This window comes from Peromyscus leucopus, chromosome 8b, assembly GCF_004664715.2.
Source record: "Peromyscus leucopus breed LL Stock chromosome 8b, UCI_PerLeu_2.1, whole genome shotgun sequence".
NCBI classification, from domain to species: Eukaryota; Metazoa; Chordata; class Mammalia; order Rodentia; family Cricetidae; genus Peromyscus; species Peromyscus leucopus.
Window position 1 is genome coordinate 39,931,532 of NC_051086.1, and position 121,896 is coordinate 40,053,427.

The 121,896-nt window shown below is 45.9% G+C and overlaps 2 protein-coding genes and 1 pseudogene across 2 annotated transcripts; 2 read left to right on the forward strand and 1 right to left on the reverse strand.

Annotated features, from left to right (window-relative positions):
- The first annotated feature begins 35,399 nt into the window (after window positions 1-35,399).
- Window positions 35,400-35,918, forward strand: LOC114700388 (annotated as a pseudogene).
- Window positions 35,919-50,371: 14,453 nt separating this feature from the next.
- On the reverse strand, window positions 50,372-84,585 carry Fam114a2 (family with sequence similarity 114 member A2). Its single transcript, XM_037201345.1, is given in 15 exon segments — window positions 50,372-51,542; window positions 53,674-53,727; window positions 57,097-57,169; window positions 59,585-59,724; window positions 60,635-60,757; window positions 65,679-65,758; window positions 72,048-72,171; window positions 73,437-73,595; window positions 74,069-74,203; window positions 75,563-75,651; window positions 79,201-79,293; window positions 79,594-79,693; window positions 80,053-80,067; window positions 80,069-80,268; window positions 84,504-84,585. Coding segments are annotated over 14 exon segments (1,506 nt in total). The 5' UTR covers window positions 80,255-80,268; window positions 84,504-84,585; the 3' UTR covers window positions 50,372-51,407.
- Window positions 84,586-84,588: 3 nt separating this feature from the next.
- Window positions 84,589-99,443, forward strand: Mfap3 (microfibril associated protein 3). Its single transcript, XM_028880052.2, has 3 exons — window positions 84,589-84,673; window positions 94,972-95,412; window positions 98,063-99,443. Exons 2-3 carry the CDS (start codon window positions 95,139-95,141, stop codon window positions 98,833-98,835), a joined length of 1,047 nt encoding a protein of 348 aa, XP_028735885.1. The 5' UTR covers window positions 84,589-84,673; window positions 94,972-95,138; the 3' UTR covers window positions 98,836-99,443.
- The last annotated feature ends 22,453 nt before the right edge of the window (window positions 99,444-121,896 follow it).

Consider the following 121,896-nt stretch of genomic DNA (forward strand, 5'->3'; position numbering starts at 1 on the left):
GCCTGCTTTCTTATACCACCCAGGACCACCAGGCCAGGGATGGCACCAACTACAATGGGCTGGGCCCTCTCACAACAAGAAAACTAAGAAAATTGCCTACAAGCTGCCTACAGCCCATTCTTATAGAGAAAGGGTTCCCTTCTCTCCGATGACTCTAGCTTGTGCAAATTTGGTATAAAACTAGCCAGTACACTGGGGCTCATTTCTCCTTTTTGTACTGTGGGTGGAATGGTGCCACCCATAGTTAACCTAATCAAGATAGCCGCCCCCCCTCTACCACAAGCAACAGCCATACCTGGAGGCCTATTTACCAAATGGTTCTAGATCTCATTGGGATTAATCATTACAAGTTGCTAAACTTGTAAACTGTACAACACAGTGCTGGGTAATCCCTGCCTGGGAATGAATGCTTGCAAGGAGAGCCCATGGAGGCACACCAGAAATGCCATCTGAGTGCCTGAGTGCTATGCCTGGTGCTGTTTTCCATACTTGGTGATATAAGAACTGATAGCTCCCTTGAAAACATTAGGCTTTGGTCAGCTGTAAAGAGTTTGAAAACAAATGATATTATACAAATAGTGTCAGAATCCAAAGAAACTCAGAAAAGAAAAGGAAGTAACTACAGTCAGTATTATTATTTAGGTCAAGCATTTCATGAGGGACTAGGCTTGTTGGCATACATCTGTAATCCCAGCACTTGGGAGGCAGAGGCACCTCAGCTGCATATTCAGTCCGAGGCCAGCCTGAGCTACATGAGATCCTATCTTAGAAAAACAAAAGGGACTTCACACAGCTTTATGAAAACCAAGGGCCCTGCCATTTTTATAGCCCCACCCCCTTCTACCAAGGAGCAGAGAACAGAACTGAAAAAAGAAAAAAAAGTCTCAAATGCATTTTCCTTTCAACTTCAAAAAGTCAGTTGAATGATTGTCTCTGGGCATGCTAAGAGTTACACCAGAAAGAAGAAAACACGGGGTCTCTGATTCTGTAAGCCATAGTCTATGGGTGCTGGGCAGTGGAGGGGGGTTGATGCTAACATGGAGATGAAAGGTAGGTATAGAGGCATCTCCAGGGAAAGGAAAGACAGAGCAATGCTGGAAACACCAGAGTGGCCAAGTACATTCATCCCTGTTCTCCATCCCCCTCCGTTTTCTCCAGACCAGTTATCATCGAGCATATAAGATATTTGTTTGTGTGTGTGTTTAATACCTGCCTCCCCCCAAGAAAATGGGTTACATGTAAGTAGTGGTCATGTCTGTTTTCTTTATTATTGTGGCCCCAACTTCTAGAATCAGCTGGTGTATAATGGAGGCTAATAAAGAGTAACTCCATGTTTCAGAGGTATTTGTGTTGTTATATTCAAATATATATATATATATATATATATATATATATATATATATATATGTATATATATATAATCATATCATACATAACCAGAACAGTTCAATATTACAGAAGTATCTGTAGATTGCAATGTTCCACTTTTTTTGGTTTTTGTTTTGTTTGTTTTGTTTTGTTTTGTTTTGTTTTGTTTTGTTTTGTTTTTCAAGTCAGGGTTTCTCTGTAGCTTTGGAGCCTGTCCTGAAACTCACTCTGTAGACCAGGCTGGCTTCAAACTCAAATATCCAGCTGACTCTGCCTCCTGAGTGCTGGGATTTAAGGTGTGCGCCACCACCCCACCTCATCCACCCCACACCCTACCCAACCCCGGCTCAATGTTCCACTATTTAACTAGAGTTTTATAATTATTCAAACAACAGAAATGTGTGCTATGAGCCATTTATTCATTTACCATGCTAACTGGAAGTGGATGACTGAATCATAAAATGCCTCACTAGAAACAAATAGACACAGGGATATGTGTATATGCCTCATACACTAACCACCAGCCACTTGTGACCACTGAGCACTGAGAGGTGGAAATTAAGATATTTTAGCAATATAAAACATGGATAGACACACACAGGGGCAGATGGGGGAGGAAGAAAGGAGGAAGACACACACACAAACAGAGGGGTGGAGGGAATGGGGCATATACAGAGAGAGACGCACTAGACTTCCATGTGTAATTGTATGTGTGTATGTGTATGCACTTGTGCATGGGAAGACCAGAGGCTGACATGAATTCCACTATTGTTCTCTATCTCCTCTGTTTAGATAGGTTCTGTCAGTGGACCCAAAGCTCACAGATTGGCTGGACTAACTGTCTGGTATGCTCTGGACACCTTCCTGTCTCCATCCCCTCAACATTAGGGTTACAGATGTGTGCGGCTACACTGTGGATCTGAACTCCGGTCTTCATGCTTGTACCTCAGGCCTTTACCCACAGAGCTGTCTCCCCAGCCCAACTTCAGTCCTGGTACAAAAAAAGAAAGAAAGAAAATATTATAACATTAATATTTTTGTTTTGATTACATTTTTAAACTTCTGATATATTAGGTTAAATAAAATTAGTTTCAATTAATTTATCCTGTCCTCTTTTCTGTTCTTGAACACAGGTAATTTTAAAACTGTAGCGTGAGTTTTTCATTCACACCAGCTACTTCTATTGGACCAATCATGACAGAGTGATGGATTTGCAAACTCCAGCCTGAAAGAAGAATGCTAGACACCTGTCATCCATTCTGGGCTCAGCCTGATCATCCCAAGAAACACCAAGAATCAATATTATAACCAAATCCACAGTGTTCTTCTCTTGAGCTGATTGTTTGGGTCCTTCACAAAATTATGCATTTTAAAATATATGTACATAATACATTGTATTTATTCTTTGAGAATTTCATAGACATATACAATGTGTTTCAATCATGTATACCCCTCCAACTCACACCTTCAACTCCTCCCAGATCTTCCCCCTATGTTTCTCCCTCACAACTTCCTGTCCTCCATTTTTTTTAACCCACTGAGGTCAATTTGTGCTGCCCATATACACATGGGTGTGGATCCACCCACTGGGGCATGAGCAACCTATGGGGCCACACCAAAAAAATTGACCCTCTCCCCCAAGAGCCACCTATAGATCCTAACCTTGTACAGGTCTTGTGAATGTTTTTTGCCAAGAATTTCCAGGCATGTGACTCCTGGCAAAGCAAGTACCACAAAGGACTCTGGCTACATGAATTTTCTGACTCGTTCATTTTCATGCCAGAGACAGGTGAACCTGTCTTTGCTTATAAAGCGAGAATATTAAATCAGTATCATTGGAAAGAATGAACCTCCTGGATCCCGGCTCCCCACCACTCGGGGTTCATAACATACTCCCTCCCGGGGACTTTTCTCTAGTTTTTTTTCATCAATTTCAAATGTTTTCCCATCTGATCACATTAACAGAGCTTCTTGAATTAGAACTTAATGACTTTTGGTGTCTATTTATTTCACTTTACATCACCCAGAGCAAGATCAAATCAGGTTTGCCTTCCCCCTCCTCCCCACCCCAGCAACAGACCCTCTAATTCTTTGTTGCAATTTGAGCTCCCAGGAGACTGTAGTCAGAACGGATGGATGAGTCCGCTGAGCCCCCAGAACATGACTACATCATTCAGTCAGTTTCCCAAAACAAACCACTCTGACTTCCCTCGAGTGCTTTCCTGCCTTCCTGCTCCAAGTCCAATACAACTGGCTGGAAAGACTGTTTGTAGCAAGACTGTCAGATTGTGTCCTCAGACCTGGCCCTCAGGAATCACTTGGGACTGTTGACAATGCCCATCTGGCCCCATATCACAGCCATGGATGGGAATCCCTTTGGGTGGGCCCCAAAACCTATATTTCATCAAGCTTGCTGTTTACACACATCCTAGAGTTTGAGAACCAGAGAGTATGAAACCCAATGTGTGGAAGGGGACACGTCTGGAGATGATGGGGAGGTTGATGGGAAGGCAAGTCTTCAGCTTTCCAGAAGATTCTGTCACTCTAATATTTGAGCAGGACCCTTACCTCCTCTTTCTTGTATGAATTCCCCACCTCTAATATTTTTCTTTAGGACACATGATATGAAGACATACAGGTGGCACTGTGTCCCCATGTGTCTTCACCAGAGCCACTGAAGTACTGTGCCAGTATTTATGGACAATGGTTGAGGCAGGAGCTATGGGTTCTTTGTTCAAAGGGATGGTCCGGGCTGGGGAGATGGCACAGATGGTAAAGTACTTGCCTCAAAAGCATGAAGACCTGAGTTCGATTCCCCAGAACCCAAGCAAAAACCCAGACACAGTGGTGTGTGTATCCCAGCCAAGGCAAGATTCGAGTCAGAGACAGGCAGACCCTGGGAGCTAGACCCAGCTAGCCTGGTCTACTTGGTACTGGTCTAGGCCACGAGAGATGCTGTCTCAGACAGAAAGTAGAAGGTGGACCTGATGCTCACACCTGAGTTAAAGACTCTACAGACTGACTAGACCTCCCAAAATTATCTTGGATGATCCTTGTTCCCTTCATAGGCATTTCTCACTTACCTCTTTGTCTAAACTGACAGACACCATTTCACTGCCAAGGAAAGTCTTTAGGATGCGTTCATGAGCTACACTATTAGTGAACCACCAGCCTCCATCAACTCAGAAGTTAATAATGTCATCAGATAAAAATGTCAAAGCTAGAATAGAGACTTCCTGGTTTTGCTTTTCCTTGCCTATCTGATGTTCCCACCAATGTGTTTAAGACTGTGTTTCATTTTCTGAGTATCCAAGTTCATGGAGCCTTTTCCATGATGGAATGTGTCATTTGGGGCAACCTGAATCTGTGCTCCCAGGCCATGGTCGCTCATATTGGCTCAGAATAAACTCTCCTGTGTTCCCTGTGCAGACGGAAGGAAACAGTGGCTGTGGCTAAGAATTTGGAAACATGGAAGCTTCGATTCTGAGACACTGGTTAGCTGTGCACTGTCTCCCTCTTAACATTGCAGAGACAACAACCACACACCCTGTGAGATTATCCCTCTCTGAATGTGTCTCCAGTTACTGTAAAGAATGAAAAGCCAAAGTTTACAGCTTGAAAGATGGAGACTCAGGAGCTAATGGTGTCATTCTTGTTCAAACCAAAGTGCTGAGAACCAGTAGAGATGACAACCTGGTCCAAACACCCACAGACTCCAGACTGCTGGCTCGCTGTATCACTTCCAGCCCGAGAGCAGACTTCTTCCCTTCATGGAGCAGTCAGGTGGATGGGACTCCCTCGTACCCACTCCAGTGAGTACGTTGGTTCTAGCCTCTCACTCAGCAGCTGAACTCACCTTGTGGCAGGCGAGTTTTACTGTCACAATTCAAATGTCAATCTACTGTGTAAAGAGATTTCCTTCCTCCAGACACTGATCTAGAGATGAGACGGAGAGAGCCTCACATTGAAGAAAGAGGTGTGAAGAGTGGAATAATGACCAAAAGTTGGACCAAAAACTTGACTGCCAGGCGATGGTGACAGTGAGTAACTACAGCTCTTACCTTGCAAGTGTGAGGGCCTGCACTTGCTTCACCACACACAAGGGGTGGAAACGCAGGGTCCCTGTGACTTGCTGGACAGGCAGCAGCAGCTACTTCAGTGAGTTCCAGGCTAATGAGAGACATTTGTCCCAAAAGTCAATGTGCATGGTGACAGAGAAATGAAGCTGATGTTGAACTCTGGCCTTCACATGCACGCGCGCACACTCATGCACCTTTACACATATGAACACACACATACACAAACACACAAAGAACTGGACTACATACAAAGAAAGAAAAAAAGACAGCCTCAATCATGAGAGTTCAGGAGGGAAAAAACAAACAGCAATGCAGACAACCAAGGAAAAGCCTTTCTCTTTTGCAGCCTTAAAAGTCAATGGGCCTCAACCCACCAGCAAAGAGACATGGAATAGGCTGTCTGGATTCAGAAGTTAGATCCAATGGTCTGTTATCTCCCAAAAAAACAAAATTCACCAAAAGTCAAAAAATTGGGGGATGGGGAGTGTTCTGTCTAATGAATGGAAGCCACAAACATGTTGCAGCACTTACAGACTGCAAAGACAAAATAATCAGAGAAGTAAAGAAGGCTGCTGCGTATCAGTAAGAGCACAGCTCATCAAAGGGACATGACAATTATAACTACATCTATACCGTGCATCAGGACTCCTAGTTTAATAAAACAACATATAGGCACTGGGGGTGGGCAGCAGAGGAGTCTGTAAATACCACAGCCAGTAGAGTGTCAATCACAAGAGATAAGAAGGCAGTTTGGTTCGACATGACTCAGTAGCTGGTGCCAGTTCAAACTTCAAGAGTCTAACCCCGAGTACTTTCTTTTAGGCATATTTAAGCACAGTACAACTTGGTGAAAAAAAATGTTTCCTGGCAATAATTAGCTCAACAAAGCCTAAGACATGTTTACATTGAAATTCTTTGTAAAGTACATGTGACATCTTCCATAAAAATAAGTTCTGTAGATCCACTGAGAAAAACAGTCCCTATAATAAGGATCTAAGGGGAATCTGGTATGGTCCTGGCCACACAGATAGCACAAATGTTACCAGGTTATTAATCACCTCCACTCCTGGCCTTCTGGGTAGAAAACAGTTTATAAATATCTCCCTTTGAAGAGAAACCTTGCCATGTTTAACTTGCCTGATTTCCCTAGTGCTTATCTGTGGGCACAAAGGCTTCTGTGCCTCCAACAGGGCACAGAGTATAGACAGGTGATGTTACAATCATGTGGATGATTCTAATACTCCACCCTCATCTTGAGATAGGTCACCCAAAGTACAAATCAACTAAAAACTTCAGTTAAACTATGCCAAAACTCAAATGGGCCTAACAGAGATCTACAGAATATTCTGTCAACAAAATCAGAATACACACTCTTCTCAGTAGCCCACAGAACTGTCCCTAAGCAGTCCACATTCTAGGTCACAAAGTGTGTCTTGATGAATAAAGAAGCAACTAAATTATGTCATTATTTTATTGGATTATGGTGGAATAAAATTAGAAATCAATAGCAAAAAAAATCACAGAAACTACACAAATACTTAGGGATTAAACAATGGATTTTGTTTGTTTGTTTGTTTGTTTGTTTGTTTGTTTGTTTGTTTGTGACAGGGTCTCACTGTGTAGCTCTCACTGTCCTGGAACTCTCTATAGACCAGACTAACATCAAACTCACAGAGATCCACCTGCCTCTGCTGGGATTAAAGATGAGCACCACCATGCCCAGCCTTGAGCAATGAATTCTTGAATTACCAGGCTGTCCTTGAAGAAATCATGGCAGTGACTAAAATCGAATGAAAATGAAAGAAGAACTTTCTAGAACCTCTGGGAGGCAGTGAAGGCAGTTCTGAGAGGACAGATTACAGCTGTGAGCGCTTACACTAAAACAATCAGAGTATTCAAATAATAACCAGTGAAGCAACCTCAAGTTTTAGAAAACAAGAAGCCAACCCTGAAAGCAGCAGAGAGCAGGAGAACAGTAAGGAGCAGAGCAGAGATGAGTTAGATAACTGACACCACACAGAAACCAGGAAACCAAAGGGGAGCGCCTTGACAAGACACACAAGGGTGACAAGGCCCTGGCTAAACCAGCCAAAAGGAAGAGAGGGAAGACACCACTCGATGAAACGATTAGGAACGGATATATGAGTGTGACGACAAATCCCAGTGAAACTCAAATAATCTAAAACCCATAGTCAAAAGTAACTCTGGAAGAAATAGACCAATTCCTAGACTCGCATGACCTACCAGAGTTCATTTTTTTTTTAAACAATAATCAATTTCAACAGACCTATGAAAGGCAACACACCTTAAAAGAAGGCCACGGCTGGACAGACTCCCGTTGAGCTTTTCCAGATCTTTAAGGGAGCTAACACCTGTGCTCCTCGCAGTACCCCACAAATTACTCTGATGTCAGAACCAGATCAGGACACAGCAGCAACAAAACAACCGAAGTAAGCTATGGGTCAGTGTCTCCTGGATGAACAAAGACACACCGCTCCTAATCAGATTCCCGAAAGGCGTGTCCAGGAACACACTGAGATTAGGTGACAAAGGACCGAGCTAGTTTCATCACAGAGCAAGGTTGGTTCAACACACACAAACCAATAAACGAAACAAAACTCACAGGCATTAATATGGTCATCACAAGAGAAAAGGCCAGGGATGAAGTTCAACAGCTCCTTCTCATCAAAGCCCTGGAGAATCTAGGAAAAGACAGGGCTTGCAGAGGAGAGGCATTTTTGTTTCATGGATCTCTAAGGCATAGTAATTAGAACTTAAAATGTAGCCTTGGCTCTCACACAGCCCCCAGAATTCCAGGAGGTTATCTGTCCTCCGGCAGGTAGGGCTTACAGGTTAGAGGCTTTCTCGTTTTATAGTTCTCTTAAGCACAGTAATTTTAAACTTTTAAACATAATGTTCACCATCACAAACATACTTTTTTGCACGCCAGCACAGAGACAAATTTGAAAAAGAAACTCACTTATGAGTCAAAGAATGTTGCCAGGAATACTTTCACTTTGGTCTTGAGGGTAGGATTACAGCTATGCATCACACGTTTGGAGAAAACCCGCTCTTAAATTAACCAGAGTCAAGGGCCCTGTCGAGCAGAGGTGGGGTCTCTTCTGGTGGTCCATGATCACTCTGGTCTCAAGACTAGGCAGGTGTGCACTTAAAAACAATTGCTCTTTATCTGGAAAAGTGATTGCCTAAAAGTTCCTGGCACCATTTGAGAAAAACCTTCGGGGCTGGAGAGATGGCTCAGAGGTTAAGAGCACTGCTTGTTCTTCCAAAGGTCCTGAGTTCAATTCCCAGCAACCACATGGTGGCTCACAACCATCTATAATGAGATCTGGTGCCCTCTTCTGGCCTGCATGGATATGTGCAGGCAGAACACTGTATACATAATAAATAAATAAATAAATAAATAAATAAATAAATAAATAAATAAATAAATAAATAAATATGTTGTGGAATATTACTTTTAAAAAGAGAGAGAAAAACCTTCAGGACAAAGAGAATGTAGTAATGCAAACTGCCTTGAACTTGAAGGGTTGGCTACTCTCGGCAGGACACTGAAGCCTTGCTACACATCCCCGAGGGTTCTTGCCCTGTGGCTACAGGGATATTCCCTTTAAACATGTAAGTAGCTTTTACAATCATGAAATCCCCCTGATACCAACCCCAGGGGAAGACTGAAAACCAAGATGAGCCTATCTGTTTGCTGATTATGGAAAGCACATATGCCCAGAGAGGGCATAAACCATGTCTCCCTCCTTCTCCAACTCTATTAGTCTGATAAGCATCTATTAGTAAATCACTTTTTAAGGCTTCAGCACCAAGTGTCTGAGGTCAAAGGCAGCTCCTATTTTGCTTTGCCTTAGCCAGGATCTCAGGGACTGAGAGGAGATGAAATTTCTCCTCCACTCTGGGGAGGACAAAAGGGTCTGTCCAGAGATGCAGACTCCGATGCATAACGCTGTGTCAGCATGATAAGAGTCACGTCTGCCACTAAGGCTCTCCTGTGCCTTCCTTCGCCTTCCTTGTCATCCTCAAGGACCAGAAGTCATTTTGTGTGGTGTTTACCTTTGGGGGAAGATATTTTCTTCATGTCAAAATAAACTGGGTGGCTAGGCGGTAGTGACACATGCCTTTAATTCCAGCACTCGGGAGGCAGAGCCAGGCAGATCTCTGTGAGTTCGAGGCCAGCCTGGTCTACAGAGAGAGATCCAGGACAGGCTCCAAAGCTACACAGAGAAACCCTGTCTCAGAAAAAGCAAAATAAATTAGATAGATAGATAGATAGATAGATAGATAGATAGATAGATAGATAGATAGATAGGCTTAGTGATTCTAGCCCTCACTAATCTGAATGTCGAAATGCCAGTTAGAGAGGAAGGCTGGGACTGAGCCTCTGGAAAACAGCAGGGGAAGAGAATGATGAGCTGTCTTCTTGTTTCAGAGGATGATTCCCCTCCCCCACACCCTATCGCTCTCTTGGTTCCCAAAGTATACTGTCTCCCCAGCTCTCTGTAATCCATCCCTCCAGAATCAGATTTCTGAGTTGTGTTAGGGACAAAATAGAACAAGCCTGGTGTACTGTCTGTTTCAGAATTATGACAGCTAACAATCTATTAGAGTTTATGTTTAAAAAAAAAAAAACACTTTTCAGGATCAGAGTTAGGGTTCAGAAACAAGGATATTCTAAAGAGACACCCCTGCCCTCTGGCTATTAGACTATGGAAACAGTAGACACCAAGGAACTGGATTTTCTCCCGGAATCTCACGCTGAGGAAAGGGAAAGGCTAGACCTGGTGTAACCATGGGGGACTTGTTTCCTAGACAGGGCTTTCCCTCATGACCTCAGTCAAGCAGCTTTGCCTTCTTAAACACTTTTCTTCTGAGGAGCTGGACAAGAGAGTAACCCACCCATCGGATGCTGTGACCGAGGCTGCTGGGAAGGAAGGCTTGTCAAAGCCACAAGTGGGCGGGCTCTCCTTGGGAATCAGAGGCCATCAACAACCTCAGGAAAAGTGGATTACCTCTTACTGTGTCGCATCAAATGCAACGCTTGGGAAAATGCCACGCCAAGCCATGGGTGCATCCCCAGACACGTTCTGAAACAGTTTCTCAGCTAGAGAATACAGCAGTCCCCAAGCCTGCACTAACAGTAATGACTTTCTTCCCTTGAGACTCCTCAGTCCCATGTAGCTCTCCCCCTCCCCCCACACCCCCCACCATGTAGACCCCTCCCTCACACATACCTTCCCTCCCACACACATACTGTGCTCCCCCTCCCTCCCACACACATACTGTGCTCCTCCCTCCCACAGGCATTACTGTGTCCCACACATACTGTGCTCACACACAATCCCCACCCCCTCTCCAGCACCAATCCTCCAGGAACCTGGAAGGGCAGCACCATCTGAGAGGGGGGCCAGAGAGACTACAGGGCTTCTTAAAAACAGGAATCACAAAAGGGCATCATGAAGGGCTCTCAAGGCAGCCCCTCCACCCACACTTCACAGAACCCGTGTTTGAAACTCTTCCAGCGTGAGGCACCCCTAGTACACATCTGTGAGACAATGTGAGAAGCCAAGATCGGCAAGGGGAATAGAAGGAGGTGTAAGGAAAGAGAGGCAGACAGGCAGATAGAGTTGGTCCCAGCAGGTTGAGGCTGCCTTATTGAAGAGTGAGGGGCCCCAGCCTTTCCAAGAGATGAAGGGCGAGCACATTTAGAGAGGCTGGGGGATATATACACATACATAGGTAGCTACCAGGAAGTTACAGCTATTTTGATTGATTGATTGATATTGATTGATTGACTGATATTGATTGATTGGAAGAAGGGTGGGTGGTTTTTGAGACCAGGGCATACTGTTTCTACAGATGGAGCAGAATGATCAGACTGGGGCTAAACTTCCTTAATGGCTAAGGGCTGTTGTCCAGTGTACCCCAACTCAATTCCTCGTGACCTGAGACTATTGCCCAATACATGGTCTCCTCCTCTAGGGCCTAAGGGAAGGTAGAGTGTACCCCTAGTGATGTGTGCTGCTGAGAACTGGGCTGCGGAGGGGTGGATATCATGGGTATTAATCTCTGCTTACCACCTAGGGAAATGCCTGGAACATGGAAGGTGCTCGATAAATGAACAATCGAACCTATGGAAATGTAGATTTGATTTGACTGGATTGGGGATATGGGGACGCAATTGGAGCCAGGAAGCTAATTCTAGAAGATTCTGATAAGGTGTGAAAATCTTGATGAAGCTTATGGGAAACTTTTAGCCAAAGAAATCCTAGTTTTCTAGGATTCTAAAACTAGTTTTAGTTGATTCTAAAACTCTAGGCACGGTTACTTATTTACCAGGTGCAAGAAAACACAAGGTAGAACAGATTCCACTATAAGTGTTTTTTATTAGGGACAAGAACAGGTGTAGGTAGGTAAGCCTATCGCCTATCGAAAAGAAAGGTGCAGGAGGAAGAGGAAAGGGGGAGGGAGGTAGAGAGAGAGGGAAGAAGAGGGAGAGGGAGAGGGGGAGAGAGGGAGAGAGAGAGAGAGAGAGAGAGAGAGAGAGAGAGAGAGAGAGAGAGAGAGAGAGAGAGAGATGCACTCTACCCCTGGTGAGAAGGGAAAGAGCCGGGAGTGGCTAGAGCCTGCTTTTATAGGTCACCTCAGCATGCGTATATGGGTTTCTGTATCTATACCACTCTGCGCACAGATCACATGACTACTCTGCACACAGATCACACAGGACATACTTCCCTGGAGTGACTAAGCGTTTTGCCTGACTGCTGACAGCGCATGCGCGGTCATGTGACTCCAGAAGTGGCCAGGAGTGATAACAGACACAACCAAGGGAGGACGTCAATGGTCAGCTGTTTACTTTTTAGATAGAAAGAGATCACTGAAATGTTAGGTCTCCATTCTAATTATCTCCTTTTTATTATCAACTAACTTCCTGCCCCTCCTCCAGAAACATGCTCCAAGGCAATAGAGGGATTTTCTTTCTTTCTTTCTTTCTTTCTTTCTTTCTTTCTTTCTTTCTTTCTTTCTTTCTTTTTTTTGGTTTTTTGAGACAAGGTTTTTTGCTGCGGGCCACAGGAATATATCATAAGAACACAGCTGGTTATGGCAAAGTCACTACCTGGAGGAATCAGGGAATTCCTCCAGAGGAAGCCAAATCCAAGGAGTTTTTAGTGTTACTTGGCTTGTTATATATCAGCTGTATTCTGTTATGAAAATCATGTGTGCCTTCATAGTTTTCCCAATTGACTTTTCCCTAAGAAGGGCTAACAGTGTGGACTGATCACTCTCTGGACATACACAATCCAGGTATTTGGGGAACAGCCTCAAGAAAGGCTTTCTCTGGAACCAGATTATCTCCCTTAGCCACTTTCAAGGACTACAGGAAACACCGCCCGGGTGGGCGCCCAACTTTCAAGGACTAACAGTGATAGCAGCCCACATACAAATCTCCTGACTTAAGGTAAATTCCACAAGGAGACACCGCCCAGGTCAGATAGATATTAAGTAATAGCTTTATACTATTTAGCTCAGTCCCTTCCTTCTTACAGCCTTACTAACTTTAGACCTCTAACTCCTTACCTAATCACTTCTAGGAATATTTGGATAACCTTCTGCGCTAACAGCTATGCTCAGCCAGAACCCCAGTTCAAGCCTCCCTGTAATTATCATCATTGGCAGCATCCAGCCAGGTCCATCCCCGGATGGAGGAAAGTACCTTATCAGAGATACCTCTGTACTCTCTAAGAACAGACTTAAGCATTCAGGCTACCTGTTTGAGAAGACCTGGCGGATGTGCCAATTAAGCTTTACTTCCTCCTTTCCCAAATCTTACCTCCAGTTCCAGATCTCCCTTTAACTATCACCTGAGGCATCTACCTGTACACAGGTTGCCTAGCGACTGAGCACACTTTTCCCCCACCCTGCAGAAAAAAAAAAAAAAAAAAAAAAACCCGGCAGACAGCTTGGATAGATAGGAGCCACAGGAAAAAAAGAAAACAGTTTTATTTTCTCCCATTGGCCTAGCAACTTACAGATTTTTAACATCTTTTACCAAACACATTTAAGATTATAGTTGTGCACATAAGATCCCTCTTCTTAGATATTACTCGTATTTAGCCTTTAGTTAATTCATTAGTCACTTCCCCTTTGGGTCACAAATGGTAATTAACAACTATTGCCTCTCTTTGTGATTCTTGTCACCCCTCCATTTGATCCTGAGAGCGGACAATCACTGCCTGAGGAAGTTTAGGCAGGGTGTCCTGGGTGGAGGGGAGGATTGTGATTTTGGGGGGATATATAACTCTAAAGCAAGAGACCATGGAGAAAATTAAAGTGAATGGACCAAAGAACTCTGCGTGCATAGATTGATTCGCCAACCTTAAGAATAGATTCTCAGCTGGTTGATAGATTCTTCCCCAGACCCTGGAAAGGAGACTATTAGGGCCTGGACCCCAATAGTCCCCGATAGTTTTTCTGTATAACAGCCCTGACTATCCTGGAAGTCACTCTGTAGAGCAGGCTGGCCTCAAACTCACAGAGATCCACCTGCCTCAGCCTCCTGAGTGCTGGGATTAAAGGTGTGTGCCACCACTGCCCAGTGGGAATTTTAGTTTTTATTCATTTACTTATTTACTTTTGTGGTGCTGGGCATTGAACCTTGGCATTGTGCATGCCAGACCAGGACCCCACTACCAAAATATACCTTCAACCCGTATTTAAGTTTCATTTGGTGGCACAGAATCTAGTTGCCTAGGCCTTGGATTTGAACTCCAGATCATCCCGCCTCAGCCTCCCAAGCAGCTGAGACTGCAGGCTATACCAGGGTACCCAGAAATAAGCTATAAAGTAGCAACCAACAGTTACTTTAGATGCGCCAAAATATAAGCCGGGAACATACCCCAGTGGCTCCATGCTTGCCTCCCCTGTGTCAGAAGAACCAACATATCAGAGCCTCGAGAAAGTACAACTAATGTGTTTCCACGACCTCAACCCTTCCCTTCCAGTTACAAAGTAGTATTGAGGATCAGACTGCCAGATAAACCCTGAACATAAGGTTATAATTTAAGACAAACTGGGTAAGCATGTCTTTTAAATTGAGACATACATAACCCCAGACACAGTGTTAACATCGGCAGTCCACTGGGAAGAGAGCAGTTATGGTAAACAGTGTCAAGATCCGTGCCCCTAGGAAAAGTCACTGCTCATTCCAAAGCACATGAATGAAACTTGCTAAACTCTCTCCTGTGCTTTTCCTGGTGGCAGCACCTGGAGTAAGCGCCCTCTTTGGATAGTCTTGTGAGGTCTTTGGCCAACTAGAGCCTTAAAAAGAAAAAAAATAGGATAATGCAAGGGCAAAAGCTTGGGAAATCTGAGATGATGAACATAGCTCTTCTGCCAGTCCCAGGTCAGGCTACTGGTAGGAACTGTGGACCCTGTTTGACATGGCACAAAGCTCCCCCGAGGTCCCCTTGACTCCTCATCCACCAGCTCCCAGTACAGACCTTAATCAGCGTGTCCTTGCCTGAGCCCCATCATCTGGCCCATTTCTGTGGGTAAGCTGCTCATGGGAGGCCCTGATCCGGCCAGGCTAGCCTCACTAATAAACTGGCTTTAATTTCAAGATCTATGATCTATCTACGTGCCAGCATCCCTTTTTCTGTAGAAAACACATTGTCGAGGTAAATAAAAAATAATTAACAAAGGCAGACATTCAGAGAGGAGACAGAGAGGGACCAAAGTCACATGGTCCTGCCTGGGGCTCAGCTGCGGCTCTGCCTGCGGTTTCCATGAAAACAAACCATGTCCTTCCAACAAGCTTCCCTCTTAGTCTAATTAAAGCCAGTTTCTGTGACTTAGATACAGCCCCAGCTATTATTACAAATAATTCTTTTTTTAACTTGCCTCACCACACAATGGATTTCAGGTTCCCCTGAACAAAGGATGGAAGGCTGGAGAAAGGAGACGAGTCTACTGATTTCCCAGAATGCACTCTGGGGCAGAGCAGCCAAACTACCTATCCTTCCATGTTAATCCATCTAGTCATCTGAAATGTGTAAGCAAGTGTCTGCTCTGTTCTGATGCTGAAGTGGACAGTTGGTAAGGTGAACAGAGGTGTCACCCTCTCAAAGCTTTGTATGTGTGCACACTCATACACATAGACACAAATGCACACACAAAGACACACTCATACACAGAGACATAAACACAAATACACACATACATATACACAAACACACAGACACATATGCACACAGAAAGACATACACACAAACACAGACACACAGACACAAACACATACACAAAACACACAAATACACATGCATATGCACATAGATAAAAAACACATGCACACACACACACAGAGAGAGAGAGAGAGAGAGAGAGAGAGAGAGAGACGAGAGAGAGAGAGAGAGAGAGAGAGAAATATACACTCGGGTATGAACTGCTCTCAGTAAACATGAACAAAGCCTCTTCCCCACAGCTGGGCATCAGCCACAGAGACAAACTGATTGAAATCCAGCCCACAGCGAGTGAACCAAGAGCTGAACTGGGGTAATAGACAGAGTAGCAGCACCTGTGGACAGCTGCACTGCAGAAGACCACGGGCATTTCCCTCTCCAAGCAACCCTTAACTGTCAATGCATGGGTAGGAGGCGGGGCCTGTGAGCCCCTCCCCCACTTCCATGAAGGAAAGTTAACGGACCCAAGCTAGTGCAGATGTCCTGTGGACAATCACAGCTATCAGCAGCTCAGGAGGACGACAGGTGAGCCACACCTGGAGGACACCATTCCACAGCACACATATATACACAGAAAGACACACACACATATATGCACACACATATATTCATACAAACACGTGTGAACAAGCATGCATAGGCATGTGCACATACAAGCACATACATGTATACACATATACACAAGTGAACAAACTTGCATAGATATGTACACTCACACATACCAATGAGCACACACATATGCACACATACACATGTGAACAAACTCAAAGAGATATGTGTACACGCACATACACACAAGGCCACACACCAAAAGCACACACAAGTATACACATATGCACACACATACACACCCACATATGCACAAAAGCCCACACATGTGTGCATACAGGCAAGCATGCACATACACGTAAGTACACACATGTGCACACACATACACACAAGCACACACACAGATCCAGATAATGCTCAGAAATAGAGAAGACTTTTCAAATCCAAGATATGTCTCAAAGGAAGAAAGAGAATTACTGATGGGTAAAACACATGGAGTGGAGGAAGACAGTGTGTGTGCCCTCCGAGAGTCGGGGAGGGCTGAAACAGGACTTCCACTTGCCTGTATCACCTGAACATCCCCTTTTCCCCCAGATCAGCCCGCCCCCTCCTTTCAGGCAAGTGTCCTCACTGTATTTCAGAAAGGTAGTTCAGAGTGTCTGCTGGGGTCTTCCAGCCTGAGCATCAGAGAAAATAAATATCGGTTAACAGACCAGTGAAGCTGTTTGTGCAACAGCAGTGTGTGGAGAGTGTCTAAAGGATAACCGTCTCGGTGTGCACACCCCAGGGGAACTGAGCACACACAGGAGATGCAGATGCATAACCGGAAGAAGAAATGCTGTAGCTCTCTGCAGCAGTCACACAGGCGTGACCTAAAAGAAGAAATGCCCCCCCCCTCGCTCCGTCAGAACAGCATGATGTGAAGACACAACAGCCCAGCCCCAGGGACGGGGACAGCGCAGGGAGCACACTGTGACAGATGAAAACAAGCGATCTGAACACCCCAAAGAGCAGATTAAGCATGTTTACCCTCAAACCCAGCAGTTCACCTCTCAGACACTTCCCTGTGGAAAAGAGACAACGGCATGTGGTTCTAACTACAGTGTGCTCACAATGGGCATGCTCACAATAGAAAAATAAATACTAGAAAAAAATTAGATGAGAGAGAGATAGGGATGGATAGATACAGATAGATAGATAGATAGATAGATAGATAGATAGATAGATAGATAGATAGATAGACAGATAACATGGGGAAGTGTCCATATTAACATGGGGATCCATGAACACAAGAACTGATCACTGAAGCAAGCTCTGTGACAGAGGGAAACAGTCACACAGTGAGAGTGACGAGGTGGGTCTGTTTCGTTCACTGGCGTGGAAGGGACACCGACAGTCTAATACAGGAAACAAACAGTCCCAAACAGTGTGGAAACTGTGGCCTCATTTCCTCACTTTGGCCCATTTTTCCCGGGTGCAGGATTTGAAAGATCCTAAAAGAATATTCACCACAGTATCTGCAGGTTAGCTATGGAAAATCAGGTTAACCCTGAAACCTACTTTCTCTTATTTAAGATTGTGAGGGTGTGGGGTGGGGGGTCAGAGGACAGCCTCCCAGAGAGAGTTCTCCCTCACCTTGTTTAAGGCAGGGTCTCTCTTGTGTCTGTCAAGCTGCTTCCTCCAGGCTAGCTGGTCAATGAGCCTCTGGATGAATCTCATGATTCTGCCTCCCACCTCGCCATGGAGTGCTGGCATTACAGATGTGCACCATGGAGAGCAGGCTGTTTGGGTTTTAATAACGGGGTTTGGAGATCAAACACAGATCATGAATCCTGATGGCAAGAGTGTTTACCCGCCGAGCTCTCTCCCCAAGCCCTACATCTCTTTTAGAATGTATTTTCCAGGGCAGCGTAGGGCTGCAGTTCAGCTCCTTAGGTAAAGGGCTTGGCCTGCACGCATGAAGATCTGAGTTAAAGTCTCAACACACATTTGAAAAAGCTAGTCACATGGCGGATACATCTGTAATCCCAGTGATAATGGGAAACAAGGGGATCCCTGGTGCTGTCTAGCCAGTCAGCCTAACCAAATCAGTGAGCTTCAGGTTCAGTGAGAGACCCTGCCTAAAAAAAAAAAAAAGGCGACTTTAATCAGATACAGAGAGGCATCTCTGTGAGTTCGAGCAGCTGCTAAAGTGATCAAAAAAAATACACAGAAAATTCGAAAAAAAAAAAAAAAAAAAAAAAAAAAAAAAAAAAAAAATGATAAAGGAAGGCATTCAGTGTTGACCCTCTGGCCTCTGCATGTACTCATGGACACACATACACACACATGCACTTGTACATAAAAAAAATATAAAACAAAATACAACTTCTCTTTCTGATTTTTGTGTGCTTGAGTATGTGTGACCATGTGTATGTGTTCATGAACACATAGGCACAAGTGTGCATGTGTGCATATGGAAACCAAAGGACAACTTTGGGGGACAATTCTCAGAAGACACCCACCTCATTTTTTTTGAGACAAGCTCTCCTCTCTCTCTCTCTCTCTCTCTCTCTCTCTCTCTCTCTCTCTCTCTTTTCTCCTGCTCATTAGCCTATGACGAGAGGCCACTGAGGCCCAAACATCTGCCTGTCTCCTGCTCCTCACAGCTGGGATTACAGACACAGCCTCTCGTCTGGCTTCTCGATGTGGGTCCTGGGAATCAGACTCAGGTCCTCACACCTGCTAGGCAAGCACTTTACTGAGATATCTTCCTACCCACCTTCTCTCTGATTTTTCCAGAGAGAAATCTCATAATCAGAAAAAAAAGTAGCTAATAAAAATATCATTGTGTAAAAACTCACTTGATAGCAATTAAATATCATAATATTCTAATGGCCTAAAGATATGAGTGGGGGGAAAAACTCTCAGAAGGTTAACTTGTGTGTTTAAAATATTTAGATATTCAGTTTTATAAGCTGTCAAAGAAGTGGAGACTGAAATATACATTTCAATTTAGTGAAAGTTTTCTAAGGCAGAGCACACAGTACATCATTGTACAATGTTATCAAACACTGTCAGAAGACAAGTAAAATGGTGGCATCCTATGCAAAACAATGCTGCAGTACTGTGCAGAAACCCCTTAATTCTTGGGGTAATTCCTATACTTCAGGGCAACATTTGTATTTTGCAGAGTGTTTTAAAGCCGACCTAAGTACAGATGCACAGATAGACAAGTCCTGTGCACAGTAAATGGAAACTTAGAAACACGTAACTATCAGTGGGTGAAGATGGGTTTGTATATCTCAGGAGAGAATGTCACGAGACACTAGATGTAGTATAGAATTTATGAAAAGCCTATAACAAAAAGCACTCACTCTTTAAAATATGTAATGCTGAGTATATATGCATCTGTAAATTATGCAAATTATGCATATATATGTAAAGGCTAAGTCAAAGAAAATAAATGAGGAAAAGGAATACCATAACAAATTCTTTTGAATCTACTTTTATTTATTCTTTAAGAATTTGGCATTTGTATACAGCGTATTTTGATCATGTTGGCCCCCTAATTTCTTCCAGATCCCCCCATGTTCCCCTCCCAACTTCATACCCTCTACTTTTCTTTTCTTCTTTTTATAACCCATCCAACTTGTCCTGCTCATATACTCAGGGGTATGAGGCCATCCACTGGGACCATCCATCCTCAGGGCCACAACCCTGAGGAAAACTGACCATCTCTCTCTCCCCACAACAGGCATCAGCTGCCAGTAGTTCCTCCGCTGGGGGGTGGGTACTGGTGAGCCACTTCCCACGGGTTTGATCTTGTAACTGTCTTGTGCAGGCAACCACAGCTGCACTCACTTTTAAAATATGTAAATTATGCATGTGTATGTAAAAACTTAGTCAAAGAAAATAAATGAGGAAAAGAAAAACTATAACAAATTCTTAAAAATATCTGTCAGTACTAGGACTAGGAGTAATTTCTCTTTTTCGTGTGCTTTTCTCTATTTTCCAAATGTTAAGCCATGAATACAGAATTTTGTTGTAATTGAACTTTTCTACCAACTTTCTTCCCTGAATGTGTTAGATTTTTCTACTCCATGAAGTTACAGCAATTAAATATCCCATTTGGACTACAGAGTCTTTCTGAATAGCTCATTTGTTCATATTATTCCCTTGTCAAAACCTCCCCCAGTTTCCCGTTGCCTAGGATATGAAGGTCAAAGGTTGTATTATCATGATGATCAAAAACCCAGTAGGCTGCTCTCTCTCAGCCTCCTGGTCAACCTCATTTCCTACTGCCCCTACAGTGGTAGCTCTGTGCTCACCCTGACTAATAATTCAGTCCTAGTCTTGAGCCTTGCTCCAGGCTGTCCCCTTCCCTACACCAATGGCCACGTGTGTGGTCACTTCTATCTCTCCAAGAAATACTCTCCTTATGAGGTGAAGACAGACCCCACTGTTTCAGAAAGCCCTGCTCACCCCATCATAACTAGACACCCTGACCTCACCCTTCCCTAATTCAGTCTATGCCCCTTGCTTTGACCCATCCCCACACTGTCTTCCCTGAGTGATGGACACAGCATTTTGCAGGTGGGCTGTGTATTGGCAAAACAAGACTCCACACATTGACACCCACTGTGTATTTCTGGATAGTCGCTAAAATAAATCAGAAAACATATGCCACAGCCAAGTGGCCATGCAGCGTGAAATCAAGGGAGCATCTTTCAGAGGTTCTTCAATCCCCTGGAGGTATCATCCACTGCTGTGACCTTCCTACCCAAGGAATAGGATCTTCTCTGATCCAAAAGTCATTGAGTTTAGTGGTAGAAAAATCCCTCTATAGGAGAGCCCCACATCACCCCTGGGAGGGGCAATATGATTTCCCTATGCATTTTGTGTCCCCAGGTGAATGTTATTTCCCAATGTTAGGCAGTCTTGGTCCTTGAAATAACCCCAGTGTCAGTGACATCCTGTGTTCTGTGATGGAGAGTTCACTCAAGATTTCCAAGGTACATTGCTCTTTTGAGCACATCTGAGATCCTGGTTCTTCCCTTGGCTACTGGGTCATGGACAGACACACGGCTTCACTCCAGTGAGACTGTAAGAATGAGGGACAGGGACCTCTTAGTCGATAATTTCTGGCCATCAGTATTAGTTCACTATCACCTCCCCATAGGAAGCACCACCAGGTCTGAGCCCCTTGGGTGATCTGTGTCACCCAAGATCACAGCACACAGTACCCAGGCCTCTGGACGGTGCTGAGGTTGGGGAGTCATCTCCTCTCTCAGCAACACAAGGTCTCCAGAACACTATCTCACCAGAGGTTGTGTACCTCAAAAATAGTGCCAGCAGATACACACACACACTGTGCCTCGGAGTCTGTTGCCGAGATGGCTCAATCCGCTAAGTGCTTGCTGTAAAACGGAAGACTTGAGTTCCTTCCCAGCACCCACATAGAAAGCCAGGCACAGGGGACCAGCGAGAGGGCTCAGTGGGGAAAGGCACTTACCACCAAGCCTGGATGACCTGAGTTGGAGCCCAAAGAACCACGCAGTAGAAGGAGGAACCAAGTCTTGAAAGTTGCCCCCTGACCCCCACATAGACACTGGCACATACACACGCAGATTTTTTTTTTTTGGTTTTGTTTGTTTGTTTGTTGTTTGTTTTTAAAGACATCTATGCACAGTAAGTCCAGCCCTGGAGAGGTAGAGGCAGGTGATTCCCTGGGCACACTGTTACCAGCTTGACTTCATCTATCAACCCCAGGTTCCACTGAGAGAACATGTCTCAAAAAGTGGAAAGCTGAGGAAAGACATCTAACACTGACTTCTGACCTACACACACACACACACACACACACACACACACACACACACACACACACACACTAAAGCCTTTCTACGTGCCAGGGGGTGTTCTGTACATCTCCAGACCTCTCCGATGCTTTAAGGACCATTCCCAGCCTTCCTCCCATCTAATTCAATTCCTGCAGCCGCAGCTTCAAGCCCTGTCTCTTCTTGGAGGAACTGGTCCCTGGGCTTCGAAGCAATCATTCCTCTTCCAGGTCTGTTAAATCGCCCCTTGGCCACCTTCCAGGATGAATCATCCCAGGTCTCCCCTGGGCCGGATTCCTTGCACCATTTCTGTTTCCTCTCTCTGTGGCTCCCCGGCACGTACTCTCCATTATGAAAGGTGTTTGTGAATTTCCAGAGTAGGCTCAGGGGAAATTTTTTAGAGTAAGTTGGGAGAGGTGTAATGGCTGGGGGGAGGGAGACTTCCCATTCATCTAAACACCTTGTTCCCCAGAGAAGAGAGATTTGGTGGAAACTCAGAGGGTGTGGACCAGGGAGGTAACTTAAGAGAGTGAGAACAGAGCAGTTCAAATGAAGATGGATCACGGAAATGGATTAAACTTCCCTGGGGGACATGTGCAGCAGGAAACACGCGCAGATTTCATTTGTAGATTTGATTATTGGATTTGATTTGAAATGCAAAATGTCTTTTCTTAAAGTAAATAAACAAGTCAATAGACCAGATGCTGGGTGCAGTCCTTCCCTCTAAGCAGGAGAACTAACCACCACCACACATACCCACCACACAGCTCCAGGAGAAGCCCATGTCTGCCTGAGCGCCCCACCCTAGGGACTAGTATTGCCTGGCAAGGTAGCTTCTAGAAGGCTGGAAATCAAAGGGCTTAGACCCCAGCTTGGCTCTCCTACCAAACCGAACAGCTTTGACCAGTATCTTTACCTCCCTGGGCGTCCTTTTCCTCCTATGTATGTTCACACTTTCGCAGTGCTGTGGGTGGAGCCCAGGGCCTTGCCCATGTAGACAAGGGCTCAACCACCAACCTATGTCTCCATCCCAATGAACGAACCTCACCCTATGTGACCTAGAGCAGGGGGCCTTCTAGATCTCAGATTTTGTAGTTTTCCAGTGAATATCAAAATGACATCTACCAAAGACCAATCCTATCAGATGCTTGAAAAAAATGGTATCATACTGTGTGAAATGTTGTGTGTGTGACCTGCCCCCTGAGACAACTCTGTGATCAGTGGACATCAGTGGACACCAGGTCTGGTGGCTCATGTTTGTAATCCCAGCACGGGGGAGGCAGAGACAGGAAAATTAGTGATTGAAAATTAGCCTATGTATAGTGAATTTAAGGCCATGTGGACACATGAGACCCTGTCTCTAAAAATTAAAACAAAGCAAAAGCTACCACTACTAACAAAAGACCTTATGACTCATTTTACATAAGGTTCAAACTAGCTCAAATCAACATAATCCAACATGTCCTTAATTTACTCCACAGAACACTTTTTCTGTTGTTATGGTGGTGGTGGTGGTGGTGGTGGTGTGGTGGTGGTGGTGGTGGTGGTGGTAGTGGTTTTGGTGATGGTAGTTTCTAGTGATTATGGTGGTGGTGGTGGTGGTGATGGTTTTGGTGGTGATGATGGTGGTAGTAGTTGTGGTAATTGCAATGGTGGTGATGGTGGCAATTTTGGTGGTGGTGGTGATGGTAGTTTTGGTGATTGTGGTGGTAGTGGCATTTGTAGTTGTTACTTCATGGAATGCATTTTAGGACACACTGGTAGCAGAGTTAACATCTTTCTTTTTGCCTCAAGTTTTATCCACATTTTGTATCCCTCCCCAAGTCAGGTCAGGACCTAGAAATTCCAAAGCCAAGTTAGATATTGCTGGGTGGTTTATCCTTTCCAGCTGTGATAGTTAGCTTTAATTGTCAAATTGACACAACCTAGAAACACCTGGGAAGAGAGTCTCAATGAATGTCTACATTGGGTTAATCTGTGGGCAAGTCTGTGGGAGACTGTCTTAATTAACTGAAGTAGGAAGAACCAGTCCACACCAGGCAGGGGTCCTGAACTCTGTGTGTTTGTTTGATGGTGGTAGTGGTGGGCTGTGGGGATGTCTGTGTGGAAACATCTTAGGTTAACTGATGCAGGAAGGTAGTCTAGTGTGGGCAGCACCATTCCCTAGGCTGGGAGTCCTGTACTGTGTAAGAGCGAAGAAAGAGATCTAAGCACATGCAAACAAGCAAATGAGCATGCCTGTGTCCATGTGATGTGAGGAGCCATTTAAAATTCCTGCCCTGACTTCCCCAGTGATGGACTAGAACCCAAAACTGTGAGCTGAAATAAGCCCTTTCTCCCATAAGTTGCTGTCTGTCAGGGTTTTCCATCACAGCAACAGAAACAAAACCAGAGCGTGACTAGCATCAGGTGACACCTGTGCCTGATCCCTGAGTATCACAACATGGAACCCTTTCCTCTGCTGGACCACAGAGAAAGAGAAGAATCTAATGTCACACCCTCCCCTTGCGAAAACACTAACACCATTGGACGAGGCTCCTATGACCTCATCTAATCTTAATGATTCCTGGAAAGACCCTATTTCACACAACCACTCTGAGGGGTGGTGAGCTCAACAAGTTGACAGAGGATCAGTTTGATGCATGATGATGATTCCTCTAGATCTTTCTTGAGAAGGAAGAAGTGAGGAGAGTTAGGAAACTTAAGAAGCAGAAAGACCAAGAAGAATTCAACACTGCTGGGAAGGAAGAGGGTGAGCAGTCCAGGCACCTACTACTCCCCCCAATCCCCCCCCCCACCACTCGGTGCCCTGAGAAGAGAGAGGATGTGGAGAGGGAGGGTTGCCTTGTGACTTGAAAGGCCATCACCACGTACAGGCCCAACAGGCCAGCTTGGCTCAGAAGGTGCAGAACCACTGCCTTCAAGGTCGAACTGACTTGGACAATCAGGCCAACTGCAGTGATTTGTGTCTGAGCTCCCCAGCAAGTACACAGGAACTGAGGACAAGGCCTCATGCTCTGGGACAAGGAAGAGCCTCGGGGCTGGTGGAGAATGATTTTCTGCCACACCGAACAATGAAATCTTACAGCATATTAAATTTAGGAAACAAAAATAGCTGGGGCTCTCCATCATTCCTGGGTCTACACCCAAAGGAGCTAAGGCTAAGAAGAGACATTCACTCATCCATGGTCCCTGCTTCTCTATTCACAAGAACTGAGAAATGGACCCAGCATAAATGTCCATCAGTAGACGACTAAATGAGGAAAATGTGGTACATAGACACAATGAAATTTTATTCAGCCATAAAAAAAAAAAACAGGGCATTTACAGAAAAATGAATAAAACTTGGTGTTTTTAATGTTGAGACTCTCAGGCTCAGAAAGACAAATATGTTTTTCTCTCACGTACAGAATCCAGATTTCAACATATATATATAATGTGAGAAGGATGAAAGAGAGGACACTAAAACCAGGGCGTTGGAATAGACAGAAGAGATCTTTTTTTGCTTGGTTGGTTTATTTTGTTTTTGTTTTTGAGACAGGGTTTCTCTGTGTAACAGTCCTGGCTGTCCTGGAACTCACTCTGTAGACCAGGCTGTCCTTGAACTCAGATCTGCCTGCCTCTGCCCCGAGTGCAGGGATTAAAGGTGTGTGTGAGCACACCAAAGACAGAAGGAGTACTCGGGGGAATTATGGAGGAGAACACGGAAGAGGGTGATAGTGACTAAACACGGGATTACTGGAGAAGGAGGAGGTCAGCAGGAGAGAGCAGAGGAGGAGAAAAGAGGGCCAAAAAAAAAAAAGTACACAGGGCTGGAGAGATGGCTCGGTGGTTAAGAATTTGATTCCTGAGCTAGGAAGTAGTGACACATACCTTTAATCTCCTCAGCACTCGGGAGGCAGAGGCAGTTGGATCTCTGTGAGTTCGAGGCCAGCCTGGTCTACAGAGTGAGTTCCGGGACAGCCAGGGCTGCACAGAGAAACCCTGTCTCAAAAAATGAAAAAAAAAAAAAAATGAAAAAAATAAAGAGAGAGAGGGAGAGAGAGAGGGAGGGAGGAAGGGAGGGAGAAAAATAAATGAATTTGGTTCCCACCACCCACTGTGACTCACACCTTCCTGCAGTTTCAGCTCCAGGGGCTTCAACACCCTGTTCTGGCCTCTGCAAGTACCTGCACTCACATAGCACACAGACATACATGCACACACAAATATAAGCAAATGTTTTTTAAAGTATATATAAAAATGTCATTATAAAACCCATTCCTTGGTAATGGTAATCTTTAAAAACACTAATAAAAATATAGTGGGGTGGGGGTATAGCTCGGTGGCAGAGCTCTTGCCCAGCTTAGGTGAGGTCCTGGGTTCCGTCTTTAGTCCTGCAATAGATAAATATAACAGACAGAATCTACATCTCTGGAAATTTCTCAACAGTCACTCTGATGCTACATGCTATGGGTTGAGGATGAATCCACACTGAGCAGGAAGGGGGGCAAAACTAAGAGCAACACCCAGCTTCTGATGAAAAAGATCCATCCTACTCCATGTACATGCCAGCTGGAAGTCACTAAGAGCCTATGTTCATGAGCAGTGTAGTCCATGAGTCAGGCCTGACACCTTCAGAATAGCTGGTGCCTGCTAATTCACCCTGGCCCAGCCACAATCTGGGGGTGACGAGTTCAAAATCAAGGCACTAGCAGGGCCACACTTCCTAGGAGGCTCTGAGGGGAAAAGTAGGCTGTTTTTTGCAGCTTCTGAGGGCTACCAGCATTCCTTGGCTTAGGGCTGCATCATCGGAACCCCAGCCTTTTCTTCAACCTGTCTGACTCAGAACTTCTCTGCCTTGCTCTTAGAACAGTTGTTCCCAACCTTCCTAGTGCTGTGACCCTTTAATACAGTGTTCCTCGTGTTGTGGTGACCCCCAACTGAAAAATTATTTTGCTGCTACTTTATAACTGTAATTTTGCTACTATTACGAATCGTAATGTAAATATCTGCTATGAAGGATATCTGATATGCGACCCCTGTGGGGGTTGCAACCCACAGGTTGAGAACCACTCTCTTAGAAGGACCCATAAGTGCATATTCAGTAAACCAAGACAAACATCTCTCAGGAGCTTCAATCACATCTTTTGCAAAATAAAGTAATATTCCCAGATTCCGATCATTTGGCGTGGGTATCAGGCAGGAGCTATTTTCAGCCTGTTACAAGAGGGTGGGAGTGTGAAAAGCTTGGGTAACAGTGACAAGAGTCTGTAGCTAGAGTTTCCTGCCTTGCCCACAGTCAGGACAAATCTTTGTCACCCGCCAGTCCCACAGCCTCTCAGACCCAACCAAGTAAACACACAGACTTATATTGCTTACAAACTGTATGGCCGTGGCAGGCTTCTTGTTAACTGTTCTTATAGCTTAAATTAATCCATTTCCATAAATCTATACCTTGCCATGTGGCTTGTGGCTTACCAGAATCTTCACACGCTGCTTGTCATGGCGGTGGCTCGCAGTGACTCCTTCCACCTTCCTGTTCTTTTATTTCTCCTCTCTGTTAGTCCCGCCTATACTTCCTGCCCAGCCACTGGCCAATCAGTGTTTTATTTATTGACCAATCAGAGCAATTTGACATACAGACCATCCCACAGCAAGAGTCCATGACTAGAACAATGTACCAGCAGAGCTCCTGGAAAGACACCGGGTAGAGTGGGCTCTTGGTAGTTGTTGAAGCACCATGGTATGAAAACCGCCGTGATGAACTTGCCCCTAATTGGGCCACTGTGGGAGACCTGCTCCCACTTTTTCCCCCATGGTACTCTTGAGCAGGGATAAGTAAGAAATATACAGATAGAAATATAGAGGAGAAAGACAGATAGAAACACAGGGTAGAGATAGAGACACAGGATAACCTTGGGAGGGCCTGGGTCAAAACCCCCAGCCCCTTCTGTCTCTTCTAAAGGGCTATTTATAGAAGTGCCAAGAGGTGGAGCAAAAGACCTCCCCCTAGCACAGCCAAGTGCAGACCCTTTCAAATACCTGGTAAGCATGCACGTGGTCAATCCATCCCCTTATGCAGCCCTGCTGTGTAAAGCAAGCTCAGACCTCACTATAAAACCTCCATGGGCTCCCACAGGTCCCAAAACACTCTGTCCTGGAGGGGAAGTGCTCCTGAGGCTTCACCACACCACAAGGATTTATAGGCTGTTCATGGTTGCTGGGAGAGAGATTTTCTTCAGTGGTATGGCCATGGTGAGATGTCCATGCTCCTGTAAACAATCCTAGTGAAACTCACTGGGTTGAGGGGTGGGAAACACAGAAGGAGAAGGAGATTAGCTGGGGGAAGGAAGGGGATTAGTGCAGAGGGGACCAAAGGGGTTAACAGGGTGACATGTTCAAAAAAACATTGCACATGTATGAAAGTGCTGTGCTGAGATCCATCCATGCACACGATGCTAAGAGAACTGAAAATCTGCAGGCGGGGTTCACTCTGGAGAAGGCTCTGCTCCCACAGACCCAAACTCTCTGAGTTGATGAAATTACACTGTTTCAGCTGCTACAGAGCGAGATCCAGGACAGGCACCAAAACTACACAGAGAGACCCTGTCTCAAAAATAAAATAAAAAAAGAAAAGAAAAAAGAGAAAAAGAAAAGAGAAAGAGGATTGGAAGTGGAAAACTACTTGTCTAGGATTAAGGGCATGAGCACTCAACTGGGAGAGACTCCCTCACCATGTAACCTGTGATGTCCACTGCAGCCTTGCAGAGTCTGCTGAGAGGCTGCAGGCAGAACCACTGGACCAGCCGAGATCAGACCATTCCCATCACTCCTTTCGGCCTTCTTCCCATTCCATCACCCCTTGTCTGCATCTCTGCCTCTCACACATGGCTGCTCCAACCATGATTCACATACACTATTCCAGAGGCCTTTGCTCCTTCAGGGTGTGCTCAGCTTCTCCTGTCAGCATCAGCACGTGAACCTGTAGGGTACCAAGCCCTTCAGAGCCCTCTCTCTGCACCAGGTAGCTACCGCAGGGTTGTGCAAGCAGCATCCGCTTCCTAAAGTGCTCCCATGTTCCTGCACACATCACCTGCTGCTCTGACTCTCCAGTGGCCTTATCTAGGTACATGATATTCCACCTTCATACTGAAGATTGGGGCCCTTGGACACTGCACAGCTTGCTCAAGTCTGTGCAGCCCACGGGCATGGAAAGAAGGAATTGAACTGAGATCCTCTGACTCCAGGGTGACTCTCATCTCCACTCCACTATCCAAATCTCCCCAGGGGGTGTACTAATGCTGGACAAATGCCCGGTATCACATGACTAAAGGTGTCACAGTCCAGTCTTGGTGGTAACACTATACATCGTATTAATTTTTTCTTGTACATATATTCTGTAATGAACATGCAATACTTTCACAGTTAGAGGAAAATTGATTTCTAAAACCACACAGGAAGATCTGCCCGTGCATTACAACATGCTTCCAAATCCCAGACAGGCCCTGGGGGAGGGATGTCTTCTTGAAGCCATCTCACTCCCAGCTGGGTCTTCACCAACACCCTGGCCAGCTCCCTAGAAGGGATGCAGGAGAGGGAGCATCATAGACAGAGCCTTGAGCATCCTGCTCTGTCTGCAGCAGGCTTTGAAGGGAGCCCTGAGCAGAGTTCTTGTGGGTGCTCTTCTTTCCCCCACACGCTCAGAGTCCTGGGGGCTGATGGGCTCTGCAGAAATTTCTCCTTCAGGCCCAAGGCTGAGGGACAGCCTATCCCTGGCCAGAACAACCCATGCCAGACAGATGTCTGTGCCACCCCCCCACACACACACACACACACAAACACACACCAGAGCTGGGGAAAAAAGCCTCCAATTCTGTGTATGAGCTGTTGAGGGAGCTATTCCAAGAGAACACAGGACAACAATGTCCACTGCTCGTAACAGGTAAGGGCAGTGCCCATTGACTTCCCTTTTCTACATCCAGCCACATCGGCCTCGGGGCAGAGAAGCCTGGTGAAGAATGGCAATGTACCATGCACCCTTGATAACTCATCCTTCTGGTTCACAACCGCAGAAGCTTCTGCCTGTCCTAGCCGGGAAATCTTTCTAACGGATCCTAAAAGTTTTCTACTGCCCGTGATGGCATTTGCCTTGAGCAATCCACACCCAGAAGTTCCAAGACCTCGGAAATCTTTTCCTGCCTCAGGGCCATTGCACATGTTGTCCCCTCTGCTTGGAACACTCAGCCTAGAGTCACCTGATCTATGCTAAGGAGTCCGGGCCATAAAGCACAGGCTCCTCAGGCCCAGCGTCTCAGACTCAAATCAATGAAAGTGGCCCAGTGTTAATGGTGGCCGGCCATTAGAACTAGATCCTAGAATGTTGTGGTAATGGGATGGTAAAGGGCACTGTATCAGACCAGGTGACGACCCGGTGATCTTGGAAAACAGCTCTCTGCGGGAGCTCCTTATGCTGGGGTAGACTCCAGTGTTCCTATCGACTTCCAGGAGCCCCTTGAGTCCCCAGGTCCACCCCCTCTGCCTGTGCTTCCCTTCTGGACTCATACACTTCTCTCCAGGCCCAAGGCCAGGTCTCCCTCCTCTCACAGCTGGCCTTCTGACTCTAGCCTTGTGGAGCCTTTCTGTGCAAAGGGTAATAGTGGTGGCTCCTCCTCTAAGCAACCAGGAGAGACCCAGGACTCCAGCAGGGCGTGAAAGCCTGTAGATCCAATGAGCGCCTGTCACCAGCCACAGCCACCACTCTCCTGTTGGTGAGCTGTCTCCACCACATCCTGTCCTCCCACCCACAATCTGGGCGCTGGCATGTGAGCCCGTGGTTTACTTGTTGCGAGCTGACAGGTGGGGCTGGCATGGTATCAGAGCAGGAGTCAGAGATGGGAGCTTCAACTACCCCTAGCTGGGTGGGCAGCACCTGGCCACCTCTCTGGTTGGGCTAGGGGACGTAGGCGGAGTGTGCAGGCCCTCCATTGGCTCTGCCCAATCCCAGTTGAGACCACTTCAGCCTTTGGTCCTATAGAAGCCCTCGGCAGGGAAAGTCAACAGCTCTTTCCTCTCTTGGGAACCCCTCTCAGCTCTCACACTTTCCCTCAACGTCTCGTTTTTCTATTGTAATTGTTAAGAAAGCCCACTTCCGCTTTACGTACCCACAAAGTCCTCCATGAGCTCGGAGTCGCTGTCCCAGGTTGACCTTTGATGACTGTGAGTGCCCAATATCTTAGGTCTTTGGGTCAATATAGATCACTAGGCCATGAGCACTACGTGCTCTTAGCCACTGGGCCATCTTTGCAGCCCCCTAACAATATTTGAATTGAAATGATTAATGGGTTCAAACAAGTTGGTTCTATGAGATAGGAATCATCCCTCTATAAAGTTAAAATTGTGTAAAAACTGCTTGCACATAGTAGGTCCTCAACAGGTGAAAGTAGCTATCACCACCTCTCACAGACTTGTTGACAGGTTTATGAAGTGGTAGTCCCAATAAAAATTCTTTATTGTACAAATATAGGGGAAAAAATCATGTAAGACCAAAAAAAATTAATCCCCTGGAAATACCACTTTATAACCCTGTTGAGAAATACGTATTTCTTGTACAATAAAAAGAGAATGAGAAAAATTCAATTCCATTAAAATATCACTGTAGAAATAGATGCCTTTGTTCTGGAGGTGGTTTAATTTTCTTCCTTTCGCTTACTCTGTTTTGTAGCAATGAACACACACCACTTGGTTAACACAGCAGAGGGCTGTTTGCGTAAGCAGCCTACTTTATACGCAACCTTGGGCTAGACGCAATGCACAAGAGCTTGTTCCCTGGGCTCTTTGCACATGGAATGAGGCGTAATGGGTCAAGGACCACGCTGGAAAGATGAGGAAGAAGCCAAGAACAAATGCATTGCCCCTAGGGGCTAGAGGACCCCAAGGAGAAGGAGCCTGCTGGCTGTGCCCTGCAGCAGCAAGACGAAGCAGAGGAGCCATGCATCTCACAAATGGGGGCCGATCCCCATTGGTGCCCATCCCTCCTAAGAATAGGGCTGGAGGTGGAAATCATTTTTAGGGGCATGGACCCCCAAAGCAAACTATTCTAATTTATGTCTTTGGACAGAAGTCACAAGCATCCTTGGCCCTGCCCGGGCTGGAGACCTGGAATGCCAGAGGAGCATGCTTGTTTGGTCTTGTTATCTCTTTCTTCTCCTAAGCGACCACCCCTGCCTGGATGTGATACAGGAGGGGGTGACCCAAGTAGAGAGCAGACACCTGGATACTTTGAAGTGACCAGCTCCTCCTTCTCTTCATGCCTCACCCCAGTATCTGCCAAAAATCCTATTAAAAATATTTTTAGACACCTAGACTATTGGTTGGATGGTGTCCCACGTACAGAGACTTCCGTCTCCTTTCCATGCATCTATAATAAAACTCCTTTCCAAACTCAGCATTTGTCCATGAAGTTCATTCTTCGAATCTGAGAGAGGAGAACCAGCTCAGTGAAAGTTTTTGTGACTGAGCATCTAGTACCCTAACTCCCAATTTAAAGCCCCCCCCCCAAGCCGGTAAAGGAAGCCTCTGTGTTACTCAAAGACACCCCACTTTGCTCTTATTGCCAGGTGCCACGGTGTGTGGTGACTGAGTTCCATGACGAAAGAGGAAGTCTCTGGACCCTGCAGAGTGCCAGGCTGGGCAGGGTTTGCACAGTCATGTCTAAGCTGAACACAGCACTTACCTGTGAGATGCCAGGGTCCGGGGAGCTAGAGAAGGCCTGGGGTTACAACCCCTGAGCCCCTGCCGTTCTGCCACTCCCTCCTGAGTGAATCCCTCTCTTCTCTGGATGCCAGGTCCATAACTCCTAGGCTCCAGCTCGGCTCTGCCTCTTACCCTGCTCCTTAACATTGGCCAACCACTTGAGCGCCTGTGGAACCTCCCAGTTTCCCCTTCTGAGCAAATGGGTAGGAGGACCGCACCTAACTCGGAAAGGTCCTATATTTAGGATTTGACAAAGCAATTCCCGAGAAGCTCCTAACAAGGTGCCCATCGCACATTTGGTTTGGTGAATGGGAACTCTAAGTGCAGCCTGCATCTGAATTTATCGTTCTACGGATCCAAAGTCATGAGACATCACCAGCCGAAAGAGAGGAGAAATGAGCAGCCCCGTCTCAGCGTGCAAAGGAAGGCTCTAGAGCGAACCCTGTGTAGACAAAAAAGATTCCAGCCACAGCGTCTCCCCAGCTCATATACTAGAGACGGCACTGCCACCTGCTGGCAATAGAGAAGCTTTGCAAGAAGGCGCTTTCTCAGCTGGCCCGGATGAGCAATAAACCTCTAATCCTAGGAGACAGGACACAGGTGGGACCCCCAGAGATGGGGGCGTGATCAACAGAAAGGACTGAGGGGTGGTACTGAGATTCTAGAGCTATGAAACCCTGTTTCTTACTCCTGCTTTTAAACATAGCAGTTGCACGCTGATTAACTTCCCAGGCTGCCATTCTCTGGTGCGGAAAACTTCTACTGTAGTTTTGTATCTGTTGTGATAAAATACTCAACAAAAAGCAACTTAGGGAGGAAAAAACTCATCTGGTTTAAGATTCCAGGTTACATTATTGAGGGGAAATCAAGGCAGAACTTCAAGCACCACATCCACAGTCGAGAGCAGGAGAGAATAAACACACAGGCCCTTCCTTGATTGCTTTCTTCTCTCTTACACTGTTCATGGCCCCAGCTTAGGGAATGGTGACGCCCACAATGAACTGTGTCTTCTGACATCAGTTAATAATCTAGACAATGCCCCAGAGACATGCCCACAGGCCAACATCTACATATCGCCTCATTAAGACTTTTCCCCAGGTGATTCCACTTTGTGTCAAGTTGACAGTTAAAAACCAGCAGGATCCACCTTTGTGGATCAGCTTGACACACAAATATGTCACTTTAAGCCATAACTTTCTATCTCTTGTCCCCAAAGTAACATGTTAAAATCATAAGAACAATTCAACTCTAGAAAGCCCCCAAAGTTTTTAAAACTTCCAGGCCTTCAAAAGTCCTAAATCTATTTAAATGTCCAAAGTCTTAGTTGTGGGTTCATATAAGACAGAAAACAAGGGGCTGGAGAGATGTTGAGAGCATGATAAGAATTAAGAGTGTTTACTGCTTTTGCAGAAGACCCTAGTTCAGATCCCAGCACCCACCTTGGGCTGCTGTCAATCACCTGTAAGTTCATCTGCAAGGAATCTGGTGCCCTCTTCTGGCCTCTACTAGTATTGCACCCAATGTGTGCATACCACCCATCGATACAAGTGCATTTATACACAATTACAAATAAAACAAAATCTTTTTTAAAAAAATCAAAAACAAATAATACTGCCTCATTTGGGGGTGAAAATGAATAGTAAATACCTGACTAAGCTGAGGGACCAGTGAAAGTGTCTCTCCCTTCACACCCACTAGAAATTCAAGGTAAACTGCAGTCTGGAGTCCCCAGACTCTGGCTATGTCATTACCCCTGAGTGCTTGTCACAAAAGCAGGTGCTTAGGCCCCTCTGAATCTGCTCTCTGGGTGACAGCCTTAGTGTCTGCAACACTGTGGCAAATACCCCGCTCCCATGTAATTCCTCATGCCCATCAGGATTCAAGGGTTCCCACAATGAACACATGAGAATCCATAGGATGTGTCAAGGTGTGCTCAGGGATCCAGAGGAGGTAGGGAGGTATTTCATTTTGAGCTAGTGTTGGAGAGAGAGAGAGAGAGAGAGAGAGAGAGAGAGAGATCAGTCCTAATAGGATAGAGTTGGAGGGACCCAAAGGGCCTCACACCCTGTCTCGGTTACTTTTCTATTGCTGTAATAAGACACCATGAGCAAGGGAACTTGCGGCAGAGTTTATTGGGGCTTACAGTTTCAGAGGGCGAGTCCACGAGCTTTAAGGCAGAGGGCGTGGCAGCAGGCAGGCAGGTTTGGTACTGGATCAGCAGCTGAGAACTTACATTTTGAGAGAGAACCACACCAGTTCTCATCCCTTCTCTTGCACATTTGTGAACATTCTCCAGCTCTAGGCAGCTCAGCTCTATTCTCAACTTCTTCAGGAAGTCCACCCACCCCACCCCCGCCCACACTACCTCTGTATTGCTATCTGTTGTCAGCGCTGTGACCTGTGAGCTCAGATGGTGTCTGCTCAAAGAAAGCTCCATCCTAGAGGAATGGACTTTGAGCTGTGGTCACAGTGTCCAGTGTTAAGGCCCTGGGAAGCCCTGTCGGAAAGATCGTATCTCAGCCTAGCTATGGTGGACTAATTTTACCATGAACATGAGCATGTTAAATACCTGGAGTCTTGATCCCGTGTTGCACTGTCCTCTCGTCCCCGCGTGCAGTCCCTCCGCCACCATGCCGATGTTCACCGTGAACACCAACGGCCCCCGCGCCTCCGTGCCAGAGGGGCTTCTCTCCGAGCTCACCCAGCAGCTGGTGCAAGCCACGGCCAAGCCAGCACAGTACATCGCAGTGCACGTGGTCCCGGACCAGCTCATGACTTTAGCGGCTCTAGCGACCCCTGCGCCCTATGCAGCCTGTACAGCATCGGCAAGATCGGCGGCGCGCAGAACTGCACCTACAGCAAGCTGCTGTGTGGCCAGCTGGCTGTGCGCCTGCACATCAGCCCAGATCGGATCTACATCAACTATTACGACATGAACGCAGCCAGTGTGGGCTGGAACGGTTCCACCTTCGCTTGAGTACTGACCTAACTTACCTGCACCGCTGTTCTTGGAGCCTTGTTGCACGCAGCGTTCTGTTTCGTCCACCTGTAGCGATGCCCACCTTCCATTCGGGAGAAATAAATGGTTTAGAGACAAAAAAAAAAGAAGGAAGGAAGGAAGGAAGGAAGGAAGGAAGGAAGGAAGGAAGGAAGGAAGGGAAAGGAAAGGAAAGGAAAAGAAAGGAAGGAAAGAAAGGAAGGAAAAGAAAGGAAGGAAAAGAAAGGAAAGGAAAAAAGAAAGGAAAGAAAAAAGAAAGGAAAGGAAAAAGAAAGGAAAGGAAAAAGAAAGGAAAGGAAAAAAGAAAGGAAAGGAAAAAAGAAAGGAAAGGAAAAGAAAAGAAAAGAAAAGAAAAGGAAAGGAAAGGAAAGGAAAGGAAAGGAAAGAAAAGAAAAGAAAGACCTGGAGTCCTGGCAGTGGTGGCACACGCCTTTAAAACCCTGGCACTTGGGAGGCAGAGGCAGGCGGATCCCTGTGAGTTCCAGGCCAGCCTGGTCTACAAAGCAAATTCCAGGGACAGCCAGGACTGTTACACAGAGAAACCCTGTCTCAAAAAATAAAAAAATAAAAAAAGAAAGAAGGAAGGAAGGAAGGAAGAAAGAAAAGAAAGAAAGAAAAAAAAGACATACCTTGAGCATTGGTGACAGGAACCTTTGGACATACCTGTGAGGGAGTTTCCAGAGAGTTTAGCTTGGGGTGGGGGGAACCCACCCTTAAAGAAGGGGGCACCACTCCATGGACTGGTATGCCAAAGTCAATAAAACAGGAAGCCAGCTGAGCACTCATTGGTCTCATTCTGCTTCCTGATCCTCCCAGCGTGACCAAGCAGCGCCACATTTCTGCTACCAGAGTCACAAGTGGCTCCTGGCACCAGGCCTTGCCCCATGATGGAGTGAACCTTAAACGTGGGCCAGGCTAAGCCCTTCCTCCCTTGCGATGCTCCTCGTCAGGTGTGGCCAAGGTGGCAGGAACGGAGCTGCGCTGAGCCTCCCCACAGTTACAAAAAATTGAGGGGCCTTCTTAATTTTTTTGTAAAATCTACTTAACATCACCAAAACTGACGTTCAGTGTGTCACCCTAAGGAAATGAGGGGAGCTGGCTGTCTGGGCAGTAGATATGATGATCAGGAGGCCATTGCTTCACTCACCCTCAGCTCCACGCCTGTCAAATATCTGCATTTTGTAGGAAGTGCAGCTAAGATAAAGGAATGGAGTCCCCCTGGTGGAACTGAAGATGGCAGCCAGTGCCTGGGATGGAAGGCATCACAACCATCATCTACTAATGGTGTGGGTATCTGTAAGATCCTTTATTTCTCTGGGCCTGACTCCCATCCTGTCAGCAGTGTAAGGATGGATGAGTCACAAGTTAAGAAGTGCCAGGGTCAGTTCCTGAAAGACTCACAGCCTCCAAATAGCCGTGTGTGTGTGTGTGTGTGTGTGTGTGTGTGCGCGCGCGCGCGCGCGCGTGCAAGTACACATGCAGGTCTGTACACATCCATGTGGAGGTCAACCTCAGGTGTTGTTCCAAATTGCATGAAAGAAACACTATTAGAACTGAAACCACAGATCTGCCACGCCACAGTGAGAGTGAAGGACTTCAATACTCCACTCTTACTAATAGATAAGATATGGGGGAGGGGGGAACTGAACAGAAAAACACTGGAGATAAATAATGTCATAAATCAAATGGAGCTAAGAGACACACAAAGCATTTCACTCAAACACAGAAGAGCCCACGTTCTTCTCGTCAGCCTATAGAACTTCCTCCACAATAGACCACGTAATAAGATACAAAACAAGTCTCAACAACTATAATTCAAATAATACCCTGTGTTCTATCTGACCACAGTAGGATAAAGCTGGATATCAATAATAATAGGAATTATATGAACTCATGGAAACAGCACACTACTGAATGGTAATTGGGACAAGAAAGAAACTTTAGAATTCCTCAAGTGAGTGAAATGGAAATACAGCATATTAAAAATCTACGCGACACAGGAAGACAGTCCTAAGATCAGGAAAGTTTAGAACACTAAATGTCTGTATCAAAAAAATCTTAAATCTCAGATTAATAACTGAGTGATGCAGCTGGAAGAATAAACAGCACCTAAGAGGAGCAGATGGGACGGAGCTGGAGAGGCGACTCAGCAGTTAGGAGCCTGGGCCGCTCTATCAGAGGGCCCGGGTTTGGTTCCCACATGATGTCTCCCAAGTCAAAAAAGCCCAGGGCCAGATGGGTTCAGAGCAGAATTCTACTCAAAAGAACTTCAAAATGGAACTGACACTAATATACCTCAAATAATTCCATAAAACAGAAAAGGGGGAGTATTTCCAAACTCTTTTTATGGGGCCACTATTACCCTGATACCCAAACCACACAAAGACCAACAAAAAAAAGAAATTATAGGACAATATCCCTGATGAACATAGATACAAAAACTCTGAATGAAATGCCTCCAAGCCAAATTCAAGAACACATTTTAAAATGTTATCTATTATCTACCATGATCAGGCTGGCTGCATCCCAGAGACACAGGGATGGTTCAATATAGGTAAATCAATAAACGTAATCTACCACATAAACAGATTTAAGGACAAAAACTTCATTAGATGCAGAAAGGGCCTTGAACAAAATCAACATCCCTCCATGATAAAAAAAAAAAAAAAAAAAAAAAGTCCTAGAGAAACTAAGAGATGGAGATAGTGGAATGCACCTCAACATAATAAAGGCAATTTATAGCAGGCCCACAGCCAATATCACGCTAAATGGAGGAAAAACTCAAAAGCCTTTCACTAAAACCAGGAACAAGACAAGGGTGCCCATCTCTCTGTTCCTCTTCAACGTTGTAACTGGAGCCTCAACGAGAACAGTAAGTGAGGGAGTTAAAGGGGATGCAGACAGGAAAGGAAGAATCCGAAGTATCCTTCCTTGCAGAGAATATGATTTTACACAGAAAACATCCTAAAAACTCCTCAGAAAACTCCTACAGCTGATAAACACATCCAGCAAAGTAGCGGGATACAAAACTAACACACAAAAATCAATAGCTTTCCTAGCTCCGACAAGTGTACTAAGAAAGAAATCAGGGACACACTCCCATTCACAATACCCTTAAAAACAATAAAGCAGCTTACAATAAATTTAACCAAGGAAGTGCAAGTCTGATACAAGAAAACACTGACTACTTGTGTGGGTTTGGGGATCGAACACAGGCCCCTATGCCTGCCTGAATGGCACCCTACCAGCTGAGCCATGTCCCCAGCACCAGCCTCTATATTTAACAGCTTTTATTATCTCAAATTAATTTAGCAGTTTCCTGTTCCACTCATAGGAAACTTAATGGGCTCATAACCTAGTAAAGGAGGCCTTGATGTAACATAATTCTGGAACACTGGTCCTGAGAAGTTTGGCAAGGAAGGATTCCTGTACGGCAGGTCACCCAGGAAGGCTTCACAGCAGAATGGAAAGGTGAGCTGGACCCAGCATGAACAGCATGGACACCTGGAGCCCAGGAAGACACTAGCATCCGTCAGCAAAGGCCTCTGGGTACCAACAGTCTGAGCTCCCTGTGGGCAGGTCGTCTGCTTCCAAAGGAGACCAAACCAACCACTGGGAGTTTGGCAGCCTTGTGGATGGTTTGTAGAGGATAGAGTCATCAACGGGTCCTGGAGGAAACCCAGAGTGACAGCCAGTCTGTTGAACAGAACACGGCGGCAGCGTTTGCCACAGCTTGCAACACGTGCTTTCCCTGAAGAACTGAGAGCTCCCTCCCCGAAGCCGCCACCAAGCCTGGAAGAGTGACTTGGAGAGTGACAAACTGTGTCCTATGGTTGCTGGAAAGATTTGGGGGCCTCTCAGAGACAGCGAAGCAGGAGGGGCGGGTGAACCATGGAACTGGAAAAATACTCGGTGCTGGGGCAGTGGATGCATCTGCCCCACCTCTCCTCTCCGTCTGCCCCGACTCCCATCTCCTCCTCGGTCCTTTCCTCCCCAGTATTTGACGTCATTTGCTTTTGTTTGAAGTTCGTTTTTTGGTTTTGGTTTTGTCATTTTTAGATGGAGTCTCACACCATAGCCTAGTCTGGCCTCAAACTCCTGGTGATCCTCAGGGGTTCTGGAGCCGCTGGTGTGAGCCTTCATGCCTTGACCGCTTTCTTGAACAGCAGTTCTGACTGGATTAAGATGGAGTCTCAATGTAAGTCTGATTTGCATTTCTCTAGTGGCTAAACATGTTAGCCATTATTTTCAAGCCTTTATCTGTATTACTTTTGTTCTTTTTGTTTTGTATTGTTTTGAAGACCCGGTTCTCAAAGTAACCAGGCTAGACTTGAACTGGGTGTGTAGCTAGGGATAACCTAGCTTGATCTTCTTGCTTCCACCTCCTGAGTGCTGGGGCTGCAGGTGATACCACACGTGCAGCTTGAATTTCTTCTGTTGAGGACGGTCTGACCCGTGCACCCATTTGCTGACTGGATGGACGGTGTGGGCTAATTTTCCTAGTTCTCTGCTGTGCTCGGGACAGCAAATCCCATGTCAGACGGAAAGTCAGCAAAGGTTCCCCTCATTTTCTGCTGTCGCTCCGCCGAGTATTTCAGCCGCTGCGTGCCCCTTCACTCCGCCGCCGCCGCAACCCATTTATCTATTCTTGCTGCCATTGCTGTTGGAGCCTTTCAGAAAAGCCCCACCCGGGCCCGTGGATTGAAGAGCCCTCCTTCAGTCACCTCAGAGTTTTAGTCCTTCTGTTGAAGTGTCTGACCCACTTTGAGCTGATTTGGGTAGAGCATGAGACAGGGATCCAGTTCCGTCTTCTACTTGGGAACGACCGAGACTGTCTTTTCTCCAGTGCGTGTTCTGGCGTCTTTGTCAGAAGTCAGGTGACTGCAGCTTTGGGAGTTATTTCTGGATGCTCTCCTGCTTGTCTGTGTGTCCGTCTTTGTGCCAGCGCCAGGCTGTTTTGTGGCTGTGAGAGTCGTGTAGCTCGAGTGGCCCATGTTGTCACCTGGCTGGCCTTGCTCTTTGCTGGAGACTGTTCTGGCTATGCAGGGGGCTGGGGTTTTAGGATTGGCTTTCCCAGCTCTGTGAACAAGGTCACTGGACTTTTGGTGGGGTCTGCATTGAATCTACATGTCGCTTTTACATCCATTTTCACAATGTTAGTTCTGCCAATCCATGAACATGGGAAATGTCTCCATCTTCTGCCGTCATCCCCCTTCCTCTGCGCTACTGCTTTCTGAATCACCTTCCAGCTCCCCGCTTACCCCTCTGCTCTGAGGCTCCACCGAACCCGTGCTAACTGGACAGCAGTTAGCGCCTAGTGTTCTGAGTGACTTGGGAAGAAACACAGACGTGGAAAATGAATACTTTGGCAGAAGGCTCTCTAACTCGTACAGTACTTCACATCCAACCACCCATTCATCCTTCTCAGCCATCTCACAGAGCTGCTTGGCCCAGGGAAACTGAGGCTCAGAGAGGCTGAAACGGAAGAGGACCAGCGCCGTGGACAAATGCAGGGCACCCCCACGTTCCATTCCTCCAGGAATGCTCTGGCCTGGAGAGAAGGAAGAACACCCCACCAAGTCAGACTGGGGCTAGGAGCGGAAGGAGGTGGTTGTCATGGTAACAAGTGAATAGGGCGCTGCAGGTATTACTTGGCTCTCCCTGCTTCGGGGAGAAATAGGGGTCAGCCAGGACAGAAGGTCTGGAGACGGAGGAGGAAGCAAGTAAGGGGTGAACTGTAGATTTGGTGTTAGAAAACTATACCTCCATGTGCGACCTGGAGTGAGTCCCTGCCTTTGCATGGACCTCTGTGACCCCCAGAAACATCAGGCCCTGTGGTCTCCAGCACCCTACAGTCCTGACACTTGGGACTTCTCTATTGTGAATCAAGCTGAGAGCTTGCAGAAGGCTGAAAATAGCACCAATGTGACCTAGAGATGACAGCAACTCTCTGAACTCTCAGGACAACTGTGACGTGTCCAGCCCTCCCCCAGGGCCCACAGAAGACAGAAATTTCCTAGCAATCTTAGCCTTCCTGAATACTTACTGGTGGCATTATTGCAAAAAGGTACAGTAACCAAAACTGACCAGCAGATGGAGCCAAGCACCCTCAAATCCTAAGCAAATTTCTAGTTGGGGTTTTGGGGGCGAAGGGTGGGGGGCAGAGGTTGTTTTATGTATTTATTTCTTTATTCATTTGATTGTTTGCTCGCTTGTTTCTTTGCTTGATTTTGCAAGGGCCACATACATGCCACCGAGTTTGTGTAGTGGTCAGAGGACGACTTTCAGGACTTGGTTCTTCATGTAGATCCCATAGATTGAACTCAGGACTTGGTATCAAGCACCTTTAACTGCTGGGTCATCCCACTGGCTCCTATTTCCAGTTTTTTATTTCCAAAGCTCTGGGGGCAGAAACAAAGTCCCTATAAGAAACGTGTTTGGGGGTTTCCCACCTGCTAGCTGTCACGGCTAGACATAAGACTAGGCCGATGGTTCTGTTTGCCCTACTCCCCTCTGCCCAGCCAGCAGGACTCTGTTCAAGCAGAATATATTCCAAGACACCCTGATTTAATTACAGCTTGCTTGTGATCGATGAATAAGGAATAAGGAAGGGGGTCACCAGTCAGAGAGATTCAGGTTAACAAATCAGAGCACCCAGGTTTGCATATACACAAAGCACATGTCAAAAAAGAATGATCCAGATGAACATGAAGTCTTAGTAAGTATATGTGGACTGTTGGGTGTGCGGCCCCTTCGCCGCCACTGCTGCCCTTCTCCTGGGTTCTCACACCTGTGCAACCCTTTTCCCTCACTCGCTTCTGCCCTCAGCCCCTCCCTGGGCTGTGAACACCTGTCTGTCAGCTGGGGCCTGAGGCTAGGCACATTTTCTCTGTTTCTTGGGCATCGCTTCCTGATTCGGTGTGAGAAGCAACCAGACATTACCAAGATGATGAGGCAGAGGCAAGTGGTGGAGGCTGGATGGCCAAGACATGAGAGAGCAGAGGTCATAGGAGTCCCACGCCTTCCCATCCATACATGTGTACAAGTGCTGCTCCACAATCTAACCTTCTTAGAACTGTGTCCACTGCCTCGGGCTAGCTCCATCCCCTCACCTCCTGTGTCTCCAACCTCCTTCTACAGAATCTGGAGCCAGTCTGTTGCCAGCTGTGAACAATTCCATCTCCCAGCAGCCCATGCTAATCCCTCCCTCCCCAAGCAGACGCTCTGATTTCCAGCTACAGGTGTTTCTCTAGCGAAGTCTTCTGGAGGCAGAACATCCTGTCTCAAGGTCAGGACCCACACTGTTTGGGACAGTGAAAGGGCCACCTGTTCTAGTTTGACACCTACTACTGTGAAAAATATCTCTAACCAAAGACAACTGAGAGAAAGAAACAGTTTATTTCAGCTTATACTTCCAGGTCACGGTCCATCACAGAGGGAAGTCAGGCCAGGAGCTCAGGCACCGTGGAGGAGGATGCTTACTGTCTCTCCACAAGCTATGCTTACCTGTCCCTTCTTATACAGCTCACAACCACCTGCCCAGGGAATGGTTCCACCCACAGTGGACTAGGAAGCCTCTCCTAAGTCAAATAACAATCAAGACACTCCCCCACAGACACGCCCACAAACCAACCTGATAAAGACAATTACTCCCAGGTGATTCTGGATTACTAGGACAAGTACTGTAGAGTCCACAAATTCGGTTCAAGTCCAAGCCTGCTCTGATACCGTGACACAGGGCACTTCTTCCAACTAGAGGTCCCATACTTCCTATTCAGTTCACTCTTCCCTAGGATACGGCTGAACCAACTCTGACTCCATCGGACCTTGGCCAAGACTCGGTGTGCCTGAGTGCCTTCTTGGTGGTGATCCACGGATGAGACCTCTCATGGGCATGTCACGGGCTCTCTGCTGCTACTCTGCCCTCCAGCCAGGCCTGTGAGGTGAGACAGGCAACCCCACAGCCTCTAGAGCCCTCGCGGTACTGGAGACTGGCCAACCTTTAGTCTCAGCTGGCTATATTAAATATATATAGAGAAATCAGACCAGAAGCCAGGACCTATGACTGAATTGTCATTTTAACGCTACACAAATAGAATCGTGCAGCATGTAGCCTTTAGGGCTTTTTTTTTTCTTTCTTATCCACATAATTAATGCCCCTGGGATTGACCCAAGCACTTGCAAAGACTTTGGATTCATCGCTTTAATTGCTGAGCAAGCCACGTAGTATGGCTGTATCAGAGCCTGGGACTTTCCAGTTTGGGGGGTGTTACAAGTGTAGCTGCCAGGCATACTGCTTTCTCCTTTCCAACTACTAATTAACACAGATGCCCCTGCCTCACTGAGGACTTTGTTCCCGCTGTGGCAAGCATGTTCTGTGGCCACATTGTCCTTTCTGTGCCAAGTCCTAGTGGCACTGGCACCCCCTGACCAGATGTTTCCGAACAGGCTTTATCATCAGATAGGCATCTTGGTGCTGTTCCCTTCAGGAAAAAACAGAACGATCATGAGGCTAAAACCACACGCCAGACTCTATGCAAAGGCTCTGTGCTCGGAGCTGTGACATCTCAAAGCCGGGCCTCTTAGTCCATTTCATGGTCATCACTGTAACAGCTGAGAATGACCATTTCCTTACTGATGGCTCAGGGTGACGCTATCATGTCATGGTGAGTGGGAACTCAGGTGCTCTGGGTTTGAGCCCCCATCACGGACACCTTTGTGACCTTAGACAAATGACTGAACTCTCCCAGGCCTCAGTTTCTTCATCTATAAATGGGCATGTTAACAGCAGGGTGGTTGTGGGGATTAAATGGTGTAAGCAGTACATGATACATATTCGGGACAGTGTCTGGGACACTGTCACGTGACAAGCTCTCTGTAGATGCTTTACACAGATTAGCCTACCAACCACTGATCCGCGGTGTCACAAAACTGATTTTACAGATAGAATTAGAGATTTGATCTCTCGTTCACTGTCATAGAGCTGGAAAGTGAGGGAGCAGAGATTCATGCATGAGTCTGTCTACACTCGTCTTCCAGCCCCAGCCATTACCCTGGCCCCCAAGCTGCTATGAGAATTAAAGTACACTCCACAGTACTTCCTGTTCAAAGTGCTCCCTATCTGAGCTTCCTTTTAGCTGTTGGTGGTTGATAAGTCTGCAGTTCCAGATTCAGGAGATGTCGGCTCCTTGCATCACAAACCAGCCAAGGCAGCAACAATGTGATGAGTGCGTCTATAAATATCAGCAATGTTAACCTGACCGGACAACCAGACTGGAGACAAGTCCATCCAACCCAGCCATGGTTCACTACAAGCCGCTGCCCCCCTCTTCTCTGAGGCCTCTGCAGCCGCAACCTGGAGAAGGCTCAGCCAGAGCCACCAGCATAAACTAACCTGGAACAGAACCCACACAGTCTATATTCTGTTTCCTCAACACTTAGCCTGGTAACTCTCTACGCATGCTGAAGTCAGGTGGGATCTACTGTCGGAGAGGCACAAACAGATTAGAAGACCTGGGTACAGGGCCTAGCTAAGTCTCCTGACACTGCCTCTTAGGAGGCCTCAGTGTCCCTGGCTGGGAAGTCACGCAGTTCAGCCACACATACTCCGGACGCCTGCAGTTCTTATTGTGTACCGACAGAAAGCTCTAGACTAAGCGTTTCTATGTATTGATTCAGTGGCTCCCTTCCTCTCTCTGTCTCCTTTCCTTCCCCTCCCTTTCAGCCAACAAGTGTTTCCAGTCTTAACCTCTGACCCTGCAACAGAACACCAAAATGAGCTGGAGAATTGTTGCGACGGCTGTTCTTGGTTGTCAACTTGACTACATCTGGAATCAACTATATTCCAAAACTGGAGGGCACACCTGTGAGGGAGTTTTGCTTAATTTGAAGTAGGAAGATCCACTTCTAAACCAGGTCTTTGAGATACAAAGACACACCTTTAATCCAGATCTTCTGAGCTGGGAGAAGACATGCCTTAATCTGGATCTTGAAGTGAGAAGACATATCTTTAATTTAGGCCACATCTTCTGCAAGAAACCTACGTAAGGACATGTGGCGCAGCCATATCTGATGGGAACGACAAAAGTCATAAAGCCAGCACAGCTGCTTGATGAAAGGTCCAGCAAAGCTGAGCTTCATGATGGCCACTGTGCCACTTTTGGTTTTGATCTCCACGTTACATGCTTGAGAGGTTTTTAGTATTTGTAGAATTTGGGGATATTGGATTGATGGGAAATTTCTTATGAGTCAATTATGAATCCTTGATGCCTTCTCTCAGGAGTATTGCTTCTAAGCTTCCCCAGGAAAGTCCTGAACATACTACCCTTCGCACTTTTAAGGAGATATCCTTATCTACTTGAAAGTCTTCCTTACGCCTTGGAGGTTGTGACACACATAAAGAAGCCAGAGGTCTCTTTTTGAGACTCTGAGATATTCTTGAGACATCTGTTCCTGTACTTACTCAGGAACAAGGCAGCCAAAACAAAATAAACTTAAAAAGGTCAACATGATTCAGTGGTCTAGAAGAGTTGGCTGAAAAATCAGATTGCAAGCCTCTTCCCACTCTACACTCAGGTGATTACGTGGCATATACAGCAACAACAAAGTTAGACTAGCTGAAGTTTCCTCTGCCCTACATAGGGAATTATATTGATGGGTAAAGAATGGTGTGGAAAGATGATAAAAGAATGAGGTGTCGCAGGGCAGTAGTGGCACACGCCTTTAATCCCAGCACTCAGGAGACAGAGGCAGGCAGATCTCTGTGAGTCCGAGGCCAACCTGGGCTACAGAGCAAGATTCAGAAAAAGTGCAAAGCTACACAGAGAAACCCTGTCTTGAAAAACAAAAAAAAAACGAGGTATCAGTACCTCCCTTTCTTAGAAAAGTTAATCCATACAGAGCCACTGTGATGTCTTATGACCAAGGAACAACAGAATGCCAGGATTTGACATATAAGCAATTCTATAAAGATACATAAATTCTATAAAGATATAAAATGTAAAACATTGTATTATGCCAGAATTTAAATAATAACTGTAGTAGCTTTGGCCTAGAGATTTTTCTTGGGCACACTGACCATTAAGAGTTAATACACTACTTGAGACATGGCACTCTGCCTGGGCTGGCTTGGAGATTTTCTTTGTATCTGGTGTCCTTGAAGACACAAGAGCTGCCAGCCTGAGAACGGGCTGTCACATGTCTCTAGACTCTTAAAAATTGGGTTGTGGGGTTGATGATTAAAAATGATCATAAAGGATAACTCTGTTTATCAAGATGACTAAACTTGAGGAAAAAAATGATTGTAAAAGTTAACTGTTCACGGTTCATCAATGATGACGAAACTTTTGACCCCAGATGTGCAAGAGAAATAGTTAAACACGTGTCCAGAAACAAAAATGATATGATCTACATTTTGCAACAACATTAATCTATCTCTGCTTACTGGACTCTGTATAAATAAAAAAGCACTCTGACTGCGAGTCATTTAGGCCGCAAGACTCTCAGCACCACCACGGCCTGGCTCACTTCTTCCTCACCTACTCCTCACTTCCTCTCTGGAACCTGTCAACTGCCAAGGCCCACCCACAGCACACATGAAAGGAAGCTTTTGCTCTTTTTGCCTGCTCACCCTTGCCTTCCTAATGAGTCCATTCCTTTACTAGCATTAGGGTCTACTTCTTTGGGATTCCATCATATACTAAAGACCAGCTGAGACAATCATATACTTAAGACCAGCTGAGACGTCCAGCCTCATGGACCAAGCATCACCTGGATTCTTGAACTTTGCATTCCTAGCCAGCCATTATTGGATTAGCTGGACCATAGTCTGTAAGTCATCCTAATAAACCCCTTTCTATATAGAGAGATTCATTCTATAAGTTCTATTATTCTTAGTAAGTTCTAGAACCCTCACTAATACAGTTGTGCTAGGTACACAAGCACGTCCTGGTTTACTGAAGACAATATGCTCATGTTCAACTTCTGAAACTTCTCCTTCAACACACAGCTGAGCTATGCAGCCAGAATTATTCAATCCCAATGAGAGGTAAAAGAGGTTTCAGTTGTATGAAAAGCTTAAGCCCCTTGGGTTTAAAATCTCGGTTGAAATTCCCACAGTCACTGTAAGTTATTTGGATGAGACTGCCCATTCCAGCTCATAAATGTGCTTTCAAAAGTTATACAAGCTAGTTACGTCTTTAATCCCAGCACTTGGGAGGCAGAAGCAAGTGGATCTCTCTGAGTTCGAGGCCAGCCTGGTCTATATAGTAAGCTCCAGACTAGCCAGGAATATACAGTGAGACTCTGTCTCAAAAAAGAAAAAAAAAAAAAGACTAAGATATCTATGTACATAAAATAAGTGATAGTGGAATGTTTGGTCACAAATGTGACACGTGTATCACACCCCATCCCCACAAGGCTCAAAGGACAAACAGCATGTAAGCATAGACAGGCTGTGAGAGGAGAGTTTGTGGAGGACTGTTGTGAAAGTGTTTTCCAGACATGGCAGGAACACTGAACTCATGAGCTCACAGCCGCTGTGGATGCCTGCACACAACCTGAAAAGGATCAAGCCAGTCAGCAGTCTGCTGTGGATGGGAAGGGGTTCATGATGGCTGCTCTGGAAGGGAGGAGTCCGTTTTCCTCAGGGGGAGGTCCCTGGTAGATTGCTCATGCTTCAGTGGATGGTCCCATACATATGTACATGTAGGCAGCATTAATGGGACACAGTGGGTTTTGGTTTTGGTTTTTTAATCTTTTTAAAGGACATGAAGTTGGGAGGGGACATTGTGGTGGTGGTCTAGGAAAGTTAGAAATGGGGTTGGGAGTATATAGAATGTTAAGTAACTGTTGCCACTCTGGGTTTGGTCCTAGGTTTTGGCACCAAAACGTGAGTTTTGCAGCTCTGGGAAAGGTATCTTGACTACTTGGAAAGTCAGGCGACACCTTGAGCTGCTAGGACAGCTCAGTCCTGGAAGGGAAGGTATTCTGACTGCTCGGTAGAGTCAGGCCTGGAGCTGCTGGGACAGCTCAGCAGGGAAGGGTATTCTGACTGTTCAGGAGTCAGGGTATACCTGGTGTGATGGGGGATGGTCTCCCCGCAGGACATAGCAATCCTGCTCCTCTCCTGGAGAGCCGCTACAGCAGAGCTTTCCTCAGCCCCCACTTAAGGGGGCTTCCTAGCAGAGCTCTGCTTCTTCTCCAGCCCAAGATGTTGCTTCTTTTGCTTCACTCTGCAAAAGGGGAAACCCCTGCAGAAATGTAGCAATCTCCTCCAGCTCTGGAGCAAAGTGTTAGTTTTCCAGCTCTCTCTTGCTCTGTCCACTAAGGGACGTCTCAGCAAGGTTTTTCTCAGCACCAGTGAATGAAGATCTTCACACCCAAAACTCTTTTGAGAAAGATTTATTTGGAAAGGAGGAGTCCAGGAGAATAGCTGCTTCTACCAGGGTGGAGAGAACAGCCCACAACTGACCAGGCAGGCTGGTTTATATAGGATCTCTTGGGGGCGGAGTCAAACAGGGATTGGTTAGGTTTTTTTGTTTTTTTTTTTTTCTGCCTAGGGATTGGTCAGCTTTGTGGGCTTGGAGCAGAGATGGCCCTGATTCAGAGCCAAACTGTGTTTTTTTCACTGGCCTTTCTTGGCTTTTTGATACTAATTCTAAAGCCAGGGCATATTTTTTTTTTACTGACTCTGATTCTAAGGACCAAGAGTGTTTCTTTGGTATTGGTTTCAGAGTCAGGGCATGTTTCCTTGGTTCTGGGTTTGGTGATAAAATGGTTATTTCTCTGGCTCAGGTCCCAGATCTAGGCTGTGTTTCTTTCCCTGGTTCTGGGCTTCAGGGTCACAGTGCTACTTTCCTGCTCTGTGATTGGTTGGTTTCACAGGTCAGTTGGCCAGGGGCAGAGATGCCTCTGTCTGAGTTTCTTTAGCCAGCTCCTTTTCCCTACATAGAATACAAATGTGTTGTTCACATGTATGAAATTATCAAACAATAACAAAAATACTTTAAAAATACCAATGCATACATAGTCACTTGACCTCCACTTTAGAACCAGTTGGAGGACACAGCAGCAGCCATGTGTACAGAAAACACACGTGTGGGGCCCACTGCCCCTTCCTTCTGGTCAGGTCTTCACACAAGCTCAGGCCACTTAGAAAATGTACTGCCTGGCAAGTGCAGCACTGAATGTGAATGAAACTTTCATCACTTTTCTGCACCTTTAACTCAAGTGCTAAGAGAGCATCTGGATGTCCCTTTAACTCTCTAGGAAAGTGACAGACATGAAACACGTAGGGATATGAGATTTCTCCAGACGATACAATAACCAGCAAGGCTTATGAGCAGACTGGTGTCTGAGAAATGGACTGCAGTTGGCATCATTATCAGTGCATGGATTTTCAAAGTTCCCCTCACAGATTCAAGGGCCTTAACAACATGTTACCTTAAGAGTATCTCAGGATATCTTTGTTTCTCAAATGCTTCATTTCTAAACCTTTTATGAAAATGGACATTAAAGTAAAATATTTTAATTAATTTTTTTAAATATCACACATAGAAGTAAGTATAATTATGTTTTATTGTAAAGGTGTTCAAAGATGAAGGGCAGGGCTCTCAAGTTACCAGAGCCACTAGAAACCACAAAGTTAACAAACATTTTTAAAAAGCCTGGATATCAAAATAGCCTTTAACTGTTGAAAACTGCAAAGGAGCCTTAAGAGTATAGGACGGCCATTGAACTGTCTTCAAAGTGCACTAACTAATATAGTAAAACAAAGGAAGAATGAGGGGGAAATGTATTATGTCTGAGGCTAGATCCTGTTATAAAGTACACATTTTCACAGGACTCCACAAAAACCCCATCTCCACAAGAGCCTCCTCCCCTCCGGACCAGGCAGCTGAAGAATGCACCCTGCATTAATGCAGCCTCAGGCAGGGTGTGCACAATGCAGCCTGAAGAGACTCAGAGCATCTGTGGACATGCAACTGCATGATTTTGAATGAGCTGAGCAGGGGTTTCGCTGGGAATCATTTGAAGCCAAAGGGCACTTTGCTGTGGTTCATACATGTAGCTACGAGTTTCTCCACTATGCCAAACATCTACCGAAATGAAAGGGCAGAGGACACTGCCTGACCATCTCACTTGGGGCTTATGTGGTCTCAGTTCCGTAAAAGCCATAGACTATTCCAGTAAAGAGAAAGTCCATAGTGAAAAGAATGTCATAAATCCCAGGACACCAAGTTGACGTTTTGCTCTTTCCTGTTTAACAACCCACTGGCTGCAAATTACATCCATGGCAAACTTGTTAGTGTTTTCTGATATTTCTAAAGGAAGTCCAACGTTTTTGCCATAATGTCCCACTGACTTTCCTGAAATAATGTCTTTTCAAATAATTTATTTCTTCTAAGACTCGGAAGAGCAGTGTACGGACCTGAGTGCCTCAGCCACACAGAGAAGCAAGCACCCCTGTGAGCCCGCGCCCCTGCCTGGGTTTTCACACACTCAGTAATGTGCCGCTCGCTCTGGCTGCAGGGCTTCCCTGAGGAAAGTTGGGTTTCTCAGCCTTCATGATCTCAGGTAGACTCTTCTCTGCTCTTCAGTGCTCTGTCAGAGGGCTCTGGGCTGGCGGCTCACCCCTGGGTGACTCTGTCTTGCTCTCGATGAGAGAGATCTGCAGCACAGGCAGGAGAAGCTGGAAGGCATCTTGAATGTAGGAGGCACTGTTTGAGGCCTGGCAGGAGTGAAAAGTCATCAAAAAGAAAAGGTTACAATTGCCTGGGAGACAACAAACGACAGACCTGTGTCTGCAACCCAACAGAGGCCACAGCTTGTGAAGTAAAGAAAGGGCGGCTTGACTCCTGACTCAAGTCTGAGACAGGACGAGGCAGACCTAGGAGGTCATACAGCAACACCAAAGAGAATGCCAGCACCCCAACTCGCCCATCAGACATGGCAGCTTTGACTGCTGCTCAACTGGACATTCGAGGATCATCTAGCACCAGAGTCAGGCACTGACATGCTCTCAGGAGGCTCTGAAACATCATGGCTCCTCCCACAGATTCAGCGCCATGACAGAAGCACTGCCCTCAGGTAAGAAGAGTCCAGACAGCTCTGCCTGGTCAGTGGACAGGAGACAAGAGCCTTGGAGAGTCATTTCACCCCAGGGTGCAGATCTGATCTGTATCTGACAAGCCCTCCCCTGCCAGAATAACAACAGATAGCTCGTTACACTAAAGATGGGACATTTTCAAGGACAAGAGTGTTTCGGATCTGCATGTACCAACAGCCCGTTCAAAATGGTAACAGGGAGCTCACACCAAGACAGCCGCCTTTTGTCACCTATCAGTGGCTGGCACTCCTCTCAGAACCTCAGTGGGACACTTGATAACACAGTTTCCAGCACAGGAGACCTTAGAAGTCATCTAGTTACAGCTCCGTGCACTTAAAACAAGACTGCCAGAAGGGCGCCTCCAACCCAGGACTACAGAGCACTTGAGGGAGGCCCAGGGAGGCCTCCTGGCTGCAAAGTCTTTCAACTCTGCCAACTACTAAACCACAGACTCATGTTGAAAAATAGCTTAACTGGCCGGGCGGCAGTGGCTCACATCTTTAGTCCCAGCACTCGGGAGACAGAGCCAGGCGGATCTCTGTGAGTTCGAGGCCAGCCTGGTCTACAGAGCGAGATCCAGGACAGGCACCAAAACTACACAGAGAAACCCTGTCTCAAAACAAACAAACAAACAAAAAAATTAACTGACCACAAGAGTGCTGAGCTACTCAAAGCTGTGTAGCTGGAGGGTTAGGACCATTTCCTTAATAGTAACTTAATTTTAAACTGAACAGTCTAGTTGGTTCTCATTCACTTGTGCGTGCACATGTGGGAGCATGCGTGTTATAATGCACATGTGGAGTTCAGAGAACAACTTTAGTGAGACCATTCTCTCCTTCCACCACGGAGATCACACTCATGTTGTCAAGCTTGGTAACAAGCATTCTTACCGACTGAGCCATCTCACTGACCCTCAATTCACACTTCAAACCTAGCCAATTATCAACAGACTTCTCTCACTAGCTTTATGTAAGTGTGTTCTAAACAGGCCATCACAGGTCTCAGTTGTCAGAGTTCAGAAAGCATGGGCTCCAGAGACCACCCCCCTGGTGGCAATTTGATCAACTATGGCATCCTCTCGCACCTCTGGAGACATTTCTGTTATGTGCATTGGTGTTGTGCCTTCATGTATGTCTGTGTGAGGGTGTCAGATCCATGGAACTCAAGTTACAGACAGTTGTGAGCTGCCATGCAGGTGCTGGGAATTACACCCTAGGACCTCTGGAAGAGCAGCCAGTGCTTGTAACTGCTGAGCCATCTCTCCAGGCCCCCGTTCTGGAGACTGAACCCTACGGTCCTGATGCTCACAGACTGACAAGGAATGCATGCTCTAGTGGCGCTCTGTCAAAACAGAGAACTTCTTCCTCGGAAACGGCCACACGCTTTGTCTTCTAACACCTCTGCAAGGGCCCAGCCCTTCGGGAAGCAATGCTTGTCTGAGAGTGTCAGTCCTTCGTGCTCAGGAGCTGGTCTCCAGAAGGCGTTGCATTACTGAGAATTGTGCATTAAGCTGTCAAGGGGTAGGGACTGAGTAATGATAGCCTATGGCCTCTTCCATCCAAGTTTATCCTGCAGCTTTGTTACACCTTCCAAATACTGAGTAGGGAAGGCACATCAAATAAACAGCAATTAGTCGTATCTGTCCCTGAAGGGCTAAACTGCAATCTGATTTGTAAAAAACAAAAGCTAAGGAGGTAATAAATTAATGCAGGATGTCTTAGGAGTCAGAGATGTAAAAACCATTACTACCCACCTCCAGAAACACTGCGGTGATTAATGGATTAAGAACGTCTGCCTTTTCTCTGACCTGGAATAAAGGAGACAGTTTTGTCACAGTACACCTTAAGGAAACAACAAGCAGAACAGATTCCCACCTCCAGATCCCACACCTCCAACCCCAGTGTTTCCTTGAAACACACATGGGTAAACAAAGGCACAGAACATCTCAACCAAGGAAGGGTAAAGTGACATCTCTGGAAAGAAACTTTAAGTGCTGTAAACTTCCTTTCTATACCTTTCTACACTACCAAATTGAGAACGTACTGCTTTGCAGTTTTGAGGGGATTGCTGCTGTTAATGTTCCTTGGTGTGTGAATGTGTGTATGTGTGTGTGTGAGTGCATGTGCGCGCACATGTGTCTGCTCTCAAGGTCCACCCGAGGCACAGCACGAGTGTGGAGGGCAGAGGACAGTGTGCAGGAGTCAGTTCCCTCCTTTCGCCTTGGTCCTGGACACTGGACTCAGGTCATCAGGTTTGCTGGGCCAGTGCCTTCGCCCTGAGCTACCTCACCAACCCTGTCGTCTTTCATCAGCTTTGTAAAAACCTTCATTCTGAATGGTGTAAACACAAAATGAGAATGGTGTAAACACAAAATGAATTGTATTCGGGCAAAAAAAAGAAATGAGTGTCCTTAGCAGGAGAGGTGATACTCTCTAGAACATCCTCACGTTGAGTAGAATAGGTGGAATCCAGAGTGACATATCTCTGTGCGTGTGGAGAACAGGATGGGAGGGAGGGCAGTACACAGGACTATTTAAGAGACGGATGATCATCCAGCACTAGGAGGGACAAGAGAGAAAAACAGGGGGTGAATTTGTACACATGAGGGCTAGTGCTGTCACCCTGACAGACTCCAGAACCAGCTGGGAGATGGGCCTCTGAGCATGCCTGCGAGGGGTCATCTAGACTAGGTGAAGGGACCGCTGGTGGGACCGCTCCCTAAGCTGAAGTGGAGTGCAGGCCGCACACGAGCGCACAGGCATCCGCTGCTCTCTCCTCCTGACCGCAGACAATGTGACCTCCCCACCAGGGTGGACGTCATCCCGTAACTTTCCCTTCGACTGTGTTGGTCACAATATTCTATCACAGCAGCAGGAAAAGAAACCAAGACAGTGCACTCAAAGAAATTAAAACAATGAAATATACACGCAGATAACCCAGAAGAAGAAAGTCATCTGCATCTTAGAAGGGCAGTCGGACCCTGACTTCTAAAGCAAGCACAGTCAACCACCTCAACTGTTTGGAAGAGAGGCCTCTTGTGACTCATTTCATATAAACACATCAGCAGCACTTTGTGGCTGACTAGCTATCTTAAAGTGCCTTCTCAGAACACAAAGTGACTCCATTAAACTAACTTCAGGAAACTCAGCAGCTCCTTTAAAGAAAACACTAGGAGGGAAGAGAAGCTACAATCTAGCATATTCCAAAGAGAAAAAGTCCAAACTCCAGCTTTAGGATTCATTTGGGCCACAGTTTTGCTAAATTTCGGGCCCCACAGCAACTCTGACATGATGTGAACACTGTGGAGTTATTTTCTCTACTCTCGTGCTCTTGATCTATCTCACTCTGTGATCATTGGTTTCCTGATCACCTTCCACATCACTCATCAACCTTAGTAATCTTAGACCATGAAGGTGAAGCAGACAGAGTAGCAGACAGCCAGAGCAAGAGACTGGCTAAAACACTGTCAGCCACACAAAGGAAAGAGAAAGTGAATGGCAAGGCTACAAGCTCTACAAGCCCACTTCCAGTGACATACTTCCTGCAGCAAGGCTCAACATCCAATAAATTCCATGACCTTCCCAACAGCACTGGGACCAAATAGTCAAACAGAGGAGTCTATGGTGGGCATTCCTCACGCAAACCACCAGAGCACAATACATGGTACTCAAATAAAGACTAAGAAACAAAACTGTGTGTCTACAGTCTCATGACCTCTGGCAAGGGGACAGAGACTTCAGTGGGGAAGGGGATAATTTTTACAGCGGTGCATGAGACGGAAGAATACAAACCAATGAAGCTGTACCCTGCCCCTCCCACCACACACACACATTTTAACTCAACATTCATCACAAACATAAGAGCTCAGCGCTCATCAAAGAAAACTCAAAGTTGATCTTGGGTTAGTTGATGCCTTCTAAGTTAAAACACCGAAACTGTATGTGCTGATAAAGACCACTGAATGTAGACTTTTGTTGAAATGTTTACACTATGCATAAGACACTATCAAGAAAATAAAACAGGAACCCAGATATGGTGGTGCACACCTGTAATTCCAACAGTCAGGAAGCAAAGGCAAGAGGATACCAAGTTCAAGGCCAGCCTGGGATACACAGACCCTGTGTCAAAAACCCAAAAGATAGGCCTATAACTCTGTGGTAGAGTATTTGCCATGCATATGTAAGTCCCTGGATTTGATCCCCAGCACTGCAAAAGCAAACAAGCAAAAAATAAAATAAAAATAAAAACAACCCACATACTAAGGGAGAGAGAGTCTGTGTCTATCACACACCTGACAAGAAACTGGCATCTGTAAGACACAATAAGTTCCTACATGTCAGTAATAAAATCCAGACAACCCAATTAGTTTCTGCATCAGACATTTCTCTAAAACCACACAAGTGGCCGAGAAGTGTGCGGAAGACCCTCAGTGTCATTAGATACTAGAGAAATGCCAATCTAGTCAGCAGTGAGGCACGACTTCACACTCACCAACACACCGAAAACCACAGACAAACCACAGCTAATGCTGGTGGAGACGCAGGAAGTCTGGCATTCCCTACATCGCTGGTAAGAATGTCAAACTATGGAGCCACTCTGGAAGCCATCTGCAATGACTATCTCACCTAGAAAGCCCAGCAATCCTCATCTAGTATTCTACCCAAGACAAGTGAAACCATGTTCACACAACAGCTCACACCATGGTCATGACAACTCATTCACAATAATCACAAACAGGAACAGTCCAAATGTCTGTCAACTGAAAAAGATAAAACGTGGTACACTCAGCCATAAAACAAAGCATTAATGAAAAACAGGAAGTACTAACACATGCTAAAACAAGACCAACTTCAAAACTACCATGCTAATCTAACAAAACATACTTGTGTGATCTCATTGACACAAGATGTCCAGCATAGGAAAGTTTTATGGAGAAAGAAATGCAGCATCATTGCCTAGGGTTGGGGAGTGTGGAGAAGGAAATGGGGAGTGCTACTGTGTGGAACACTTAGGGGCAGTGATGGAATTATCCTAAAATCCAATTCTATAACAACTGTACATCTCTGTAAATACATGTACTAACAACCATCAACGTGTGCCCTTAAACATGTGAACTTTATGGTGTATAAATTACATCAACCATTCAGCCATTAGCCCCAGGAGGCAGAACTCTTACCCCAGCAGTGGTGAGGCAGGTGGTGAACTCTTTAGACAGAGAGCCCAGGTCTTTACACAGCACGACTGTCACCCTGGAGGAAGAACATGTCAGAAGAGTCCTGCTCTTCTTCTTTCTCTTTCTACTCCTTTAATAAACGAAACAGGTCACTCCTAAGAACAATGGAGAAAGAAGCCTTTAAGGGGTAAACACCCCTTTCTCTCCTAGTGTTTCAGTATGAGATACACAATCCCAAAGTGACACACTCAAGAGACAGAGTGACGCTGCCACTTGTTCTGGACTCCAGCTTGGGTTCCAGTGGCCATCAGCACACCTGGAGGGTAGTAAGTGCTAATCAGTGCCCATTTCTTCCTGCTACAGACAGACCCTTACCTGCCTTTTCCTACAAGGGATGCTTCCTGGGTGAATGAGCTCTCTGATTCTGCACTGGAAACCATGGTGTTCTTGCTCATCATGACTTGTGAACTAACCTTCCTCTCCCAGGTTCCAGTCCATGAAGGGCAGCTCCTCTATTTTCTAGCTCCCTTCCTTCTTGTCCAAGTCCCTCCAGCCTGAGTTGTGAAAACAGCTCTCTGCCCTTGCTCATCTCTCACCTGCATCTGTTTTCTCGGCTCTTCCACACCCAGTGTGGTAGTTCCCCAATGCTCAGCACTGGCCTGGTCTCCGTATGTGACGACTCCTTTACTCTCTCAACCCCACTCTAATCTAGGCAGGCACTGACATTATTGGCTTGGATTTTTGTTTTGTTTGTTTGTTTTGTTTTTTGTTTTGTTCTGTTTTTGAGATAGGGTCTCTCTAAGTAACTCTGGATGTCCTGGAACTATGGACACCGGGCTAGTCTCAAACTCAGAGATCCATCTGCCTCTGCCCCCAAAACGCTGGGGAAACAATGAAACTAAAGAAAGTTGAGCAACCTGGCCACTGTCATTCAGCTTACAAGTAACAGTCAGCTTCAAAAGATTAGTTACAAGACGTCCTAGAACTAAAAGTCTGCTTAGAACCCTCACATTTTGGGGTGTCTATTGGCCTTATCCTAACTGACTGTTCACAGGGTATCCCTTTTTGGCCTTCAGAGGCATCTTTCAGTAGGTAAATACAACCATCTCCTCCTAAATAAGGCCACACTGACTAGGAGAGCTTTCCCTAAGAAGCCTGTCTACTTTCCCATGAGAAAAGGCAGTAGTGCTGCTGAGGTTAGCACCAAACGCCAACCTTAACTCCCACCAGAAGAAAAGAAATATAGCTCAGCATGCACTCACTCGGAAAATACCTATGGAAAATCCTCTGTGGGCCACAACAGTGCGGAGGAGAGCTCCAGCTCTCACAGGTTTTTAACCTGCTGGCCAATCAAGAATGAGATTACACACAACACACACACACACACACACACACACACACACACACACACACACGCACACGCACACGCACACATATGCACAAAATTTGTGTATGGAAACATGAACACACATTACAGAAGGTGAGATGAGCTACAATAAAGCTGACAGAGGATTAGAGAATGACGGGAGAAGCTGTTTTAGACTGTGAGGCGAGGGGATGCCTGAGGTGGCAAGAAGTAGATGGTTAAGGAATGAGGCGGGCATAGAAGGGCATTCCAAGCTGCAGGAATGGCCACTCTTCCACACAATTGGGTCTGTGTCCTTCATCCTCAAGGATGCTCCAGACAACACTAGGAACCCTGTAAGGCAGCAAGGATGCTGCAGCTGGGGAGAGCTGGAGAATCACACCAGACTCTCAGACTGCCATCTAACTTCTTTACGTCAAGTGAATGGCCAGGTGTCTAATTTCAGCACTCAGAAAGTAGGGGATTGGGAAATTGAGGCTGGCTTAGGCTACATTCCAAGACACACACTCTATGTGTATGTGTGTGTCTCTCTCTCTCTTTCACACACACACATACAAAAGAATGTCTATTTAGATCTAGAAACAACTAGGCTTAAGTTTATCTTTCCTACTGGAATTATCCACATTTTACTACTTTGAAATATGTTTGTTCAAAATCAGCAAAAAGAAAAAAAAAAAAAACATATGTGTCAGGCTTGGGCAGCCTCCCTTAACAGCCCAGGGTCCACAGCGCCTCCATTTGCAAAGTTGTGCTGTTATAAAAATCAGAACTAACACACACTAATCCCTTAGCATGGCGCCTGGCGTACAGTGCACAATGGAAACTAACAACTGTAATTAAGAGCTGGAGTGCTGAGGACCACTTTCTGTTGTTACTTATGCCAAGTTCCCCTCCTACTGAGACTAACAATCTGCAAAGAAACAGTTTTCAGAGGACAGATCTGTTAAGGAAAAGGGCAGGTTCATATGTAGACTTGTGCTTGCTCAATATGTTTTGATCCTAAACATATACCCATGTGCAATGGGAACAGAACCTTGCTTAAAAGCAAGTTTCTAAAACCTAGAAGGAGCAAGAAAAGCCTCTCAGCAGTTTCCCTGTGAGAGATGCAGACTGCATTGTACTTACTGGGAGAGTGTCTGGCTCCTCTCCAAGGCTGTCACCTCCTGCTTCTGGCCATGCAGAACCAAGGCCGCTGTTTTGTGGAACAGTTCGATGGAGCAGGCAGTCAATTCTGCTAAACTCCGGATTGCAAACGCGTGGATATCCTAAAAATCAAACAAAGAAACAGTATTATTATTGCTGTTTGTCACTCTACGTGGAGATGACAGCACCTTGCTTCTCACACTGAAGAACTCGGTACTTTCCAAGCAGAAAAGACGAATGGCCACTGTTGAACAGACCTGCTGCTCTTCTTCCACAGTACAGCACCTTTCACAGCCTGGCTCCTAACCACAGCAGCCTCCTGCACAGCTGGCTGGGACCACGTAACTAAGTCTGGCCAAAGGACTGAGATAAGTGTCTGGCAGCTTACTCTGAGTTACTGCCAACTTCCCACCCTCCTTTCCTCCCTCCTTCACTTCCCTATTTTTCATTATTCCTCTCCTATAGTCTGGAACTAAAATGATACCATCCTGAATCCTAATGTTGAAATTATTGATCCCAGCATAACAAAATAAACTGCAATGTCGACTTCTATCTTAGTGGGGAGGGGGGCTATGCACTCACCTGTGTGTGTGCATGTGTGGGGTCCAGAGGCCCATGGCCAATGCCTTCCTCTGTCACTCTCCACTTTATTTTTGTGACAGGGTCTGTCACTGAACTTGGAGATTAATGTTACAGGTAGACTGGCTGGCTAGTGAGATCCAGGAGAATCTTCCTGCCCTCACACTCCCCACCCTCCAGTGCTGCAACTGGGATACCACACCCAGCCTTGTATGTGGACGCTGGGAACCCACGTTCAGGTCCCAGTGCTTGGGCAGCCACACCCAGCCTTGTATGTGGACGCTGGGAACCCACGTTCAGGTCCCAGGGCTTGGGCAGCCACACCCAGCCTTGTATGTGGACGCTGGGAACCCACGTTCAGGTCCCAGGGCTTGGGCAGCAAGCACTTTGCCGCTGAGCCATCCGCCAGCCTGAAATTTTATCTTTGTTTAAGAGCTTAGTTGCTTTGGTTACCTCTATTGAAGTTTGTTTGGCTTCCTCAGTATTTTCTGTCTCCACCTGATTTTCCCCTTCTTCTTTCTCTGCTACTGGGTTAGCCAGAGATGTCCTGATCCATTCGTATGCTGTATTTCTTGCCTAAGTAAAGAAGATAATCCAAGAGTTCAATGCAGTTCTTACCAGGACTACATCTGTACCCTGAGGAGCAGCTCTTCTCACCAGAACAGACCATGTGACTTTTAAGTCCTTGTCTTACTAGATAGAAACTCGTACACTGAACCCTGTCCAGTGGCTCCCCGTGAACTCCCTAGTTCTATGGCTTCTCTAAAACGGAGGTTTATGTTAGGCAGAGCACATGCATCTAGAGCACAGAGCAGACATGTCCACGGGTCTGTGATTCTAAAGCTGGAAGTCAGGTCAAGTTGCAAAGCACTGCCCCCAAGCCAAAGTCCTCCACATCCCTTACTCAATCCTGCTTACACCAAAGACTTCTGCTCATCATCTACAACCTCAACCATTCTTAAAATTGGCTCTACATTCATTCTCATTTGTGCCTGCATGTTTAAAGCACAGCCAATGTCAGACATGATGCCCAGTCGCATGTAATAATTCACTGACTAATTATGTGAAGATTGTCACTCCATACAAATTCTACAATTTTCCTTTCTCCTATAATGAACTTTTCTGTTTTTGTTTTGTTTTGTTTGTTTGTTTTAACATGATCTTTAACATGATCTAGTTTTTTACCCACCCTTACAGTCACTATTTCTCAGTCTACAAGACCAGTGTAATACTGATCTTGCTGGCCTGCCTATATTCTACAGATCTCACCCCACTCACCCTACTACTGCTTCTGCCTAGATCGTTATTTCCAATCTTAACTTCTTTCTCTGGAAAATCAAAGCACCCCAAATGCTTGTTAGACACTTACTGAAATTCTGCAACTACTCCGCATATAGCATGTAAAGGAAATGTAATAGTTTTATTTTCCTATCCCTAATCGATCCTTTCATTAGCCAAACTTTAGAGGTATTGATCTATACAAAGGACTCAAGCAAATGTATGAGAGTCAACTAGGATTTTTCCGATGGTCTGATTTTGCACAAGATTCTTCTCTAATCTGCCTCCACCTTCCTCCTCTGTTACCACCATTAGCATTCAGAGCCACATCATGACTAGTCTATTGCTTCCGATGCAGCTCATCTTCAATTTATTTTCACTGTCATAATGCTGTCAGTGATCTGCCTACCATAGAGAGCTGACCATTTCCCTTGTGATGGCTTGAATGAGAACAGACCCCATAGGCACTTGTGTCTGAATGCTTAGTCAGCAGTCAGTGGAACTGCTTAGGAAGGATTAGGAGATATGGTCCTGTAGGAGGAGGTATGTCACTGGGAGTGGGTTTTCAAAAGCCCACACCAGGTCCATGGTGTGTGTGTGTGTGTGTGTGTGTGTGTGTGTGTGTGTGTGTGTGTGTGTGTGTGTATGTGTGTGTCCATGTGCCATACCTGCCTGCCACCATGCTCCCTGACATGATGGTCATGGACTAACTCTTTGAAACTGTGAGTAAGTGAACCGCTAATTAAATGCTATCTTTTAATAGTTGCCTTGGTCATAGTGTTTTGTCACAGCACTAGAACAGTAACTAATACACCTCTTTTGGTGTGTGGTCCCCCATCAACTAGATCACACTCCTTCACGTGATCTAACTACTTTTCAATCTCACTTCTCACTGGTGGTCCAGTAAGATGACCTGCAACTACATCTGTTTTCTCCCAACCCTTCATCCAAACATCACCTCCTCCACATAATTTCCAAAGACCTTCCAGGAGACAAGGCACCCAAGCAACCTTTCTCTGAATTTCCACACTCCCAGAATACCACTTAAATTCAGTGCTTACCTTCTGGTCTTCTGACACTGAAACCAACTATCTTAGTCTCCTAACTAGAATGCACACTAAAGGTCAGTTGTTGAAAGGCTATTTGGTTTGCAAACCTAGTTCTGGCATGTGTGTTCCTAACCCTCTACCTCCCTTCTTTTTGTAGCTTACTGGTTTGGGTTCTAGATTCTTCTTGGTTTATGTATTCTGGATGAGTCTTGCCTACTTCCTCAAGCACCAACAGTTAGCAAATGATTCCAATTAGCTACAAGAACCATTAATCCCTACGTCCCCTCAATAATTGGTTTGTGGACAAGAAAGTGATCCAGTGGAGTCAATGGATTCACACAGTATCAGTAAAATTACTAAGAGAGCTAAGCCACCAGCCCAAAGCTGTCAGTGGTCCCTTAACACCATGTACAAAAGTATCCTTCAACAAAGCCAAGGAAAAACAGCAGAGCCCAGAGGGACAGGCTCCTCACAGCGCCACGCCTGAAGCAATACTGCTCCTCAATGTTCTAGCTTCTTTGGCTACTGTGTCCTCTCTTTTTATACCACTCCACTTGAGTTTTTATCATTTGTAGAGGAAGCACTTTGATGCCTGTGCTGGTTGAGTTTTGTCAACTTGACATAACTGGGAAGAGGGAATCTTAATTGAGAAAATGCCACCATAAGACTGGCCTGTAGGTAGTCTGAGGTGTTGTCCTGATTAATGATTGATGTGGGAGAGTCCAACTTACTGTGGGTGGTGCCACCCCCTGGGCCAGTGGCCCCAGGCTGTATAGTCAGACAGGCTGAGCAGGCTAGGGGGACTAAGCCAGTAAACACTGTTCCTCCACGGAGTCTGAAGACAGTTCCTGCCTCCAGGTTCCTGCCATGACTTCCTTCAGTGATGGAATCCTTCCTGAGTTGCTTTTGGTCATGGTGTTTATCACAGTGACAGAAAAGTAACTTTCCTTGAATGAAGGCACCCACTTAATTGATTTTATACAGACACAAAAAATGCACTGAAAGCTGAGTCAGACAAGAAAGACCACAAATGACCTTGGTCATGTCACTGGACTTGAGCCTCTAAGGGACCCAGGTAGTACCACAACCAGCTGTAGAGAACCTGGTATCCATCCATTTGTTTCAGGGTTCTTTCCTTCCTTTTCAAAAGGGGACTACTCCCAAAGAACCTGCAGGAACAATACAATCTAGTTCTAAATAAACCCGCCCTTACCATTACTTAAATAGTAACCTCTCTGTCTCCCTCGCCCCCCAATAATGGGGGGGGCACCTGCTAGGGAGCTGATTAAGCTTTAAGTTGGCAAAAGCCAGACACAGCAATCCATGCCTGTAATGCCGGCATTGGTGAGCCAGAGACTCGAGGATCCCTGGCCCAGTTTCTGTCTGCTGCCTTTGGATCAGGCCGTAGCTCTCCGCTGCTGCTCCAGCACCATGTGTGGCACCATGCCCCTGCCATGACGATACTGGCCTCTGCGACGATAAGCAGGCCCCCAATTAAAGGATTTCTTTTTAAGAGTTGCCATGGTCATGGTGTCTCCTCACAGCAATAGGACAGTGACTAAGACAGTCGGCTGGCACATATGGAGAACGATGGACTCCAAGTCTGCTGTTGATGTTAAATATGCTGAAGTGACAACTGTACTGTGGTTATCAAAGGGACAGCCGCATCTTCCTACCTACCCTCCAACAGCTACGAGAACAGCAAGGGCATCTGAAGACAGAGACAGTACATGTGCAAGAGAAGTAGTGTGTCAACACTAGTGAGTGCACAGGAATGTTTTGTACTGGTTTTTTTTTTCACCCTTTTCTTGGTTTGATGTTGTTTCTAATATGCTGTCAGCAATGTCATGCTCTGAATCTGAAATGTCCCCTAAGGGCTCATATTTGGAACCCAGTTCACAGCTGCTGGAACTATGCTGGACGGCCGTGAAGCCTTTCGGAGGTGGGGCCTAGAAGGACCCTCGGAGCAGGACTCTGACGGGTATAGCCCAGGCCACTCTCTGCTGCCATAGGAACAGCCACCACCTCACACTCCTGGTCAGGGCTGAAATGCCGTGCCTTTCCCACTGAGATCCTGCGATCCTCTGAAAACATCTGCTAAAATAAGCCTTTCCTCCCTTGGGCCATTGATGTCAGGAATTTCAGTGGTGGTGATGTAAAAACTGCCCGGAGGCTGAGTGTTAGAAGTGCCTGCTGAGCACACGCCACTGGGAACGCACCATCCTCCCAGGCCAGCACACTGGGACACGACACAAAGACTCACACTCTCTACCTGCTGGGAGGGGAGGAAAGACGGCGGTGCCGCCTCCACACAGCCAGCAGCTCTACAGCCACGCAACACCGCATGCCTGCTGCGGCCTGCTGCTGCCTGCTGCCGGAACTGCTCAGGGTCGGGAGAGGTGGACGCAGGGGCAGGGGCAGCACATGACAACAAGCTGCGTCTCATAAGCAGACAGTGGAGTACATGGGAGCGCCCACTCTGAGCTCTGACAAGACTGTCCCAAACCCATGGGGACAGTTCAGAGTCACCACCCAAGACCAGGCTCAGCCATGGGACTTCCTCATTCCCACATTCTAAATGGTCACTAGCAGAGTCACTGTCGGTCACTGTCTGGCCACAGCAATGCTGAGCTCCAGGTCCAACGGGCAGGGCCCACACCTCATCATCTCTGATCAGAGACCTCATCCAATGGACACTTGACATCTGGTTCCCTGAAGTCTGGTCAGCACTGTCAACTTTAAATGGCCAGCCCTACAGGCTTGATAAAGCATTCAAACAAATGAAGTATCCCATATAAACAGGTCAGGATGGGACATGTGCTGGGGAAGCAGATATGGGTTCTACACACTAACCTGGAGAGTAGGAGGCAGGGAAAATGTGTAGAATCCTTTTCTAGAACTATCAAGAATAAATCCTCCATGCTGGCAATCTCAATGGCTAGGAAATTACAATCTTATTTTCATTTCTATTATACTATATGTGTTGGGGGGGAGGGGTGTAATGTGAAACAAAGGTCTTCATAAGTAGCCCAAGTAGCCTATGAATTTGCAATCCGCCTGCCTCAGCCTCCTAAGTGGTGGGATCACAGGCATGTGCCACCACACCTGTCTACCCATTAAAATCTTACAAACAAAATAATGAAAATCTCCAAAATGGAATAATAACTTACCCTGGCAAGTTTCTCTGGTCTGGAAGAGACATGAAGCTGAGCAAATAGTTCTGTTATCTCCTTGGTAAAATCTTCATCCCCTAAAAACCAAGACCCACATAAAACATTTGAGAAAGACTGCCAAGGGGGCTGTGCTGTCTAGATTTACGTTAACTTGATACTGAGAAAATGTCCCTCTGAGATAGGACTGTAGACAAGCCTGGGGAGCACTGTCGTAATCAGTGACTGTTCCGGGAGCCCAGCTGATTGTGGCACTATCACACCTGGGCTGGTGGTCCTGGGTTCTATAAGAAAACAAGCTGAGCAAGCCATGAAGAGCAAGCTGGTAGGCAGCTTCCCTCCATGGCCTCTGCATCAGCTGCTGCCTCCAGGTTTCTTCCCTGTTTGAGTTCCTTCTCTGACTTCTCCCAGCAATGAATTGTTACCTGGAAGTGTAAGCAAAATGAATCCTTTCCTTCCACCACGCTTCTGGTCATGGTGTTTATCACAGCAACCAAGACCCTCACTAGGATAAGGAGACACGAACATGCAAGCAAATGGGGGTCATGATCACAGCACACAGGAGACATCAAAACAAACAGTAACGTCCTCCTCTCGTTCTTCTCTAAATCCTGTCCACTGGCCCCTGCTGAGGCCCAGCAGTGCAGAACAGAACTCTTAAAACACAGAAATCTTTGAGCACAAACATATGTAAGAGTATTTCCTAATCATTAGTCCATGGTGCATAAGAGCAAATTAGTTCTCCTTTATACCTATTTCCCCAAAAGCATCCCCAGAAAAATTCCAATGGGGCCATCTTGGTTCTTTTCCTTCAACGGTACTTTTGCCCTCTCTCTTGATAGCTAAGGCAGAGAATAAAAATGATTTACTGATCCCCAGTATGACAGGCTTTGGGAAAAGCTATTCACTGACACAGTCCTCACTCACATAACTCCTAGTCACAACCTACCATGAAAGAATACAAAACCTGACTTCCATAGTCATTTGGTTTTCCCAACTGAGCTCTAAGTGTGACTCGTGTAAGGGAGGACTCTGAATCCACCTGGAACACACACGGTCCAAGGAGTTTACAATTACACGGAAGAAAAGAACAGGAATCTATGTTTACCTCACATAACAATACTACCCTGAGGTATATTTTAGATTGTTCATAACAGAACACTACGGCACTACATATATTAAATTTATAAGCATTCAAATATATTATCTGAGTGATCAAAAAGTTGTTACTATCAAAAGCAGTGATGAAAAAAGTATGTGGTAATTGCTGTCAAAAACTGAGTATACAAACAGTTGCTGCATTAGAACAGAAGTAGCTGTTGGGCTGGGTGTGTGGCTCAATGGCCCAAGTGTTTGTTTAGACGCATGGATGGAAAGGAAGCAGGGCACTGCTGCTTAAGAGGGGCTGTGGGTAGAGTCCGTAGTTGTCCGTAAGGGAAGATTCTGAAATGAGGTCTAGAAAACGCAGGGGCTCATAGGAACGAAAACAACCAACATCCAGAGCTGGGCTCTGCACGGTCTCCTCCTGTTATACCCACATTTCTGTCTTAACAGTAACAGTGACATACAATTAACTACCAAGTCACTGAGCATTTTCCACCAAAATCAGAGAACCAGGACAGGGCAGGCAGGGGGATCACAGAGAGCTGAGGCAGGAGGATCACAGAGAAGAGCTGAGGCAGGGGGATCACAGAGGAGAGCTGAGGCAGGGGGATCACAGAAGAGAGCTGAGGCAGGGGGATCACAGAGGGAAGCTGAGGCAGGAGAATCACAGAGGAGAGCTGAGGCAGGAGGATCACAGAGGAGAGCTGAGGCAGGGCAGGTAGGGGGATCACAGAGGAGAGCTGAGGCCGGGCAGGCAGGAGGACTGTGCTGGAAGGCACTGCTGTGTTTTCAAAGTCTTTACTCCTAGCAAAGGTAAGAAGAAATATCACAGACTGTTCCATCTGTTCAGAAAACTTGGAGCCCTCTGAACAGTAAAGAAAAATGGAGATTTCTAATACTGTGCAAACCCAAGTGTTGACTAAATTTAAAAAAAAAAAATACTGTTAATGTTTCCATGTACAAATAACCTAAATTAGGTTGACAAATAAATGGAAAATGACATGCCTTAGTCTGGTTAGGAACAATGGAACAACTTAAACCAAAACTGCTTCACTAGTTTCCTGTTAAGGCTTTTAAAATGCAGATTCTTTTTACTATTTACTTATGTTTTCTAAATAATGAAAATAATAGCGAATGTTTGTTAGTTACCTATTATGTGCCTGACTATAAATAAACTTACTTTATTCCTCATAATACCATGAGAGGAATTCGGTCATCTTCTAACCAAGATGAAGCAAAAGCTCTGTGCTGAGACACTTCTAGAAGTTACATGGCTTTGGGAGAGGCAGGTCTTCATTTGGAGGCCAAGTCTAACTTCAAATTGTATCACTTGGGGTTCTAAACTGGCATCTCAAGATGGCCAGACCATTTCTAAGACATACATTCAAATGCCAGTTCTAATCAAGAGCTGAACTTTTATGCAAGCTGTCACTTAGTGAGACATAGTTACACACACAGCCAGCTTGACGTCTCAGTCCACAAAGAGAACAGAAAACGTCCCTGTCTTAGGTAAAAGTCACACTCAGTTCTGTTCTTCTCTCACAGAACAGGTCTAAGATCGGTCTCAGGGGAGCTTTGCTTTGCTCTCAGTAGACTGAGGAGTTATTTGATCTCCCACTCATAGTAGATTGGAAATGAGGAAAATTAGGTGAGACCGAGAGCTGTCAGAGGCAAGCTTCCCGTACTCCACGGAAGTAAAAGGTAAACTCACAGAAGGAAACAGGGACACACAGCGCTAAAGAGCAATCAATCGCAGAGGGTTTTTAAAGTGCTGCAGTTTAGCATAATTTAACCTGTGGCCTCCCAGGAGCTTTTATTTTAAATGCAAATTATATAATTTAAATGAATTAAAAACAAATGTCTAAAGTATTTATTCATTAAAAATAATAAACACTATAACCAGGACATATTGTATGAGAAAAGGATCTATTTTCAATAAATGAAAAAATGCAAACATTCGTAATAATAATGAACACGGGGTGGGAAGATGGCCCCACAGGCGAGGGCCTGCTGTGCAAGGACAGTGACTTGCATCCAGATCTGCAGCACGCACGTGAAAGGCCATGACAGCTCGTGTCTGCAATAGCGATGCTGGAAGGCAGGGCAGAGGACACTGGGAGCTCACTGGCCGGCCAGCCAGCCTAGGAAAAACTGGAGCTCCAGAATCACTGAGGGACCATCTCTAAAAAATATAGAGAGGAAGGCACCTAACACCATCCTCTGGCCTCAACAAGAACATGTTCACATGGGCATGAGCACCCCCTGCGCCACTTGAACAGAAGCTCTTGCCTCCACTCCCAAGTGCAGAGATTACAGGAGAGGGCCACATGTCCCGTTTGATGTGGTTGTGGGACTGAACCCAAAATATGTGGACAATACCCAACCTCACAGAGATGCACTGTACAAAGGAAAGATGCATGTTAATGACTTTTCAGATAACAGTAACAATTACCCTTGAATAATCTTGTGTGTGTGCATGCCAGAAAGGGAGAAGGAAGAGCAGAAGTGGAGAGGAGGAGAGAGAAGAAAAGAGGGAGAGGGGCCAGGGACAACCTTGGGTGTGAGTCCTCGCCTTTCTCTTTAAGACGGGGTCTCTGCAGTTCACTGCATTGTCCCCCAGGCTAACTGGCCTGAAGCTTCCAGGGATTCCCCAGTCTCCACCTGGCACCTCCCTGTAAAAACGCTAAGATTACAGCTCTCTACCATGCCCAGTTTCCACATGAGATCTGGGTTCAAACTCAGTTCCAACACTTGCATGGCGAGCATTTTACCCCATCATCTCTGTTCGGTGGGGACCGAATAGTACACAGAAAAACTCAACAGGTGCTTATTTCTTAATGGTTAGTTGCAATGGTCTATATGACAATGAACCTGGAGACTCACTACCCAGTTTTGTACATGATGTCTTCAATTAGAGCCCACCAGGCCATCTCTTGCTCAGGTGTAATTACATACATCATGTATCAGTCAGTGAAAAAAGTTCATTTCTATTATGAGATAGCCAAAATGCTGACACATTTCACTATAAAACATACAAAAGTGAATGTACTGTTACTATCACCACAGGATTCCTCAGAAGAGTGTGCAAACAGCACTGGAAACTGCCAAGCTCCTCAAAATGATAAATATGTCCCACAAAATTCTAACTTCCACTTATTCTGAATTTTTATCATCAGTGACTTAAACAAGCCAAGGCTCACTTCATTCACTTGTTGTTGCTTTTTAAAGATTAATTTTATTTTAATTATATTTGTGTTGGGGGGTATGTATGGTAGTTTGAATAAGAATGGCCCCCACATATCTGAATGATTAGGGGTATTAGGCACTATTTGAAAGGATTAGGGCCTTGTTGGAGTGGGTGTAGCCTTGTTGGGGTTGATGTGGCTTTTTTGGAGGAAGTGTGTCAATGCAGGTGAGCTTTGAGGTTTCAAAAGTCCAGGTTCCATGGCGTTCTTTCTTCCTGCTGCCTGAGGATATGGATGTAGAACTGTCAACTACCTCTCCAACACCACGTCTGCCTGCATGCTGCCATGCTCCTTGTTATGATGAAAATGGACTAAACCTCTGAAATTGTAAGCAAGCCCCAATTAAAAGCTTTCTCTCATAAGAGTTGCTGTGGTCACGGTGTCTCTTCACAGTAACAGAACATTAAGACGGGGTGTGTGCACAGAGGTCAAAAGAGGACACTGGACTCCCTGGAGATGCCATTATAGGCAGTTGTAGGCCACCTGATATGAATGCTGGGAACTGAACCTGGGTCCTGTGCAAGAGCAGCTCTTCACCACTGAGCCACCTCTCCTGCCCTGATATTATTCTTTTTGTTTTTTGATTGTTTGTTTGGTTTTTGGTTTTTTAAGACAGTCTCACTATGTAGCCCAGACTGGCCTGGAACTTAATGCATTCCTCTTGCCTTTGCTGGGGTTATAGGCATGTTCCACCAACTACTCCCTTCGGAATGGCCTATGCAGCTGTTCATACTTCCGAGTGAAAACAGTCTTCTGTGTCAGAAGGGAGTTCAGCTCAAACTCAAAGACAACATGCTCTTCCTGAGACAATGATCATCCCTCAGTGTCCGCTGCACAGAATATGGGAGTGCACTTTAGAGTCGAGATCTGATGACACTAATAACTAATACCGTCTCCTCCCCTCCAAGGGTCAATGACATGCACCCTCTTCTTGTAACTGAGTGTATGGCAGTAAAGAGCACAGCAGTGAGCCAGTGCGGCCACGCTGATGGAGCCATACTGTGGCAGCAACAGTTCCACCTGCTGCTGTTCTTCATCATCCAGGTGTTCAAACAGTAAAAGCTAAACTAAAACTCTTCAGGTGGAAGTTCTACTCCATTTTGACAGTGCTAGGCAGATCTCCCTGAAGGTGACAGGAACATAGGATCTCCACACCACACTTCATAAACTACCATCTTAACCTGCTACACAGGCAGCAGGCTCTGTGTGCCAGGATGATCCCTAAAGTTATCTTTACATTCAACTTCAATGTTTCTAACTGCTTGCTTCATCAAAAAAAAAAAAAAAAAAAAAAAAAAAAAAGGCCAGGCGGTGGTGGCACATGCCTTTAATCCCAGCACTCGGGAGGCAGAGCCAGGCGGATCTCTGTGAGTTCGAGGCCAGCCTGGGCTACCAAGTGAGTTCCAGGAGAGGCGCAAAGCTACACAGAGAAACCCTGCCTCGAAAAACCAAAAAAAAAAAAAGGCAAAAATTGTGGTTAAACTCTACTTTCTTAATCTTGGAAATATTTTCAACTGAAATATCCAAATAAAACCACTCTCTTGATCAGAGTTTAAGACGCACTTGCCCAGGAACTACACTATAAATAAACCATATTTCCTAATAATTTTGCGTTTCAACACTTACATTCCCTAACACACAAAGATATTGAATTGTAAACATGAGAAAAGACAAAGGATCACCGCAGTCTGGGTAACAATGCCTTGCATGCTTCAGGATGGGGTCAGGGGCTAGAGAAGCGGGAAGAGAAGACACAGATGAGATGTCTAAGTAGGACACCAAGGGTCACACAGGAAGGATCCTGACAGGAGCAGCTCTCAAGCAGGAGCGCAGGCAGAGCTGTGCAGCAGATCAGACTCAGGAAAGTGGCAGGACCCTGCAGCAGAGGGTGTGGGCAAGCCCTGGGGAGGGGACAGCACGGAGGATCTGTAAGGAAAGTGCCATGGGGCCAGTGACTGACTCCAGGGATCACTGTAGCCAACAAGGGAGCCACCCGCTTGGGTGCAGAAGCCTGCATTACCTTGTCTTTCCTCCTCCTCTTCCTCACAGAACTCTGCTAGGGAAAACGCTTCTTTGAGCTGCTCTAGCTCAAGTCTTGTGGTCTGTAATTCTTCTCCACTCAGAGAACTAAGGATAGATTTCACCTAAATAGATATGAGACAATGAGAATTTGTAGGAAAATTAAGAGAATCTCAAATAGAGATGAGTCCACGGGTCAACTGAAATCTGAATTATAAACTAACCAGTCAGCACACGCTGCTCTGGAGAGGAAGGGGAGCAGTATCTCACCAGGTAGCCCAGACTAGTCCTCAACTCTCAAATCTCCTGCCTCAGCCTTCTGAGAATTGGGACTATAGGCTTGTGTCACCATGGCCAACTCCTATTCCTTAGAAATTTTAACTCAGAGTTGGAGAGATGGCTCAGTGGTTAAGCACCAGCTGTTCTTCCAGATGACCCAGATTCAATTCTCAGCACTCACATGGCAGCTCACAACTGTCTATAACTCTGGCACATAAAATAAGAATGAATAAATCATTTTTTAAAAAACAAAACAAAAACTGTAACTCAAAAAGCTAATTCCTACAGAAAGGTAGATTGGGGCCGTCTGTACTTTCCAAAGTACAATGGGCTTAACAGCAGCTTAGAAACAAAGGAAATGAAACAGTCCTCAATTGGGCTGGAGATGGCTCAGCAGCTAAGAGTGCGTGCTTCTCCTCCAGTGGACCTGAGTTTAGATCTTAACACCCACACCATGCTGCTCACTACCACCCATAATCCCTGCTCCAAGGATCTGGTATCCTCTCCTGGCATCCATGGGTACGTGCCGCACATGGCATAAACATATACAAATTAAAAAGTAAATCTTGATCCAGGTATGATGTCCACCTTTCATCCCAACACTCAGGAATCACAATCAGATCTCAATGAGTTTGAGGTCAGCCTAGTCTACACAGCAAATTCAGGATGGTCAGGGCTATGCAGTGAGGTCCTGTTTACACACACACACACACACACACACACACACACACACACACACACACAAACACAGAGCCTGGAACCAACTAAAAGCCAACAGTTAACTGTATGCAAACTGGCAGCTTAAGTCAGTAAGTTTTTTGGCAGCTAAAACCAAAGAGACTGCAGAAACAGACAAATACAAACAGACAGATGACGGGAAATGCAAATGTGTTGAGAACTCTTTTTTAATCCTTCCCTTTCTGTGTAATAAGGACAATCACCTGATTCTTTCTGGCACTTAGTCCCTACATGGTTTCTGCTTGCTGTGTAGGGCACTTCCAAAGTCCCGAGCCTCCACAAAACCACCTCACCTTCCGAATGCACAGCAGAAGGGGTCTGCAGCACCCCTTTGTGTGAAGACTTTCAGGAGGGGTTTGGGGTTGGGAATTACCTTTATTTCACTTTCTCGGGAAAGCATCTCCAGAGCTTCTAGATGTGAAAGGCCTTGAAACTCATCAAAGAGTAGCCCATAGTGAGTTTTCTTGTCTGTTTCCATGGTTACCTCATTGGAAGGCTGCTGCTCTTCTTTGTCCTTCACCTCTCGTAAGACCTAAAAAGAGATGGAAGTGTCATACTGCACCAAGTAATGAGTGCTCCAGAGTGAGATCACAGAGCACACGGGAGCACAGCTGCTCGGGCTCCATCCAGAGCACGGCCCCTTCAATCTGGGCTCCACATGCAAACCCGAGGAGCTGGGGGACAGCAGGAACTGCGTTATCCCACAGAATCTCACGCTAGACGGTTAGCAACACCAGAGACACCAGGGGCGGGTCTGTGGGGGGCTAAAAGTTAATCTAACAGCTCTGACAAGGTTTAACATCCCACTCTGCTGACGGGAAGCTACTGAGGAAGGGAAACAGAGGGACAAACAGCCGAAACTCCTCTATGCACTGGAGTTCTCACTGCCCACCCCACAACTCCAAAGGATTCAAAAGAAACAAACACTAACAAGGTTCCCAAGTCAACATCGGCGAAACTCAAATCAGAACACAACCAGGAATTGCACGGTGAAGGACACAGTACCTGTGACAGTGTAGAATTCCGGTTCATCAAGCCCTTGGTTCTTTTAAATCCAGGATCCCCTTCTGCTATGACATCCATTGTCTTCTTCCCAATGAATTCCAAGGCATCCAAGCCCCCGCTGATAACGCTCTTGCCCTAGGAAAGCCGTGAAACTCCATTACTACACTGAGGGTGTTTACAAATTGACTCTTGAGTAACGCCTGACCAGAGTGGGGCTGGTATGCAGGCCTGCAGTTCCAGCTACGAGGAGGCTGCAGGAGGAGAATGTTCAGGTACAGCAAAGGAACATCCAGTGAACTCTGGCCAGTCTGGCAAATGATGAGAACCCTCCTCAGAATCAAAAATTAAAGGCAGCTAGGAATATATTGCTAAGTTTAGTGGTGGAGTATTGGTCTGCCATGTGTGAGGCCCTTGGCTCAATCCCAGTACAAGGGGGGAAAAAAGGAGAGGGTGGGCAACACCACCAAGCACGGCAGCCTGAGAAGCAGCTGAAGCAATCATACACCACTCACACAAATGCACACAGGCAGAACCACTTTGGGAAACTGGGGGTCAGCAGCAAGCTACTCAAAGTTACATACCCAAGAGAAATGTATACAGAGATGTACTAGAAGACATGTGTAAGAGGGTGCGATGTAACACTGTAACAGTTTACATTGGAGCCTGGCTTGGTGGTTACCAACTGTGGGAGCAGTAACCTGTCACCAAGTCCCACTAGGAATACAGCAAAGCTGCACCCTGGGTATTACAGACACAGTGTGTGAGAGACACCGGATGCATACCTAGGCCTCATCTGGCAGAAGACCAGGTCAAAACTAACTCACGACAGCACAAGTCCTGGCAGTGGCCATCTGAGTTGGGGGAAGAACACATGCCTCAAGAGAGAAAGGCAATGGACTTACAGGATTCTTACTACGGTTGGAAGTAGTCTGCTGTGAAAATTCAAACTGAACGCGTACGATGTCATAGTCTATATGCTGCCGTATTTCAAAAGTTAAAATGGGGTTCAGCATGGTAAAGCATGCCTGCAATCCCTACACTTGGGATCAGAAGCAGGATGACTGTATATTGGAGACTGTCTGGGCTATAAAGCAAGACCCTGGCTCAAAAAGAGTTTAAAGCAAAGAAACAAAATAAAAAATACTAGCCACCTACCCTCATGTAGGAAAGACATTAAGGGCCCTAAGTGATCCTTTTTGAAACATTCTCATCATCTATAGTTTAGCAAGTGTCCATTAAAAAAGTCAAATGTCCCTTCTGCTTATTAGAGAAATATCTCTGGAAAGCAGAAACACTCCCTAAGGATATCAAACCACGACTTGACAGTCTAAAATAATCAGCTCTCACTCCACTTCCCTGGCTCTTACTCTAGTGAGTGACCCTCGGTGGTCTGGCCTCTCTCAGGAGCAACAGTACTCACACACCCCGAAAAAGGGAGATGGGCACACAGCCCATCAGATCGACACGGGCCAGGCTCCTGCACTTTCTGCTCACCGTGCTCTGCACAGCTGTTGAGATGGTCGTGAGCATCCCGAAAGGCCCGGGCACTGGGAAGCTTTCGTTCTCACTGGCATTTGTTTCTCCTGAAACAAAGGTTTGTAAAAAAAAAAAAAAAAAAAAAAGAAAGAAAAAGAAAAAGAAAGGGTCATTAATCGCTTCAATAGCAAATATGTGGTTTTTTAAAAAGTAGACTCTGTTTCTCCACATAAAGCCACAGGCCTTTCTGTATCTATTTTTAAACATCTGCCTATGTTAAAATGAAAGCTAAAGTGGGCAGATTTTTTTCCTCATTTATTTCATATCAAAAATAAAATCAAGTCTTGAACAAACCAAAGATTGATATGAAATTAGACTATATATTGAATGATCTCAGAGACACAGACTTCTGGACAAGGGAAACTATTCAGCACTGGAAACCAGACAAGTGATTGACCAGGGTAAGAGTTACATGGATCTTTTTGAATAATAAAATACTCTTATATTCCAAGTATATAGCTCCAGGGAAGTGCCTATCAGTGTTCTATTGATTACATAATATAAACATAGCTACCTCTCCAAACATCCAAACATAAAACTATACAGCTAAAAGTAAACTATAACTCACGTTGCCCTAGAAAACAATGTTCATTAGTTGTCATCAAACAGACCAGCATTACAAAGGTGATCATGTCTCAAAACAGTCTGTTCCGTTTTATACTTTAAAAAGCCTGTAAGAGATCAGCTTTAGGGGCTAAGGGGGTATGATTAGGTGTTCAAGTGTGTGTAGTACACGTTTGTGTGCATATATGTAGAGGCCAGAGGTTAACCATGGATGTTCCTTAGGAAAGCATTTTTTCTGAGACAGTCTCTCACTGGGACCTGGGGCTCACTGATTAAGCTAGCTGGCCATCAAGCCCTAGACAGCTTCCTATCTCTGCCTTCCCAACAGTGTATTACAGCTTACTTCACATGGGTTCTGGGGTGGAACTCAGGTCCTCCTGCTAGAGCAAGCAGGTTACAGACTGAACTACAAATGATCTGAGGCTTCTGCTTCCAGTTACAATACATTAACTGCTGGACTTGCCCTCCTACCACAACAGCTACAAAACCCCACAACAGATTAGAAACAATGTTCAGAGTCAGACAAGAAGGAGACTTTGGACCAACAGAAGAGAGAGAGACACAAGACAGCAAGAGTTGAAGGGAATCTGCAGACTTGAGAGTATGGAAGCATCCCAGAACTCTAAGCCTCTACACACATATGCCTGGGTGCCTCTCCATGAACACTGCACTGCTCAGTATTCAGTATACAGGCACAAGGAGTCTCCCCAAGGCTGGAAAAAGAACCTGCCTTGGAGCAGGAGGCTAAACAATCCCCATAGCTCACACTAGGCTGAGAAACTTGACTTCTAACCCACCAAGCAGACTCACTAAGCACCTGGGAAGTGAATAGAGCCCCCAGAAGAGCCGGACCTGAACCAAACCCTTCAAGTAAAGGCTACTCCAGACTCAGTCTAAGCAAGCACACCAACCTTTCTGGTTTTGTTTTGAGAAAGGGTCTGGCTATGCGGTCCAGGCTGGTCTCAGGTTCTCTATCCTCCTGCCTCCACTTCCTGACTGCTAAAATAACTGCTGTGTGCCACTATACACAGCTCAGAAACATTAAAAAGATCCATTTAAGCCACAAATACCATAACTACTTGCAAAAAAAAAAAAAAGCAGAGATAAACATGATCCTTTAAAGGAACACATATTCCTAAAAGATGACCAAATGACTTGCTTGGTACCATCGGCCTTTCTTAAAGTTCTGAAAAGACTCATCATGATGACAATATCCTTGGCGGTAGAATTAACACACACACACACACAGAGTGGGAAGGACTTCTTATAAAAAAGCAGTCTATTCTAATTTGGCAAATTCTATTATTCTTTCCCTCTTTTTTAAATTTTTATTTCTGGGTTAATTTTATTTCTAGGATTTCTCTGGATAGCCCTGGCTATCCTGGAACTCACTTCGTAGACCAGGCTGGCCTCAAACTTGAAGATCTACCTGCCTCTGCCTCCCGAGTGCTAGGATTAAAGGACTGTGCCACCACTGCCTGGCTATTATTCTTATTAAACTACTATCCAAGCCCACGTAATTTCCACTGAGTAGAACTGCTCTCATCCCTTGAGCCACAAATACTAAGCCTGAGCCCTGTTCTCCATTCTCATCTTCAGAGACATAAAAAGAGAACCAGTAAATGGGGCTGGAGAGATAGCCCAGTGGTTAAGAGCAATGACTGCTCTTCCAGGACCCAGGTTCAATTCCCAGCACCCACATGGCAGCTCACACCCGTCTGTGACTCCAGTTCCAGGCGACCCAACACCTATGGCAAAACACCAATGCACATAAAATAAAATAAAAATAGAAAAATAAAAAGGAACCACCTCTCTGTCTGTCTGTCTGTCTGTCTCTCTCTCTCTCTCCTGTCATTACTTTTTCATATCTACTACGACACTTCCACTTGTAAGACATTAACTCTATAGCTATTCCACCATGGAGCTCACCATGGAGGACTTTAGTGTTTCAGTGTTTTTTTGACGAGACAGACAGAGAGACAGAGAGAGACAGACAGACAGACCATAAGGAAAGCCAGGTATAGGCTCAGGCCTGTGATCCAGGACTTGAGGGCTGAGATATGAGACTCTGCAAGTTCAAGGCCAACCAGAGTAAGAAGGAAAGAGGAAAGGAGGTGAGGAGAGAGAGAGAGGGGAGAGGGGTGGGGAGTGGAGGAGAGGGGGGAGGGGAGGGGAGGGGAGGGGAGGGGAGGGGAGGGAAGAAGAGTCACTATGAACAGCACCTCAAATTCACAGGCAGAAAGAAGCCTGTGGGGTCATGTTTGTGTAACATGAGCTTGTCTTCTGACCATAACTGCAGTCAAGTGACCTAATTTTAATGCCAATCTAATTCTTAGGCCAAGGACTCCCTAAAGGGAATACCTGGAGCCAGCTAGTTTCTGATGGTCATGTATGCCAGAATTCTATAAAGGTGGAGCTGGAGGAAACAAAAGACAGTCAGGTGACTTCAAGGGAAAATGATAGAAATAAGCAAAGAAAAGCCATGATGAGAAACAATAAGGCTCCTGAGAGACAGAAGAAGTAAGCCTGGTCTTAAAACTGTTCAGGTCCCTGACCCTCCTGCTCCCTAGTGATAACTGTGTCCTTTGGGTGAGTGACTGCAGGTTTCCCTTTGATCCAGACAAACCAGAACAAAGCTTCACCTTCATAAAAAAATCCAAGTGAAAACAAAAACACTAACACACTAAAATCTTTTTGTCTTGCCACGACTTACTCAAACTCAGCTAATTCTTACTGATAATAAAGCTAATTATGGCAAGCAAAACATGGAGCCCTTCTCATATTCTGTGATCATAGCCTTCCCGTTGAATGTTCACCAATCCTCTGAATCACTTCATCCATGCAAAAGTGCAGTAAAGAGAAACATGAACGGTTTCAGAAGACACGGCTAGTCCTCAAGATTCCAAACCCTCTGCCTCATAGTCTCAATATGCCCGAGTGTCAAGTACTGAGTTAGTACTATTACTAAGTGCTAGTGCTGACCATGAACTGAACTGCCCATTTCCACCAAAACCCCGAGCACACGCACGGACCTGCTGCTTGCTTGACTTCAGCTGAAATTTCAGTGGGGCTAGGAATTCCAAGCGAGGTCTCTGCCTTCTCGATGACATTTGAAATACCTTGACCTAATGAGAAAAACAATTAACATTTGTGTGCTCTGTGCTGTTACTGAAACTGAAGAATCAATCAAACAAACAAACAAAAGCCCAAATCTGCAATATTTCTAAAATCGTGGTCCCAAAGGCACATTATTTTAATGACATATGTATTCTGGTCATTATTTCCTTCCCCAAAAACAAAAATCTCACTGACTTATAACATCACTAAAACATAGGCCTAAACAAATCCCTAGACTTCAGTTTCCTAATAGAACGTGGGCGTGAGCACCAGGGTACACAAAACAAGGAAATGACCAACGGTCTTACCTACTGTCGCTACTGTCGCTGAGGCTGAGGAGAGCAGGGACTTGCCCCAGCTACCCCAATAACCCCATCCGGTCTGGGGTGCATCTTTAGAAACAGTCTCCTATTTTTTCCAGTGAGAGAGAAAACAAGACAAAAGAAAACAGGAAAATTAGTGGAGACTTGGACGAGCACAGACAGGTATCTAATCATTAGACAGGCACAGGTGGGCAGACCCGTGACCTGGGTGAATACTGCCTGACCAACAGACAGACGAATGCCGTCAGCACAGAAATACCCTGCAGCAAATGCAATTACTGATAAAGGCATTTTCAGAACTCAGAAAGCTGTTACTTTATGGCTGTAAGAAGGAGGAAGTGCCACTGTAAATTAGTAAGTACTGCTACCACATCCCTTTTAAGCCTTGTAGTTTTAAATCCCAAAATGTTAACATACTGTTACTTTGGCTACAGCCTGTGGCACCTGAGCAGGAAGCTTGGGAAGCCTCAAGGTCACTGGAAGGATTGGTCTCTGGTCTTTTCCGAGTGGACGGCACAGGCTGAGATTTATTCTCTGGCTTCTCAGCCGGCTCACAGTTGCCATCTTTGAGGATCGGGGCCGCTTCAGTTACCGCTGGGACCGCTTCGGTTACCGCTGGGGTCTCTGTAGCATCCTCATCTGACATGACTGGAACAGCTCCTGCTAAAACAAAAGCCCAGCAAGAATCTACTGATACTGGCTTCTTTAGCATAAACTATCTGCGAAATGTTTATGAGACTTTCAGATTCATATACTAGTACAATAACACAAAGAGCTCCTATCTACCTCTACCCACCTCCCCCATCAGAAGCTGACACTGTTACAATTCACCAGTGTCCTTCCAATTTTACAGTTTTGACATGTACCCATATATGTGTACATTAGTTACATCAAATGTTACCACATACACAGCTGTCCCCGGGTATGTGCAGTGGTCACATCCCTTCTATAAAATGGACAGTATCTGCACATAGCCAAAGCACACCCACGCAGTTCTGTAACCTCTACTCCATCTGTGATGTCTAACACCATAGGTGATGCTACATAAATGACTTTAAACTGTCTTAAGAACAATGACAAGTCTGCATAGGCTTAGTGCAGATGAAACTGTTCCCAACTGCTTCCCACGTATTATTGGTTAAGTCTATGAATGCCAAGTGGACCAACTGCCTAACGCTCCAGGCAAGGCACAATTCAATCCTAAGGATCCCTGTGCCATCCTTTCTGGAGCCAGACACTTCCCACATTTCTTTCAACCTATAGCAACCAACTACTTCTCTGTTCTCTGACACGGACATTTTCAAGGCGTGTACATTGAAGCATACAGATTACCTTTGCAGTGACTTTTTCACTCAGCCTAAGTCCCTACATTCCACTACGGTTATATCAAAAAAGACCCTTTCAATTTCTCAGTACATCATTGTGTGTGTGTGTGTGTGTGTGTGTGTGTGTGTGTGTGTGTTATAATTCCAGGTAATCTGCAGTTTCCAACATCAGGCTATTGCACAACTAAAACTATTTTCAAAGTTCACGTACAGGTTTTTACGTGAACCTAAGCTTTTTCTCTGGAATAAACGATAAATACTTTATTAATAATATGGGTTATACGGTTAGTCCACACTTAGTTTTATATGAAACATGGGTTATATGGTAAGACCATGCTTCGTTTTGTATGTAGCTGCCATCTTTTCCAGAGTAGTACAAATAACCAAAACTTTCTGCATTCGGACCAGCTCTTTCCCTTATGTTGAGCCACTTCTATGGGTTCGTGGTGGCGGCTCGATGTAGCTTCTAGGCTGCATTAGCCAGTGACCAGACAGTAAATACCTTTTCGGGGGCTTGTGTCCCATCTCGAGACTCTCTTCAGAGAAACATCTATCTTTGGCACATTTCTTTAGTTAGATTGCTTTGTCATTTGCTGTAGAGTTTTGAAGTACTTAATGTCTAGGTTCAATTCATCCTCGTCTAAAGCTTATTTTCATTGTCTTATTTTGTTTTGCCTTCTGAGACAGGATCTCCCTCTTTGCTGGCCACTAGCTTATGGCAATCCTCTGCCTCAAACTCCCAAGTGCTGGAATTACAGACATGAGACACCACACCTGGTGTCTTCATGGGGTCTTCCACCAAGAAATTTTTTTCATTTTGATGAAGACCATTATCAGTCTTTCCTTGTACTAGCTTGTCCTTCAAAAATTTTATCATTAAGCATTCATTCTTCAGTTTTTTCAGAGACTGTTTAAATCATCAAGTAACACTGTGTCAAATAAGCTTTCTATTTTTTAATATTCTTTGTAAACATTCCAAACACTGTTTGGTAGTTAGACCATCTGATATAACTAAAGCATAACTGAACTCCACTTTTTATTTCATTTTTTTCTGCTGTGCTTGTATCAAACCCGGGATCTCATGCATGCTAAGGAAGAGCTCTACCACCTAAATATATCCACTGGCCCCTCAGGTCAGCTTTGGAATAGCAATCTTACCTAATTCAGTTCCTCCTGAAAGTACAGCTCTTTGGCAATTAGAGCCAACATGTCACTGGTACTTCCACTAAGAGAAATACCAGTTCCTAGAATAAGCAGTTATCACCAAGGAACACACTCACACAACACACATACACCAGGTATGCTAACAAACATTTTATTCAGGCATGTACTAAGTGCAGGATAAATCCAACTCATGCTATCATGCTTCTAATGCACTAAAAAAGAAATTAACAAGGAAGGCACATGGGCTATAGCACAATAATTGAAGCACATAAAAAAAAAATCTCAGTGGTGTATGCCTTTAATCCCAGTACTTGGGAGGCAGAGGCAGGCAGACCTCTGAGAATTCAAGGCCAGCCTGGTCTACACAGTGAATTTTAGGATGGACAGAAATAAATAATGAGACCCTGTCTTAAACACACACACACACAACAAAACTTAAAGAACAGAGAAGACATCATAAGCTCAGGGAACGATTCATAAAGTGCACCTAAAATAAGCCTAGAGTAGTGGTCACAAACTGGAAATGTGTTAGCTAACTACAGCTTATAGATGTTTTTACCTGGCCTACACTGTTTAAACATTTTTTTTAATTAGTTACTACCATTTAAAGTTCCATCTTCCATAGGAAAAAAAAAATAGGAAGTTTCTAACTCCCCTTGTAAAAGTGAGACATAAAGCAAGAGGGGCCACGTGACTAGGCAATAACTATCTGGTGCCGATGGCTGTTGAGGCCTTTTGGATGAGAATAGGTATCCTCTCATACTCTACTATCTCCAAATTTATATTACTCATTTATAGCAATGATTAGACCCTGTACACATTTGTGTTCACAACATCTGCCTTCAGGATGCTTAAGATACTGACAAAAGAAAATGCCAATGAAAGAATTCGAGGGTGTGATGGTCAATCTCAGATCGCCAAACTGATAAGCTTTAGAACCACGGAAGAGTCTCTGGGCACATCTGTGGGGATTATCTTGATGAGGTTAACACTTTGGGTGGTACAGTTTCACAGGCTGGGGTCCTGAACTGTATAAAAAGGAGAAAGAGAGCTGATCACAAGCATTCACTGCTCTCTGCTTCTTGACCGTGGATGCAATATGGCCAGCTTCCTATGTGACCTTCTTGCCACTATGGCCAAGAGAACTGTGACTCAGGGTAAGACCGCCCTTTCTTGTTTTTGTCTGGGAATTTTACCACAGTAACAGGAAAGCAACTAAAACAAAGGGTATGAAAACAACACAGAGAAAGGTCAGTGATCCATGATATGGTCACCTCGAGTAATGACTATATTAGGGAAGAAGCAAAGGGAGGCACAAGGCTAGGAAGGTGGATTAAGACAACACACTGTGTTACCTAAACTTTGTGGGCACATGGTATGCAAGTATTCAACAAGCCCAAAATTCACGGAGAAGAATACATATAAAAGTAACAATTGCTGTGCAAACCAACTCAGAAAAAAAAAAAAAAAAAAAAAAAAAAAAAAAAAAAAAAAAAAAAAAAACTCGTTTAGTCATTCATGGCAAACATCTTTTGCATTCCCACTATGTAGCCAGCTCTGGAGACAGAGAAGAAATGCAAGGCAATTTCTGCCTCACTCGGTCCAAAGGCTGATCTAATAAGAAGACACTGACATGCCTGCACAAAGTTCAAAAGGTGTTCTTGCAGCTGTATTTAAAAAAAAAAAAATGTACCTTTTAAAACTACCTTTTCTTTTTTCTCTAGGTTTCACATATGGTAGATGTGCTATACGTAAGCAAATACACGTGTTGCAAAAATTCACTTCATTTTATGAAACTAGGACATTCCAAATGAGTAAACGCCGGTTGCCCCTATTCTTTCACTTGCACAACAAAGATTTTAATAAGCATCACGAACGTGCCAGGCGTTTAGGCTGGGCCAGACGACAAGATTTCGTGTGTAGTTTTGACCGCCTCCACCGTCCCAGTAAACAGAACTAAACGCATAACAGACATACGGAATTGTACTATTTAATGTTTTCCGGGTATTCTGTGGTCCATGTGTTTTTTTCCTGGTTGGAAGAGAAAGACCCAGATGACTGGAGAGGTCGAAGGAGGCGCCTCGCGGTCCAGACGTAAACACACTCACTGCACACGCGTCCCGGTCGCCTTACCCAGAGGCGGCGCGGCTGGCACCTCGGACTAGTGGGGAGCCGGGCCCGGGGGCAGCGCTGCAGCCCGTCCGCGCAAAGGGGAGTCCGGGCAGCGGGCAGCTGCGGCTCCCGGGCTAACGAGGCCAGTCTCCGGTCTCCGCACGTCCGCACGCACACAGGTCCCACCCCACTCCCAGGCTGGAGGTAAACAAGCTCCTCACCCTCAGGCTGACGAAAACCCCAAACACCGCCGGAAGCTGCGACCCCAGCCACCCCAGCCCTCGCCGCCCTCACCCGGAAAAGCCGCAGTGCCGACGCCGCCCCTCACCGCGGCTACCGCCGCCCCGCTCGCAGCTCCGACGATCACGGAAGTATTCCTGACCTCCGCGCGGAGGCGGGGTCGCCTTCGAGGAGTGCTTCCGGGTCAAGCATCCGCTGGGGCGGAAGGAGCTGAGTCCGGCGAGGTGAGTGAGTACTCGGGTCAGGTAGCTCCCTGAGAGCTAGGGATGCTTGGGGCTGGGCGCGGAGGCTGCAGGGGTGTCCCCCCTCCGTGAAGGCCTGGTGTGGGTGTGGGGGTTCCGCCATGAAGTATTTACAGAGCACTGGAGAGGGCCAGCGACGCCCCGGGTCACACCGGGGAACCCGTGAAGACCCTGCTCTCGGCTCACTGCCGAGGTGGTTAAGGGAAGGGAGACCACAAAACGTCGAGACAGCGGTGTCTGAGATGGTAGCTGAGTGCTTTCTCGAAGTTGAAATGAGGTGGTAGAATGGACCCGAGTGAGGAAGTGAAAAGGAGGAAGCCTCCTGCCGATGTGGAGTAGGAGTAGAGCTTTGCAGGAGGAGACTGGCCGAGGGCGACAGCGCGCAGGGAGTGGGGGAGAATAGAAGCCTGGGCACCGAGTCGGTGTCGGTCAGTGGCGAGGACTCTGACTTTTCCTTTGGAACTCGGTGGGAAGTAATTAAAGGTTTCTAAGCAGGAGAGTGACGTGCTTTTGATTTATAATTGTAGGGTTTATAATGCGTCGCTTCATTTGCCCCTGAGCAGTTTGAATGCACAAAGCGCTGACTGACAGAACCAGGAAGAAGGCATTAAACGCATTTTTGTAAAAATGGGGACACCTGAAGCCCAGGGAGGCAAAGACTTGATTTCAAGTGTCCAGATCTCGTGCTGCTGTGTGGCTCAGTGGTAGAGCGTTTACCTATCGTGTGCAAGGGCCTGGGTTTGATCCCTAGCATCTAAAAACAAACAAAGGTTCCAGTTTCCTCCTTCTCGTCAATCCCTTATATCAGTGTCCAGATGCAATTACCACTTCCTAAAACCCTTCAACGATCTTCCCTTATTTTCGATGAGAATCCTTTAAATTTTGGTACATTGGTGTTACCTGGGACATTACTAAATGCCTGTTCCTTTGAAGTCAGATTGCAAGTTAAGGCTAGCCTTGGCTTAGGTCTAAGCCAGCCAGAGCTAAATAACCACATCCTATCTCAAACAAAAGTGCCTGGTCAACAGATAAACTAAAAGTATAAAATAGATTTCTTCTGGTTTTCTTTTGTGAAGGAAAATGTATAGAATAGAGGTGTATCTTGGTCAGCTGGTAACTGTCTTATCTTTTACACATTGCCATTACTAATATAGCAACAAAATTGTGATTTTTTTTGGGTCTTGGGAGCCCATTGCACTTAAACGTATCAAGAATTTCAAAAGGTTTTGTTTAGGTACATTACAACTACCAGTAGTTTTCATTTAAGACATTAAAATCACTCTCAAAAAAATAACTTATTTTAAAATAGTAAGCTCATTAAGTAATAACTGACATTTCCTTAAAGAATATTTTCCAGTGGCAAATGCTGGCAACGTGTCTGTAATCCCAGTACTTGGGAAATGGAACTACAGGCAGGAGGAGGACTTTAAGTTTATCTTGGGATGCAAATTTGAGGCCAGTCTGGACTATGTGAGACCTTTTCTCAAAAACAACAAAAAGACAATTTCTCTAATGCTTGGCTTCCTAGAATACAGCTAGGTTCCGTTTCTCCTATGTTCTCTTGAAGTATGAATATCATTGTGTAACCTTCAGAAAATTTTCATCACGTGTGAGCAGAGACATGAAACTGTTTCAGGGATGCCCAGGACTCCCTGTTCCACATGTGGGAAATGCTGAATTACAGTATTGTCATGACAGTTAACAGAAATGTAAGCTTGATTTGTAAATCAGCACAGCTATAATGTGCATCCGAGGGAGGCCAGAACTCTACATCTTTAACAAGCACCGCAGATTAATCTGGTATTTTCTCAAAGTTGAGTTTGCAAAGCCATTTATAGATCAAATTCTCTGGAGTGTTGTTCCTGAAGAAAAAAAGCCAACAACAACAAAAAGCTGTTTCCTTCTCTTAAGATCTCTTTATAAACAGTTTCCAGAGCCTGAGAATAGAAACTAGTTGCAAGTTTTCCTCCTCCCAGACTGATGCTCATCTGAACTCCAGCTATTGCACCCTTCCCCAGGAAGTAGACTTCTGTCAAAGGCTGAGGTTTTTCAGATGGGCTTCTGTGAGATAACTGAAGGGAAACTGATGAGTCTTACTGAAGTTTAACTTTCAGGGTGTTAGAACCTTGAGCAAGCAAAGAAACTCCAAATAAGTGGGCTGTGGTGCTACACACCTTTAATCCCAGCACTCGGGAGGCAGAGCCAGGCGGATCTCTGTCAATTCAAGGCCAGCCTGATCTACTGAGTGAGTTCCAGGACAGGCTCCAAAGCTACACAGAAACCCTGTCTCGAAGAAAAAAGAAACCCAGAATAAAGAGGGCAGGGAGAGTGTGGGAAAGTAGGTCTCCTGACTAACAGGAGATGAGAATTGCAAGTAGAATCTTCATGGAGAGATGTTGCTGGGGAAGGGAACTGATGAACGAAAGAGCAACTAGAAGCCGAACATTAAGTTGAAAACTATGTAGAGACAGTAGAGAGTAAGACACACACACAACTGAAGCTTGTCGGCTAGGAACACTATACGACTTTAGGCAAAGAAAGGGATGATGATGTAATCAGGCTCCAGATACAGGAACTAAGCATCCTAGAACACATCTGAGCAAGTAACAGAGGAGCAGGTAAAGATTGTACCAGGTTATAAGCATGCGTACTGGTGCATGTGTGCACTGCTGCCTACATCCTCCATTCCTGGAGAGCTAGCTGGAGTGTGAAGCTTAGCTCTGGGATAGGGAAAAGTCCCCTACTAGATTTTGTCTTTCTTTGAAAGACAGTGTTTGGGTATAGCACAAGGAGCTAGATTGGGCTGAGAGTGTGGTACCCAGATGAGATAAAAGGACTGTGATTTGGGTAGATACAGTTGACCTAACTGGAAAATATCTAAAACGTATAATAATAATAACAACAGCATGTATTGCTGTGGATATGTTCTGTATGCTGTGAATGTGTTGCTCTGGTTGGTTGATAAATAAAATGCTGATTGGCCAGTAGCCAGGCAGGAAGTATAGGTGGGACAAAGAGAGAGGGGAATTCTGGGAAGTGGAAGGCTGAATCAGGAGACGCTGCCAGCCACCACCACCGTGAGAAGTAAGATGTAAAGTACCAATAAGCCACAAGCCACGTGGCAACTTTAGAAATGGGTTAAGATATAAGAACTAGATAGCAAGAAGCCTGAGCCATTAGGCCAAACAGTTTAAATAATATAAGCATCTGTGTGTTTATTTCAGTATGAGTGGCTGCAGGACGAGCAGGTGAGAGATGTTTGTCTTGACTACAGGCCAGGCAGGACTGGAGATTACTCCAGCTACAATGTATTTATAATGTTCCCACAGTCATGCTTCCAGACAATCCAAGATCATTACTGTTAATAACCTCATTCAATAGATGTGAAAACAGAGGCTTTTCCAGCCTGGGCTTCACCCAGAACAAGGACTGAGTACTTGTAACTCCAGAACCCATTCTTCTAACCTCTAAACTACATAATCCTCAATTTTGGTGTTACAAAACTGGAAGGATTGTATAGATACCCTCGAAGCTATGTGTATGTTGGACAAGTAGGTCTGGGGTTACCATGAGGGGTTGTAACTACTGAGTTAAAGATACAGTGAGGTCGGCCGCCTTTAATCCCAGCACTTGGGAGGTAGAGCCAGACGATCTCTGTGAGTTCGAGGTCAGCCTGGTCTACAGAGCAAGATCCAGGACAAGCACCAAAACTACAGAGAAACCCTGTCTCAAAAAAAAGAAAGAGAGAGAAAGAGAGAGAGAAAGAGAGAGAGAAAAGAAAACAAAAAGAAAGAAAGATACAGTGAGGTCTTTCTCAGTTTCAGACTACAGAGGGAAGAAAATGGGGTGGAGAGGTCCTGAATCTAAGCCTGCCATCCACTGGCAGTCACTGTTATGGCAAAAAGGATAAAAGTCAGAATGATGCTGGTATTTAAACAAAGCTCCAAAAAGGATGAATACAGACGATGTTCTCATTGTGCCAGAAAATATGTTGACGTTTAAGTTGAAATTGCCCCATGTCTGGAGGTGAGGTGGTGGGCTCCAGGATATGACTGGAAATATAGACTAGAAACGTTTAAGTAAATGGGCCCTCAAAATGATGACCTCTGTTCAAATAACTGTAACTTTAAATACGTGTGTGTGTATGTGTGCATATGTAGATATATAGATACAGTGTGTGGGCGTGGGAACAGGCAGTGTGTGTGCCGTGGTACATGTGTAGAGGTCAGCTGACAAATGTGTGTAGTCAGTTCTCCCCTTCTATCTTTCTGTGGGTCCTTCAGGCTTACTTAACGGGTGTCTACCCACTGGGCCATCTCTTTGGCCCCAGAACTAATGTTGAATGTCACAGATCCCCACGGCAACACCGGCAGTAAACAGCACAACTGTGTTTGCTCTTTGCGGTGGATGGAGGGAACGTGCAAGCTGCTCTCCATTTGCTTTTCTCCTTGCCAGCGCAGAATGCCACTTTGTCAACTGTGTGGCAGTTTGTGGGAGCGCCTCCACTTTGCACATGTGACTGAAGGCAGAGCAGAGCGGATACGCTGTAAATACAGCAAGGAGCAGTTAATTATGGAGAATGAGACATTAGTATCCTGCTGTAATTGGAGTGAAAAACATTGCCATCTGGGCATCAGTGTTCTCCCCCTTGACTTATCCCAGAATGATTTCTGCAAACGGCGCTTTGCTCCGCCAACTTAATACTGAGGCCCGGAACGGAAGTCAGCCACATTGCTTCCCTGTTTGCTTCTGTTGCAAGTCGGAGCCGAATGGAAATATTTCTTCACTCAGAGTTGGCAGGAACAGCAGCCGAGCAGTCTGCTATGACAGTGAAGGCTCTTCTCTTCCCGACTTTTAAAATAATAGTCAATATTCAGAACGGTTGTCTAGGGAAAAATCATCCACATTTCTGCTGCTTCATGATCCTAACATGTCAGCTGCTGCACTGAGAATACCAGGCATGGTGTTAGAAGTGCCAGATTTAAAAGTGGGTCACACTCCTGCTGCTCATGCCATCGTGTGTGTGTGTGTGTGTGTGTGTGTGTGTGTGTGTGTGTGTGTGTAGTTAGCTGTTTCTACCCCCAGCTTCTAAACTAGTTCGTAACTCCCTGAGTGTGTGGGACAGTCTGACTCACCTGAGGAGCACTTGAAGCGTTGGCCACTTCACGTTCTGTGGGATGGGTTCCTGCTTTAATTGAGGTAAAGTCAGGCTACGAGCTGAGCGGTGACAGTTGCTAACCTCCGTCACCACTGCTGATGAAGAGGGAATGGTCACTGGGTGATGTTTTGGTGTCAGGTAGCAGAGACCGCTGACGCTAATGTAAGCCTTCATGTGAGGAGAAGCCATGAGTGTGTGACCCCTCCCTCCCCTTCTGCTGTCACCTTGGACTGTTGCCACTGTTGTCACAACTGCTCCAAATCTCCCACCGGCAGGGGCTGCTGTTTCTTCACGGCTGATATCAGAAGGCCTTCGTGTTCAGGCTGCCTGTGACTGGTCTGAAGTGGCTGGTGCAGACTGGACACTCAAGACTGTTGTCAGATCTGGTTTTCTCCTGGTGAAGTCAGGTTCAGCCTGCTGTGCTCCCTTTCCCATAGGACCGGCTTCAGGGTGGCTGTCGTGTCTCTCTAGACCCTGTTTTGGGGGGTTTGTGAACCCCCAGCCCACACAATGGCTGTGTCAGTATACAGCAAAGACTGCAGAGGTGAGCCACAGGGCACTTCGCTCAAAACACCCCCAGTGCGGTGGTTCTCAACCCTCCTAATGCTTTGACCTTTGATACAACTCCTTATGATGTGGCGACCCCCAACCATAAAACTGTTTTTGTTGCCCTTCATAACTGTAATTTTGCTACTGTTACGAATCATAATGTAACTATCTGATAGGCAGGATGTCTGGTATTCAACATCTGTGAAAGGGACATTGACCCCCAAAGGATGGAGACCCGCCAGCTGAGAAGTGCTGCCATACTATAAAGAGAATAATTGGAGATAGGTGTTAACAGAGATCACCTGATGACCACAGCTGTGCTTCTGTTCATCTTCCAAGGCTTGCTCTTTCTCCTACCTAACCCTTTCCCCATTTGCTTCCTTGTTTGCAAGGTACGCCTTAATGATTTGTAGTTTTAGTTTTGAGTAAAATCAAATAAAGATGTTTATTTCTTTAAGGAAAAAAAAAAAGTCATTGGTACCAAGCAGTTCTTTAGGAGCCAAAGCAGCATGTGCGAGCCTCTTTCTCCACCTTCTCCTTTATCTCCTCATAGCTCGCTCTCCTCCTTATCCCTCTTGTCTTGTCCCGCAATTTTCCATTGTAGGTAGGCTGAACCAAACTGTCTCAACCCCTGAATGCCTGCCCTTCTCAAATGGCCCTAGATGTCTCCATCTAAATCCCAAGAACAAAGGTTTGAGTTAGCTTACTTAACTAAAGGATTGACCCAGGCAAATACAGGCAAGGCTTGAAAAGGGACCCACAGGGTACGTGGATTATAAGGAAGCTTGCCTGCCACAAGTGCAGGGCCCAGGTAATGTGACATGTACTGCCTGCTTTTGCCTCATGTTATTGCAGATTACTGATTTGTGGGGAGACCATAAGTAAGTGATGTTTTGAACTGAAAGTTGACATTTCAACAGTGCCTCCCCACCCCTGATTATTATATAGTTGTGGGGTATTCTGAGTAAAGGTGCCTAATGGTGTAACTGTTTGATGGTGTGCATGTAAGCACCCCTAAGGAACCATCAGCAGCAGTCACTATGTGCATTTAGTGAGTGTTGCTGCCAGGCTGTTTTACATGAATTGCTCTAGTAGTCACTCTCCTGTAAGAATAGGTACTATTGTTTTCGCTACTTTAAAGACGAGAGGACAAGACACAGACTTAAGTCCTTTGTAAAAACTACAGGGCTGGTTAGAATCCAGGCCTGAATGCCTGGATACCTACCACCCTGGCACCTCTGCCACCCTGGCTTTACCAGATTGCAGGCGTCAGTTGTACCAGTGCAGAGGAAGCCAGAGCCAGGATGGAATGTGACAGCTCAGCTGTGCGTAGGAAGTGTTCCAGCAGTCTAGAGCACCATTAGCAGGGCTGTCGGAGAGGACAGGAGCTGTTGCTGCTGCCTGATGGCAGTCCAGGGACCCTTGCCTCAGAATTACCCAGCATGTTAACCTAAGCCCAGATCAGATCTGTGTATTTAACATCTCTCTGAGTGTTGATAATACTTAGATGGGTTTGAATTCTTGAATTTGGTGATTTTTTTTTTTTACTTCCACATTTTTCCTCTAGTACCAGGTAATGAAGAAGTTGCAAGTCCCTTTGAAAAATGCCTCTACACTTAAAAATAAAAACAACAATGCAGCTGGGTGCTGATGGCACACGTCTTTAATCCCAGCACTTGGGAAGCAGAAGCAGGTGGATCTCTGTGAGTTCGAGGCCAGCCTAGTCTACAGAGCAAGTTCTGGAACAGCCAATGCTGTTACACAGAGAAACACAGTCTCAGAAGAAAAAAAAAAAACCATAGTGTTACCCACTCTAGAGGTACTGCCACCTGCTTCAAGCTCAGAGATAGACACCCACCATGTTTATAGGGAAAACAAAATCCAAACCAAGAAGCTCTTCACGCTCTAGTCTGTCTGTACCAGTTCTGCTTCACCTCCTACCCTGGCACCTCCTTCCTCTCTACCTTTAGCAGCACTGAGCTTCAGCATGGAGACCCACATTCTCATCTGTTCACATTTCTACTGAGCACATACTAGGTGCCAGCCTGTCGGAGGACATACATTGTGCCTGATGCTACCCAAGGGGGAAATGCAGGAGGACCCAGAATGTGGGGCTGCACTCACTACAAACAGCCTCCCCAAGAGCATAACCAATGCAGTAGATCTGAGGGATGGGAAGATCAAGAATGGAACTTCTCAGGTAGAAGGCCAGGGCACAGGCAAAGAGCAGAGGGTTACTGGTCAAGAGGTGTCCAGGAAAGAGCCACAAGCTATAATGACAGGTATATCTCATGACCAAACTCGGGAGCCAGAGAATGCTGGATCCTGATTCTAAAGGGAAGGAGACTAGGTTGGATTTTTGGTTCTGTCTTGAAATCATGGATAGACTCGGGGATTGTAATGACTGGGGTAAGTGAAAGAGATCCTTGTTCAACAACAAGAATCAAAGGTCAAAGAATGGAGTAGTCGAGAGACATGGCTCACTTGTGGAATGGGCATTGACTGCAGGATGAGGGCAGCCCGAGAACACAGCATGGGAACAGACCTTCCTTTGACACACAGCAGCATTGGGCAATGACTGGCCTCGTGAGGACGGCTGAGCCAGCAGTCCTCATAGCACAAGGCTACAGAGATAGGGGGTATCCATCTCTGAGCCTGAAGCAGGTGGCAGTAACTCTGGAGTCAGTCATTTTTATACTCAGTCATGCAGGTGATTTTATCCACAGAAGTGGTGTACAGTTTTCCTTTAAAATAAATATACAAAAAGAAAGTGAGTGGATTTAAAAGCTTTGCTCTGGTAAATAGTAAAAAGTACGGCAGTGGAGTGAATGACATTTTACAGTTTGATTTAGATAAAACTGGGGACCTCCCTGTCAAAGTCTGGGGAAACGTTTGGAACTCTCACCATGAGAACTGCTGGTAAGAAGAAGGACAAAGTCTTGCCTGTCAGTCATTGCTCATCTTCAGTGTCTAAGAGCTTGAAGCTTACACTAGCATAGAGCCTGGCTTCTGGTCCTCATCAGGAAGTGTTTGTGCCTGTCACCTCTGTTATTGGATCAGACGCCCATGAACTTCTGGCATCACTGTGAAGTCTAGAAATTAAGCTAAATCATTTATGAAATGCCCACGGCTGTTTCCTTCAATATCATTTTAGTAGGTTTAAAGGAGGAAATGGAAGTAAACACATTTAATCTATCCTGTAGAGCCAAAGTCAGAAGTTTTTGTTTTATTCTAAATAGCCTGTCCTTAAATGTTAAAGATTGAGATTTTTTTTAATTGTCATTATTCATCCAGTCCCTCAAGAGCCTAATGAAAATTAAATGACATTTTAAAACTTGTAATTCAGACTTTAAGGGTTTAATGGCAAAATACAATGACCCATTGGTTTTTATGTTCTGTGATCAAGCAGCCTTGCTGTGAGTATAAAAGTAGATAAACGTCATCTCCAAAGCTAATTACCTTGGACTTTGACAAGAAATAAAACAGAGCCTCACCACATATTTATAGGGGTGTAAATTGACATTTTCCTTGCAAGCTGGTGATTTTAAATAGGGAATCAAATTAGCAAGAAGAAAATCATAAACACCTGGACTCAGGCTAGACTTTTATTTTGCTTTTTTGTTGTAGTTTATTCTTCTCTAAACCTAATAGTCTTTCCTTATAGTTGTATATCGTTTCTACCAACTACACACTTAAGATGTCAGTTTTGTTAGACTTCAGTCTAAAAATTTGTTAATTGTATATACCATTAAATATACTGTTATATCTCTTAATTGTAAAGAATATGCTAATTTTTTGTATGACATTCTGAGAGGGAGATGTATGGACTTACAAGTCAGTATCTCTGTTCATGTAGGTCACACAGGGGTTGTGGGGTTTTTTTGGTTTTTTTTGTTTTGTTTTGTTTTGTTTTTTGGGTTTTTTTTGTTTGTTTGTTTGTTTTGTTTTTCAAGACAGGGTTTCTCTGTGTAGTTTTGGTGCCTGTCCTGAATCTCGCTCTGACACAGGTTTTTGTTTCTGCTTTTTCCTAACAAAACCAGATTCTACCTCATATGTCCCTGAGGTATTTGTTTAATCTGCATATGTAGTTGGACTACCCAGCTTCTGATCTTCATGGTAAAGAACAAGGCATATCAGTTGCTTTACATACTGATATAGCATATGGTTGTGGTGTAGGTTGAAATAAAAGATGGTTAAACTGTATTTCAGCTCTCCATTGGCTCCCAGTTGCATAGAAATTGTCCAAGTTAAATGGAAGCTCAGCATTTAGATCCAGAAGCATCCTTAGAGCATCTCTCATCCTTCCCTTCAGTGAGCAGATGAGAAAATGGAAGCCAAGAGAGAGAAAGCTGCTGCTTGCCAAGATGGGGGAGCTGGCAGTGAGGTTTGGCTGGCATCTAAGTCTGCTGAGTCCCAGCTCAGCACTCTTCTCCATCTCTCTGAGGTGGTATCTAATCATCTCTGATGTCAGCACCAGTTCCTTCATTGGCTTCTTGTCTATTCATTTCTGGGGTATGCAGTTTTACCCCATGATGAGTCTCGGTTGGGTAAACACTATGTGGCTTTCTTCTAGGCTGGCCTCCACACGTCTCATCCTTTGAATAGTGAAAGCCTCGGAACACTGTTGGACCACTTCTTTGGAAAACTCTTCTATCAGCAGCAAGTCATTCACTGCGATCCTGTTGAGCATAGCCACATTTGAGTTTTCCAAGTCTAAAGAAGACTGTCTTTGCTTTTCCCATGAAGCTGAATCACTGTCTGTCCATCTTAGTGGTGGTCACTCTTGTGCCAGCTGCTCTGGTTCTGGAAGATGTGGCCCCACTGGGAGCAAATCAGAGTTCTTACAATGTATCATTTCTCCCGAGCTTTGAACTCTCAGCAGGTTCCTACTCTGGTGATGATGTCATCATAGCCAAAGAGGGAACAAATGTTTCCCTGGAGTGTCTTCTCACAATGGATCAGTATGGAGATGTCCACTGGTACAACTCGAAAGGACGGCGGCTACATGGCAGAGGTAATCCTATAAAAGTGTGGTCAGCCAGGTGACTCAACCCAGCTTTAGGGGGTTATGATATACTGAGCAAGAATTCTCCAAGATATGTGTCAAGGGAACTAGCTTCAAAGGGGGTCAAGGATACAGTTCAGTGGTTAAGCACTTTCCTAAAATGCACAAAGCCCTGGGTTTGATCCCTAGCATGGGGGGTAGGGATAGAGGTGGGGTGGTTAGGGCCTGAAGTATTAAACATATCAAAAAGAACAAAATAATTATAATTATTTAACAAAAAGAGGATAGGTATAAATTTAAAAGATAATCATGTGACAGTAAGCTGCTTTCCTTCCTATTGAGTTTTCTTTTACTTATTTCTGTGTTCGTTTATTTTGTATTGGGCAAAGTATTATAGTTCAGGTTCACCAGGAACTCTATAGCCAAGAATGACTTTGAACTCCAGATCATCCTGCCTCCAGCTTCCAGGTGCTGGGATTATTGGCATGCACCACTGTGCCCAAATTCAGCTTTTTTTTTTTTTTTCTTAATTTGCTTGAAAACAAAGTTTCTCTTATCTCTATTTCTGTCATTAGAATTACACAGTGATGTGTCATCAAGATGGCTCAGTGAGTAAAGGTACTTGCCATCAAGCCTGGCAACTTTGTACCCACATGGTAGAGATAGCAGCTGACTTCCACAGGTTGTCTTCTGATGTCCACACTTACACTGGTGTGTGGACCCATACATACACATACACACACACATATAATTTAAAAAAGAACTGTACTCTGATAATTCAGTCCAAGTTTACTTTTCATTGGGCTTTTATTTTATTCTTCTTTGTGTGATTTGTTTGATGCACATCTTAATTTAGACTAGTTCTTTACTAGTGTTCTGTTAGATCTTTGAGGGAGGTGCCTCAATGGTTAAGAGCACTGGCTGCTCTCCCAGAGGACCCAAGCATCCATTTGGCAGCTCACAACTGTCTGTAACTCCAGTTTGAGGGAACCAGATGCTCTTTGGCATCTACAGTCATGAGGCATGCATGTGGTACATAGACATATATGCAGGCAAAACATGTATATACATAAAATAATAATAAATCATTAAAACAAAACAAAATAAATGATCAAACCAGGTGGTAGTGGTATATACCCTTAATACCAGCACTCAGGAGGCAGAGGCAGGCAGATCTCTTGAGTTCAAGGCCAGTCTGGTCTACAGAGTGAGTTCCAGGACAGCCAGGGTTACACAGAAACCCTGTCTCAAAAAAACAAAAAGGAAGATCTTTGTGATAAATACTTGAGTTACAAAGTACCTCAAAGAGAAGTTAGCATGAAAGCCAAAATGAAGAAGTTCTAGGATCCCCATAAGCTAGCCTTTCAGGAAACACTCTTAAACATAAAAGGTATTCATTCTTCATGTTGAGTTAAAGCAGAAGAGACAGGTGCTTTTCCCTTCTCAAGGACCCATTCCTAAGCAGTGGAGTGTGTCTCGGTGCTAAGTCCTTTCCTAGCAAACACAGGTTGGATCTCCAGCACCACACACTAAAAGGCTAGTTGCCTTAGTCTCTTTCCAGTTGCTGTAGTAGAATACCCTGACAAAGGGGACTTAGGAAGAAGGGTTTGTTACAGCTCAACATTCCAGGTTGTAGTCTGTCATTGCAGGGAAGCCAGTGGAGTAACTCAAAACAGCTGGTTGTCTTACATCCATAGTCAAGAAGCAGAGGGCAGCGAAAACATGCTGCTGCTCAGCTCAAAGGTCATCAGGCTTGGTGAGGAGTGCCTTTACCCACTGAATTCTCTCTCCAGCCCCATGCTAGGTGCTTTTCTAAAAATAACTTTGGGACCTTGTCATGAGTTCATGATGAAAAGTAAGCAACATTTCAATAAAGATAAAAGTACATAGCCCATCACCCCATAAATAAACATATCTATGCTTCTGAGATATGTCCATCTTGTGTATGAAAAGATATAAGTAGCAGTATGGTGTAGACTCGAACACGTGGATGAAGATGTCTTTGAAAGATTGGTCTTTTGAATCTATGTGGATGCTTGTTGTCTGGCTGTGAGAAGGAAATGCTGGCCTTAGATGGTCAGGAAGTTCAATTTTCATTGCTTGTTTTATGCTGATAGAATCCTAATCACACATGGAAGTCTGCTTTTCTTTCTTTCTTCCTTTCTTTCTAGTTTTTAGCATTATTGAAACAGTGGCGCCTATGTAGTTGGAAGTTTTCTTGTGTCCTGCCCAGTCCTGCAGCTCGGTCCCAAGTAAACACACAGAGGCTTATGTTAATTACAAACTGTATGGCCCATGGCTCAGGCTTCTTGCTAACCAGCTTTTACATCTTAACTCAACCCATTCCTATTAATCTATGTTTTGCCACGTGGCTTCATGATATTACCTGTTCTCTCACATCTTGCTTCTCCTGGTGGCGACTTGCAGCATCTTCTGACTCTGCCTTTCTCCTCCCTCTGTCCCTCTTGGATCTCCTGCCTGGCACCATTCTGCCCTGCCATGGCCAGTGCAGGGAGCAACACATATTCACAGCATATGGAAAGACACCCCACAACAAGCCTAACAGACAAGTTACAATAGTTTTATGAAAAGGCGAATATTAGCAAGGCAGTTGGTCTTCTCTGTAATTTTTTTTTCCCATTTCTGTTGGATTTATTAGGTGGAAAATGGTTGGTTTCCGATAGCTTCCTAAATATCACCAATGTCGCCTTTGATGACCGAGGGCTCTATACGTGTATCGTCACCTCTCCAACTCGTGCCTCCTACTCAGTCACCCTCCGTGTGATCTTCACCTCTGGAGACATGAGTGTCTACTATATGGTTGTCTGCCTGATCGCCTTCACAATCACACTCATCCTGAATGTCACTCGGCTATGCCTGATGAGCACCCATCTCCGAAAGACTGAGAAGGCCATCAATGAGTTCTTCAGGACTGAGGGGGCTGAAAAGCTCCAGAAGGCCTTTGAGATAGCAAAGCGCATCCCCATCATCACCTCAGCCAAAACCCTGGAGCTTGCCAAGGTCACTCAGTTTAAGACCATGGAGTTTGCCCGCTACATTGAAGAACTAGCCAGAAGTGTCCCTCTCCCGCCCCTTATTCTGAACTGCCGGGCCTTTGTTGAGGAAATGTTTGAGGCTGTGCGAGTGGATGACCCCGATGACATGGGAGAGAGAATCAAGGAGAGACCTGCCTTGAATGCTCAAGGTGGCATCTATGTGATTAACCCAGAGCTGGGACGAAGTAACTCACCTGGTGGAGATTCGGATGACGGTTCTCTCAGTGAGCAAGGCCAGGAGATAGCAGTGCAGGTGTCTGTCCACCTTCAGTCAGAGACCAAAAGTATCGGAACAGATTCTCAAGACAGCAGTCACCTCAGCACATGTGATGACCTGGCAGCACCTACTGAGGGCAGCACTCACCCCGGAGAATGAGCATGTGACCACTGACAGCTTGCCCAGTGCTCAGGAAAAGAGCTTGCTATGAGGACATAGCATTATTACAAGATGACCAGGGTCTTCCCCTGAACCTTAAGCACACCAGACCATGAATTGCCAAAGTCCTTGTGAAAAGACATTTTTCTGATAAAAGGTTGCTGAAGCGATGTGTGCTAAAAGTGAAAGGCTGTTAACACAGTGAGACTTCTTTTCTGGTCACAGTTTTTCTTTGGCTCTCATGTGACACATTGAAGCCCGGGTTTCCCCATCAGTGAAATAAGGGATTTGTTGTCAGTGAGTTGTGTCTGACCCAACACTTACCTGTAGCCCTTACGCCAGCCTTTCACTAGACCTTTGGTTCCTCTCTTGGAACTTTATTCTGCACTCCAGTTGTCTACACCAGTGCCACACACGGAGATGCTCTGCCCTGGGGCGTGAGCAGTCACATGTGCCGGGACAGATGTTTTCAGTGAGGCACCGCTATGTTACACAGATGCAGAGAGTCAGTTGTCATTAAAAAACCATTTTCACTGGGTGTGGTAGCACATGCCTTTAATCCTAGCACTTGGAGACAGAGACAAGCAGATCCCTGAGTTCAAGGCCAATCTGGTCTATGGAGCAAGTTCCAGGACAGCTAGGGCTACACAGAGAAACCTTGTCTCAAAAAACCTAAGGAAAAAAAAGAGAAAAAAACACTCTCCACAAGAAATGTATTCTTCTTGGGAGTACATTCTGTCTTTTTAGCTTACCAAGACCATTGAGGCTGGCCTCAATGTCCTCAAGGAAGAATGTTTTCAGTGTTTTGTGAACAAGAGCAATGTCAAGTCATCTCTGGCAAATCATAAATTTTGATACTTTTTAATAATGTCTCAGGCTTCCTCCTCTTACAAGTACTGAATTCCCAAGTGGGCTCTGTTTGGGTCCAGAACTGCAGAATCCACTTTAGAGCGAGCCCAGCAACACTCCTGCCAGCCCTCTGTGGTCCTCAACGTGGTGCTAAAAGTGATACACCTCTTCTTGTCTTGTTGAGACTCATCATTGCTGGTGTGTTTGTTCTTCAGATACATCCTTTTGAGTAAGGGCTACATTTGTATCCTTTCTAGAAGCACTTAGCTGAAATCAGATGAGATCATTGTGTTCAGTGAGTTATTAGAACAGATAATCCAGACCTGCCTGGCCAAGATTGACATGATGATTATAAATAATCTTCACATCATCTCACCTGCAGGAAGCACTTAGAGAATGTTAACATCATGGCTGTGGAGCTCAGTGTGATGCTTCACTTCATTTGGCTTCTAGTTGTGGAAGCATTGCTTGAACTAGAAGGTCCTAAGGGAAATGTGCAGAGGGGTTCATCAGAATTTAATTTAAAGTGTCAAACAAACAGGACGACAGGAAAGTCATAGTGTAACCAGTGAACTCAGTGCCTGCCGTTGTCCAGGCTTATCAGATATGATGCCTCTGCTCTGGGCAGCATGAACAAATCTGTGTGCAGTTTATCAGGTGGCATATGGATAATATGGTAATACTGCCTTTTCTATCTCTCAGGCTGTTTCCATGGAAACCTTCAGAGCCAAACAAAAGCTAACAATCATTTAACCAAAAAGCTAGCCGTGGCTCAGAGATGTGTATTTCTTTAAGGAAAGCTGTTTTTGTACATTTGGCTGTAGAACAAGGGCTTTTGAACATATCCTAAATTAAGAACATTTTCCCTTCTTACACTGTTCTCTGGACGTATTAAAATTTTTAAGAATCTCTTCTGTGGGGTCAGTCTCCTGAATGTCCCTCAGATCTGCAGTCCCTCACCTGATAAAGCAAGGTTGGGGTCACTTCTTACAATGAAGTCTATTGCCTTACCTTAAATACTGGTTTTACACCACTTGTTCCTAAAAGGGACATTAATGTCTTGAACTTTAAGGTAGACACATTTAATGACAAGAGTTTTAGAAAATGATACTTTGCAAAAATGGAAAATACCAAAACAGATGGGTAAGCTCACATAATTCATACAGGCCACTCACTTCACTGGAGCCTGGGCCAGTCACAGAAACATAAAACAGGCATTGGGTATGGTGGAACACGCCTGTAATGCCAGCACCTGGGAGGCGGGCAGGAGGACTGCAAGTTCTGAGCCAGCCTGGGCTATCTAACAAGACCCTGTCTCTGTAAACTAACCACTGGGCATGCAGTTGGGGGAACGGATTGATCCCACCCCCCATGATACCCCACCTGGTGTCCAAAGAGTTCCATCACCACAGGGTAGGTGAGACTCGGGAGGAGTGGCGGACTTGCAAAGCTGGTTTTCAGAGCGAAGAGGACAGTTCTGTGTCTAATCAAACCAAATGGACTGAACAGGCTCGGCTGTTTGTAAGCCCTTCACCTCAGCTGTTGTTACCAGCTGGTGTCGTTATCTTTCTGTCTGGCTGAATTTTCTAGGCTAGTCTTTTGTTTTGTTTTGTTAATGCTTTTAAGCAGCAAAATGTGTCTCAAATAAGTCTGTCACCATATTGTGAATTTTGTGTTGTCATTTAATGAACTTGAATGTCCTTACAGAATTAAACAGCGGCTTTGTAAAATAAATCTACCCAAAATTTCAGCATCTTCCTGTACTCTTCCACACATGCACTGTTTGAGTTGATGCCCTGTTGTGTTTAAAGCAGTTTGGTAGCCCTAGTCCTCAAAATCATGTCTATTATGCTTTAAACATTTTTTATAAATATTAATAAATAGGTCTTGCCATATTGTCCAACCTGGCTTCAAATTTATGATCCTCCAGTCTCAGCCTCCTGAATACTAGGATTACAGCATGACTGCCTTGCTGGCCTTCATCTGCCTTTGTCTCAGTACATAGCCTAGGCTGGCCTTGAACTTGGAGCAATTCTTTTGCTAATGCCTCCCAAATGCTGAGGTTATAAGTATGTGCCACTGTGCCTGACTTTTAGGCTTGATTCTTGTCATGCCCGGTGAGTTTGTCCATTTTCTGTCCACTACACATAACAACATGGAACAATTTCAAGAAAGCCCCTTCTGCTACTTTGCCTCCTTCCACAAGCTGAAGGTCAGATCCCCACCCGCATGCACTTCTTCAGTCCCCCAACCTCAGGAGCCCTTGGGCCAACGCTTTGTGTGTGCCCTGCATGTGGTTTCCCTAGAGCAGATAAGCTGGGTCCCTGACAGCCCCAGGAGGCTGCATGCTTGCTGTCTAGAACCCAGCTCAGCACACTAACCCTAACGCCAGTGATTGTAACTCTACTGTGTCCTATTTCCCAGCCACAGTCTTCTCACCTGGACAGGAACGTGACAACACTCAGCCTCATGAACACTTCTGGGTGCTTATGGTCCTGTCTCACAAAAGGAAGTGAGTGTTGTTCGATAGTACTGTGTCTCAACATTATTTTAATAAAAACTTGAATTAAAAAAGTCAGAGTTGAATGTTGTACATTAAATGGAGTGTTTACTTGAGTCCACAGAGTAGGTTTCTTCTCATATATGATCCAGTTTGGTCTCTTTTCAGATTTATTTTGTGTCAGGGTGTTTACACACTCATATGTCTGCAGCACGGGCATGCCTGGTGCCTGAGAAGGTCAGAAGACATTGTTAGATCCCCTGGAACTGGAGCTGTGGACGGTTGTGAGCCACTCTGTAGGTGGCTGGGAACCGAGCCTAGGTCCTCTCTAAGAGCAACAAGTGCTCTAAACTGCTTAGCCATCTCTCCAGCCCCTGAAGTCGGATCTTGATGATTGTAAATAAGAGTGTGTTTAAATGCAGTATGTTTCAACAACATTCTCCTAATCTGTGTGGTACCATGCGCCACACTTTGGTGGGTACCTTCCACATAGCAAACCAACAGGTAACTGTCACTCTGGACCCAAACAGCACAGCTTCCCACTTCTGAAGTGAAGCTCTCCATGACTAGGACACATCCAACAGCGGGTCAGTGGGACTGGTGTGTGTTCCTGCTGTATCATGTACATGCGCTTCAGTAGCCAGAGGCATTGGCTCTGGGATCAGTGTGCTGTTAGCACTGGTGACAGAACCCAGTAGAGAAAGGAAGAGGACAAAGACGGAACATACAGCTCGTTACCAAAGTGCCACAGACTCCATGCAGTGAAGAGTCAGCCCTGACTTTCAGTGACAGAAAAACCATGATCCTGATGCCACCACTGGCTTTGCAGTCAAGGACAGGTGTATGGAATTTGATGTCGGTTGTTTTAAAGAGGAGTAAATTTAAATTCAATGGAATTCCACCACACACTCCAGCATTTCTTCACCAGGCTCAACGACGCCTACTTGGTGATAGAGTCCACATGAGGATTAGCTGGAGCCACATAAGGAACATGGTTTGCTTAGCATGGTGTATGGTGCAAAGGCTGCATCAGCACAGTTAGCCATGTCCAAAGGATACACATGTCAGCCACGAGTTCCTCATACCTCTCAGAATTGCATCTGGCTATGTGCTGAGGCAACCTGGGGATGGGGGCCGACCAAAAGCAGACTGTTTCTCAAATAATTCCAGCACAGGCAGTCCAAGAATGGCATAAGGGCTCAGGCCTGCTGTTGAGGACTTGAGTCCTAAATTCCTCTCCATTCTCGAGTGTGGCTTTCATGGTCACAAGATGTCATATTTGGGTTCTAGAAGGAACACCTGCGACATTTTTTTTTTTTTTTTTTTGTGAAAGCAGTTTATTTTGGAGATGATTCTAGAAATGCAGGGAAGTAAGACAAGAAAGAGAAGGAAGCCAATACAAGAACATTGCAGAGTGGCTTATGCTGATACTTGGTCTTCCTGGGGACCACTCACATCTAGGCCAGCAAGCCGGGATCTTTGCCCTCCAAAGAATCTGTTACTAGTCACAGGCTGTTCTCAGGCTCTCTCGAATCCTTTAACAGATGAATGTCCTGGGTGGAGGTGCAAGGCTGTCGGTAGGAAGTCCATGGTGATTGCTGGGACAGTGAGGGGCAGGGATCTATAGGCAGGGGGCCAGCCGCACCTGCTAACAGGACAGCCCTTCTGCTTCCAGCATGGCTCTGCATTCAGGGTAGAGAGAAGAGCAGACGGTCTAAGGTAGTGTGCAGCAAGGTCACCTCATCAGTTACTGTGCCTCCTGAAGATACACGTGAAGGCAGAAGAAAGGCCCAGCAAGGTGGCCTGATTGAGAACGAAGGACTAGGCCTGTAGGTCATGAGAAGACAGGCAAGCAAAGGCCATGAATGCAAGTAGAATCCCAAGCTCTTCCAGGCTGTTTCCAGAAGAGATACTAAAAACAGCTGATCTGGAAAAGGAGGCTTATTTGTAGGGGAGGGGGGGGAGTCTGATACTCAATACTGCTATTGGTTTTGGTTTTCCTGAAGCTGTCTGCACCTTAGAGACACACTGGTTTCCTTTAAGGAATGAAACTCCTTCAGAGCCCCTTAAATTCCAGCCATGTTCTTGAGTTTCCGTGTTTTCACTGGAACTATCGATCAGGCAGTCTATATATGTAAATACACATGTCATCCCATATGCTGGAGAACTCGTGGTGCTCCTGGCTGCTTATTATTTCTGATTGGGCCCCCTGCTTTGCCTCCAGCTCAGCCGTTTGAGAAGGAGCCCTCAAGTGTCCTAAGTACCAATGAATCAGACTTTAGGGGTCCCCTTTGGGAAACGGCTTGTCCCTAAGAGAATGGAAATATCTGGAAGAACTAACTCCCTGAGTGGTTGGTATTTGTGTGAACTTCATTGCTGTTTTGGAAACCTCTAGCACACCATTCCCAAGGCTTCTCTTACTGTGACATCTGGAACATCTACAGCTATAATTTCAGTCTTTTGAACGTCGCAGGTGTAGTGTTCAAGGACCCTGAGACAGAATGTTGCAGATAAGCTTACTGTGAGGGTAACTAATGCTGTGCATGGACAGTCAACAACCTGTCAGGGGCTCTGAGATTTCAGGCCTCAGTACTATAGACAGACAGCATGGCAGGGGTCCTGAAGAGGAATCAGGGTTCCTTCTCATAGGTCTCTGAGGAAGGAGGAAGCGTCCTGTGTAAGCCTGCACCAGGCGGTGGCCGAGAAAGGAGAAGAGAAGAGAAAGTGTGGGACACGGGTAGCTGCAGCGGCTTGTGATGCAGCTGAGCCTGCAAGCTTACTGCCCCACATCTGCAGGCACTTGGAGATCTGTTAGCTGGAGAGTCCCTGGGCAGTGCTCTCAACAGGGAGCCTGCAATGACTCTGGAGAGGGGAGGGGAGCTGCCGGGGTGGCCTGAGCAGCACTCTGTTGTGGGTTCAGTGAGTGCTTGCACACACACTGGGTACCGGACCATGAACAAAGCCAGAGGCTCCTCTGTTCTTCCAGGCTGTGAGACGGCAAACATAGACGGTGACTAGGTTAATAACGGAGATGTCTGAAAAGAAATGGAGAGAGGACCTTCATCAAAAGGGCTTGAGCTCTTTGGCATTAGGAAAACAGTTTCCTGGAAAAGTTAAACAGACAAAAAAAAATCACTCGGGGCTTGGGGTTTGGATGAGAATGGTTCCCCAGGCTTATATTGGAATGTTTGGTCTTTAGTTGATGGAACTGGTAGAGAAAGATTAGGAGGTGTGGCCTTGTTGGAGGAGGTGTGTCACTGGGGTGGACTTTGAACTTTCAAAAGTCCATGCCAGGCCTCTCAGTCTCAATCTCTCTCTCTCTCTCTCTCTCTCTCTCTCTCTCTCTCTCTCTCTCTCTATCTCTATCTCTATCTCTATCTCTATCTCTATCTCTATCTCTATCTCTATCTCTATCTCTATCTCTATCTCTCCTGCTGCCTTGGGATAACTCTCAGCTTCTGCTTCAGCACCTTGCCTGCCTGCCTGCCTCCATGCTCCCCTCCATGACGGTCATGAACTCACCCTCTGAAACTGTAAGCCCCTGATACCATATTCCCATGATAAGCCACCTGAAAGAGACTTGCATGCCGAGTGCTAAATGGCTCGGCACCGAGTAATACAGGCAGAAGAGCTGATAGGGGAAAAGCAAGTGTGACAGAAAATGGCAGTGCTCCCAGGTTAGGGCGAGATTTGAACTAAGCACGGAAGTTCAGCCAAGCCATGGTGTGGAAGGAAGGCTGTCAACCTTACCATGAAACGCGAAGTCTTCCATGTTGGCCTGTTGTCTCAGCAGGAACACAAATCCAGTTCCAGGGCCTGAAAAGATGGCTCAGTGGGTAAAACCCCTATCAGGGAAGCATGAAGATCTGAGTCTAAGTCCCCAGAAGTCCCACAAAGCCGGGCAGAGTAGCACATCTATAAACTCCAGGCTCCTATGACGAGATTGGAGGCCGAGAAGAGTGAATGCCTAGTAGTACACAGCAGCAGAGACAGAAGAGCACATGAATGTCCCATAGTCCTGCTAGCCGGCTGCGCACATCAGGCAGGCAGAGGGATTGTCTGGTTCTCTCACCTGAGCACCAGCTCCATGAAGGCAGAGCCCTTACCCACCTCACTTCCTTCTCTCTCTCTCTCTCTAAAACATTTATTTATTATGTATACAGTGTTCTGCCTGCATGTATGCCCGAATGCCAGAAGAGGACACCAGATCTCATAATAGATGGTTGTGAGGCACCATGTAGCTGCTGGGAATTGAACTCAGGACCTCTGGAAAAGCAGCTAGTGCTCTTAATCTCAGATCCATCTCTCCAGCCCTTGCTCCCTTTTCTATTCCCAGTGGTTGAAATAGAGCCTGTCACCAAATTGGCAGTCATTCACTGTATCCTTTCATGGACAAAGACAGATGGGTGTATACTGATTGTAGGGGCTTAAGGAAATTATTTAGCATCTCTGCCTCTCTATATCCCTTTACCAGGTGAAGAAGAAGGTATTATACTACTTAACTTCTAGAATACAGAAGAATTAAGATAAATGGAAATGCAGAAGACTTTTGAAAGTATTAGGAGAAAATATTGGAATGTGTGGACAGAGCCATTTGAAAGTGGCAAAACGGAGAAAGAGGGGGTTTTTTTCCTTTTTTTTTTTTTAGGATTTTATTTTATTTGAGAAAGGGTCTGTCTCTGTCACCTGACAGGTCTGGAACTCACAGAGATCTGCCTGCCTCTGCCCCCACAGTGCTGAGATTAAAGGTATGCACTCTGAGCCCAACCAAAAGATTTTATTGCATGCCAGGATGCCTGAAGACAATCATATTCAGAGTGATAAACAAGATCAGTGTGCTCCCTGTTCTTCCAAACCCCAGAATAATCGAGAAAGTACGTGTGTGTGTGTGTGTGTGTGTGTGTGTGTGTGTGTGTGTGTGTGTGACAAGAGTCTCAAAAGCTCACCAGCAGGGACCAGAGGTAGCCTGATTAGCATGCACAAGGCCCGTGGTTCAATCCAAAGCACCACGTCAGTCGGACACAGGCTTGTGATCCCAGTACTGGGGACAGAGGCAGGAAGATTGGGAGTTCAAGGTCATCTTCAGCTACATTCAAGGCTAATCTGAGATACATGCAACCCTGTCTTAAAAGAAAAAAAAAAAGGTCATCAGGGACTCTAAGAATGGTCATTGAGCTGATTCATACCGAGAATTTGAGGGCAGGGGTGTGCGGGTAGGTTAGGGGTGTCCCTGGCCCATGGAATGTCCTAGCCCAAGCTGTGAAAGAGAAAGACTGTATGTATTTGAACAAACCAAACAGCCCAGCCTGACTCCTGATGGTGCTTCCCAGTGGGCCAGTGCCAGACAGCAGATCCATCCCCCAACAGCCAAGGCATCTTCCCTCAGAGACTAAGAGGTCTGGTTAGGCTCTTCCAAACACGATGGAGCAGAACACAGTCACCAGTACCTCTGTGTAGATGAAGGTAAATGACACCATGTGACGCACTTGGCCCACTGTCCACAGACTGGGACTGATGGCCCTCGGGATTAGAAAAGGATAAAAACCAAACAGTGCACATTCAGACGTGGAAAGTGAGGGTCTCAGGAAGGACCTGTATTTAGTGGGGGTCTTGTCACCATTGTTTGAGACATCTGCTATACTTGCAAGACTAAGGAGAAGTTTGTTGAAGCAAGAAAACAAGCACTCAGCATGGCTCCCGGAGGTCCAGAACGCCTTCCAATGTGACACCCTTTCTGGGATGCAGAGATGCACAGCTTTAGCCAGCAGGAGGCAGAATGGAGGCGCCTCCATCCACTTGCCAATGGCCTTGGACAGTCCTTACCTCTCTGAATATCATCAGATGGGCTGTTTGTGGGAATGCTACCTCAGCAGATTCTAAGGACTGGCTCACATGTCTGACAGAGAGAGAACCAACAGCAGATACCAGAGTACGTTGGTAATCTTTAGCTTAATAACTAATGATAAACATATTAGACCACTGCAGCAGGAGAAAGTATTAAGAAATGAGTGTCTCTGAGAAGAAAATGAAAGGAGGAGGAGGCGCAGGAGGAGAAGCCCCTTATAAATTCAAAATTCATGACACACATAACATTTCTCTGTGCCCTTTGAAGTGTTCTAACATGTTGGGAGGCATCTTGGACCCCATCTGCCCAACATTTGGGCCCTGGACTGGCTTCCCTCTAACAGCTTTTGAACACAGTGTTGCTGTCTCTGGTCTGTTCTGAACATCTTCTTGAGTTAGCATGTATCCATATTAACCCTGCTAAAAGCCAAGCTTTCCTTGATGTCAGAGCACACATATGGAAATAAGCTTGCATAGGTTTTTTTTGTGATCCCTTCTCGGCGGACTCCAGTGGTGTTAATAACAAGCCATATACCCTCTACTTTCTTACTATTTTCAAATAGGTTTTAAATTGTAATACAGTGTAATGCAAGCACATTGTCTAAAAATGCCAACAGCAGGATTTTATGTTAAGGAAGAAACAATCAGTTCTTCACCTCCTGCTCTCCATTTATGCTCTACATATTAACAGCATTTTACACATTCTTCCAGAAATTTCATGTCTGCCCTTTCCTTTCCCCTGAAATGTCTTTATTTTACACAAAATTTACCCCATTTTCTTACTTTCTTTTTTCTTTTCTATTTATTTATTTGTTTGTTTATTTATTTTATTTTTAATTTATTTTTAGCAGCCTTGACTGTCCTGGAACTCACTCTATAGACCAGGCTGGTTTCAGATTCACAGAGATCCACCTGCCCCTGACTCCTGAGTACTGGGATCAAAGGCATGCGCCGCTACATCCAGTTTAACTTTTAAGTTATTTGTTTAGTGTTACTCAGTGAGTGAGGGGCGCACATGCCACAGTGTGCATGTGGAGGTCACAGGATAGCCTAAAGGAGTCAGTTCTTTGCTTCCCCAGGCTATCCTAGGATGGAACTCAAGTCGTGAGGTGTAACAACAAGCACCTTTACCCATCTTGCCAGCCCATGAAGTCCTCTTTCCATAGCAAAGGAAAACCTACAGAGCCTCGGCATTAGAAATGTCCTCTGGCCTCATCTCCAAGAAGCCTTGACATTTTTGACAGTAAAATGTCACTGCAGCCAGGAGGTGTTAACCAGGGCATCTGAAGGAAAGTGGTTTCCACTTCAGCAACATAGCGCTGGCCTTTATCCTGCAAGCCAGGAGCTCTAGAAAAGAGGTTGAACATTTGCATTGTGATTGTTATTCACTCAACAAATATTTGCTCATCACCTGCTGGAGACCAAGAAGACTGTGAACCAAAGCAGGTATAAGGCCCTCGATCACCTCCTCTGCCAGCTCACCGTGTGACCTCAGACAGGCCCCTTGCCCCTGCTTGACTTTACTCTCCATGTCCTTAAAATCAGCTCCGAATCACAGTATCTCCAGAGAGCCTCCCAGCAGGGCCCCTCCTTGGTGTATTCTTAAAGAAGGTCTCAATCACTCACAGGAGGGGAGGGAGGAGGGCACAAAACCCTTCTAAGGTTACTGCCAGGTTGTAAGGATGCTAGTTCCCTTGATGGCAGTGGTGGCCCACACCTTTAATTCCAGCACTCAGGAGGCAGGGGCAGGAGTATCTCAAGATCAGCCTGGTCTACAGAGGGTGTTCCAAAACAGGGCTACACAGTAAAACCCTGTCTCGGGATGAGGGTGGGGAGAATCACCATGAACTTGGTGGCTTAATACAACAGAAATGTCCTCTCTCACAAATGTGAAGTTTGACATATGAAATCCAGGCCTTGTCAAGGCCATGCTGTCTCTAGGTGGCCTGGGGAAGGATCCTCCTTGCTCTCCCTCGCTTCCAATGTTTGCCAGCCAGCCTTTGTGTGCCCCAGCTTATAGCTGCACCACTGTAAATTCTGCCTCCACCGGCACATGGCCTTGTCCTCACAGGTCTCCATTTTCTCATAAAACAGGAACCAGGCATGATGTCGCATACCAGTGATCCCAGCACTCAACGGAGGATGATCAGCCTAGGCTACACAGGGAGCAAGTTCCCATCTCGAATTAAAAGGGGGAAGGAAAAAGGGAGGGAGGGAGGGGACCAGTTCTTGGAATATGACCCACCCTTATCCAGAATGACCTCGTCGTAACATTCACACTAACGAAGCCCCTGTTTCTAAATGTCACTTGCTGAGGCTCCAAGTGGACATGAGTTAGTCGGGTGGGGGACGCTATTCAACTCAATGCAGATACTATTTCCCTTTGCTTCTCCTGAGGACACAGACTGTCACAGCAGTGTGTCCGCAGACCCTGGGAAGACCTGCAGCCTGGGACAGACAACTCATGGTCAAGGGTCAAGGAGACCATCTGAGCATCCATGGCATCAGCATCTGCCCCCTATAATGCTGTATGGGCACACTTCGGGTGATGTAGGCAGTAAGCAGGCCTGCATACAGCCACACAGTGCCAGGGTAACAGAGCAGAGTGGGGTGACCTGGGAAGCTTGTGTGGATCGTGGGGATCCATACATCATGGCATGATCACGATTGCTTTAGCTGACTGTTTACTATTGTGTTCCTTCTGGGGGGCTGTCCAAGTCCAAGCGTATCTAAAGAGCACCCTCAGGTTGGCACAAGATCTTCGGGCTCTAGCTCTTTAGGCAGTGAGAGGGATCTCTGCTGTTGGGGCCCTTGGCTCCAGGATGTCTTCTGCTCTCCTGTCTCTCTGACTGTGTCTGTAAGAATGAAAACTCATTCTCCAGAGCTCAGACTCCTTTGTCGGTAAATTACAGACAACAATAGAACTTTCCAGAGCACTGTGGAGAGAGAGAAGTGTTTAGAGGAACATAATTCATGTGCAACATCAAACGCAATGCAGAGAGTATAAAAATACGCTTAATAAACATTTGTTCTTATTAAAATACCAACTTAATTCCCGGTATCAGAGGCTCTTCCAACAAAGAGAAAAGCTTAGGTTCTTATTAAAAGACTAAACTTTCCACCGAGTGGTGGTGGTACAAGCCTTTAATCCCTTGAACTCTTGTGAGTTCAAGGCCAGCCTGGTCTACAAAGTGAATTCCAGGACACTGAGCTACATAGTGAGACCCTGTCTCCAAAACAAAACATCTCAAGCATGATGTGTTTAAAATCAAACTCCTGGCCCTTGCATAAACCCATCTTCTAGGATGGGAAAAGCCCTTCCGGTTGCTCAGGGCAAATACAGGCTCTGTTCAGAATTCTGTCCCTCGTGTGCAGTTCTGCTGCAAACGTCTGTTTTAGCCTCAAGTTAGAGCCAGAAGCCCACAGACCTTTGTCTCCTCACGGTTGCCAGCAAGTCACCTCAGCCCTCTCCTGTCTGACAACCACTGTCTTCTGGCTCAGCTCCTGCCTCCTCCTATGACCCCATCAGTTGCTCTCCACCCAGAGGCCAGCATGACCTCATCATTGGCTACACGTTCGAACCCCTTGGGGAGCCCAGACCACATCTCAAACCAATCAAAACCTGGCATGGGTGTGTCTGCTTCTGAAGGTCACATCATCTCATTCTACCTCCTAGAAACTTGAGATGGTCTCTTGTCTCCGAATAAAAGTCAAAGTCCTGGGATCCCCTTTAACTAGCAGTTCTCAAACTTCAGCTCTGCCCCACGGCCGCATGTCTCACTCCCTAGGTCTGCACAGGGCCTGATCATCTGTATTCTGTCAAGTTCCCTGGGGACACTAATGCTCCTGGACTCCTGCCACAGCCTGCCTACCACTTCTCAGACAGCATCTTTTTCTACCCTCCACTGGCTCGAGTTATGCCAGATACACCAATAATGTTTCCTCTAAATCAAGCCAGACACCCTGACACTTTCCCTTTGCTGTTTCTTCTGCCTCAGGACACTCACTTGCCACCTCTAAAGTCATCTTATCATGTGAGGCTTCTCTGGTACCTTGTTTAAAATCACCACCCTCCAGCCTGTCGAGAGGACTCAGTAGTAAGAACACTTGCTGTTGCAAGCATGAGGACCTAAGTTAGTTAGATCCTTAGCATCCACTTAGGAAACTGGGCTTGGTCTGGCTCAAACATGGAATCCCAGTGATGCAGGAAGGGAAGATAGGATGGTCGCTTGGGCTTGATGACTCTGGACTAGCTTTAGCTGTGGGTTCAGAGAAGGACCATAGCTCAAGGGAATAGAGCAGAGAGTTATGTAAGCAGGATACCTGACGTCATCCACTGGACACACACACACACACACACACACACACACACACACACACACCTCCTCCTCCCCTCTGTATCCCTCACCTCCACTTTACCTTTTCTATAGAATCAGCCATCCATCACGTGTTGACACAGATGTGTATCTGGTTTCCAGCCCCACACGTGCTAAAGCATAAATTTAATGACAGCCGGGACTTTTGTTCTCACCGCTATATCCACAGCCTGGCCCACAAGTCTCAACAGTGAATGGAATAAAGGAAACCCTGTACTTCCTGTAGTTCCAGGGGCAGCCAGCAGAGGCTGCTGTGGTGCCACTGATCGGACACGGGGCACATGGCTCTTAGTAATCAGTCAGCTGTTTCCATTCCTGGCACAGCCGCCCATCAAGCCCAGCTGTGGTGTGGATGCGTGTTTATTATCATCTCCAAGAGCTTGGTGGGAGGGGGGCATATTTCCTGGAGATCAGCTGCAGCTCATATCCGTATGCTTTTTGCAGGGGAGGTACCAGGGTGAGGATTTTCAACAAATCCACAATGCATGGACAGACACCAACTCCTGGGGAAAGTGGAAGGGCAAAGAGGGAGTTTGGCCAGATTCAGGAAGACACAGTCCAGGGTTGGAATCAGAGTGAACATGTCGAGTTGACATCCAGAATTCCCAAGAATTAGAGGGCACATGCAGGCACAAAGCCCGGCTTGAAGGAATGTCTCTGCTCTCTCTTCCCTGCCTTCTAGTTTTCACATGCACAAATACTTGCAGACATCTGCAGCTCCAGTTCTCCTTAAAACTCACCCGCCTTTGTTCTTTATGACAGCATGGTACACAAAAGTTCTGGGCTTAAGAATTTAAAAGAAGCAAGACAAGTCCCACTTCTGGCTGCGTGACTCTGGACTTAACTACTTGAAAAGTGTCATGGCACACCTGTGTCTCTTCATGGACTATCTCATCAAGTGACTGGGACATTGATAACATTCTGGGAGGCAGCCAAGTGTCCTGATATGAGGGGTGACTTTCTAGCTTTCACTTAGGCACTTAAGGCCAGACTAGATCCTATCAGAAAGATTTTTCTGGCTGCAGAATTCAAGGGGGCCATGGGTTCATTTGCATATAATTTGCATTAAGTTTAAGAATATTAGCTAAACATTCCAAAACCCTCACCATGGGCTCAGAAACCCAGTGCAAACTTAATTTCATGTAATCCACCTGAAAAATCAATGAGATGAAGCCGATTCTACTCTCCCATTATTTCAACAAAAGAAATGAAACTCACTTCGGTTAAGTAACTTGTCCCCAAAGCCAGGCGAAGCAAGGAGTTTTCGGCCCAGGCAGTCATCCCCCTCTCCCATCCTCCGCAGCACAGGCTGTGGAGGGAGCCTGCAGGACAAGCGCACTGCCACCTGGCTTGACCACCCGTGTTTGTCTTCTGCAAGTAGTTGAGGTTCCTGCCATAAAATAATTCAGCATTTCCTTTGAAAGTTTGTGAAGATGGAAGCATTCAGCCTGGCGGGCTTGTTACACAGTAGTTTGTCCTGGGCTGTAGGCTAGGAGCATGCGCTGCTGCTTTTGAACCAAGTATGGTCTTCAGCACCCACAATGGGCATATTACAACCACCTATAACTCCTGTCCCAGGGGATCTGATGCCCTCTTCTGCCCTTGTGGACACTGCACACACACACACACACATACACACACACACACAGAAAGAGAGAGAGACAGAGAGAGATAGACAGAGAAAGAGAACCCAAAAGTCCTGTAGTTTATCTTGAGCACTCATTAAAGGTTGAGAGAGCCACCAGGCAGTGGTGGCGCATGCCTTTAATCCCAGCACTCAGGAGGCAGAGGCAGGCGGATCTCTTGAGTTCTAGGACAGCCTGGTCTATAGAGTGAGTTCCAGAATAGCCAAGGCTACACAGAGAAACCTGTCTCAAAGGAGGAGGAAAAGGAGGGGAGAGTCCCAAAGCTCTGAGAGGTGATCACCTTGGCCTCCTCCCCAGTGGGTTCCCTCAGGCTTTGCAGCCAGTCCACAGACCATCTCTAAACAAAAATGTCCTCTTGCTGTGACTGGTAGTCTGAAGAATTGTATTTCCCCAGCCAGCTGAGGGATCCTGACAGGAAGGACCCAAGACAGCCATTGTCCAGCCACCTTCTGTTGTGGAATATTATTTTAAGATGTGTTACATTTGTTTATGCTCTGGAATATTTGGTTTAATAGTGCAAAGATGTGTTATATTCTTTTATGTTGCATTTGTTGAACTCTGTGAAGCTGTGTTACTTTGCCTGTCTAAAACACCTGATTGGTCTCATAAAGAAATGAATGGTCAATAGTGAGGCAGGAGAAAGGATAGGTGGGGCTGGCAGGCAGAGAGAACAAAAGAGGAAGAGAAATCTGGGAAGGAGATGAAGGAACAAGGAAGCAAGAGAGGAAGGATCAAGAAAAGAAGGGGCCAGCCACACAGCCAGCCACAGAATAAGGAGAAAAGAAAAGATATACAGAAATAGAGAAAGGTAAAAGCCCAGAGGCAAATGATAGATGGAATTATTCAATTAAGAAAAGCTGTCAAGAAACAAGCCAAGCTAAGGCCAGGCATTTTAAAGTAAGAATAAGCCTCTGTGTGTGATTTATTTGGGAACTAGGTGGTGGGCCCCCCAAACTAGCAAACGGCAAAAGAGTGAAAATAACCAACAACTGTCCCTTCTCACTAGCTCATCTTTTCTACTCCCACTCCCAGATTTTTTTAAAAGGAGAATAAGTCTCGTAAAGGCTAAAAACTGCCTTGATCATCCAGAGAATTAAAGTGAAGAGAGGGGCAAATGTGGAGGGAGAGGAAGGGAGAGAGGGGAAGAGAGAAGGAGGGAAGGAGGGAGGACATGGGGGGAGATCATGGCTGGGGACACCCGCTCTCCAATCCGGAGCCTCTGAACTCGAAGCTGCCCACTTGGGCACACTTAGGGACACAGTGTAGACTGGCTTTTGGTATGCTGGCTGTAAAATGCCTTGGCGAGCATTTAATTTTGTAAAGCTTCGTGCTCAGAAGATTGTATCACAGATGCCATGGGCTCCCATTGGCCAAGCCAGCCTTAGCACCCCATATCCTGACCCCCAGCTCTGCCTGTTGCCACTCTGACTCGGATGACCTTGCTATTCCTTCCAGCATGGCTGTCCTGGACCCTGACTCAATCAAGGCTGCAGTGGGGGTACTTTGCCCTGCCGGGACTCTTTAACTACTGGGTAATCCTTAAGCAGGCCCCACACTATGGTACCTTCTTTAGGAAAAAAAAAATGTCCTAAAGCCTCCCTGTCTTTTTTTTTTAACGGAGACCCCCCCTTCCCGGCACCCTTTGTGTCTATGACTGATGAGGACTGGACTGACCCCATAGTTACTTGTGTTCACATACATGGCAGAGGGCAGCTTTTTGGAACCAGTTCTCTCAGAGATGGAACTCAGGTTTTCAGGGTCATTTTTTTTTTTTAACTGCTTTCTTAGAGGAGTGAACTTTGCTCAGAAAGGAAAGATCTTGATGCTGAATTCTGCGAGTTCGGAAGTAGAATCCTCCCAGCATACCCCAAATGTACCAGGAAGACAGTCCACATTACCCACCTGCGATTCTAGCCCTGAGCTTAACGTTCTGCCGTTTCAAGCCATTTCCTGGTGCAGCTTTGGTCTCTCCTGGCTCTAAGGAATCCTGTTCTTCTCATCCTGTCGACTCTAAAGTCATTTATCTCCATTTCCTCAGAGCACTCTATAATCCATCTCCCTTCCCATCTAGCGCCTGCAGTCCAAGGAGGAGGGACCCAGGCTGCCTGTCCTCTGCTGCTCCTTGCTCACCCCCAATTAGATTGACCCCTTCTGAAAACCCTCAAGCACCGAATCCCTGGTGCCTTGCTGCCACCGTACATTAATCATGATGGGAAATGGTGCCTGTGCCAGCCTGCCGGGGAAGGCAGTCAGTAAAGCACTCGCTGTTGCAGGCATGAGCATCTGAGGTCCACCTTGTAGGACAGTTCTCCGAGCAAAACTACCACCGTCTTCAGGAGATCACTGGTGCCTCCTTGCAAGAACTCATTGCTATCAGGCCTGTGGACTAGATATTCCCTATAGAAGGAAAGGACCTGGACGTCAGCTGAGTACTCAGATACCGCTCCCAGCCTTTTGTGTACTATTTTGCTGTAATCGCTTGTAGTCTGGAGTGGGGTGTCTTGGGAAGAGCTAGAATACATAGGTTGGGAAAGTTACCTGGGGATCTCCTGTGTGGCTGTGAGGAGGTCCTCATCCCTGATGGGTTCGGACTTTCCAGTGCCGTTGCTTTGGGGCCAATCATGCTCCAGTCAGTGATCCCTCCCTCCCTCATGCTCAGTAAGGAAGCTCTTAGTTAGAGTTTCTATTGCTGTGAAGAGACACCATGTCCCTGACAACTCTTTTTTTTGTGTGTGTGTGTGATTTTTCAAGACAGGGTTTCTCTGTGTAGCTTTGCGCCTTTCCTGGATCTCACTCTGTAGACCAGGCTGGCCTCAAACTCACAAAGATCTGCCTGCCTCTGCCTCCCAAGTGCTGGGATTAAAGGCATGCGCCACCACCACCTGGCTTCCTAGCAACTCTTGCAAGGAAAACATTTAATTGGGGTGGCTCACTTACAGTTTCAGAGGTTCGGTCCATTATCATCATGGCAGGGAGCATGGCAGCATGCAGGCAGACATGGTGCTGGCTACATTTTGACCAGAAGGCAACAGGAAATCAAATGTGACGCTGAGAGTAGCCTGAGCATAGGAGACCTCAAAGCCCACCCCCACAGTGACACACTTCCTTGAACAAGGCCATATGTATTCAAACAAAGCCACACCTCCTAATAGTGCCACTCCCTTTGGGGGCCATTTTCTTTCAAACCACCACAGAAGTCCAATAAACTTATTGGTTCCCCCGGGTGAATTTTGGTGGAATCAAACTTTGGTCTGTCGTCAAGATCTTATAAGAAAGGGGTAGATGTTGATTCCATCTCTCCAGGGGGAAAAGAAATAATCTCACAGCAGATCCCCCTAACCCTTGTAAAAACACCAGATGTTAGCAAGCACCATAGTGCCAGTGCTGGGGAGGGGGAAACAGGTGAGGATCTGGAACAATCTGGCCAGCTAGGCTAGCCAAATAGGCAAGTTCCAGGCGAGTGAGTGATGTCTCAAATGAAGGCTAGAGCTCAATGGTAGAGTACTTGACTGGCATTCATGAAGACCTGGGTTCAATCCTCTGCATGGGGACAGGGGTATGTGGAACTCAAACAACAGCAACAGAAATACAAGGTGGACAGACAGCTCCTGAGGAACAACACCCTAGGCTGACCTCTACATCCCCATGAGTGTGCCCATGAAGAGTTCTTCTCCATGTCAATTCTTGGCTGTCTTGTAGACTAGGAGAGCCACAAAGGAGCTCAGGTCAAGAGCTCTGCATACCACAGGGCCTCCATATTTAAGACCTCACTTAGGCGTGGACACAGACCCTTTGAGGGTTGTTTTTATCTTGGAAAAACCTCAGGCTGTAACCAAACAGACTCTCGTTCAAATGTCGGCTGCACTCCTTCCTCCCAGTCACTTCAGGAATTGAAATGGCCTTTCTGTGCTTCACCTTGCTCATCCCTTCAATGGGTATAATATTTCAACCCCATTGGGAGGAGCCAATAAGATACAGGCATTGGAGAGGCCTGTGCAAGAATCCAATAGATGCTTTGCCTGATTATGTTTGGGGACATCTTGTAGTTTGTTTGTTGGGTTCCACATACCCCCGCCCCCATTCAGAGGATCAAACCCAGGTCCTCATGAACGCCAGTCAAGTACTCTACCATTGAGGAACAGAGATGTGAGAGGAAGGCCTTCAGTGGGGACGCACAGTAATGACAGGACAGGGTGGCTCTTTACCAGCCCCATTCTATTTGATGGCTTCTGAGGACTCGGTCCATCTCCCTCTTGAGTTGGCACAGAGTCCCGAGCCGTCAGCATCATTTTCCACTCCCAGGCCCTCTCTAGTGCTCTCCTTCTTTATGATGGAAATTAGAAACTGGAAAGGGAAGCCTGCTGATGGCATGCAGCTGGCCCTGGGCCTTTTGTTCCTAGGGCTGATGTCAGGCTGCTGGTTGCGACACTGAGCAACTCACACCGTTCTGAAAAGCTGCAATTTCCTCGTGTGCAAAGAGAAAATAAAACTCGCGTTGCTCTCTCAACGTATCTTTGTGTGTGAGAGATGGGCATGTGTACACGTTATGCGTCTGTGCAGGCGCACGTGTCTGTGTATACATGGACAAGCAAAGGATAATTGAGGGTGCTCAGAAGCTGGCTACTTGTTTTGAGACAGATCTTTCACTGGGACCTGGGGCTCACTGACTGAGCCTCAGGGACCCCACGGTCTTCCCCTCCACATCTCTGTGATTATAAACTTGTACCACCAGGCTGGGCTTTCTAAGTGGATTCTGGAGCTCAATCTCAGGTCCTCATGCTTGCAGAGCGGGCACTTGGTCCACTGAACCATCTCCCCATCCCCCAATGCATCTTTTAACTTCCTTCATCAGAAGCTGCTCCCACAGCCACTGGTGGGGCCAGGGAAGATGGCAGCAGCTAGTGAAACCACAGTTTTAGGGTTAGAGTCTGTTTCAGATGCACGGAGCCGAATTCAGAAGGTTGGGGTTTGGGCTGTAGGAGACGGTCTATTCCTGTCAGTCATGTGGATGGGCACTTCATTCGTGGTGTCTGCACAGCACTCGGCTTGCTCTGCTTTCTACAACCTATGGCTCTCTAGCACAAACTACAGCCTGACAGCCAGAGCCAGACTGGCCGCTGTTTGGGAGAGAAGAGTTTCACTGGAGCACAGCCACATCCACTCTGTGTGCCACCAGACCTGGCTTATTTTTTATTTTTGGTAATGTGGTGGAGGTGAGATTTTTTTGTTTGTTTAATTTAGTTTATTAATGTATTTATTCAATTTTTAAAATTATGTGTATATGCTGGGCGGTGGTGGCCCATGCATTTAATCCTAGTAATCAGGAGGCAGAAGCAGGTGGATCTCTGACTTCAGGGCCAGCCTGGTCTATAGAGCAAGCTCTAGGACAGCCAGAACTGTTACACAGAGAAACCCAGTCTCAGAAAAACAAGAACAAACAACAACAACAAAAAAAAAAATGGTGTGTGTGTGTGTGTGTGTGTGTGTGTGTGTGTGTGTGTGTATGCATATGGAAAGTGTAGGTGCCTGCAGGGGCCAGAAGAGGGCATCAGATTCCCTGGAGTTGGAGTCACAGGCAGCTTTGAGCCACCCACCTTGGATGCTAAGAACCGAACCCATGTCCTCTGCAAGCGCAGCAAGTGTTCTTACCCAGTGAGCCACCTCTCCAGACCCTGCTTCATTTGTTTATCAGTCAGTTAGTTATTTTGGCAGAACCTTGCGTCCCTGGCTGGCTTGGAACTCACTCTGAAGTCCATGCCTGGAACTTGCAGATACCCTCCTGCCTCTGCCTCCTGAGTGCTGGGATTGCAGTCCTGTCCCACATTGCCTGGCTCACTGTGCTTTAACAATGGTAATTACAGTCCCTGATTCTGCTAAGTGCTGCGTTGTCTGCTGTTTAATTTTGTGACTCTGCTGTGTAACCTGCCACTTGAAGGGCTTCTGGATGTGCCTCTTCTTTAGTGACTGTGACAACTTCCATGACACACATGATGTCATTCCCAGCATTCACTTGAGGTCCAACACTGCCTTGTGGCACAGAGAAAATTCCCGAGCCCCAGATTCAACTTCTAGGAACTTTCCTGAGAACTTGTCCTGATCAGCTTGCCGGCTCCTTGGAAAGCTGCTTCCAAGTTCTGTTCAACTCTTGGCAGTGAGAGTAAGCTGTCTCTTCACGTGTCGGGGAGCATCTCTGTTTTTCTTCTAAGACAGGGTCTCATGTAGCTGAGGACAACCTTAAGCCGATATTGCTCCTGCCTCCACGTCCTGAGTTCGGGGGTTACAGGTGTGCACCCCCACACCCAGTTTACACGGTGCTGGGCAGGAAGCTCCAGACTCCATGCCTGCTAGGCAGGCACTGTACCGCCTGAGCGACACGCTCAGCCTCACACAAGAGTGCCGTGCTCACATTTAACCGCCTTTCACAGCATTTATTTCTGCAGTTGCCTACGACGGAGGCAAATGATCCCTGATTTCCCTTTATGGCAGTTGCCTTTCAATATTAATTTATTGAGGAATAAAAGATGGGATTGATTCAAGTGTTAAGAAAACCAGGATAATAACAGAGCAGATGGTGTGTAAGTGTGACACAAAGCAAGAAATGGTGGGGCACAAATGCAGAGGTAGGAACCCCTGACTGCCCCCTCCCCCAAAAACCCCATCCTCCCTACCTCCTCACTCTCCTCCCCACCCCTGAGCTCACCCACCCGGGAGTCTCCTGGCCTTCCTTCCTCCCAGCTGTGAAGCTACTGGGTCTCTTCACGGAGCTCAGGCACCCTCTCTTGAGCGAGGGAGTTTGTATTAAATCATTCCTAACATTCTGTGGCATCTGGTTTGTTTCTCCAGGCCTGGAATTCACCAGATTCTAATTCAGACTTGCGAGAGCTGCCCTTTCTAACACTGTGGGGAAGGACAAGCCAGCAGCTCCCATCCCATCCTCTCCCTCCTTGATGATCGGTCACCTCCCCTCCTGGCCTCCAGCAGGAACTGGTGAGAGGATGAGTTATCACAGGGGGGTATTTCATTTGCACTTCATGCCTTTAAATCAAACAGGACCAGGTTGGTGCAGGACATTTACCAGGAGAAAAATAAGTTCGTTGACATTTCCTTGTTCACAGCTATTCTACCGGAGGCTCTGGGAGTTCCTCTCTCATCAGCAGACTCTGTTTGCTCATCCAGAGACAACTATGCCCACACCTCACCACAGCTGGAGTCGGGGAAGGGGAGAAGGAAGGGTTTTACTACCAAGCAAGAAGCAGCCTTGCAAATGGAGTCCAAACCTGTGTGGAAAAACAACATGAGGGCTATGTAGGTGGATGCTGGAAGCCAGTTCCCAATTAGCCACTTAGAGTCTTAAGATTGATCATACATGCTCAGCCAATAGCTCAGGCTTGTCACTAGCCACTCTTACATTTAAATTAACCCATATTTCTTATCTATGCTTTGCCATGTGGCTCATGGCTTGTTGCCTTGCTTTCTACACACCCTGCTTTCTCTGGTCTTCTGGCATCTGTTCCATTCTGCCCTTCTTCTTCCCCTCATTGTCAGTTTGACAATTGGCTCTCCCAACCTAACTTTATCCTGTTCAGCTACTGGCCATTCAGTTTCTGTATTAAGCCAATCACATCAACAAATCTTCACAGTGTACAAAAGGATTATTCCGCAGCAGGGCTGGAAAGATGGCTCAATCCATAAAGTACTGGCTCTGCAAACACAAGCATGTGAGTTCAATCACCAGAACCCAAGATAAAAAAAAAAAAGCCAGGCTTGGAGGCATGTACTTGTAATCCCAGCACTAAAGAGGCAGAGTCAGGTGGATCCCTGAGGCTCACTGGCCAGCTGGCCTTGC

Excerpts from the sequence above, each read along its gene's own strand:
- Mfap3 (XM_028880052.2), top strand. The coding sequence starts at position 95,139 with ATGAAGCTGAATCACTGTCTGTCCATCTTAGTGGTGGTCACTCTTGTG. Across the intron at positions 95,413-98,062 it reads ACGGCGGCTACATGGCAGAG|GTGGAAAATGGTTGGTTTCC; the intron begins GTAATCCTATAA and ends TGGATTTATTAG.